The sequence below is a fragment of the Myiozetetes cayanensis genome, unplaced genomic scaffold, assembly GCF_022539395.1.
Source record: "Myiozetetes cayanensis isolate MyiCay16 unplaced genomic scaffold, myiCay2020 scf15, whole genome shotgun sequence".
NCBI lineage: Eukaryota > Metazoa > Chordata > Aves > Passeriformes > Tyrannidae > Myiozetetes > Myiozetetes cayanensis.
In genome coordinates this window covers 16,741,088-16,879,946 of record NW_026087159.1, presented here as the reverse complement: position 1 = coordinate 16,879,946, position 138,859 = coordinate 16,741,088, and the positions used below count along the sequence as shown (strand labels likewise).

Below are 138,859 nucleotides of genomic sequence, written 5' to 3'. Positions count from 1 at the left end.
GAGCTGAGTGGAGGCACCTCCAGAGCATTTTAAAGGCCTTCATGTTTGGTTTTCTGGACCAAAAAGTGCAATGCTGGTTGTTTATTTTCCTTACTGCTTTTGGACGCAGTTCCTGGGTTGGATTTTGCTAATTCAGCCTTCCTGGGGTGCCCCTGTGCTTGTGGTTTTCGAAGGTTTCAGGGCCCATATTCTGAAACACTTCTTTAGGGCTGAGGTTCTTTTCCAAAGGCCTAAACATTCCAGTGTGACTACTTCGAACTGTATGGAATTTGATGCATCGCTGACAGCAAGAATTAAACCACAAGAGCCCAGGCTGCTCTGCCTGCAGAGCGACCGAAGGATACTGAAGAGTTGATTGTTTCCATGGGTATAAAGTCCTTTTTGAAAATAGAAACCCGAGCTTTTGCTTAGAACTGCAGATAAATTGGTCTCAGACACCTTATTTTTGGGTCTATCTAAGGCTGAGAATGTAAAGCTGAAGAGGGGCTGGGATGATTTTTTGCACGCAGGAAACACTGCATTTACAACACACCAGCCTAAAATCCGCCCCCTAAACCTAGGCAGAGGGAAGGACTCCAGTTTAGGGGGAAGTTTAGTGTGGGGTCTGGTTACACCAGGTGCTGCAAAGCATCCTGGGAGTTGTCGTTCTAAGTACTCTGTCACACATGCTCTGTTGAGTGCTTGTATGGGATTGGCTTAAGAAGTTACCTGTGTGACGTGGCAGCATTTGAAACTGCTATATAAGCTGGGACTCCTGGAATAAACTCGCTCTCCTCTCTTGTTACACACCACGTTGGTGTCGCTATGGTCCCTATGGGACTTATTATTTATTATATTAATAACTACTACATATGGCGCCCAACGTGGGGCCTAAGCCTTATCCTGAATCAGGAAGAAATACGGACCAGACGTCAGGTACCAGCCTATATTTAACGCTGAGGGACGTCCGCCGTGAAAAAGAAAATAACACCAGGTACCAGAGGAAAGGAAACTCTGATGGGCGTAGGCGGGAGAAACCGCGATTGAACTCGAAAAAAGGCCTGAATTCGGTAGGAAATCGCCTACATTTTGAGAGGACGCTCTCGAGAAGAAAAATCTACTTCCCGGGTGACAGGGCGGAAGAAAAAAGAAAAAGAGAAAAAATGAAAACTTATAATTCACGTGAACCACAGAATATTGCAAAAGCCTTAAGCTTAATATTGAAAAGACTTTGGAGACAAGTTAACAAACATAAAATAGCTGAACTTTTAAAGTTGATGAAAATAACTGTTTTAGGACTGCTGTTATTTACAATTCTAAGTAAAATTGCTTGGAAAGAGGGGTGGAGAAGCAGACAAAAAACAGAAGTAAAAAAGGTGGACACTTTAAAACCCTCGCAAGAGAACTCGTCCACAGAGAGAAACTTCAAATCTTCCCCTCCCCCAGACATTGCAAAACATGGAACTCCACGTGCTACTGCTGTGTGGAAAGGGGGAGGGAGTCCAAGAGCACGGAAGAAAAGCCTTAGAATATACCTTTTTGTGCTGAATTTTCACAGATGCGTGAATTCCGAGAAGAAGGCGCGTGTCGCGGATTATGTGACTGGCAAAAGGGAACAAACTTTGAATCCCCAAGCCATAGCAAACTTACAGACACGTGGAGACCACGCCAGAGCATGGGCGGTGCCATCTTGCCCATACCGGGAGCAGGAGGTAATGCTTTCTCTTCCTGTCTCGTGGCCATGTTGTGGACTGCCTCTGCCGGAGGCATGCATGGAACATGGTCCGTGCTGGGAGACGGTAGCTGAGCAACAGCTGCTGTGCCTACCAGCAACAGCGACGCGATGTTTAAAAGAGATACATGATAGCCGCTCGACGTTGCGAGCTGCAAGGCCGGCGGCGGGCACAGAGCGCGGGGCTGTCGAGACGCTCGGCAGCCGCAGCGAGTCAGGCCGGGGACGGAGCTGCGCACGGCTCCGCAGGACTGCTGGTGGTGGGCGGCGACTCCGGCCCCCCCGGGCCGGGCGGCTCCGGGACGGGGCTCGGCAACGACGGCGACTTCCTCTCGCGGTACCGGCTGGTGTCGATCAGGCTGCGGCGGCGATTCCTGCGCAAACCCAGATGGCAGCGGCGGCGGCACCACCGAGAGCGGCGGGCCCGGCGCACAGCGTGCAGAGGGCCGGGCGGCTGGAGCGGCGCCGCCGCGGGGCGCCTCTGTCCGGAGCCCGCAAGCGGGCCAAGACCCGGCCGAGGCGCGACAGAACGGGAGGCGGCGACCCGAGCGCGGAAGCCCCGCCGCAACTGGCGGAGACTCCCGCCGCGCCCCGACCCGCGTGGAGCTCCCGGCGAAGCTCCGCATGGAACCCCAGCCAGGGGGGCGGCCGCCGTGCCTGAGGAGAAGCCGCGGGGCGGCCCCGCGGCCATCCCGGGCGGCCGAGCAGGATTGCGCCGGGACTGTGGCACAAGTTTGTAAATGCAGCTGGGGCGGCGCGGGGCGCCGAAGGCGGCACGACGACTTCAGCGAGCACATGTCGGCGGCGCAGAGCTGCGAGGCCTTCGCCGCCCGCCTGCACCTGGAGCGCGAACAGCCCGTGGTAACGGCCGTGCCGTGCCTGGAACTGACGGCCGCGTCCCACTACACGAGCCAGCCCGCCCGTGCCGCCGCTCTCCTGAAGCGGACCACGCGGCCACAGCAGCGCGGCCCGGAACAGCCGCACAGGTGGTACAGCGCGGCTCCGAGCCGAGGCCTGGCGGCGATGACCAGCGACATGGCCCCCACCGTGAGCGGGCCGGGCCATGGCCGCAGCCACTCCGGCTCCTCCGGGAGGGTCAACAGTAACAACACCGCCTCCCCACTCCCGTGAGAGAGGCGGCGGCGGCCCGGGCAAGGACCCGGGCCGGAACCAAAACTGTACAGACACTAAATTTACTAACTGTTTTTCCATATTTTGCATATAATCCTTTAGAAATTATTACAAATATTTTTATCTAAAATAATTTAGTTAACCGTCTTTAGTTTTCTATTTAATAAGAGAAAAATTCAACATTACCTTATTAATACATTTTTAAGTTTCTAATTTCCCTGTAACTCTGTTTAAATTACTAATAGTCACATTTACTAATTATTGTTTAAAATTATTAATTTCTTAAATATATCTAAATAATTTTAATTTGTAACTATCTCGTTTAAGTACTAATTAGCATCTTTAAGAATTTCTATTGTTATTAGTTAACAAATTATAATAATAACTTACCTATTCATTTCTCTTAACTACACACTCAAGAATGTCCACACTACTTACCACTATTATACCTTTAAATTCATTAACTTTCCATATTCACAACAAAACAAGGGGAATAGACAGTAAGAATATACATGTAATTAAGTAAGTAAATCCTGAGTCGAACAATTTTCATTCTAACCAAGCACTACATAAAAGTCTAAATCGTAAAACTAGAATATGAAAACAAAATAAAGATTACATGTATGCATGAATGAAAAATGATTGGGGTGGCCACCCGAATGAGTGAAAGAGAGATTGTGTGAATGTATGAATCTATATGAACCATTTACACCTTATACAAAATATCTGAAACGAACACACACAGCAAACACTACCTCTAACATATCGCCTTAATAAAAGGCAACTCAAAACATGATGTTCCTCCTTTAAACTTTTCCTTGTGTTTTAATAAAGTAAGTTTTCCCCAGTTATATGTAAACCCTCAGATTGATAAAAGTTTTTGTTCTACCCAATTGCAAAAAACCCTTAGGTAAATAAGGTTTTTGATTAATAAAGTTTTATTGCATAGAACTCTTAGGTATATAAGGTTTAAGCAAGAAATAAGTTTACTATGTCTAGTGAAAAACGTTTTGTTAAGAATTGCAGTGTTTTTTGAATTTACACTCTTTTGTATCTTGTTATTAATAAAAATGGGGGAATTGTGGGGTCTGGTTACACCAGGTGCTGCAAAGCATCCTGGGAGTTGTAGTTCTAAGTACTCTGTTACACATGCTCTGTTGAATGCTTGTATGGGATTGGCTTAAGAAGTTACCTGTGTGACGTGGCAGCATTTGAAACTGCTATATAAGCTGGGACTCCTGGAATAAACTCGCTCTCCTCTCTTGTTACACACCACGTTGGTGTCGCTATGGTCCCTATGGGACTTATTATTTATTATATTAATAACTACTACAGTTTAGAGTTGTCCAGGTGACTCCAGCTCGTCTGAAGCTGAGAAAATGTGCCATGAAATCCCCTGGAATCAGAAGTTCTGTCCCGAAGGTTGTCCTTGAGTGGCTTTGCTGGGGTTGTCTTTTCCTGCAGGACAGAGTTCAACCCCCTGAATAAAGATAAGCCAGGAAATAAGCCAGGCTTAAGTCTTTTTGGGTGGAGAAAAATGGCTTGAAAGGGAGTGGAAAGGTTAAAATAGTCCCTTATATATGTGGGAAACATGAACTGAACCACCAGTACCTGAAAAGCCAAAAAGAAATACAAAGGGAACTAAACCAGTGTGTTTGTGTGTGAGACAAAGAAATGATTTCCCTCAGGAAATGTTTATCCCCATATTAGGAGCCAGCAGAATAAATGCTGCCCTGGAACCATCTCAGGATATCTTTACTACATCCCACTCTCTTTTCCTGACAGAGGGTTATATCTTAACTATCTTTTGTCAAATCACTATTTTTTTTTCCCTTAGATTTTAATTTCATATATTTAAAACTGGAACTATTTATAGCCCTCCCTTTGACTTGCTTCTGTCTAAATATATTTTAGTGTTGCTTGGAAGGGTTAAGGACACCCAGAGACATCCCCTTATGCCAAAAATGAGGGAACACATCACAGGCTCCTCTTTCTTTCTTTCCTCTCAGGCACAGTCACACACATTTTATCATTGTTACCTGGTCACTGGGGAGAAACAGAATGAAAATGGGCAAAAGAGAGAAGATAAATATGATCCAAACCCACTTTTTTCCTGTCTGTGATAATTAATGTGAGATGACAGTTGTGTGAGAGTATAAATAAATATATATACCATAATTGTTTAACAAAAGCAAGTGTGTTCTCCAGCATGTTCACAGCACTTACCTGGGAAGCTGCTTCCCTTCAGGCAGTTCCCTTGGATAATTAAATCTACAGTTGTATTTATTACATTTATTCCTCATTTATTTCTCATCCAGGGATGATTTCCATCGTCCTGTGAAATGGTTTGGGGTTTTGCTTTCCTGGCCAGCAAAGCTATAAATTGATATCAATAAATTGATCACAGGCTGTACATGCTAGACAAGTGAATCTCCACTTCAGGATGCACAAGAGCTCCTGGATTTGGGATTTGGGGGGAGTTCCAGCTTGGTCACTGCAGGTGAAGGAACCCTGAGATCCCTCAGCTCCATGTTCCCATTGTTTCAGTGCCATGGAAACAGCAGAGCTGAAGGAATGTCTGTTGGTTGAGTGACTGTTAAACCTTCAGAGTTCACCCTGCTGATGAAAAACAATAGAACCACAGAATCCCAGAAGGGTTTGGGTTAGAAGGGACCTTAAAGCCCATCCAGTCCCACCCCCTGCCATGGGCAGGGACACCTTCCATCAGCCCAGGGTCCAAGAGCTTTAGAAGAATGCAGGAGAGTGGAAAATCCATCTGTGCACAGTGTGAGGGAGCAGGAGAGACCTTCAGCTTCCAGGACCTTCAGGGAACCTGTCAGGAGGGCCAGGAGCTCCCCTGCCCCCAGCTGAGGGCACAGCAGGCTCTGCTTTTTGTGGCTCCCTAACCACCATTTCCCACCCAGTGTCTGCCCTGGAAGGGCTGGAAGGAACGTTCAGTGCCTGAAGGGGCTCCAGGAACACTGGAGAGGGACTTGGGACAGGGGATGGAGGGACAGGATGAGGGGGAATGGCAGGGTTAGATGGAATATTGGGAAGGAATTGCTGGCTGTCAGGGCCCTGGCACAGGCTGCCCACAGCAGCTGTGGCTGCCCCTGGATCCCTGGGAGTGTCCAAGGCCAGGCTGGAGCACCCTGGGCTGGTGGAAGGTGTCCTTGCCCATGGCAGGGGTGGCACTGGAAGGGTTTTAAGGTCCTTCCACCCCAAAGCAGGCTGTTACTCTGTGATTGCAGGCTCTGGCACTGCTGCTCAGGCTCAGGGCTGTGAGGCCAGGCTGAGGTACCCTCAGGGCAGTGCCACATCAGGGTTAAGAAGGAAAAGATGGGCAGCTTCCAGAAAGGACACGGGTGGGGATTTTGTGCTGTTCTGGAGGCAGTTTGTGAGCCAGCAAACAAGGTCCCACTGGAACTCAGAATTAACAAGAAGAGAATAATGTGAATGGGAGCTCTCTGGCAAAGGCCAACAGCCAGATCCTGCTCTCTGCTTCGTTACAAACACGAGGATTTGGGTGTAATCAGCCACCTCCCTCCTGGGCTACACTCAGGGGACAGAACTGGGTCCAGTTCTTTGGATCTCTGGACCCCTTTGGCTCTGTAGAATGGAGCTGTCACACTCTGTTCAGGGCTCATTGTCATCAGGCCCCCCAGAACATTGCCTGCACCCTGGGACTAATTTCTCCAGCAACACAAATTTAATTCTGTAGCAATTTACTGGCTAATGAAAAGCTAAATTGCCTGGCAGGAGAATGGAGAGAAGAAAGAAACCTGGCAGGAGGGGTAAGTCTGGCCAAATTCTTTGACCAGAAGAGCCCTGACTACGATGCAGTGGAACAAACTTCCCACAAGAGCAATAATAAGGAGCTTAATATCTCACTAGCAGGTAGGAGCTGCTTCATCTGTTGCAAGACATTGTGCTGGTGTCTCTTTTTAAGCCAAGCTTTATCTTCCCACCATAAAAAATAGTTGCAGAGCCTTGAGCCATGAGCTCGTGAAGAACAAAGCAAATAAAGTTGTTGTAGTTCTTCTGCTAATTCCATCTCCCCCTCTTTGCCCTGGGAAATCTGAAAAGAAAATAATAAAAAAAAGATTGTTAAAAGATGTAAGTTGTTCTTAAAATCAAGGGGGAGAGTGTTTGGGTGGTTTTATTGTGGTTGGGTTTTTAAGTGTTATGGATGATGTTGGTAAACTCGTAATAAGTGGTTTTACTTCTTCCCCTGCAGGTTTTACAATTATTAAAATCCAGAGGTTTTGATGTAATTTGTTGAAATCTCTCCTGAGGAGTGTGGAATGAACACTTCAAAATGACTCAGAGCTGCTGAGTTTTTGAGGCTCCTTTCAAGAAGGTTTGGGAGTGTCTGAGTGAATCCAGGGAGATGAACCATGAGAAGTTCACTGCTTAAATAATGAGCTTCTAATTGCAATTTTTATGGTCCAGGAAGGGGCATTTTGGCCATTTCTCTCCTCAGCTGAGTGGAAACTGCCTCCCCTTCATCCACTCTTCCTCTCCTGTGGAAGATGGTTTATTCAAAGCATTTGCTCCAGTGGAGAGGATCAATTGGATTATTTCTTATTCTGATTTCTGTTTTCTGATTTCTTCTTATTTTTTTTTATTTCTTTATTCTTTTTCTTTATTTCTTATTCTGATTTCAGATTCCTAATTTGCCAGAGCAAGATCAAAAAGTATTCCTGGTGCAAGCAGTTGTAAGTCCAGTAGTATGAGAAGGTTAAAGATCATTGGAAATTATCCCACAACAACCTTGGAATAACTAAACTAATTTTGCATCATCACACATTTCTTTGACACCCAGAGATCCCCAGCCCTGCAGAGATCCCCTGAAAACAAAGCAGAGCTTGTTCAGGTCTCCCAAAGAGAAACATTCTTGGAGCTGGCTTGGGAGAGGGTTTCAGGATGGTGAAGAAAAATAATAGGACTTATCACAGAATCATGGAATCCCAGGATGGTTTGGGTGGGAAGGGATCTTAAAGCCCATCCAGTCCAGTCTGTTCTGCCTGTGACTACAATCAGCTTCCTCAGAGCCACAGGGGCTACTGGAGGAGACACCCATAAAAAACTCATTTCCTAGATGGAATGTGCCAAATCCTTTTCCTGGGGTGACAGGAGCTGCTTGGAAGATTGTCAGACTGGAATAGTGTTCAGCTTAGTTTTTGCCTTAAAAAAAAAAAAAAAAAAAAAAAAAAAAAAAAGAGAGAGAGAGAGAGAGAAATCTCACACTGGAAAACCAAACCAGTTTGGGATGTTGCAATTCCATTTATCAGCAGGGCAGGATCAGCAATAGCTTCAGGAGATCCAGCTGCCCCCTGGACCCCTCTGTGTACTGAGCTGGAGGGAAATCTGATGGTGCAGAAGAACCACAAAGTGACTTTCAAGCTGCTCAGCTCCCTCAGCCTGTGGCATCCCCAGGGATCCCTCCAGAGCCAGGTGAAATTCCTCTTCATTCCCAAGGGAACTCCTGGTGAGAACCAAGGCACTGACAGGAAAGGTTTTGCTTTATTTCTGATTTTAAGCTCTGGGCTAAAGCAGCTCCTTTCCCCCTCCTGCCCTGGAGTCAAGCACAGAAAATGTGTGCAGCTCCAGCTGGGGACAAAAACCAGGCCAGGCAGAGGTGGCGCTGCCTGGAGGGGGCTGGGAGAGGGGCATTCCCTGTGCTGTGTCCTGCAGGGATGGAGCCAGGCCGGGGAGGGAATGCTAAGCCTGGAGATGGATGGATATGTTGAGTTTCCCTGCAATTCCACGGCTCTGGCACTTCCAGTGGGAGCTCCAGGTCTACCCCCAGAGTGACAACAGGCTGGAACTTCACTGAATATTCTGTTTAGTGGCGTTGAGGAATTCATGGATATGACACTGGAGAGCAAAAGGCACCTTTCCTCAGTCGCGAGGAGTTGGGAGACTCCACGTCTGCCTTTCCATCAGCTCAGGAGCAAAAGCAGGAGTCAGGCAGGACTGAGAAGATCAAACCTCTGATCCTCTCCTTCATCAGGGGGATGTTTTACACACACCCTGTTAAACTGCTCCAGGCCCAGCCCTTGAGGATCTGGGATATCCCATATGGGAAATCTCTGCTGGGCCTCCTCTCCAAGATGGTCCTTCTTCAAAAGCACATTACTAAATGAAAGTAACTGTCTTTTTCCATCCTGGAAACTCCTCCTTCCCTAAGTATCTCCTGGGTCATCAATGGGATGTGCTGCTCTCAGCTGAGATTCCCAGATCAGGGTAATTACATTGTCAGCCCTCTCTCTGTTTTAATTAAATAACAAGCCAAGCATGGGCAGGGAGGAGATTTAACCCCACTGATCCCCCAGCTTTGGAGGGGAGATCCAGGTAGGTTGGTTTAGTGGGACAGTTTATCCCCAGCTTTTCTTCTCTTTAGACACCTAAGTGTTTATTTTCTTTAAAGAGCGTGGTGAATTAAAAGCTGCTTCCTGCAGTTTGTTCCCAAACACTGCTGTGGGCAGCACTCGTGTGCCCAGGCTGTGTCCCTCTGGAGCAGCCTGAGGAGGAGTTTGGGCACTGGGAAAGGTGATGATTTCCCCATTAGTTGTAGAGGGAAAAGGGTTCAGGGGTACAGGGACTTTGGAGCTAAGGAACATCCCATACCTGTTCTCTCTGCATCCAGGCACCTTCCCAACGTGTCAGCCCCCACTGGGGCTGTTCAGGGCTGGAATTCCTGAGGCTGGGAAGGGCTCTAGGCTGTGTTTACACCCTGAGCACCCTAAACACCCTGTGTTTACCCCTAGAGGGAAGAAAATACAGGACTTGGAGGGAGGGACCTGTCCCAGTTTAACACCTGTGCCAGTGTGGCTGTGGCTGGACTGGTGGCCGTGGGTTAACTGGTGCAGTGTGGCAAGGCTGGTGCCAGACATTAAACACATGACAGGGCTGCTGATGCTGAAATATTTTCTTTTTCCCCCCTTTAGCCCAGACTTTCCTAAACCCAGTGAAACACTGATGACCATTTGGCACATGAAGGGATTTTTGGTTTCAGCCAACCTGGAGGGCTGTGGGAGCTCCATAAGGAATTCTCTTCCATCCCTTCACTCCTCATCTGAACCACCCCAAGCTCGTTTCTCCCTCTGGTCTGTGGCTGAAGTCTGGGCTGCCCTGGACATTGTGTGTGTTTGGTAAGTACAATGAATAATTTACCAAAAATGCACCTGCTTTTCCCAGCCTTCAAAAAGCTCAGTGTGTTTGTACTCCTTGTTTTCCCTACAAAAGCTGTCTCTTAAATTTCCTCCAGATCTTTAATAACCCGAACTTAGTGAGAGAAACAAACTGCCTGAGGAAACAATTAACTTGAATTTACCTGAACCCAAAATCTGACCCAGTGACATCAATAAATCCCAAGTGATTCAAGCCTGGGAAGGAGTCTCAGCACAAGGAAACAGGGATTTCAAGAGATCGAGTTTCTTCTCAGCTTGGAAGCTTTTTGTCCCTTGATGACAGTTGTCACCCCATTTTCCTCAGGACAGGCTCCACCAGCCTAAAACGTTTTCCCTGCATGAAGAACAGGTTTAGGAATTAATATTGGTATCTATTTATCCATCTGGATGTAGAACAGGATTTGTCTGATAGAACAGGCATTTTGGTTGAAGCTTTGGACGATCCTTTGGACATTGCTCAGTGCTGAGAACTTGTTTAGTGGCCCTGGGCCTGATGACTGGTGACAAAGCAGAGGGATCCCAGGGATCCTGCCAGCAAATCAACAGGATGGAGGCAAGAGGGAATCAGTCTGCATGGTCTGAGAGGTGTTTATTCCTCATGGTTTGGTGGGGCTGATGGCCCAGGAAGCCAAGACACGAGTCCTGAGTGGGCAGGGCTTTCCTTGGATCCACGTGGGTGTGTGGAGGCAGGGTGGCCTAACGGTGGCTTTCCAAGACCTGAAGGAGCCAACAAGAAAGATGGAGAGAGACTATTTACGAGGGCTTGGAGTGAGAGGACAAGGGGGGCAGAGAGTAACTTCAGATGGGATACTGGGGAGAAATCCTTCCCTGGGAGGGTGGGCAGGCCCTGGCACAGGTTGCCCAGAGAAGCTGTGGCTGCCCCATCCCTGGGAGTGTCCAAGGCCAGGTTGGACGGGGCTTGGAGCAACCTGGGCTGGTGAAAGGTATCCCTGCCCATGGCAGGGGTGGGACTGGATGGGCTTTAAGGTCCCTTCCAACCCAAACCAGTCTGGAATTCTGTGAATACCAAGGCCACGTGTCCTTCCTGCCTGTTTTATACAGCCACCCCACAGACCTGTTGACAGCCAAACAACCCCCCCAGAAGTCACCTGGTGGTTCAGAGCACTTGGTCTGGGATCCATGGCAGGCTCTGATCCCCAGGCAGCAGCTCCTCCTTGTGCTGCTGCTCTCCCCAGGGCAGGAGGGGTGAAGAGCATTAATAAGAAGGCAGGCACAGACAGCCCAGCCTGGGGAAGAGGTGCTGCTGCATCCCCACTAATAAATCAGGATCATTATCCTGCCGTGGGAGAGGAGCAGGTCCACAGCACAGGCTGTGAGTGATGGCCCTGGGACACCCCAGCTCTCTGTCTTCCTGAGCACTTCCCTGGGCACAGCTCCAGCTTCCATCAATCCCATCCGCCCCTGCCCAAAGCCCAGGGAAATGTTTCTTGTGTCTGACAGTTTGGGGTGGCTTTTTTCTCATTTTAATCCTTGCTGGGATGAGCAAGAGCCCAAAACACTGTAGGGTCACTGATGTGGTCAGGACAAGGATATCCAAAAGCCAAGGAGCTTCTCCTCCTTGGAGTCCCCTTGGAGCCCCTTTTGGCTCCAAATTCCAGGGCAGAGATAAGGAGAGGAGTGACTACGGCCCTGTGTCCCTGCAGAATCTATCTCCTGTACAGTCCCTTTCCTTCAGAGGAATTTGGGGAGGACACAGGGAATGGCCGGTAGCAAACTCCATCCTTTTATTTCACCCAGGTTTGTTAAGAAATAAATGCCCTGAATGTGATTTTTCCAAGAATAATCTTGATTTATGCAACTAATCCCAATTGTATTTGGGGTTTTGTCTTTGTTTGGTTTTTTTTGTTTGGTTGGTTGGGGTTTTTTTTGAGGGGTTTTAAAGTGTTTTTTTGGTGGGATTGGAAACACCAAAGGGGCCTTTTTGCTTGGCCAAAGCTGTGCTCATACACTGACAAACAAATGCTGGAAACCTGTTGCAGGTGAGTGTGCTGACCTACCACAGGTGGCAGGGAGCATTTTACAGGCATTTTCTCTATATTTGTGGCAGATGTTCCCATGGATTCACCATGGCACAGCACCAACAGCACTTATATGAGTGAGAACTTGCATTTCTCAGCCAGTAAAACTTTATAGGTTGGTCTGAGAGTCTTTTGTTCCTGAGCAAAGAGGGGGGAATGTGGGCTCTTGATAATCAATCTGTATTTTTTGGAAATAAAAGGGAATCACGCGAAGGGATTTGATCCAGCTAAAGCCAGTAAGCTCTGGCTGAGGGGTTGGCTCAGGGACACGTGAGGTGTTTTGTGACACGGAGTTGTGCCCGGTTTTGTTTTCAGCATCCTCAACTTCACAGCACTTCCCTCTGATGCCAGTCTGGAACCAAAATCCTGGGATCCTGCCAGGCTGTGCTGAAGGGGCTGGGTCTGCTCCAGGGGTGGCTTTGGAGGGAGCCAAATAACTCAGTACAGGGGAGATCCCAGAGCTGCTTTTCTCTTCCGTGGAGCCTGACTTAGGGAATGGTTCCAAATGGACAATCCCAGCAGATCTCTGGGCAGGATGTGAGCACTGGTGGTTTCAGGGTGGATCTCAGCACTGGTCCCAGTCTGGGTAGGGTCTGGGCACTGGGTTCAGGTGGATCTGGGCACTGGGTTCAGGTGGATCTGGGCACTGGGTTCAGGTGGATCTGGGCACTGCTCCCAGGCTGCGGTGCCTCACAAAGAGCATTTCTGATGCCCAGGGGTGGGGGATGAATGAAATCCTCATCCCCACAGTGTGGATTTCCATTCTCCCCAGGAGCAGGGGAAGGGCTGAGTGCTGGGTGTTCCCTGAGTTCTGAACACTCAATCATACCCAGCCCAGATCCCCTTTTCTTTCCTGTCAGGATTACTGGAACCAATAGCAGGATTGACCCAGGACATAAATAAGCCCAGCAGATGATGGCACAGTGAGGTGTGATGAGATTCCCTGTCCAATAATCAAAGTTTGAATTTGCTGCTTCCACAAAGTTTTGGTTTGTGCGGTGAGCTAAGGTCTTTCCTTGAAAAAGAAAAGGGAAAGGAGGAAAGGAAAAGGGGAAAGGAAAAAGGAGAAAATGGAAAGAGAAAGAGAAGAAACAGAGAAAGATAAAAAGAGAATGGGAAAGAAAAAGAAAGAAAAGAAGAAAGATGGAAAGAAAAAAAAGAGAAAGAGAAAGAAAAAGAAAAAAGAGAAAAAGTAAAAAGAGAAGAGAAGGAAACGAAAGAGAAAAGGAGGAGAAAAAAAGAGAAAAGGAGAAAGATGGGGAAAAAAAAAGAAAGAAAAAGAGAAAAGAGAAAAAGTAAGAAGAGAAGGAAACGAAAGAGAAACGGTAAAAATTGATGCTTAAATGTTATAGCCTCTCATTTAAATGAAATTAAAATTTATGTTTGCTCTAGAGATGGAACCAGTGCTAACAAATGCGGCCAGGTAACGTGAGCAGGGCTCAGTGTTTAGTGCCACCTCATGAACTGGGTAAAGTAATGGAGCCAAAAAGTAGTTTAGGGGACTCTTGACATCACCAGAAACTCCTCCAGAAGGAGGTGCCCAGCCTAAAAAAAAAAAGTCCTGACTAGATCAGCCATTCCAGCCCTGGGAATGTTGGGAGCTGTGCCTGGCTCAGCTCTGCTCTCCCTGTCCTGTGCTTGGATCACAGGGGGGAAAAGGGACAATGTTTGTAAGTTCAGAGGACACCTGGAGCACCTTCCCCTCCTGCTGTTCAAACAGCTTCTGCTCCAGAGCTAGTAACTTCAGGCTGGAAGTAATTCCAGAGGTTTCCTTGGAGGTTGTGGGATTAACTGTGCTCTCAGGACCAAGGACAGTCACAGCTGGTGTGTTTTGGAGCTCAGGGTTTTGCTCGCAGGAGTTACTGCTCACCCAGCTGGGGGGAGCAGGGATTTGGGATCACAGGAACACCCACAACAGTCAGAGCATCCTAGAATGGTTTGGGTTGGAAGGGACCTTAAAGCCCATCCAGTGCCACCCCTGCCATGGGCAGGGACACCTTCCACTGTCCCAGGTTGCTCCAGCCTGGCTTTGGACACTCCCAGGGTTGTGGTAGAACAGAGAAACCTGGTGCCTGCAGCACTGCTGGGACAAACCCAGCCCTGCTACACCTGAGGAGTCACTGAAAACCCCTCGTTTTCACTAAACACCACTAAATGCCTTTTTACTGTGGTGCTGTGCCACCCCTGAGCCCAGCTGTGACCAGCTGTGCACAGCAGTTCAGCTCCAAACCTTGTTCCTCCTGGGGAGCTGCTGCCTGTGCTTTTCCGTGGCTTGGGAAAACCCTTCCCAGACCAACCAAGGACTCCAAGGACTGATCCCTGCTGCTTTTTCTTTGCTCCCTGCTGCTTTTTTCCCCAAGACAGGAGCTGGTATTGTGCATTTTTGCCATTTACTCCTCAGCAGTGAGAGAACTCTGGCAGTGTGAGTGGGTTCCACACACAGCACTGCACTGCCTGAGACAGAGGGACCTCTGGCTGCCACTCGGGGTAATTCCCTGCTCTTTCCAGCTCTGGATGCATGGATGATGGGGTGGATGAATGGATGCAGGTGCTGAACAGCCACCCCTGGGGGGTACAATGTGCTCCAGCACAGTGGGCTGTGCAGAGTGTTTGTACATATAAAAGATTTGCCTGAGCTTTCCTACATCTCAAAATGTATTCTGTTTTATAGGTGCAGCAACTTATTTCCCTCTGTGTTTAACTTTCTATTCTATTTTTCCATTTCTAATTTTCTGCAGGGATTCTGGTGATCTGTAACCTCTGGAGCTACTCAGAGGAGGGACATTTGTCCTCTGAGGGAGACACAGGATTGCCCTCTTTGGAAACAGAGGCAGCTCTGTGGGATCCAGGCCTGGCTGCTTCTCCCTTGCTTTGTTCCCAGCTTGCTGTTTGAGTTCAGCCACAGGGGTTCACCTTCAGAGGTGTGGAACACCCACAGCCCTTCACCTCCCCCTGTTCCCACCTGTTGCTCTTTGATCCTTCTCCTAGATTCCTCTTTTTGGAGCCTCAAACAAAACAATCAAACTGAACCCAGCTGTGCCACATCTGTCACTGAAGTCTCCAGTCCTTCCTTTTCAGGGCTCTTTATTTGTGAGGGGTTTGTTCAATTTTGGGGTTGTCTCTTTTCCCTTTACCTGTGCTCCACTTTCCTCTGCTTTTACATCAGCTTGGTAATTAGACATGCTAATTAAAGCACCAGTTCTCCTCTGGGCTGGACTTACACCCTTCCCTGTCCCTGAGGCCAGGATTGTTTCTCCTCATCATCCTCTTTGGCTTTTCTGATGCTTTTCCTAATTTCATCTATTCTTTGGCCTGAAATGTTGCCTTTGTGCCCCATTTCAGCTCTGCACGGGGTGGACCTGCTTGAAAAGCTGCAGCCACAGACTGGGAGAAGTTTCCTGTTGGCTGGGCCCAGGGAGGAGTGGGAATAGTGCCACATCCAGTGGGACTTCAGGGATCACTGCTGGGCCCAGCCCTGGTCCCTGTATTGATGACAGGGCTCAGGGGGTTGAGTGCACTCCTGGTGAATTCCTGGATCACACCAGGCTGGGATGTGGCTGTGCTGGAGGGCAGGAAGGCTCTGCACAGGGATCTGGACAGGCTGGGATGAGACCAACAGGGTGAGGGACAACAAGGGCAAGTGCCAATCCTGCACTTGGGGCACCATAACCCTACAGAGCTCCAGGCTGGGAAAAGAGGGGTTGGAAAGCTGGGAGAGGCCCTGGGGTGCTGTGACAGTGGCTGGGCATGAGCCAGGTGTGCCTGGGGGGCACGAGGCACCTGGACTGTGCCAGCTGTGATGTGGCAGCAGGAGCAGGGCAGTGCTCATCCCTGTGCTGGCACTGCTGGGGCATCTCCAGTGCTGGGGCAGTTCTGGGCCCCTCATTCCAAGAGAGACACTGAGGGGATGGAGCGTGTGCAGGGACGGGAACGGAGCTGGGAAGGGGCTGGAGCAGCAGGAGGGGCTGAGGGAGCTGGGGGGGCTCAGCCTGGAGAAAAGGAGGCTCAAGAGGGACCTTCTGGTTCTGCAACTCCCTGACAGGAGGGGGGAACTGGGGGGTTTGGGCTCTGCTCCCAGGGAACAGGGACAGGAGGAGAGGGAATGGCCTCAGCTGTGCCAGGGGAGGGGCAGGTTGGACATCAGCAGGAATTTCTCCCTGGAAAGGGTGGTCAGGCACTGGCAGGGGCTGCCCAGGGAGGTTTGGAGTCCCCACCCCTGGAGGTGTCCAGGGAAGGACTGGCGGTGGCACTCAGTGCTCTGGGCTGGGGACAAGAGGGGGGTGGGCACAGAGGGGACTCGATCTTCATCGGGGGCTTTTCCCCCTCAGGGTCCGGTGGGGTCTCTGTGGGGTTCGGGAGTCTCTCTGTGTCCCTGGGGGGTCTCTCCGTGTCACTGGGGGGATCTCTCTGTGTCCCTGGAGGGGTCCCTGGGGGGTCTCTCCGTGTCCCTGGGGGGATCTCTCTCCGTGTCCCTGGAGGTCCTGAGGTCTCCGTGTCCTGGGGTCTCTCCGTGTCCCTGGGGGGTCTCTCCGTGTCCCTGGGGGGTCTCTCTGTGTCCCTGGGGGGGTCTCTCTGTGTCCCTGGGGGGGTCCCTGGGGGGGTCTCTCTGTGTCCCTGGGGGGGTCCCTGGGGGGTCTCTCTGTGTCCCTGGAGGGGTCCCTGGGGGGTCTCTCTGTGTCCCTGGGGGGGGTCCCCGCTCCCCGTTCCGGGTTCCCCGTGGCCGCCAGGTGGCGCCACCAGCGCGCACGCGCACTGCGCGCTCCCCCGTCCGCGGGCCCGCCCCCACCGGCCCGGGCCCGACGGGGCCTCAGACTCGGAGGGAGGGGAGGCGGAGAGGCCGCTCTGCCCCACCGGGATCACCGGGAACACCGGGAGCGGCGGGAACACCGGGAGCGGCGGGGCCGGCACTCAAGAACCCGGAAGAGCCGCCCGCGTCAATGCGCGAGCGCAGGAGCGACCAATCAGAGCGCGGCGCGCGGGCGACGTCACACAGGGCCATGGGGGGCCCTCGGGAAGGGATTTTTTGGGAATTTTTGTGCCGTGGAGAAGGAGCCAAAACGACCCCCAGGGATTTGTCTGCGGGAGTTTGGGCCGGGGGTGGCCAGAAAGTGACTTTGGTGGCCTGTAGGAGGGTCTCCAGCGCTGTGTTCAATCCCCCGGAGGGGAATCCCGTGGGAGGCTCCGAGCTGAGCTGGGACGGGGGATGTTTCCAGAGGTCTGGGTGAGGGGCGTGGGGCCGACCTCATCTCAGGCGTTTTTAACTCGTTTGTGTCGTGGGGCTGGGAAAGGGCAGTGGGGAAACCCCCTCCCCAATCACCTTCAGAGGGCAGGAGCTGCTACAGAATTCATGGATCCGTGGGGGATGAGCTTCCCCAAATCCCCGCGGGAGCTCTGGGCTTGGCTTGCCGTGTGCTGTCAGAGCCCTCACACTCCCCAGGATGGAATAATTACATAACCCCAGTCCTTGCCCCAGAGCTGGAGTGGGAATGTTGGGTTGATTTCCAGCTGGAGTCACATCCCAGTTTCTATCCATGCCCCTCCAAGCTCATCAGTTGCTCCACCCTTGCCCTGTGTCATCCTGACAGGGTTGGAAAGGATCCTCTGCTCTTCGAAGCAGGAGGTAAGAAAGGAAAGTTGCAGGATCAAAGGGGGATCCCAGACAGCAAAGGCTTTCCAAAACGAGAAGGGGACTATCCATGTGGACAGTCCACCTGATAAGGGTCCCTCCTGTCCCAGCACCTCTGAGCACTCCTTACTTCCCTCTCTCTTCCCCTGCTGACTTATTTTGGGTGATTACAGACAAGGAGCAGCTGTGGCTGCCCCTGGATCCCTGGGAGTGTCCCAGGCCAGGCTGGAGCCCCGTGTGCTGGTGGGAGGTGTCCCTGCCTACAGCAGGGGGTGGGATGAGGTGATCCTTAAGGTCCCTTCCAGCCCAACCCATTCCATGATTCTGTGCTGATTCCCCCAGGCAGCCCTGGCACAAAGGACTCTCCCCCTCAGCTACTCTGGAAGGTTTCACTGTCAGCCCACACTTTTGGTCCCTTCAGGTGCTTCACACAGTGCCCTGCTTTTCCCCTCCTTTAAACAACAGCTATTGCTGCCCTGCAGTCAGTTTTGGGGGCAGAGGGAGGGGTTTGTTACCTCATCTCGTGTCTCTCCCACAAAAGCAGGGAAAGCAGATTAAAACATTCCATGTGCTCAGGAAGTGCTGCAGCCCCACAGCCAGCCCCTGGGAACAAAGTGTCCTGGCACATGGTGGAGCCTTGGCACAGGTGTTATCAGAGCACACTGAACTGCTTTTGGACACATTTGACACAAAATGTTTGCTCTTAAAGTTCTGGCACCTTTTTTTAGGGTTTTGGGTTTTTTGGGGGGGAGTGGGATGTTTTTTGTTTGGTTGGTTGGGAGCTGCTCCCGGTGACAATCCTGTGGGGTCACTGCTTTATCTGCAGTAATGAAGCCAATTAAACACTACCTGGGTGATGAGGCTATTTTAGTCCAGGAAAACCTTGATATTTTTGGAACTAAGTCTTCCAAGCTTGTTTCCTGTACTGCTGATCATACAAGAGCTGATCGGAGTGCTGCTGCCTTCCTGTCCCTGTGCAAACCCCCCATCACTGCTGAACCCCAAATCCAGGGCAGCCTGGCAGGGAAATAGTGCAGATGCACATTTTCTGGCTGTTTATTGCCTGTCACAGTCCTGAAAGCAAGAGCTGAAGGTGCAGAGAAGTTCAGTGGTTGGAGTTTGTCTCGTGGAGTGTTATTCCTGCACAGTCCCTGAGCTGCAGGTTTGGGAGCCTTTGGGATTGTTCCAGTGAAAGTTTGGCCAATAAAGCTTCAAACATTAACAATTTCAAAATGCAATTACCACAATCTGAGCAGGAGGCCCTTGATGAACAAGCTCAGAGCAGGTGCTGGCAGCAAGTGAATGTTGTCATTGTGCAGATAAATTATAAACTTGGTTTCAAAATTGCAGACGAGCTTCTCTCCTATAAAAATATCAGAGAATGAGAAGGATTTTATCAGCACATTCTGACTTTGTACTGTTCTCTTTGAAAATGTGCTTTAAAGGACACATTTAAAGGGAGAGGTACAGAAGGAAGGGGGGTGGGAGAGGAAAAACTGTTTTATTCTGGTCCCCCTTCTCAGCTAATCACACCTTTAATTTTTTTTCTGCTTAATTGGGACATCTAAGGGTTCAGATAGAAGAATGAAGAGGTGAAATGCCTCTAACAAGGCTGTTATCCTGATGTTTGAAATGCAAATATAAAACATTTCTTAAAAGCAAATATAAAAGGGAACAGGGGGATGTTTTCCTCACATCTTTCCCAGTCTTCAAAGGAGAGACCTAAAACCAATTTTGGCTGTGTTGGCTCTTAAAAGCTTTAAGTAATGGGGGGGAAAAAAGACTTTAAAAAGCTTAAAAGCCTGAAATCCTCTGAGCAATCAATGCCATTCCCTCTATTTTTCCTTGGAGGTTCTCTGGACACAGCCCTGGACACCTGCTCTATGAGCAGGGATTGCCCAGGACACCTCCAGTCCTTGCCAACCCCAGTTTTGTGGGAAGCACATGGAATGTGGGTGTTGTGTGTCCTAAAACTCCTTTTCAGCTGCCATTGATGCTCTTAGGAAACCTTTTCCTTTGCTGTGGGGATATTTTTATTCAGCATCCAAGAAACTGCCCTGGCTCCAAAGGAATGTTTCCTGCCTCATTCCCGGATTTGGAAGCAATGAGCTTCCCTTCCCAGTCGGGAACCTGGGAATTCCCTCCCAGCCCATCCAGCTGCAAGTGGCTGCTCTATCCCTAAGGATACCTGTCAGTCAGCTCTGTCTTTCCTTATGCATTTTGGAGCTGCACATTCCTCTCTCCAGCCCTCTGGAATGGTTTCCTTCGCTCATGGATCTGCTCCCAGAACAGCTCAGGGAACTCCCAAGGCTGTGGATGTCACAAGGAGGCCTCAGAGCAGAGTGTCCCAGATCTGTGAGAGCAGCAGGAGGAGGAGGAAAGTCCTTCTGGGAGACCCTGCACTGAATATTCTTGATACTCTCTGTGTCCTCTTGTAGGCCAAAATAATTCCTTTCTCTTAAGATGCATGCTGAGATCTTGGCAGAAATATCTTCATTCTGGGGTTCAAAGGAACAAAATGTCTTTGGTGGTGCCTGAAGTCTGTAGTTCTTTCTCATTTAGACATCTGGCCCCTGGTTTTAGTGCTGTTTAGAGCCTCTTATTGAAGATGGAACTGCATCAGGTATTTATAGCTCTGGGTGGGTCTTGGAAGTCATTTAAGTAGCCTCAAAAAAACAGCAGCAGGACTTTTCCTCAAGAGGGGACACAGAGACCCTCTTTCCATGGGGATTCCTGGCTGGAAGAGATTGAGAGAAGCTGAGGGGGCTCCTGCCAAGCCCCACAATCCCCCCCAGGACAAGCCCAGCTTCCCTGGAACCCACAGTCCTCCAAGGAACTCCCTAAAAGCTGCCTTTGGACCCCCTAAAAGCTGCCTTTGGACCCCCTAAAACCTGCCTCGGGGCCCCTGGCAGAGAGCAGGGCAGGGCAGGGGCTTCCTGGGCAGGAGAGGCAGCTGAGGGGCCATGCCCTAAAATCTTGCCATGCTGGGATTGCCTCAGAGCCCAGATGTGCCAGGTGCTCTGGAAGGGGGGATCCATGAAGTGCCAGGGCACTGAAAGGGGGTTCCAAGGCTCTGAGGGGGATAAATGAGGTGAGGAGTTTCTTGAGGGGAATAAATGAAGTGCCAGAGCTCTGAAAGGGGGGTACAGGAGATGGTAGGGCTCCAGAGGGGACACATGGGGTGACAAGGCACTAAAGGGGGAATAAGGGAGGTGCCAAGACTGAGAGGGGACACGTGAGATGACAAAGCTGTGACTTTGTGGCAGCAGCCCCTCGGCGTCTCCTGAGACCCCGCTGCCCGCAGGATCTCTGGCACTCAGGAGGCCACAGCAGCCAGGTGGGGATGTCCCCTCTGAGTTCCGCGGCTTTGGGGGGGCTCCCAGGAAGACCCCAACTTCTCCCAGTGGATGGGGGACTGCCCTGCCCTCCATATGGGAACCCAGGTGGGCTTTGGGGGATGAGCCTGGTGGGATCTGCTGCCCACCCAGAGTGTGGACACCTCGGTGACAAAGGCATTGGACACACCTGGCTTTGCTCCAAGATTTCCTTTCAGCAATGAACCCCCCACAAATGACATATATATATATATATATAACAAATATATATTTCTATGTATAGATAATGTATTCTATATATTATTGTGATAGAGTAGAATACATTTCTATGCATAAGATATGTAATGTATTTCCATGTATAATACTTACATATTTCTATGGGTGTATATCTACAGCAGATTTCTGCTGCTGGAGTTGCCGTACAATGCTATTTGCCTTGGGTTAAAACACTCTCTGGGACACAAGCAGGAATCTTGCTTGCCTTAGCGAAAAGGGCAATTAACGGCGTGTTAATTAGCGAGAGGCTGTGCGGCCCAACGCCCTCGAAGGGTTTTAAACAGGAGGGCGGCAGCGTTTGCAGCAGCAAAGCGCAGCCTGCGGCTTCAAGAGTCGAGAAATTCTGCTGCGGAGGTGCAAAAACGTAGCCCGAAAGAGTTTTGCGAGGGAAATCTGAGGAAAACGGACAGACGGGGCAAGAATTCCTCCTTCCCGGGAGGAAAAGGTGAAGCTTCCCATACCGGGAGTCGAACCCGGGCCGCCTGGGTGAAAACCAGGAATCCTAACCGCTAGACCATATGGGAGGCGCTGGAAAGCACCGTGCTCGGGCGCCTCAAAGCTCTACCGCCTGTCCCCGCTGCCGCGCGGAGCTCCGCTGCTGCGGCGGGCCCCGCTCCACTGCCCCGTGCGCGCCCCCGGGACCGCCGGGGATCTCCAGGACACCCCCGCCATCAACCCCATGCCCTGTGCGCGCCCCCGGGACCGCCGGGAATCGCTGGGATCTCCAGGACACCCTCGACACCGACCCATGCCCTGTGCCAGCAAAGGGCTGCCCTCACTCAAGATGGCGGCCGGGGCTTCCTGACGGGGTGGAGGGGGGGACGCGCGCGTGGCGGGCGGGGCGCGCTCGCGCTCTCACGTGACCGGCGACGGCCGCCCCACAGCGCTGAGTCCCGTGAGCGGCGGGGGGGGGGAATAGGGACACGGCGGGATAAACTGGGATACACCGGGACAAACCGAGACACACCGCCGGGATACACCGGGATACACTGCCGGGATAAACTGGGACACGCCCCCGCCCGGCCCCCAGCGCCGCCGCCGCCCGACTCCCCGGCGGCCACAGCGGCACCGCCCCCGGCCGGCCCGAGCCGCCGCAGGCACCGGGGCCGCCCCGGCACAGCCCCCGAGCCCCCAGCGCCGCCGCAGGTACCGCGGGCACCGCCCGGCCCGCGGGGAGGCCGCTGCAGGGCCCACGGGATGGGGGCGGGGAGGGAGGGAAGGGGAACCGGGGAAGGGTCTCTGGGGCCCTCCCACTGGAATGCGCTGTGGGACATCCTGGGCAAGGGGCATCCCCGGGGAAGGGAAAGGGCATCCCGGGAAAAGGGGCTCTGGGGCCATCCCAGTGGAATGGGCGGTGGAACATCCTCGGGAGGGGGCTTTGGGGCCATCCCAAGGGAAGGGACATCCCCTGGGAAGGGGCTGCGGAACATCGTCGGGAAGGGGCTTTGGAACATCCCGAGGGACGGGACATCCCCTGGGAAGAGGCTGCGGGGGGTGCTGACCCCTCCCGGCCCGGCCGCAGCGATCTCGGGATTTCGGGAAGGCAGAGGTTTCCCAGCAGCGGGAGTTCCCCATGGCAGGAGGGGGAGGGCTGTGCCAGCCCTCCCCCGGCGCTGCCGGCAGTGGGATCGGGATGGGCGAGCGGTGATCCAAGGAAAGCAGCGATCCAAGGTGGGGTTCTCTCGGCAGGTGTGTGATGCCCAGCACAGCCATGAAGAAGAAGGTAAGGACTGGGAGGGGGATCGTGTGCTGTTGGGTTTTCCTTCCCTATCCCCATCTGGGAATGTCACTGTTTGTTGTGTCTGTCCCTCTGGGGCTCAGGTGCCTTGGAAGGCTCTTGGAATCAGTGGCTGCATCAAGTGCCAGACATTAAAATTGGGTTAATTCCTGGCTGATTGCAGGGCCATCCACCAGAACTATGAGCAACTGTTTCTGGGGTGTGTTGCAAAACCCTCTGCAAACCCCTGTGCTCAGCGTGGGGGAAGAGGATCTGCTCCAACCCACTTCCTTGGCCTTTCCAAGAGGGCCCTTCCAAGGGGAGAGCCTTCCAAGTTGTCCCAGGAGCTCGGTGGGGAGCCCATAATTCGCTCAGGGCTCCTTGGAGCTTGGAATTTAAGCCTTGGGGAAGGAGCAGCTCCTCTGGGAATTGAAGGGGTGGGTGTATTCCAGCAGAAGCACATCCAAAGCTGTTAAAGGGGCTGTGTAGGGAATAGGTGGCTGGTTTTCCGTGGTGTGCTAGGATTGGGTTTCCTGCCTGCTGGTTGATCCCTTTGCAAGGCCTCTGCAGCCCAAAACTTGGGCTTTGGGTTTGTCTGTGGGCTGAATGGAATTCCTGGCTGTGGTGTTTGTGCTGGTGCTGTGAAATGAGTGCTGTGCTGCCTTCCCTGGGTTGAGCTCAGGGGACAGCACAGCCTCCCTCTCTCAGGGACAGGCCTTGTTCCCAAATCCTGGAGGCTTGGCCAAGGGCTCTCTCAGCCTGTGAGGAGCTGCAGGAACGACTGGAGTAAGCAGGAGGTGGGATTCTGCCACGGTGTTCCCGTGAAATTGTGGCAGCTCCTGCTGTGCTGTCACAGAGAGAGGGTGGCAGTGGAGCAAGCGCCCTCCTGGCCAGTGTCCTTCACTCCTTAAACTTCCCCTGCTCTCCTTAAACTTCTCCTTGATGGGAGACTTCCAGAGCTGTTGCCAAAGGCTGGATTTGGCTCTGTAACTGGAACTTGTTTAACAGCTGGGTTTTGTGAGCAAGTCTGTGTTGGCTGCTGCTGTTGTTTTGTTTTGGTTTTTTTTATTTTTATTTTTAGATCACGGTGTCAAGTCTTGCCCTGTGGCAAGGTCTCCCCTCACCCCACTCCCCAGGCCTCAGCATGCCCTACTTTTTGGTACCCCTCCTTTGGCCTGATGTCCTGCAGACAAGACTCTGGACTCAGGTGTCCCCCATACACTGTGCCCTTGACCTGGGCTGTCCCACCTGCTTTTAACTTCTTTTTTTTAATGGTCTTGTAACCCCTGAAACTTCAATTGTCACTGGTATTTCTTCTGTTTCAACTTCTGTTGGGGAAGAGAAAACAAGTCATATTACAAGGAGAAGAACAGGATCAGATGATCTTTAATGTCCCTTCCAACCCAAACCATCCTGTGATTAGGATAAGGAGAGGGATTGTTTCCAGTCTGGCCTTAAAGGCTTGAGACAAAGCTGTTCCTCTGTCCTGGCAAAGCCCTTTGCTGCCATCAGAGCCATCAGGGCTCCTGCTGTGGTGCCAGGGCAGGTGTGAGGGGCTGGGAAAGGGGGAGGCAGCTCCTGCTCTTCCCAAGTGCTGTGCTGGGAGAAGGTGTTCAGTCTGACCACAGTCCAGTGCCCATGGATAGCAAGGAGTTAAGGATGCCCATGTCCAGCTTCCCAGGCCTGGTACTGCTCTTTGCCTGTCTCCTGGTGCAGTCCCAGCTGAAACGTGTCAGTGCTGTGTTTGGGTGGCTTTGGCAGTGAGACAGCAACCAGAGAGGGCTGTGAAGGCCTTAGTGCTGTTTCATACCTAATTCTTCCTGGTTTTATTCCCCTCCCAGGTGCTGCTGATGGGTAAAAGTGGGTCTGGGAAGACCAGCATGAGATCCATCATCTTTGCCAACTACATCGCCCGGGACACGCGGCGCCTGGGGGCCACCAGTAAGGCTGCTCTTGTCTGCACTCCCAGCTCTCAGGGCTCAAACCCCCTCATTAACAGGGTGGGACCATTCCCTGCAGCAATTCCTGCCTCTCCTCTGGAGTAGGTGTGTCCCTGCTGGTCCTCCCACTGCCACACCTCACAAGGAGCTCCCTGGAGGTCAGCCGGGGACAGGCAGGAAGCTGGAGAGGGAAGGAGGAGACAGCACTGCCTTCAGTTTTGCTGCTTTATTGACTGGGTCCACTTTTACTGCTTTATTGTTTGACTTTTATCCTTAACCTTTTTTGTTTGGGGATCATGAAGCAGCTTTTGCTGCAGCTACACCTGTCAGTGGAGGAGTGTCAGAGCCTCCTCGTGTTGGTGGAGCGTTCCTGTTGTATCCAGCTGATCTCCAGCACAGGGATCCTGCAATCCACCCATGGTTTTGGCAGGATGAAACACTGGGCTTTATTAGTGCCTTGTACCTTTTCTTTTTCCCCTTCCAAGCAGCCATTGATGGGAAAAAGCAAGAAATGATCCCTCTGAAAGAAGGGGATGAATTGTCCATATCTGACTTTCCTCACAGGGAAGGATTTTATGTGAGGACTTAATGTCAGGGATTGGTGATAATTTGGCCTGTTCTGAAGTTTCCATTCTCTGCGTTACTGGTTTATTTTGTCAAGGCTGGATTCAGGCCTTGCAGAGTTTCATGCAAATAAAATCATTCCTAAAATATCCCAGAGATCAGGGATTGTGTGGTTGATGGGGGGGCACCTGCTGCACTTCTCAGGAGAGCAGTGTCCTGAGCAGGGAGGCTGGAATTCCTGTGGGAAATGTCCAACAGTGGTGTTTAGGTGGGATTTTACCAACTGGGGGCTGTGTTGGGAGAAAGGGCCCATCCCTGGAAGTGTTCAAGGCCAGGATGGACTGAGCTTGGAGCACCCATGGCAGGGGGCGGAACAAGATGGGCTTTATTGTCCCTTCCCACCCAAACCATTCCATGATTCTCTGCTGATCTTTGGAGGAGACAGCTCTGATCCAGGTGTGTGGTACAGTCAGTAAACTCCTATTGTCTCTGTGCAGTTGATGTGGAGCATTCCCATGTCAGATTCCTGGGAAACCTGGTGTTAAACCTGTGGGACTGTGGAGGGTAGGTACTGTTTATTCCTTTCCTTTTCAGTCCTGTGGGGGTGGCTGTGGGGAATCAGGTGAGGATGGAACAGCAGATTCTGCTCCAAGGGAGGAGCGTGGTGCTTGTGTGCCAAGAAAATCCTCCACCTGGGTTTCCTCCTGAGGTGCTGGGAGGTGCTGCTGCTCTTGGAATTGCCCATCACCAGCTTGTTCCAAGTGGGGTGTGTGCAGAGAGGTGATACTGAAGGTTGCCAGCGATCCTGTGGCTCCTGGAAGCAGCTTTTTGAGGAAGGCTCTCTGTCTGATCGAGCCACAGCTGAGCTTTGCTCAGCTTCCTCAGCTCCATGGCCTTGTGCATCATCTGACCCACACTCAGCCAAGCCAGAGGAGACTGAAATCCTGGGATAACAGGCTAGACTTTGGTCATATTTTATCTGCTTCTGCTGCTGGGGGGTTTTATAAGCAGCTCTTTAGAAGCTAGTGTGGATCCAGAATTAGGACACGGAGGGAAGCTGCAGCTTCAGGTGGAACTGGTGGGCTGGTGCTCTTCAGGAGCTCCAGCTCTGCCTGGGAGTGCTCAGGGAACCCTGTCGTGGGGATGGAGCTCTGGTGTGGGCTCCTGTGTCGGGATCTGCAGCTCCAAATTCAGGCCTTGAGATTTTACACTTTGTACCTTCCTGACCTCTCCAGGCATTTCATGGCTGCTCTAACAGGAGTCTCCTTCTTTCCTGCTCTGCTCCTCAGGCAGGACACCTTCATGGAGAACTACTTCACCAGCCAGAGGGACAACATCTTCCGCAACGTGGAGGTTCTCATCTACGTGTTCGACGTGGAGAGCCGCGAGCTGGAGAAGGACATGCACTACTACCAGTCCTGCCTGGAGGCCATTCTGCAGAACTCCCCCGATGCCAAGATCTTCTGCCTGGTGCACAAGATGGACTTGGTGCAGGAGGACCAGCGGGATCTGGTGAGAAGCCGGGAGTTGCCATGGAAATGCTTCCCCACGGAGCATCTCCTGCCTGTGCCGGTGCAGGGCGGTGTCACATCACACACAGCCCTGCCAGGGCTGTTCCTCAAAGGGTTTTCAGATATTCAGGCTTGGCAGAGCCCTCTGAGCTTTCCCTGCCTTTTTGAAGTGTGTCATCCTATAATGTCATGGAGAACAGAAGCAGTGATTTTTAGTGACAACCACTCAAAGCCATTCCCTTCACAGTGCTCATTCCAGAGGTCCCAGCACACCTTGGCTTCAGAAGGGAGGTGGAACTGAAGGAAATCCAGGTCCTTAAACTCCCTGCCCACCATTTGGATGGTGGTGGTGACAGTGAGGGTTGTTTTTAGCTCAGCTGCTGCTTTCAGTCCCTCACAGGCTCTGTTCTAAAGCATCACCAGAAAATAAGAGGTGGAACTTTCCCACCTAACCAGGAGGTGGTCTCTCTTGGTTGATCCTGCTCTGCCTGCCCAGAGATCCTCTGAAGCACACAAGCACCTAAACAAAGGCTGGGAATCAGCCTTCCAGAGATGCTTCTGTTCTGGTTGGAGCTTTTGAAAGGTCACAGGCATGTGGGAAGATGTTGAATTCCTACAAACCTCTTTGTGCTTGGACAGCTCCTGATAACCCAAAGGAGTTGAGCTGTGTGGGTCTGAGCACATCCCCAACTGCTTGGCCACTCCCTGCCTTGCAGGGAGTTTGGAGACCACTTCAGGCTGCTGGTTTTTGTCAGAAATAAGAGGTTTTTTAAACTTTTTACCAGTTCCTGCTGAGTTTTGCCTGGGCACCTGCAGAGGGAACATGCAGGTCCTGTGGCTTAAACCAGAGCTGACCTCCCTGCACAGACAGACCTTTCCACGTGGCAGGTTGGCTTTGGATCCCTTGTACTGTCTGAGAGCAGAGATCTTCCTCTTCCAGTTCTAGTTCTGCCCTCCAGTTCAGGCAGAAACAGCTCAGAGCTCCCTCAGAGGGCTCAAGGAGCTTTTTGTCACTTCCCTCCAGGCTGAAGGATGAGTCTAAGATCTTCTTAGCTGCAGTCCTGTCCAGATTTGTGGCTGGACTAGGGCACAAATACTGGTTTAACCAGTGGTGCAGACTCAGGGGAGGCCCTGAAGGGAGGGGTGGGCAGAAGAGGGGCCTTACTACTCCTCAAGACCTGTTTTAGGTATCTGCTGCTCAGAAGACCATGCAAATACTGGGCTAAATCTCTGTTTCTGTAGATCTTAGTGAAGCCTGTGGTGGAATTCACCAACCACATGGTGTTGGCCCAGCATTTCATGGGGCTTGGTTCATGTTCTGTCATGTTCCCACAAGGCCCAGGTGAGGGTGGTGGTTGTGTGTTCCCCTTGCTGGCTGTCCTGCTCCTGTCCCAGCAGTTCCAGAGGAGCCTGGCTGGGCTTTGCTGGTCCCCTGCTGTGCTTTTTTGGTGCCCAGAACTGAGGGCACAGTGTGGTATGGGCAGAGGAGTCTGTGTGAGCTCATCCTGAGGGCCCTCAGGTGCTTCCCTCCTGTGCTGCTCTCAGTGATGGAGATTTTTGCCAGGGATTTGTCACAGTTTAGGTCCTCAGGGACACTCCAGCCTGTCCACCTTCACTCCCACTTCACAACACCTGCAGTTATTTCAGCTTTAGGTCTCAGGGAAGTTCTGGATTCCCCGTCCCTGGAAGGTTGGACAAGGCTTGGAGCAACCTGGGCTGGTGGAAGGTGTCCCTGCCCTTGGCAGGGGGTGGAATGAGATGAACTTTGAGGTGCCTTCCAAGCCAAACCAGTCTGGGATTCTCTAGCAAGACATCCATGGTCTGTGTGGCCCTGCTGCTCACTGGGAGCACTGGGAGCTGGTTTCTCCCAGCCTGTCCTAGACAGCTGCTCTGCTCCTGTCCCTTCTCCAGTGATCCATTTGAAAGTCTTCCCGTAATCCCATGCAGCAACCACAGCACAGGCAGAACTGCTTCCACTCAACTGCTGCTCTGTCTTTTCATCTCCCAGATTTTTAAGGAGCGTGAGGAGGACTTGAAACGCCTCTCCCGGCCCTTGGAATGTGTTTGTTTTAGAACCTCCATCTGGGATGAAACCCTTTACAAGGTTTGTACAGCTCCCTCTCCAGATCTGCCTTCCCACTTGGAGACAGGAGAATGAGGAGGGGAGTGGTGGTGTGGCAGAGACTGGCTCTGGTCAGTTGTGCAGCAGCTCCTTCTGGGGGTGTAAATGGTGTCAGGGCATCCTGGGCTTAGTTAAGTAATTTTAAAAAGTCAGGAGTGCTTGGCAAATATCAGGGACTTGGCAAACAGGCATCCCAAATATCCAGCTGACTCCTGGGGAAGGGCTTGGTCAGGCAGTGCCACCCACTGGGTCAGCAGGGGGGCAGAGAGGGGGAGCTGAGCTGGGAGGATCCCAGTCTGGAGGAGCACAGATGTTGATCCCAGCATCCCCATCCCCTCCTGGGCTTGTTCCTGGCTCCTTGGGATAGGGTGGAGCTCTGTGTTTGGATCAGGGATGGGCTGCCGAGTGTTCATCTGTGATCTGACCTTCCTCCAGACTGAAATACCTGAAGGATTGCCAGCTTTAAATGAGGATGGTTTGAGCCTCCTTAGGGGCATTATGGTTTCCCTGAGTGATGTGGAGAAGAACTTGAGGTGGTGAAGAATCACCTCAGGTCTGGGCTTCCTCTGGTGGTGTCCACCGTAGGAACCTGAGGTGGGAGAAGCTTCTCAGTGTTGCCCAGGCTGTCGACACCCAGAACTACAAATAATCCCTCTCTGAGGACATTGGGAACCCAAGAAGTGCTGGTGACCCCTCATGTTGTGTGTGTGTCACCAGGCCTGGTCCAGCATCGTGTACCAGCTGATCCCCAACGTGCAGCAGCTGGAGATGAACCTGAGGAACTTTGCTCAGATCATTGAGGCAGATGAAGTGCTGCTGTTTGAGAGAGCCACGTTCCTGGTGAGTTCCAGGGCTTAAAGGGGCTTCAGGAGAGCTGGAGAGGGACTGGGGACAAGGGATGGAGGGACAGGACATAGGGAATGGCTTCCCAGTGCCAGAGGGCGGGGATAGGTGGGATATTGGGAAGGAGTTGCTGGCTGGGAGGGTGGGCAGGCCCTGGCACAGGTTGCCCAGAGAAGCTGGGGCTGCCCCAGCCCTGGAAGTGTCCAAGGCCAGGTTGGAGCACCCTGTACTAGTGAAAGGTGTCCCTGCACGTGGCAGGGGGTGGAATGGGATGAGCTTTAAGGTCCCTTCCCACCCAAACCACTCTGGGATTCTTGGAAGTGCTGTTGGGAGGTGTCAGCCCCACATGCAGAATTGTTTGATCCAGCCCTTGGGATACTGAAAGTAGCTGATATGACTCTGTGGCTCATGGGACCTTCCCAAAATTCCCCCTTCCAGCAGCTGAGCTGAGGCTTTATTGGTGTTTCCCTCTTCCAGGCTGTGAGAGTGTTTCATGTCCCCATTCTGTTCTTAGTTGTGGGACTTCTTTGAGAATTCCTTTCTGCACAGGGCAGGAACCTCATTTAGCTTGAAAGAGAAACCTTTTCAGTTCCTCCTGCTGTGGAGGAACTTAATTTCTTTTGGGTTTGGTGCTCTGCAAAGCCAGGATATGGATAAAGGATCATGAGCCACTGGGTTGCAATGGTTTTCCAGGTTCTTGTGCTCCTGGTCCCTGTCTCCTGCAGGTGAAAGGTGCTGCTTAAAACCACCATTGCTGCTTGTCCGTCCCCACTCTTGGATTATGGATTTGGCTCCTCAGTGTTTACCCCAAAACTCTTGCTGAGCTGAAGGAATGAGTGAATTTTTTTCAGTGCTTTCCTTGATGGTGATTTGGAAATGATGGAGGGGATGTGGGAAAGGAGCCACGACTCTTCCCCCTTCTTAAACTATCAGAAGCAAACACCTGCCATGTCTGGCAAGTTCTGCTTTGTGACCTCTTGTAGATAATAAATAGTTCCACCATTTCTTACAGGGGTGTGTAACAGTGTGATTGTTACAAGGACATTTTTAACTGAAAATTAATAATGTTTGCTACAAAATTTCTGCTCTTATTTTCAGTGTAATGGTGACTTTTAAAAAGACTCATCTCCCTTTTCTCCATACATTTATTAAATATATGAATAATAATATATATTCATATAGAATAATATATTCCATATATGTATAGAATACATTAAAAAGCCCCCAGGACTTTTTTCCCCTGAAGTGAAATCTTAACTCTGAAAATCTTACTGTGGAATCTTACTCTGGAAACCTGATTCTGAAATTGTGTTCAAATCATAGTGGGAATGCAACCCTTGAATCTGGCTAAACCTGTCCTGGTGTGAATAATTGGGTAGGTTTAAAGAGTGATCGTTTTAAGGTGCTTAAGGGACAAAAAGAGGGAAAAAAAAAACATAAAAAAATATTAATTCTCCCAAGTCACAAATGTGACTCCAGAGTTTCACATCCTTGTGCAAGGGCACGGCAAGTAACAGTTGATGTTGTGATTCTGAAGAGCTGAAAACACGTGGCTTCAGGATTTTTAAATATTCCTCTTTGCTTTGCTGGGGGAATGGAGATGGTGCAGCTCTTCGTGCCCTTCCCTCCTGCAGTAAATGCAGTTCTTGGCCTGTTCCTGATGTGGCTGAGGAGGGAAGAGTTGGGGAGGAAGGTTTGGGGAGAGATCCCACTGCAAGGATTCCTGAAAGGCTTCAGATCCCCTGAACGTTCAGTCCAATCCTGCAGCTGCTGCTGCGTTTGTGTGGGAGGAAGAGGAGGGAAGTGCTGTGGATGAGGCAGCTCAGTGCTGGTCTGACTGGACTGATGGGGACAGAAGTGAGGAATCCAGCTGCCTTTGTGCTGCTTTTCTCCAGGAGGAACAGCTTGCTCTGGCTCTGGGAGCTCTGTCTGTGCAGGATGGGCAGTGCTCAGATTCAGCCCCTGAGAATCCACAGCACCTGGGACTGAGAAGGGAAGAGCCATCCCAGCACTTGGCAGGTGTCCCTTCCCGAGGTTGCATTTTTTTCCTTCTCCTTGCACATTCTTTTACTTTAAATCAAGATTTAAATTGCTGCTAAGTTGGAGCACCCAGACCTCAGGTGGACAATTCCCTATTGACAGGCTTTGTGTGTGTGAAAAAGGCTCCCTGGTGATTGTGTTACTGACTCCTGTTCTCCGTGAAAGCACCACAAGAGCTGTTGCAAATAGTTCCCAAGATTCAATCAGCCAAAGGCAAAGGGAATCCTGGTCACCACCCATTCCCAGAATTGCTGTTGGCACTGAGGGACTTGTGCTGGAATCACTGACTGACTCTGCCCCCTCTCCAGGTCATCTCTCACTATCAGTGCAAAGAGCAGAGGGATGTCCACAGGTTTGAGAAAATCAGCAACATCATCAAACAATTCAAGCTGAGCTGCAGGTGAGCTGATGTGATCAGGAGTGGGGAGATACCTCAGCAGGGATTTTGGCTTGGTGGGGCTCTGCAGTGAATCCCAGTTCTGTGCAATTGTACTGGGCTTAAGCACAGCTCACTTAAGTGTTGCTTTTTGAACTTCCTCCTTTGCTAATGGTTGAAGAGATTTGTTTGTTCTGAAACAGCTGTTTTCTCCTGGGCAAGGGAGGAAAGTTCCAGGATAAATCAGTGACAGTGCTTGGAATGTCAGGTGGAGAGCTCTGCTCCAGCCCTGGGCTGGCTGGGGAGGAAGAGGCTTCCAGGCACTGTTTATTTATCTGTATATTTTGAATAGAAAAGTGGAAAGCTTTGGGGCAGCTTGGCTTTGAACAGCCTCCGGGCTCTGCAGCCTGGTTATACCTGGCAGTGTGTGGAGCCTGGGTGGATGGAGAGGTGGCTGCATGGTTTACAGGTGTTTCTGATGTCTCCAGATGTTCCAGTTTTATCCTTATTTCTGCTGGGTCCTCCAGAGTGTCCAGGCTGTGTGTCTGGAGCTTCCTTCACTGTTCAATGCATAAATCACTTTATACTGTTCTCATTTAGCCCAAAGCTAAAGAGTTGTGTCCTTAAAAACCAACCCTGCTGTGGTCACACCTGGTTTTCCCTGCCAAATGGGAATTCTAGCTCCTCTTTGTTCCCAACAGCTCAAATAAGGGATTTTGGCCATGTGGGCACAAAAGCTACAATGGTACAGGAATAATTAATTGACTTTTTTTCCCTTTATTTCTACTTTTCCAGTAAGCTGGCAGCCTCTTTCCAGAGCATGGAGGTCAGGAACTCTAACTTTGCTGCTTTCATTGACATCTTTACATCCAACACATATGTGATGGTGGTGATGTCAGACCCTTCCATACGTAAGTTGAAGCCAACATAAGCCTGTTCAGGACAGGAAAAAAAAAACCCAATAGGCCAAAATGAGTCCAGTTTCAACTGTAAAAATGAGATTTAATTACAAAACTGAAGAGGAGAGGGATTGAGTGGGGTGGGGAGGGTGGGTGAGCACTGACTGCAGAGGTGGGACGTGCTGGGACAGCTGAGCTGTTGCTGTCACGGGGAGGATCTGTGGCTGTGAGAGGAACCACCAGAACAGATGTGACCTGGTTTAGCAGGTCATGTCTAATAACCTATTTTGGGCTGTTCTGGGCTGGCAGCCCCGGTGAGTTTTGAAGAGGAAGCAGGGATGGATCATGTTGGAGTGTTGCTCTTGGTGGACAGGACTCTAATTATAGCAGCATCTATTTATCCTAAAGGAGAAGCTGCAGCAGTGCCAGCCCAGGCCCTCTGGGACCAGTTAACTGTTTACACAGCTTCACTTGGAGCTCCTGGTGGGATCTGAGGTGCTCCAGAGACACTGTCCAGGACACCTCGTGCCTCACACTGTGCTTGGCCTTGCATTTGTTACTGAAATAGGGAAGAGTGTGTGCCTGAGGCACAGCTGGGACAGGGCTGAGCTGGGGAGCAGCAGATGGGCAGCTATGGGGGCTTGTGCAGCTCTCCCTGTGGCTGGAATTCACTGGGCTCTTCCTCATGATGTTCTGGGATCAGCAAACAGCTCAGACCCCCCTACTGAACTGTGCCCAGAGACCCCAACTGAACTGTGTCCAGACCCCCCCCCCACTGAACTGTGTCCAGACCCCCCCCACACTGAACTGTGTCCAGACCCCCCCCACACTGAACTGTGTCCAGACCCCCCCCCACTGAATTGTGCCCAGACCCTCCCACATTAAATTGTGCCCAGATCATCCCAACTAAATTTTGCCCAGACCCTCCCACATCAAATTTTGCCCAGGCCTTCCCACATTAAATTCTGCCCAGACCATCCCACATTAAATTCTGCCCAGACCATCTGGCATGAAATTTTGTGCAGACCATCCCACGTTAAATTGTGCCCAGATCCTCCCACGTTAAATTGGGTCCAGACTCTCCCACATTAAATTCTACCCAGACTCTCCCACATTAAATTTTGCCCAGACCCTCCCACATTAAATTTTGCCCAGACCCTCCCACATTAAATTTTGCCCAGACCATCCCACATTAAATTTTGCCCAGACCATCCCACATTAAACTGTGCCCAGACCATCCCACATTAAATTGTACTCAGACCCTCCCACATCAAATTGTGCCCAAACACTCCCACATCAGATTTCCCCAGAGCCTCCCACACTGAACTGTGCCCATGGTGGAGGCAGCAGGATGAACCAGGACCTTGCAGACAGGGCTGTTGCCCTCAGGACGTGGCCACTGCCCCCTTTTAACTCCGTTTTATCTGCACTGTCCCTTTTCCGTCGCAGCTTCCGCGGCCACGCTGATCAACATCCGCAATGCCAGGAAGCACTTTGAGAAGCTGGAGAGGGTGGATGGCCCAAAGCACAGCCTGCTCATGCGCTGAGCCCAGCCTTTGGGGGCAGGAAGCGTGGATTGGGACTACTTTTTAGGAGAATCTAACACTGTCGATGTCTTTGTTGGGCTTTATGAGTGTGCTGCTTTGTTTTCTCTCCTTTCACGTCGGACACTAGAGGCTCAGAGGATGTCTGGATACACTGCGGACCTTCAGAGCCTTCCCTGGCACCCGTGGGCTTGGGAAGGAGGCAGGACAGGTGATGTGCCCATGGGCTGGTGCTCCCAGGTGGATGTTTGGCTGCCAGGAGGATATTTTAAGTCCCAGGAATATGGAGTATTTACTGGTTTCTTGGTCGGTTGCTGGAATAAGTTTATAAATTTCTCCTTATCTTCGGTCATGAAAATAAATTTTTGCTACCAGGGATTTCAGATCCTACAGCTTTGGAAAGTGGTTTTGCTTTCTTCCAAAACCTGAGGCAGCTGTGGGAAGCAGATGTGTGGGAGCTGCATTTCTCCTTTCATGTTTTTGGGGGATTTGACTGGAAGCCATTCCAGAGTTTCATTGGGAATTGCTGGCATGGTGGGTGGGAGCTGATGCTTGGCAGCATCTCTCTACCTTTTTTCTCTCTTGCTGCATCAAATTACTGTGTAAAAAGGGTGCGGTGACTCCAAGCCTGGCTGTGCCCCTGTATCCCTGCCCACACATCCACTGGGAGGGGAAAAATCCGACAGGGCGAGTCTGTTGGGTGAGGACGAGGAGCCAAAGGGCACCTTGGGCTGGAGAACAGAGGGGGCTCCACACAAACCCTCCCATCCATTCTCCATCCTCCTGGAATTAACACCCGTGTCTCACACCGCCCACCCTGCAGCTGCTCAGGCTGGGGGAGCTTTCAATGGGAATCAGCCCCGTGGGAGGGGAGCTGTGAACAGTCCAGGAGCTTCTGGGGAACTGTGAATGGACTGGAGATGGAGGGGTTGTGCTTGGCTGTGAATACCTGGAGTGAGAACAGCGGGTCTGGGTGGAGCAAACTCCAGTTCCCCCACAGCTGGGACCAGGCCAGATCCTGCAGGGAATGTGATGGATTCCCGCCCCCCAACCCTGCCCTTGATGCTGCTGAGCGGAGCAAGAGGAGTCACTGCTGATCCAAATGTTGGAGCCTTGGGAACAGCAGCTCCAAGGGATAACCAGGAAGGGCTCTGCTTGCAGCTCCAGGACAGCAGAAGATGGGTCACAATCACAAGTGCAAGAAGACTGAGGCACCTGCTGCTGGGAGCACCTTATCCCAGCACGTTATCCCTGATCCTGCCGGAGCTGGGGGAAGGACAGGGGGAATGGTGCGTCATTTCCATGGAGATGAGGAGCTGTTGGGCTTCCTTAGGGGATAAACCAGCCCATGGAAGCGGGACAAGGTTAAGGGGTGGAAATGGGGGTGAGGGAAGAGTGTTCTGGGAGCTGCTCAGGAGCCAAACCCCGTGTGCAGAGGCCTGGAGCCCCTCAGGGGGGCTCAGTGATCCAGTGCTGGGGCTAAAGATCTGCTATTCTCTGGCTGCAAATCTCTCTTCCTGAAATACATGGATTTTGGGAATCAACCTTGTGCTTTTGCTCTGGCAGAGGTGCTGCTGGTGCTGCTCTGTGAACCCTCCTGTGACAAAACACAGGTGGCTTTATACCAAGATGCTCCAGCAGCACTGAGCTGGCCTGTTTGTCTCCCCAGATCTGAGCAGGGAGGTTTGGGGGATCAGGCTCAGCATCCTTATCCCACTCCTGGAAAACTCTTCCTCCTTTCTCTGGCAGATCTTCACAGAAAAAAGCAGCTGGTGCTGCTCCAGATGTTGCTCACACAAACATACTGTACCAAAGAGCCAAATCTCAGTGAGATTGCAGCGATCTGTCCTTTTCCGTTGGGGCTTGACCTTGGAATGGGAGAAACTTGATGCCACCAAGATCCTGAGTAAATCCCCCCCTTGGCCCTGTTGCTTTCCTCCCAGAGCTGCTATGGGGCCCAGGGTGGGTTCCCTGGGGCTGGGCAGGTTGGGGTCCCTGTGTTTGTCCTGGTGTTGCTCCCAAATTTTCTGACTGTTCCATTCCTGCATCGGACTGTGGATGGTCCCAGTAGCGTCAGCAGTGATGAGCTGCATTAGGGTCAGCTTGGCTTCTGGGGCTCTCCCTGAGGGTGCTCCTGCTGCTTTTCCCTCCTGAGCAGCACCTGGTTATCCCAGGAGAACTGGGTGGGTGGGATGGACACAGATCTGTGGTGCGCTGGGATCTAGCTGGGATCCAGCTCCTCCAGCACATTCCGTGGGGGATATGGATTCTGCAATTCCCTGGCAATAGCCTTGCTCTGCTCAACTGTGGCTTGTAGGCACCTCCTGAGGAACATCCACACCATCCTCAGGGGCCTGGAGTTTAGAAGATCCAAGATCTCAAAGTCCAAGTTCTCGTGGGACCTTCTGCCAGATGAGAGTCTTTCCCACGTGTGAGCTGGGGGTGATTTTGGGTGGTTATGATCATGTGGTGCTGGATCTCACCCAGCTGCAGCCTGGCCCCATCTCCATGGCCGTTGTCCTGCTCCAGGCAGGTCCAGGTGGAAGCTGAGGGCCTGGCCTTGCTCAGATGAGCACCTCCAAGGAGGGAGTTTTGTTGTGTCATCACCCTCAGGATTTTAAAATTAAGAATAAAAATCCACACATTGGAGTTTCCCACGGTGCCTCCTGTCCTGCCACCACCATCTCCAATAGGAGCCTGGCTCCTTCCTGGGGAACATTTCCAAGCTGACCCAGCACCTCCTGGCTGTGCTCTGGTACCTCCATCCCTGCTTTTGAGGTGCTGGGGAGCCCCACACTGGGCACAGGGTGGTCTCAAAGGGCTGTAAGGAGAGGAACAGTCTCCTCTTCCTTCACCAGTGCTCATGGGGATTCCTGTGTTCATCCCAACACTTTGAGCCCCAAGAGTTCCTTTAGTTTACCACCTTTTTGTCCAATTTTCTGGAAGATGTGGATGTTGGGGTTGCTCCAGAGTTCTGCACATCAACAAGGTGGGATGTGTTCAGCTGGGCTGGAAGGGGTTGGGACCTGCCTTTGGAGGGATGAGCTGAGCCCACCTGAAATGTTTGCTCAAACCAGGCCTCCAGGAAGCCAGTGCTGGGATGGAGCAGTGGGAAGGATGTCTCCCATAGGAGCTGAGTGGTTTGAGGAAACATCTTGGTGCAGTTGGACCTGGAGATGTGGTGGATTTGGGGCTCAGTAGGGAGGGGAGAGGCAGGATAGTGCATGGCCAAGGCCCTGTGGGTTTTGTGGAATCACACCTGTGGTTAACCTGGAGAGCACTGCCCTGTGTTTCATGGCTGCACGGAGGAGGGATCTGGGATATTCCACATGCGGCTCCTCACCTGAGCTGGTGGGAGAACAGCAGAACACCCATTTCTGGGGTGCTTTGATCATTTTGCTGCTGCCAGGGTGGGCAGGAACAATCCCCCCCCCACCTCTGCTGGAGCCCAGCAGGTGCTGCTGCTGCCCCAGAGGCTCCAGGGCTTCTGGGACTGGGACCTCGTCGCTCTGCTGCTTCTCCTTCTTTGTGACCCCCCTTTCCTTCCACGGCCCTTCCCTGCCCCCCCATTTCTGCCCAGCCCCGGGGGGGTGTGTCCATCCCCTGGACCTGGGATCGGCTGCTGCTGCTTGGATCCAGCAGGCTGGAGGTGATGGACCTTCCCCTTGGGACGTCACAAAGCCCAGGGGATCCCTCAGAGCCCCTTCCTGGGGGACTGTCCCTGTCCTTCGCTCCTTTGCCTCCTCTGCATCCCCCCAAATTTGGGCTCTCCCCGAGCCCTTCCTACCCAGTTCCTGCTGGGGCAGAGCTGCTGGAGGAGGCACCAGTGCCATGGGGATGGGACCTCCTGGAGCTGCAGGGCTCCCCTAGCACCAGCACAACCCGAGGTCTGCCCCCTCCTGCCCAAAGTCATCCTCAGGGATGCCCTTCCAGGGACAGCAGGAGTGGGGGATGTGCCCTGAGCCCCCCAACTGCCACAGGGACCTCAGGGGAAGCTCATGACCCGTTGCCCCCTTTCTCCTGTGTTTTTGGGAGCTCCCCTGGCACTACAGGGCATGCAGCTGCCCCTTCAGCTCAGTGCCATTGGGGTGGGGGTCCCGGGGGGGAAATCTCACCACATAACTCCCTCCCCCAAAAGCTTTTGTGGTCCAAAAAAGCTTTTCTGTCCCCAAAAACTTCCCAGGGGAGATTGGTCAATGGTAGCCTGTCCTCGTGGAGATGAGGGTGGCCTGGCAGGAGCTGGGGGTGGGGGAAGGGGGTCACAGGGGTCTGTCCTCCCCCCCTCAGTTGAGCTCTGTGCTGGTTGGAGGAGCTGCAGCTTCTCCTCCTCAGCCAAGGTCACTCGTGGTGGCCTCGAGTCACCCGTGGGGGGGACACTGTGGATGGAGGGCACATGGCCATGTGTGAAAGACCCCTGGGATGAGCTGGGTCGGGGCAGGGGGGTGCATTTTTTGGGGTCAGGAGGTGATTAACCCGGCCTGGGGCTGCCCCAACCAGCAGCTGAGCACTGGCAAACTCAGTGCAGGGGGGAGGACAGGGTGGTCACCCCAGGAGTGGGGGCACCCTGAGAGTGGGGTCGCTGTGGGACTGGGATCACCCCGAGATGTGGTCACTGTGGAACTGGGGTCACCCTGAGACTGGGGTCACCCCCGTTTGGGTTACCCCGAGAGTGGTGTCCCCATGAGACTGGGATCACCATGGGACTGGGATCACCCGAGCCCAGGGTCACCTGAGACTGGGGTCACCCTAAGAGTGGGGTCATCCCAAGAGTGGGGTCACCCTGAGAGTGGGGACACTGCAGTGGGAGCTGCCAGGATCCCGGGGGACAAGGGGCTGGAAAATCCTGAGGGTCCAAGGAGCGTGGGGTGGGTGTGGGGTGGATTCCCAGGTGGCAGCTGTGCTGGGGGGATCCCCAGCCCCTCCTGTCCTGCAGACCCTTGGGGAGGCCCCCCCAGCTCTGCCACAGCCCCGACACCCTGGGGGGCCCCCATAATCCCCTGAGCCACAGGGGTGCCCCCCAGCTGGGGTGCCATGGGGTACCCAAATACTGGGGGGGAGGGGGTTACCTGTGGGGTGAGGCAGCGATTGGGCAGGGAGGGGTGCGGGCAGTGGGAATGACCCCCCAGGGTGCCACATCCTGCCCTGGTCCCCCACAGAGCACCCAGGGGTGTCCCAAGCCCCTCTGGGGTGGGAGTGCAGTGGCATGCCCCCCCCCTCAGTCAGGGGGGTGGGGGGACACATGACCCCCAAAAGGGGGGGTTTCTGCTCCCCCCCATCGCTGACACGAGTTCACCAGATCTCAGCAGCACCCCCTCCTCTCGATTTTGGGGGCGCCCTCCTTGGGGGGTGGGTGTGCCCTTCGTGGGGGGGGCGGGGGAGGTCGGAGCAAGTTGGGGTTCACCCCCCCATCCCCAAAAGCCCCGTCCGTTCCCATGGCAACGCCGGATGCGCGGGGAGCCGCCCATTGGCTGCCGATGATGTCACCTCCAGGGCGGGGCACCCCACCCCAAAAAAAAAGGAGAGGGTGGGGGAGGGCTCCGCCCCACGCGGCCCCTCCCCGCCCGTGGGGGCTCCACCCCGCCCCACCCGGCACCGCCCCGGGGGCAGCGGCGGCGGCTGCGGCGGCGGCCGGGGATGCGCTCGGAGGAGGCGACAGGGACGGTGAGGGGGACCGGGGGGCACCGGGGGTTCGCGCGTGGGGTCTTTTGGGGTGGGATTTGGGGGGAGGGTGGGACGTGAACGCGGGGATGGTGGGGAGGGAACGGCGGTGGGTGGGGAGGGTCCGAGCCCCCCGTGTACCCCTCTGCCCCCTTCCCTCCCCGGCGGGGGTCGCGCGTGGGGTGTCCCCCACCACGCGCCGCGCGGGCTTCCGCGGAGGGCGCCCCCCCGCGGCCGGGAGGACCCCGCGGGCGGCCCCGCCCGGCCCTCCCTCTCCCACGCCCTTTGCTCTTAAAGGGACACCCCCCTTTTTTCGCCTTGACCCCCTCCTGTCCCCGTCTCCTGTTCCCCCCTCGTGTCCCCCCCACTAGGTATTCCCCCTATTTGTATTCCCGCCTCTCCCCCCGCGCCGTGTCCCGAGCGGAGGGTGGAGCGCGGAGGAAATTCCACGGGGGGGTGTGGCGGTGGCGGCGGGGCGTGACCCCCCCACGCCCACGGGTGGGGGACCCTGGGGGGTGGGGACACGCAGGGGACAAAGAGAGGGAGGGGTGTGGAAGGCGTTTTCCCACCCCCCCCCGCCAAGGTCACCCCAAATCCATCTTTAAGCTGTTTAGGGCGCAAGGTGGGGGGGTTGATTATTGGGGAAGGAAGGGTGAACAGCACCCCCCGACATGTAGGGTGGGGGTGGGGGGTCCCACAGTTCCCCCTCGCCACGCCTGGGTGGGTCTGGGGTGTGCTCGGGCTGAGGAACGAGGAATTCAATTCACTGATGATGGGGGGTTGGGCAACAAGGCTGGAATTTGGGGGAACAACGACCCCCTGCCCCATCTCACCCCTCCAACCCCCCGGGGCTTTGGGGTGCAAGAGTCCCCCCAAAAATGGGTTGGGGAGGGTCTCCCGGGGGAGGAAGGGGTTCCCCTTTGTTCCCCCCCCCCGACCCTGTTTGTGGGGACCCCTCGTGCACGGGGGTTTGGTTTGGGGGCCGTGGGAGGGCTCTGGGAGCATGTTGGGGGTCCCCGGGGGGGGGCCAATTGTGTGTCTGTCTGGGGGTGTTCCCTGGTGTGTTTGGGGGGATCTGACTGGGGCAGCGTTTTGGGGGTCTTGGGGGGCACTGGCCAAGCGTGGGGGGTATTTGTGGGGTACTGGCTCTGAATCGGGGTGTTTGTGGGGGATATCCGCTTGTGGGGGGTTGTTTTGGGGGTCCTGGTGATCTATGATTCTTCAGGTGGGTGTTTTGGGGTCCCTGGCTTTGGGGGGGGTCTTGGGGGTCCCTGGCTGAGAGAGGAGGTGTTTTGGGGGGGAGGGAGTGTTTTGAGGCTCCGTGGCTGTGGGGGGGTGTCTGGGGGGGTCCCTGGCTGTGTGTGGGGGGTCCCCGAGGTGAATATGTGGATACTGGGGGTGTCCCTGGCTTTGTTGGGGGGAGTCCTGGTGGTTTGGGGGTCCCCAAGTGAATATGTGGGTACTGGCAGGGGGGGGTCTGTGGCTCTTCTTGGGGACCCTCTGGCTCTGTTTGGGAGGGTCCCTGTGTGTCTGAGGCTGTTTTGGGGGGGTCCCTCGTGGTTCGGGGGTCCCCCAGTGAATATGTGGGGAGGGGTCTCTGGCTTTATTTGGGGGTGTCCCTGGCTGTGTGTGGCTGTGTCTGGGGGGTCCCTCCTGGTTCGGGGGTCCCCCAGTGAATATGTGGGGAGGGGTCTCTGGCTTTATTTGGGGGTGTCCCTGGCTGTGTGTGGCTGTGTCTGGGGGGGTCCCTCGTGGTTTGGGAGTCCCCCGGTGAATATGTGGGGGTCTCTGTCTCTGTTTTGGAGGGTACGTGGTGTTTGGAGTGGTTCCCAGGTGAATCTGTAGGTACTGGGGTGTGTCCGGGGGGTCCCTGGCTGTGTCAGGGGGAGGGGGCGATCCCTCGTGGTTTGGGGATCCCCACGTGAATTTGTAGGTACTGGGGGGTGGTGTGTCCCTGACTGTGTCTCGGGGCACGGGGTGGGTCCTGGTGGTTTGGGGGTCCCCAGGTGAACGTGTGGGTACGAGAGAGGGTCTCTGGCTTTGTCTGGGGGGATCCTTCCTGGTTCGGTGGTCCCCAGATGCATACGTGGGGGGTCTCTGGCTCTGCCTGGGGGGGTCCCTGGCTGTGTGCGTGGAGTGTGGAGGTGCTTTGCGGGGGAGGGGGGTGGTGTCCTTCCGAGGCGTGCCCGTGGGAGTGCGCGTGTCGAGGGTCGGTGTCCGGTCGGGGGGATGTGTGCTGGTGTTGGGGGGGTGTGCACCGGTCCGAGTGGGGTGTGTACTGGTCCGAGTGGGGTGTGTGCCGGTTCGGGGGCTGGGCACCGCTCCGAGAGGGGTGTGTTTCTCCCCGCCCCGTGCGGGGCCGGGCCGTGTGCGCGGGGCGCGGCGCTGGGTGTGGCGGGGCGGGGCCGCGCGGGGCCGGTGCGTGGGGGCTCCGCGGGCGGGGACGGACCTGCGGGGGCAGGTACGTGCCGGGAGGGGGTCCTGGCTCAGTGTAGGGGGTCCTGGGGTCGGTGCAGAGGGTCTGGGGGTCACTGTAGGGGGTGACGAAACGCAGCTTTGCGGAGGGGTTCCCGTGGCCGCCGCGTGCCGGGCACCCCACGCGTGTCTTGGGGGTGGGAGGGTCGCGGGGGGTTTGGGGGTCCCTGTTGGTCCACGCTGCTGTGTCGCGGAGTGCAGCCCTGGGGTGAGGCGGGGGAAGGTGGGTGCGTGGGGCAGGGTGGTCCCCTCCCGGTGCCTCGCTGGCCCCTTTAAGAAAAGCTCCACCCGCGCGGCCGAGCCCGGGTGGAGCCGCGGGGCTCTTCGCACCTCACCTCGCGGCGGGGGAGGGAGGGAGAGGGCGGGCGGGCGGGGGTGTCGAGATGGCGCTGCGGGCAGGTCGCGGGTGGGTCGCTGAGCTCCGCGGCCCCTCCGCGTGGGGGAAAGGGAGTGACCTCCTCATGGGTGTGTGTGTGTGGGGGGGGGTGGGCGCGGCCCCTTTAAGGCGCCCGTAGGGCGGGGTCTGGGTCGGCACAAAGGCGGGCGGGGCGGGGCCGGGCCGTGAGGGGACGGGCGGGACCCGCCATGAGGGGCCGTGAGGGGACCCGCCGTGAGGGGCCGGGCGAGGCCGTGAGGGGAGGGCGGGACCCGCCGGGAGGGGCCGAGGCCTCTCCCGGCGGGTCCCGCCCCCCCCTCACGGCTCCGCCTGGCCCCCGGCGCCGCCTGAGGCGCCCAGTCCTTCACCGTCTCGCTCGCTCTGTTGGTGCCTCAGTTTCCCCTCACGCCGTCTCTCTCTGTCTCTCTCTCAGGGGAAGGCGACGCCCGCCATGAGCTCGTCGGCGCTGCTGGCCGAGGGCCCCCTCGACCCGCCGGTGCTGCTGGCGGACATCAAGACGGAGCCCCCCGAGGAGCTGCTGGCCAGCGACTGCAGCCAGCCCCAGGCTGAGCCCGTGGATCTCTCGCTCAACAAGTCCAAGGCGGCTCCCGCCTCGGCGGCGGCAGCGCCGCCACCACCTGCTCCCCCCTCCTCGGTGCAGTCCTCGCCCGTGTTGGTGGCCCCGCCGCTGCCCGCGCCCACCACCGTGTCCATGCCGCCCTCGGGGCTCAGCTCCACGTCGGCCATCCCGGCCGTGCTGTCACCCGGCTCCATCCTGGCGTCCACGCAGGGCAGCGGCGGGCAGCAGATCCTGCACGTCATCCACACCATCCCTTCCGTCAACCTGCCCAGCAAGATGGGCAACCTGCAGACCATCCCCGTGGTGGTGCAGTCGCTGCCTGTTGTCTACACCACCGTGCCCACCGACGGCGTCACCGCCATCACCGTGCCCCTCATCGGGGGTGACGGCAAGAACGCGGGGTCTGGTAAGGGCGGCCCTGGAATTTGGGGTGGGGGGGGCGGGAGAGGCGTCTGTCCCACCTCACTCTTTAAAGGAATCAGGTTTTTCCACTGTGGGGTGTTCCCACCCGTGCACTGTGTGCCACCTTCACACTCAGCCCCCAGCCTGTGCCCCTCAGGGGACATGGGTAGGGCGGGGACACGCAGGGCATGGCACTGCCTGTCCTCCACCCATGCTGCTGCTGGCAGCCTGCCTGCCCTTCCCACTGGCTGCCCGCTGCCAGCAGCTCTGGTTTCAGTTCACCTGCTCCCTGTGCCCCCCGCAGTCCCCTTTCCCAGGACGTTCCCTGGATGTGCCCTCCTCTGGGCAGGAGCAGGCAGCCAAAAGGGTACCCCCCAAGTTGTTTCCCACCTTGGGCACTTCTCCATCTGCCCAATTGGATTTGATTCCATGGGGGACGGAGAGTGTTTGGAGCCCTGCAGGAGCAGGAGGATGGTGGTTTTGATTCTACAGGGGTGAGTGATTTTTGGGGTGTCCCTCTTCTGTGCTCAGCAGCCTCACCCCTTCCCTCTTTGTGTGCCAACAGCTTTCCTATCCCGGACCCCACCTGTGAAAATGGACCCGGGCTCTGTGTTCCCCATGGACATGAACAGCGACAGCGAGGACAGCGCCTCAGAGAGCGGCCCAGCCCCGTTCCAGGACCTCCAGAGAGAGTGAGTCTCGCCCTGTCTGTGCCTCCCCTCCCTGTTTGTGCTGCCTGGGTGCCCCGCAGAGCCCAGGGGTGCCAGCGTTGTGCCTCCAGCCCTCCCTCCTCCTGCAGGCCGGCGGTGAGGGGGCCTAGGGCTGACTCCCCCGACCTGAAGAAGCGGCGCATCCACCAGTGCGACTTCGAGGGCTGCAACAAGGTCTACACCAAGAGCTCCCACCTCAAAGCCCACCGGAGGATACACACAGGTGGGAGCAGGGGCAGTGTCCCCAGAACCCCCATGGGCTGGGGGCACCCGGGGATGGGCTGGGAGGGTGATGGAGAGTCATCTCTGGGCTCTGGGGTGACCTTTTGCTGTGTTGACACTCTGTGCCAGAGCTAGGGGACACTTTGGGGACTTGGGGAGGCCTTTCAGGGGGTGCAGGGCCCTTTGAAATAAACAGAGAGGGGCCCTTGGAGAGGCCCTTTAGGGGCTCACAGTGCTGTGTCAGGGCTGAGGGCTTTCCTCTGGGGTCATAGGGGACTCTTGGGAGGTGCCCTCTGTAGACACAGGGTGCTGTCATCCCCTGTCAGGGTTCAGGGTGGCCACCTTAGGTACTTTTGGGGCACCTGGGCCCTGTGTTGGTACCAAAGGCCGTGCGTGGTCCATCCCTGGGCTCAGGGGTGGCCCTTTAGGAGTTTTGGCATCCTCTGCCAGAGACTGGGGAGTCCCTTTGGGAGCTCAGGGTGCTGGCACCCTATGTCAGGGTACCTTTGTCTCTCCTGTGCTCTGTGCTGGCCCTTTTGGGGTGCTGGTAACTGGGGCCACGTGTGGTCCATCCCTGGGCTCAGCGAGGGCTCTTCGAAGGCGCCAAGGAATTGTCGTTCCCTGGGAATGGCCGGAGGGCACATGGGTGTTGCTGTGGCAGCGCTGACCGTTCTGTGCCCTGCCCCCCAGGTGAGAAGCCCTACAAGTGCACATGGGAAGGCTGCACCTGGAAGTTCGCCCGCTCAGACGAGCTGACGCGGCACTTCCGCAAGCACACGGGCATCAAACCCTTCCGCTGCTCGGACTGTGACCGCAGCTTCTCCCGCTCCGACCACCTGGCCCTGCACCGCCGGCGGCACGTCATGATGTGAGCTGGGGGGGCCAGGGGGCCCCAAGCCCCTCCGTGTGCAGGGACTGTGGGAGCAGAGAGGCCGAGCTAACTGTGAGCAGCCTGTGCCCGCTGGGGGAGCCCCACCGGCACAGCGCGGGAAACTGTGGATTCGGGACTGCTCCTCCTTCTCTCTTGTCCCCAACTCTTCTGTTTCCTGGGATTCTTCCCACTCAGCACGGCTGGAGGCTCCTCCTTGGTTCCTCACCCGGGATTCATCCAGCAGCTGCCTCCTGACCTGTGTCTCTTCAGCCTCCTGCCCGTTCTACCTGGTGTGCTCGCTGTCCCCTGCCCCCTCCCAGTGCCCGCGGGCAAGATCTGGGAGGCCATGGCAAGGACAGGGGGGCAACGAGGAGGCCCCTGTGCAGGAGCTGTTGGCCTCTTCCCTCTCCATCCCAGACACCGTCCCAGCGGAAGAAGGGACCCTGGAGTGTCACCTCTGTGTGTCCCTTGGTGTGTGCTGGGCTTTGTGGGAAGTGCCGGGGTCACATCGAGGGCCAGGAGGAAAAGAGGAAGCAAGAACAGGGGGAAACAACCCCACAGTGACCCACAAACAAGGCCACCACCACCATTACAAAAAGGGAAACTCTGTGGAACGTGAAACTTTGATTTTGTGGAATTTTAAGAGGGGGTGGGACAGGGTGGGGGGGGATGAGAGCCACCAACTCTCGGGTTTTTCTGAAGCCTCTGGGCCACGTGAAGCGTTTCTAAGTTAAACCAGCGGCTGTGGCCACACACTTTGCTTTTTAATAATTGTTTTTGTACAGTGTTTTTTCTTCCACCTCCCCCACCAGCCAACCTCCCCCTGCTTGCTGGGAGGGTGGCAGGATTTGGGGTTGAAGCTGTTGGGTGGTGGGAAGAGTGATGGGGTCCATGACACCCCAGTCCTCGGGCTGTCCCTGCAGGGGCTGGTTTGAGGGATGAGCTTCCCAAAAAGTCTCTTGGAGCTGGTGCCTTTTCCCTGGCTGCTTGGGGAGGGGACAGCTGGTGTGGGGAGGGTCTGGGGGGCCAGTTCAGAGACATGTGGCCCCTGAAGACAACTGATGGCAAGTCAGGAAACTGCTTTTCCTGTCCACTTCCAGGGTGTTCCATGGGCAGAGCTTTGTGGTTCCTGATCCCCCTGGGGCTGGGCACGGCCAGAGGGTGCTCTGGGTGAGCACAGGTGATTCAGGTGAAGTGCCAGGTCCTGCACTTGGGCACAACAGCCCCCCACGAGCCACAGGCCTGGGGCACAGGGGCTGGGAAGCTGCCAGATGGGAAAGAAAGTTTCAAATGTATTAATGGCAGTGTAGAAATGAGGTCATCGTGTTCCAGGATGAGGGTGGTCACCTCACCAGCAGGGACAGGGACAAGGCAGAGGGGTTTAACCCTTTCTTTGTCTCTATCTTCAAACATGGATGATGGACCAAGGAGGCCTCAGTGCCCTGAGCTGCAGGACTGTGACTGCAAAATGATCAACTCCAAGGGGAGCCTGAAATCCTGGGGAATCTGCTGCTCCAGCTGGATCCCTACAAAACTATGGAGCCTGATGAGATTCATCCCAGAATCCTCAAGGAGCTGCTGATGTCATCACAAAACTTCTCCCCATGATTTTTGAGTGGTCTTGGGAATCCAGGGAGTTCTCAGCTGACTGGAATCTGGAGAATGTTGTCCCCATGTTCAAGAAGGGCAAGAAGGACCCTGGAAACTCCAGGCCTGTCAGTCTCACTTCAGTGCCTGGGATAATCATGGAAAAGATTATTCTGGGAAGTACTGAAAAACACCTGGAGGACAACTGATTGCAGCAAGGGGAAAGACCTTCTTATCCAACCTGATTTCCTTCTGGGACAGGGCAACGTCAGATTCCCAGATGGAATCTTTTCGGACTTCAGCAAAGCTTTCCATACTGTCTTCCAGGATCCTGCTGGACAGACTCAGCCCACAGCTGGGTAACTGTTACCGGATTGGTGAGCAACTGAGCACAAAGGCTGACAGCGACTGGGGTGGCAGCAGGTGACACTGGTCACCAGTGGGGTTCCACAGGGTTCTATTCTCAGCCCTGTGCTTTCAACTTCGGTAACCTGACCTGACCTCACCCCAGAACTTGAAGGATACTGAGTAACTTGGCCAACAACACTGAACTGGGAGGAGCTGTTGACTCCCTGGAGGGGAGAGAGACCTGGACAGATCAGATGAGCAACCACTGACTATGTGGAGTTTGCCAAGGGCAAGGGCCAGATTCTGCCCCTGGAGATGTGACAATCCCAGATGTATGGACAGATAGGGGAATGAGAGGCTGGAAGGCAGCTGTGGGAAGGCACCTGGGGATGCTGGTGGGTGCCAGTTGGCCCTGAGTCAGCGGTGCCCTGGCAGCCAGGAGGGACATCCCTGTCCTAGGGGCATCAGGGAGCGGATTGTCCCACTCTGCTCTGCCCTGGGGCCTCACCTCAACACTGGGGCAGTTTGGGCACCATAATGTGAAGGACATAAAGCTGTTAGAGAGCATCCAAAAGAGGCCATGAGGATGGGGAAGGGTCTGGAGGGGCCATGTGAGGAGCAGCTGAGGGCACTTGGTTTGTTCAGCTGGAGGAGACTGAGGGGAGACCTCACTGGGGCCTTCAACACCCTCATGAGGGGCAGGAAAGGGGCAACTCCGGTTTGTGACCAGTGATGAGACCTGAGGATTGGTTGGAGCTGTGCCAGGGCAGGGTCAGGTTGGATGTCAGGACAGGGTTCTTCCCCCAGAGGGTGGTTGGCACTGAACAGGCTCCCCTGGGCAGTGGGCACAGCCCCAAGGCTGCCAGAGCTCCAGGAGGGTTTTGACAATGCTCTGAGGGACTGGGGGGATTGTTGGGATGTCTCTACAGGGCCAAGAGTTGGACTGGATGATCCCTGTTGGTCCCTTCCAACTCAGGGTATTCCATGGTTCTTTGAAAGGACCAGCTGTGATGTGGCAGAAGGAGCAGGGCAGTGCCCATCCCTGTTCTGGCACTGCTGGGGCATCTCCAGTGCTGGGGCAGTTCTGGGCCCCTCATTCCAAGAGAGACACTGAGGGGATGGAGCGTGTGCAGGGATGGGAACGGAGCTGGGAAGGGGCTGGAGCAGCAGGAGAGGCTGAGGGAGCTGGGGGGGCTCAGCCTGGAGAAAAGGAGGCTCAGGAGGGACCTTCTGGCTCTGCAACTCCCTGACAGGAGGGGGGAGCCGGGGGGGGGTCGGGCTCTGCTCCCAGGGAACAGGGACAGGAGGAGAGGGAACGGCCTCAGCTGTGCCAGGGGAGGGGCAGGTGAGATATTGAGTAAAAATTCTTCATGGGAAGGGCTGCCCAGGGGAGTCACTCCTGGAGGGATTTAACAGCCCTGTGGATGTGGCATTTGGGAACACGGGTTAGTGGTGGCCTTGGCAGTGCTGGGGGATGGTTGGACTCGATGGTCTCAGATGGCTTTTCCAACCCGAAGGATTCTGTGACTCCTGCGAGGTCTTGCTCTGTGTGTCCCCACCCCTCTGCTGTTCCTCTGCAAAGCCGAGCTCTGCAGCTGATGCAGCTCCTGCCGGGGCTGCTCCCGTGTCCTTCCTTCCCCCAGAGAGGGGAGAACCCCGGGGGGGCTCTGAGCCCCTCGGGGGCTGGGGCTGCTCCGTTCCCGGGGGCTTTGGGACCAGCCCTGGGCCCCCCCCGGCGGGGACTCCATCCCAGTTCTGCTCTGCTGCGAGCCCTGGGGCAGGGGTGGGTCTGTTTTCGCTTGTGTTGTTCGACCCGACGGGCAATTTGAGCCTCCAGAGCTGTGAGATTTATACCAACCCATTTTCTCTACACTGGAAGCAGTGGGGTTTGCTCGTGTCTGTTGTGCTTTGGGGCAGTGTGGGGCAGGCAGGGAGCTGGCAGCAGTGGGAGCTCCCCTGCCCCTCCGTGCCAGGAGAGGGGCCAGGCTGGGCACAAGGATGGAATTGAGACCCTGTGATCCCCATCCATGAGATATGGGAACTAGAGAGCCAGTTCCTAGTCAGCTCCTTCCTCTGGCAGCAGAGTACAGGCCCCCGTTTTCCTTCCCCTGGAGGGATGTCCAGTACACCTGTGGTGCTTTAGGAATGGCATCCCCTCATTTAATGTTCCCACTGAAACACCCCAGAGCACTCAGGGGGGCGGGCAAGAGAAGTGGAAGCCTAAAAAGGTAAAGGTCAGGGGTTGAGATAAGAACAATTAACCAGAGACAGCAGCGAAATAAGAAAATAAACAGTACCAAACACCAACAATAGAGTGTGCAAGGCAGGGAAGGATTCCCCGGTGATCCCTCACCACGTAGAACCATCTGACCCCACATCTTGGAAAGCTGGGGAGAACCCCCCGGACTCCATCCCCCTGCACGTGGCTGAGGTGGGATCAATAACCCAGGTCCTGATCCTCCTGCAACTGCACAAGTTAACCCTGTCCTGGCCAGAACCAGCACACTGCCCACCCCTGTGGTGGGCTGGACCCTCCTGATGCCCTGTGCCCATCACAGCTGCTCTATCACTGCCCTCCACAGCTGGGCAGGGAGAGAAAATACAGCCCAAAGTTCAGGAGTTGAGATAAGGACAGGGAGAGGCCACTCACTGATCACTGTCATGGCCAAAATAGACCCAACGTGGCAATATTTATTGAATTTATTACTAACAGAGGAGGAGAATGAGAAGTAAAATAAAGCTTAAAAACCCCTTTGCCCCACCCCTCCCTCCTTCCCAGGCTCTGCCTCCTCCCTCCAGTGATGCAGGGGAATGGGAATGGGAGGCATGGTCAGGTCATCCCACATTCCTGACGCTGCTCAGGGAGAGGGGTCCTTCCCCTGCTCCAGAGTGGGGTCCCTCCCACGGGAGACATTTCTCCATGAACTTCTCCAGTGTGAGTCCTTCCCACAGGCTGCAGTTCTTCAGGAACTGCTCCAGCACGGGCCTTTCCTAAATGTAGATCGCAATGTTTGAAGGTCCCACCATCCATTGCTCTCAGTACGGTCTTTAACAGTCCATTATTCCATTCACCTTTCCCAGAGGCTGGGAATTATCCCATGACAGGGAGAATGATCCCCCTGCTCCATCCCGAGCTCTCTGGCCCAGGGCTCCACGAGGCTGGTTTTGAAAGGACTCCCACTGTCCCACTCAGTTCTCTTTGGGGGCCGTGTCACCGCAGGACTTGATGTCCACGCCCAGGATGGTGTTCCGTGGGCACCGTGGGTGGCACTGGCTGCTTATGGAGGTGCCAGGTGAGCTTCTCAGAGCGGGCCAACTTCCAGTGCCGCCTCCCCAGGAGCACTCGTGGGGCTTCTCACCCGTGTGGGGGGAGCAGAGAGGGGGCAGCGCTGCCACAACGTCCCCCACGCGCCTCCCGGCAGTTCCCGGGGAAGGGCAATCCCTCGGGAATTCCCAGAGCAGGGCGATCCCTCGGCACCTCCTCCCAGCCTTCCTCCAGCGCGGGCCGCGGGCGCCACCGGGTGCCCGAGCGCTGCCGTCGGGTCCTGACAGCAGCACAGCCCGACCCGGATTTTGGGGGGCACTGCCCCGGCACAGCAGCCCCCATGGCACAGGCGGGGTCCCAGCCCCGCTCACGGGGGCACCGGGAGTCCCCCGGCGCCGAGGGACTCTCCAAGCACCGGGGCTGGTGAGGAGCGGGGAGCCCCAGCTGGGCACTTTGGGCCCCCAGAGGGACTCCCCAGTCTCTGGCAGAGGGTGCCAGCACTCCCCAAAACACCCCTGAGCCATAAAGGACCCCCTTCTGTTTTTTTCAGAAAGCACCTGCTGCCCCAGAAACCTCCCCAAGCCTCCAGAGTGCTGGCATCCTGTGCCAGGGCCGGGGTGTTTCCTCTGGGAACAGGGGGCCTCTTGGGAGGTGCCCTTTGGGGAGCCCTTTGGAGGTGCTGCCGCCCTCTGTCAAGGTTCAGGGCGGCCCCTTTAGATAACTTTATGGCACTTCTTGGGCTCTGGACTGGCCCTTTTGGGGTACACAAAGCCATGTCCCGGGGACCCTCCTGCCCCACCGCTAGGCTGGTTATGGGGACTCCCGGTGCCCCCGTGAGCGGGGCTGGGACCCCGCCTGTGCCATGGGAGCTGCTGTGCCGGGGCAGTGCCCCCCAAAATCCGGGTCGGGCTGTGCTGCTGTCGGGACCCGACGGCAGCGCTCGGGCACCCGGTGGCGCCCGCGGCCCGCGCTGGAGGAAGGCTGGGAGGAGGTGCCGAGGGATCGCCCTGCTCTGGGAATTCCCGAGGGATTGCCCTTCCCCGGGAACTGCCGGGAGGCGCGTGGGGGACGTTGTGGCAGCGCTGCCCCCTCTCTGCTCCCCCCACACGGGTGAGAAGCCCCACGAGTGCCCCTGGGGAGGCAGCACCCGCTCCGAGGAGCTCCCCCGACTCCCGCCGCCACACGGGCATCTGGCCCTTTCTCACCTTGGGAGCCGTGGCAAGGGCAGGGGCAGGGGGGCGATTGGCTCTTCCCTCTCCATCCCCACCTTCTGTCCCAGCAGGAGAAGTGATGTCAGATGTCTCAGAATTCCAAATTCACTGAGGTTGGAAAAGACCTCTGAGACCATCTCGAGTCCCCCCTGTGCTCGACACCCACGTTGTCCCCCAGCCCAGAGCACTGAGTGCCACGGCCAGTCCTTCCTTGGACACCTCCAGGGCTGGGAACTCCAAACCTCCCTGGGCAGCCCCTGCCAATATCTAATTACTCTTTCTGGAAAGAAGTTTTCCCTGATATCCAATCTCAGACTCCCGTGGAGCAACCTGAAGCTGTTTCCTCTCACCTTGTCACTTGTTAATCTGTCACATGTTACTGACACCCCCCATTCCCTCCTCCTGTCAGGGAGCTGCAGAGCCAGAAGGTCCCCCCTGAGCCTCCTTTTCTCCAGGCTGAGTCCCCCCAGCTCCCTCAGCTGCTCCTGCTGCTCCAGCCCCTTCCCAGCTCCGTTCTCTTCCCTGACCCATCCCATAAGGCAGTTTCTTCACGGCACAGTGACACAGAAACAACCCGAGCTGGTACCTCAGGGGAGGACTCCCAACAAAGGAACCCCTGGCCTTTTATTCCCTCCCAGTCCAAGCGCTTTTCCTCTGCATTCCCTGGCTTCTGCTCTGTCTCCCAGTGTCTGTCCACCGATCTTCGGGCTTTTTGTTAATCAAAACATCCTCACCCCTCTGCTTCTCCGTTTCGGGGGGCTTTGGTGCCAGCCCTGGGCCCCCCCAAGCGGGGACTCCATCCTACCCCTTGCTGTGCTGCGAGCCCTGGGGCGGGGGCGGGTCTGTTTTCGCTTGTGTTGTTCGACCCGACGGGCAATTTGAGCCTCCAGAGCTGTGAGCTTTATACAAACTCGTTTTTCCGACACGGGAGTAACAGCGGAAAGAGCGGGGTTTGCTCCGTGTGTGCCGCGCTTTGGGGCAGGGAGAGGGGCCGAGCTGGGCACAGCGAAGCGTTTGGGTTTGATCATCTCCCTCCTCCCAGGAACTGGGAAAGAAATTTCAGTGCTGTGGAAAAATGCGGCTTTTCCTTCCTTTTGCCCAACGCCCGCAGGACACAGCAGCACCTCGACCTGCCTCTGGCTTCAGCAGTGACTCCCGAGGCGAACCCCTCAGCCAGCCCTGCGGCATCCCCGGACCCCCAGGTGGGGCAGGGGGGGACAAACCCCTCCGAGGTGGCAGTGAAGGGGTTGGTGGTGCCCCACCACTGCCCCTCCCCGACATCCTTCCCTATTGATGTGGCTTTTTTTTTTTTAATTTATTTATTTACCCTGGTTTATTTTTATTTTATTAATTTATATTTTATTTTTAATTTCTACATTATTTTGGAATTTATTTTTATATTATTTTAAATTTATTTCTATATTATTTTTAATTTCCATTTGATTTTTTATTTTTTTAATTTTTATTTTATTTTTACTTTGGGCTTTTATCTTTTTTACGTTGGCTTAGTTGCTTGTTAAAAAAAAAAACTTTTGAAAGGCAAAAGAAAAAGGAATCTTTAAAGGTAAAAAAACCGACTTTTTAAAGAAGCTCGGCCAAATATCCCGAGAGCAGGTGATGGGTTTCCAGGGAGACACGTGTCCATCGTGGAAGCAGCGGGGGCAGCCGAGCTCCTCCCTGCACTGCTCCAGTTTGCCGGTGGAGGAGCCAGACGAACTGCAACAAAAGAGAGGAAGTTTTCCAAGGAAAACCCAAGGTGTTGTGTGAGATTCTCGCCTTGTGGCCCAAACCCTGAGGTGTTTGTGCCCAAACCCTGAGGCACCGCCTGCGGGTGGTGCTGAGACCTGGCAGGGGAGAAACGCGCTGCACCAGTGATGGGACAGCTTTGTCTTATCCCTGAGAGGGAAAAGTGTCTCAGGTACCAGTGCTGGCTGAGCTCACTCCAGTGGGAATGTGCTTTCAGGGAAAAGTACCTTTTTCCCTGATTTCCCCCCTGCATCCTGCCGTGCGTCTCCTGCGTGTGGGCATTGGCTGGAGGTGCCAGTCTGTCACTCGTGAGGGGAGCCCCTGAGCAAACACCCCCTCTGCCCGGAGGAGGCCTCATGGGGTGATGCCCTCACCTCATGGGATGAGCTGAGAAAGGCCTCAGACCACTCCACCCCCCTTTGTGGGACCCCCTGTGCTCTGTCTGGGTCCAACATCACCTCCTTCATCCTTTCTCCTGCCCTGGGACACCTTTGGTGGTGCTGGAGCTCAACATCTCCTGGTCCCTTGGCAGGGTGGCTGCTGGGGTGCAGCCCCCAGGTCTTGGGGAAAGGCACAGAGGTTTGGGGGTCCCACAGGGCCCTGGGACACACCCACGTGACAAAGGGACATCAGTCCCCTCTCCGTTGGCATCACCCTGTGGTTGGAGAAGATGCCAAGCTCCTGCCCAGCTGCTGGAATCATCATCCCAGGAGGTCCAGGCTCTGCTCCCCCGGGTGAGGCCCTCAGGGCACTAATTGGCCATAATTGCTGTGAGCAGCCCCACCCAAGACCCCAACCCACAGCCGTGGGCCTATTTAAGCTTGGCCTGGGACACTCAGCTCCCCCTTTAGCTGTGTTGGAGCTGTTTTGGCACCTCCACAGCCATGGACCCTCCTGGCTCTCTACCTTGGACCTGCCTCATCCCTGTGATCCTGTTGGTGCCCCACCCCAGAGCAAGGTGAACCCCCCAGAGGGGTCTGTGCCACCCCCTTCCTTGGAGCAGGTGGTCCCTGAGCTTCAGCAAAGCCCCTCAGTGGCTGCAGAGCTGCCAGACCCTGTGGAATGAGGGACCATCCAGCTCCACATCCTCTGGGGGGGTTCTCCAGAGGCTGGGTAGGGTTGTGCTCGTGGCTTGGCTCTTCCCTCAGTGGGTGCTGGAGGGTCTCCCTGTGTGGTGGGAGCAGATGGTGTTCCCAGCATGGTCTCACTGGGTACAGGCAGCAACAGCTCAGACTGGGTTGGACTGGGGGGAACTGGGTTTTGCTGCAGCTCTCGAGGTTGGCTTTGTTTTTGGGCACTGCCCTCCCCAGTGGGCTTGGGGAGGACAGGGGGTTAAACCCCTGGGTGCAGTGGGTGTCCCTGGGCTGGGCTCCCCTTGTGGAACCGGGGGGTGGATCCTGTTGCAGAGCCCCCAGGTCCATCCCTGCAGCCCAGGGGGGAACATGGGGAACCGCCCTGCTTGGTTTCCAGGTTTGGCAAAGGTCTGAGCCTGGGTTTTTAGGGATAAAAAAGGCAGATACTGTCCCCTTCCTCCCACCTGCCATTTGGCCTGAAGATTTACCTCAGCCTCAGGCCCTTCTGCTTCCTTCCCACCTTCCTTTCTTCCCCGGAATGCCTGAAATAGCTGCTCAGTTTCCCTGCTGGGGGCTGTGAGACATCCCAGTGCTCCAGCAGCGCCCGACTGGGGACACTGGGGGCCTCCCCAGCTCCACGGGCTCTCTCCCCATCCCCTGCAGAATTTAGCAATCCCAAAATCGCTCCCTGCTGAGGATGAGCAGCGACTGAGAGGGGTCTGCAACCTGGCTGGGGGGTCCTGGTGTCTGGTGGCACCCTTGGGGTGCGCAGGGGATGGCAATGCCCTTGTCCCAGGGGTGCCACACTCATCCCTCTCCTCGCTCCGGGGTCACCCGAGGTCCCTCCGGAGGGTTCCCGGCCCTTTCCCGGTGGGTGCGGGGCCTCTCCCGGCACTGCTCAGACTGGTTTAGCAAGTGGATGATGGGGCGGCCGCTTCTCCTTTGAAGGGCTCCCGGGAAGGGATTTGATGGCTGGAAAACCTCCCGAGGAGGAGAAAGGAAGAGACAAAAATAGGTGGTTTTGGGTTTCGCTGGGGGAGCGGGGCAGGCGCGGGGTGGCTCCGGCAGCTTCGCGGACCTTTGTCTGCTGGTCGTGGGGAAAGGTAAGGGGGGTTTGTCCCCCTTCCCGGGCCAGCCTGTGACTCCCAGAGGAATTCCGAGCAGCACCCAGGCTGAACCAGGAGCGCCCGGCCCCAGGGAGGCAGAGAGGATTTGGGATGTCCATCACGTCACAGCAAGAGGTCGGTGCTCCAGCCGCTGCTTTGGGGGTGAGGAGAGGGTTTGGAGGGGGCAGCAGGGGAAGGAACAGCTGCTGCAGGAGGAAAGCAGGGCTTGGGACCCCCAGCCAGGGTCTGGCCCCTTCCCCTGTCCCCATCTCGTGGGTGGGATGTGCTGTGGGACCCCGGCAGGGATGGGACTGGGCTGTGCTGCTGGGCTGTTACCCCTTGGGGGTGGCTCTTGGGACCCAGCCCAGTGGTGGGGTCTGAGGATGGGTGGGAGCTTCTGGGGCTCACCCAGGCTGGGGGTGCCCGTGGCTGCCAGCTGTGCCTGGGATAATCTGGGAGGCAGGAGCTGAGGTTCACTTCCCAGACCGATCCAGACTGCCTCAAAATTCGGTGCCTTTCTTGCCTTTTAGCTCAAGTTTCTGGAACTCGGGGCTTCAGACATTGCTGCTCCCTCTGCTTGCAGGTGAGAGAAGGACCCGGGTGTCCTTCCTCACCATCCCCATGCACCCCAAGAGCTCGAGGATTGGGGATCAGGGGCTGACTCCCACCTCTCCCACCAGCACCCCCTCCCCTCCTTGGCACTGCAAAGAGCCTTTAGCCCTGGCCCGTGGGCTGAGACACTGCAGAGCTTCATCACCCCCTTCCCAGGCTCTCCCTTCCCCAAGCCCCCTTCAGCACCTCGACTTTTCCCCACAGAAGGCAATTCTGCACGGAATGATGGAGGGAAGGAGAGGAATGTCGGGAGGGAGGTGTGTGGTGTGGCCGGGTCAGGGAGAGCTGCCCTTATCGCTGCTCCAGTCGTGCTGTCCCCGCCGGCACGTGGAGCCACAGAGGGACCCTGTGCCAGCGGGGTGTGCCCGGGGGGCCCCGGGGCAAAGTCCCGGCTGGGGGGATGTACTCAAGGCCAGCAGCAGATAAGGGCCCTGCCGTGGCTTTGGCCCATCCCTGCAAGGGGAAACTGCTCTGCCTTGGGAAATCGCAACCAGGTTAATCCCTGCAGGGCAGGCACGGCCTGGAGGGTGCTCTGCTTGAGAAATGGGGGCACCCGGCCCCGGGGCTGACAGGTCACACTTTGGTGATGGGCTGGAGAGAAAAGGAACTCTTTTGGTTTATATAATTTATCACAGAATCCCAGAATGGTTTGGCTTGGAAGGACCTTAAAGATTATCTAATCCATCCCTGACCGTGGCAGGCACACCTTCCTCTATCCCAGGTTGCTCCAACCTGGCCTTGGACACTTCCAGGGCTGGGGCAGCCACAGCTTCTCTGGGCAACCTGTGCCAGGGTCTGCCCACCCTTGCTGTAAAAACCTTTCCATGTGTGGTCCTGCAAGGCTTGGTGGGGACACCCCCTCTGCCTGGTGTTCCCTGGGAGCTGCTCCAGCAGCAGCACAGCTTCCCTGCAAAACAAAGCCCTGCAGGGCTGCTGGCAGGGCCAGAGCTTTTCCTGTGTTTGCTTTTCCAAGGGTTTGGTGTGCTCAGCCCCTGCCAGCTGATGCTTCTTGGAGCCTGGTGTGGGAATGGCAGCTGGGAGACCCCAAACCTCTGCTGTGGCTCCTGGAATCATCTGAGTGATCACAGGCCTTGTGTGGCCCCTATGAAGTCCCCAGAGTGGCAGGAACTCCCTCCCTTCCCTATTTCTGTGCTCCTTGAGTCCCCTGAAGGTGGTGGGTTATCCTCGAGGGGGATGACAGCAACATTCCCCTTCAAGGGCACAGCCTGTGTGGGAATCCTGCCTGGGAGACACAGGGAAGTGGGGGAGGGAGGTCCTGGGGCTGATTTGGGGTAGGTGAACATGGAGAGGGAGCAGAGACCAGGCTGTTGCTGAGCCTGGCACAGTGCAGCGCCCTGGGAAGGGTCTGGGGACACTGGGGACAGAGGAGAACAGGTTGTGTTTTTTTTTTTTTCTTTGCCAGAAAGATGATTTTTATTCCCCTGTATCTCTGGATTTTTTTCACTCCTTTCTTTCAAAAAGTGAAACCCAAACACAGTTACTTGCGTTGTTTGTTGCTGTGCCTTTCCAGCTTTTCCTTAGTTGTTGTTTTGGGGTTTTTTCTCTCCCTGAGGTTTGTCCCTTTTATTTTTGTCCCTTTTTCTCCCCGGGAATGAGAACTGCAAGCAGGAACCTCCTCTCTAAAAACCAGTTTTCATGCCAAACTCAACCACTTGTCAGAAAACTGATGTTTTCTTATTAAAAAAACGGCTGTGGATGTAAAAAAACTTACATAACCCCCTGGTTTCAGGGCAGGGGACTCAATGTGGGAGATGGTGTCCCAGCTGGGGGGTGCTGCACCCCTTGAGGTGGGCACTGAGTCCCTCCATCCTTGGGGAGCTGCTCGGACGTGCCAGAACTGCCTGGATGTGATGGAACGAGGCTGATGAGGAGGCTCCTGGCCAGGCTTCCTGGCTGCCCCCTTGGGGCTGGGCAGTGAGTTCAGGGGTGCTGGAGCTTCCTGAGCACTGTTTTGGATTGTGGCTGCTGGAGAACCTCCTGGACACCCTTTTGGGTTTGGGGACTGAGTCCTGGAGTGCCAGAGCTTTCCAAGCACCGTGTCAGAGTGTGGCTGATGTTGAAGCTCCCGACCACCTCCTTGGGGTTGGGAACTGAATCCAGGGGTGCTGGAGCTTCCCAAATACCAAGTCAGAGTGTGGCTGATGTTGAAGCTCCTGGTCACCCACTTGGGACTGGGAACTGAGCTGGGGTGACAGAGCTTTGTGAGACCTGTGTTGGAGTGTGGCTGATGTTGAAGCTCCTGGTCACCCACTCAGGGTTGGGGACTAAGTCCAGAGGTGCCAGAGCTTCCCAAGCACCATGTTCAGATGTGGCTGTTGGAGAACCTCCTGCCTGGGGTTGGGAGTGGAGTCTGGGGATACTGGAGCTTCCCAAGCACCGTGCCAGAGTGTGGTTGATGTTGAAGCTCCTGGCCACTTGCTCAGGTTTGGGGCCGGGGGCTGGGAGTATGGGATCTTCCTGAGCACCATGTTGGAGTGTGGCTTTTGGAGAACCTCCTGTCTACCTGCCTGTGGCTGGGGACTGAATCCAGGGGTGCTGGAGCTTCTCAAGCGCTGTGTTGGAGTGTGACTGACACCAAAGCTCCTGGCCACCCTCTTGGGGTTGGGAACTGAGTCTGTGGGTGCTGGACCTTCCTGAACACTGTCAGAGTGTGGCTGCTGGTAAAGCTCCCAGCCACCCATGCAGGGTTGGGCAGTGAGTCCAGGGATGCTGGAGCTTCCTCAGCACCGTGTTGGAGTGTGGTTGGTGTTGAAACTCCTGGTCACCCTCTCGGGGTTGGGGGCTGAGTCTGGGGGTACTGGATCTTCCCAAGCACTGTGTCAGAGTGCAGCTGACACTGGAGCTCCTGACCACCCACTTGGGTTTGGGAACTGAATTCCCAACCGCCGTGTGGGAGCTGTTGGAGACCTGCCTGGGGCTGGGGGCTGGCTGCTGTGGTGCTGGATGATCCCGAGTGATCCCGAGCCCCGTTGGGAGCGTGTCTGCCCATGAAGCTCCCGCTCAGCCTTTTATGTGCGTGTGTCCCAGCAGAGCCTCCGGCAGGGCCATCACCAGGAGCCTGATTGGCTCCGCTGCTTCCAGGTTGGCGTTGGTGTTCCTCCTGTTCCTCCTCCCCAGCCCAGGTAGAGCCTTCCCTGACCCGCCACCTCCCACGGTTACAACTCGCTCCGGCTCGCCTCTACCTCCAGCTTTTTTTTCCCCTTTCCCCTCCCCTTCCTTGTTTTTTTTTTTTTTTTTTTTTTTTTCCCCCTTTTTCCCCCCCTTTTTTTTTATTTGAAATATTATTTGGCCATCAGCCTGCTCTGCCCCCAGGGTGTGTGAGGAATGAGCAGCGGGCTGGTGCTGTGCACCCCGCTGGCCGAGGACCCCGCGGTGTTCACGCCGCTCAAACCCGTCACCATGTCGGGGGAGCCCAGCGAGGACCCCCCCGTCTTCGAGGACATCAAACCCCCCTCCCGGCCCCTGGAGAACCCGCCTGACCTGGCCCAGGTAAGCCTCAGGTTTTGCCTGCTCCTCCCAAAAACTCCAGCCTGGATTTGGGGTTAATTCTGCCTCATTTTCCTGCTCTTTGCTGAAGCACCTCCGTGGCTTTGTCCGCTCCCGCTTCCCCCTCGGCCGGGTTTTCTCCTGGGCGTGTTGGGTTTCGTTTCTGTGGTTTTGTGTTTTGGTCGTGTTTTTTTGTTTTTTTTTTCTCCTGCCTTCCTTCACAACACCCTGTTTGGGGAGGAGAACCTGGGGTTTGTGGGGCTTTTGATCCCTGGAACCAGCAGGTGAGGGGTTTCCAGGGGCTCTGTGCCACCGTTGGATCTCTGGGAAGGACGTAGGTCGTGAGATCACTGTGTCTGCGGCGTGTCCGGGGCAATATAGGATCTTGTTTTCCATTTTATTTTATTAGATGTATTTTTCCACCACTTTGGCAAGGAAAGAATGCTCCTTGAAATTCCCTGGGCAGCCTCCCTCCGTGTGCAGGAGGTAGAGACCCGCATAAGTGGCTTTGGGATGTTCCTGCCTGTCCGTCCCAGTCCTGGGTGGTGGCAGAAGCCCCGTCCAAGCCCTGCTGCCCACCCAGGCAAGGGCACAAAGCTCCTCAGCGGCGTTTTGGGTGCCAGACCCTTCATCCCACCACCAAGAGCCTCCAGCACTCTTCCTGGTGGGAAGGGGGGCGAGCCAGGCCTGACCCCACCCTGCTGCCGAGGCTTTTCCCGGAGTTTGGGGCGCAGGGTAATGATTAACCCCAGCGCCATTTTGATCCGCAGGGAGGTGGCTCCGGCTCCTCAGGGACCCCCCTCAACCCACCACTGTTCCTTTGGGGACCCCCAGGCTGTCCCTGTGGGGGGTGGCTCTGGTTTGGTTGGGGTTCTCTAGCCACTTCCCCTTTCCCAGTGGCACTTTGGGGCTCTGTCCCTCCAAGGGAGGTGTTGGGATTAAGGCCGTGTGTCCGGATTTCTGTGGAGCTCTCTGGTGATCCAGCATCCCTGTCAGTGGTGGCCACGGATGTGGGGGTCAAATGGGGGAGAGGGCCATGCAACCTCCTCCTCGTCCCCCTGTGGTGCTCCTGCTTTGGCCCCTCTCCCGTAATCCCACGAGTGCCAAATCTCTGCCCCTCTGTGCCAGCTTTGGGGGGATTCCCTGGAACAGGGGCCAGGTGGTGGCCCTGGGAAAGGTACTGGTGATCTCCAGGGCCTGTCCCGGTAGGAAACGGTGTCAGCTCCCTCCAGACCTCCCCCAAAACGCTTGGGGAGAGGCTGAGGTTTGCTTTTCCCTGTCTTTGTGGGGGGATGAGGCAGCGGGACTGGGGCTGGTGCCACATTTCAGCCCTGGGGTGGGTGGGCAGCGGTAGCTCTGGCACTGCCAGCCCTGTGCCACCTCCTGCCTTCCTCCTTGGGGACGTGGGGATGCAGGTTGGAAACACCTTCAACCCCCAGCCCTGTCCCTGCTGCCCTCCACAGGGCAGGGGGTTCCTCCCCCAGCTCTGGGGCAGTGCCCCCCACTGCCACTTTGCTCTGGGTGGTGGCAGCTGAGGGTGCATCCTGGGGGTGTCACCCCTGTGCCACAGGCCATCCTTGTCCCCTCCGGGGTCCCTGGGATGGTGGCTGGGAAGCTGCAGGGCTGGAGCTGAGCACCAGCCCACCCCCATTCCCTGGATCACTCCCGGGCCCCCAAGAGTGTCTGGACTTTGCAGCCCCCCCGGGGTGCAGTGTCCTGGGTGGCAGCCCCAGGGCTGGAGCCCTCGTGTCCCGGGAGGAGCTTTCCGTGCCCTGGCCCCTTTCTCTTAAGGGGTGCCCGAGGCTGTGGCGCGGTGGGAGCTGCCGGGGCTGGAGCATGGAAGAGCTGGAATGCCTTTGCTCCGGGTCGATGTTTATCAGGGCACTGGGACAGGGCTGTGCCCTGTCCGAGCTCCACGGGGCATCTCCCGCTGCTCCTGAGCTCAGGCAGAGGCAGGAGCAAACCATCTCTGTGGTTTCAGGGTCCTGTGTGTGTCATGTCCCTCCCCCACCCACCTCCCCCCAAAATCCCTTTTCAAACAGGAGTGGAAGGTGGGAGCTGTTTGCTGGCAAAAATTGGATTCAATCTGAGGCAGGTGGGAATAGATCCTTTGTGGGGTTTCCAAGCAGTTTTTCCCTTTCCTAGGTCTTTCCAGCCAAGTTACAATTCAGAGAGAAAAGTGCTTTTCCCTACTGATCTGAGTCAGGTTGGCCAGAAATGGCATTTTCCCCTTTAAATCTTTTCCCCGGAGGGAATGCAAAAAATAATAATAAATAAAAGCAAAAGCAAGGCACATCCAGTGGAGTGTTTCAGGGGAGAGGAGGAGCTGATCCCTTTGCTCTCAGGTCTCCTGGATGAGTGAGGGGACTGGGGGCACCAGGGCTCATCTGTGGTCCCACCTGGCTGCCCTTGGCTCTCCAAGTCTGTTGGACCACAACAGCTCCTGGAGAACCATCCTGGGATCTCCTGCTGCTTCCCAGACAGGTGACCATGTCCCTCTGGGTTTGGGGGATGAGCTATCCCACTGCCAGGTCCTGTTTGGGTCTCTGGGGCCTCCTGTGGCTCTGTGCTGTGGTGTCCAGTGGTGCCACTGAGATCCCTGCCCTCTCCTGAGAGCTGTTGGGTTGGCAGGTGAGGAAGGAGCTGGGTTTCCATCATCCTGGCGCTGGTTCTGGAGGAAGGAAATGGCACTTCCCTGCTCCTGCCAACGTGTGCAGGATGGGAGGTGGCTCCTGTGGCCCCCCTGCACTTGTGAGATGACTCTGCCATCACCTGTCCTGGAGGATCTGGGGAAGGCAGTGCCTGCCTCAGTGGGAATTCTGGTGTTGAAGGGTCACTTGGCCAGGAATTCTGGTGCTGGGGGGGTCACTTGGGCTTCCAGGGCAGGACTTGGCAAAGAGGCTGCTGGGAAGACAGAGATGGGCAAACCCCCCATCCTGTCCCCTGGTTTAACCCCTTCCTACCTGTCCCAGAGCCCCCAGGGGGGTTTGTTGAGATCTGTGAGCACCCAGTGGGGACAGAGGCTGCTGGAAGATCCTGGTGAGTGTGGAAGGGGATTTTCCTTGGGTGGGCTGTGCTGCTGCAAACAAGGAATGGCATCAAGGGCTCCCTTTGTGACCCCCAGCCCAGTTCCTGCCCCACAGGCAGTTTCTCACCCTGTGCTTGGCTCTCCCCCTCCTGCCCTGCTCCAGGGCTGGGTGGGGGGCTCGTGGGGAACAACAAAAGATCTCCACCATGTGAGAGGTGCTTGAACAGATCAGACCTACCAGGATGGTGCTGCTGTTCCCCCAGAGCTTTTCCTGATGCTTCAGATCCACAGCACCAGGAATGGCATTTCCCAGACCTTTCCAGCAGGCTGGAAAGATGTGTTGTGTTCCTCTGCTTTCCCCTGGCAGGGATCTTCCTCCTGCTGTCACAGGAGAAGCTGGGATGAGCATTTTTAGGAGTGCTCCAGCTTTCAGGAGCTGTTGGAGTCCCTGGGGTGGCTCTGTCCATGTGTGCCATCCGTGCCAGGAATGTGGCTGTGCTGGGGTGGTGTCTGGAGAGTGGTTTTCCCTTGGACCAGGGATAGGCTTCCCTGCTCCTTGGTGGTCCAGCACCTTGCACAGCCCAGTTGGAACAGAGTGATAGGTCCTGCTGGCACAGATGTGGTTTATGTCAGGGCCAGGAAGGAGTCCTGCCCTCAAAAATAAAGATCTTTTATTTATGAGGAGAGATGTAGAAGTCACAGCACTGCTGTCAAGGAGTGATCCATTTCCAAGAGCTGCAGGCAGTGGAGAAATGCAGCTGTTCTGCAGGAAAAGAGGACATGGTGGCTTTGGAGTTCTGCTGTGGAGCTGGAATGAGATGCTGACAGCTTGTGGCTGGGAATAGAATCATGGAATCATAGGATGGTTTGAGTGGGAAGGGACCCTAAAGTTCATCCCATTACACCTTCCACCAGCTCAGGGTGCTCCAAGCCCTGTCCAGCCTGGCCTTGGACACTTCCAGGGCTGGGGCAGCCACAGCTTCTCTGGGCAAGCTGTGCCAGGGCCTCCCCACCCTCACAGTAAAGAGGTAGCTGAGCCTGGGCATCTTTTTGCAGTTTAATGTCATTCCTTGGGCACTTGGAGAGGGCTGACAATATAGTGTCCTCTCCCAGGGTCCTGCTTGTGCCCAGCTCTCTTGGGAGAAGGGCCTGGCTGTGGCTGCTGGACGTGTCCCCAGGCGTGGGGACTCCCCTGCAGGGCAGTGCCCATGTCTGGGGACAGTTCCTGAGCTCCTGGTGTTGCAATCAGAGGTGTCCATGCCAGGTGGTGACCGTGTGAGGGGACTGTGCAGGTTTGTGCCACCATGTGTCACCCAAGCCACCACCCACAGCCCGGGGAGAGCTGGTGGCTCCTTCAGCCCTTGCCCATTCTCCTTCTGTGCTGAGCTGAGCTCAGGATTCCACATTTCCAGGCACGGAAGTGGAGCAGGCTGGTGTGACCTGCCCAGGACTCTGTGTCCAGTCCCTTCTTCCTCTTCCTGAGCTGCTCCATGCAGAACGTGCCTCCGTGGGCAGTGGCACCTCATTCCCCCTCAGGTGGCTGGGATGTTCTGCCCTTTGGGACCCTCCTGGCTTTGCAGAAGGGGGCAGAAATGTCCATCAGATCCACAGAATTGTGCAAAATTCATTTCCTGAGGGTGCTGGCAGCCTGTGCAGCTCCAGGGTGGATAGAGATGGCAAGTTAAATCTGGGCAAGGAGGAGTGGGATCCCCTGATGAGCCTGGTGAGCCCTGCATGGCCTCTGGCTGGAGGGATCCCTCCCTTCCCACTGTTTTGCTTTGGGATCAGCTGATACTGATGCTTTCAGGCCCAGCCCGTGGATTCAAGTCTGCAGGCTTTGTGCCTGCAGGGCCACGGGGGACCCGGCCAGATCCCCAGGAAGGATCCCATTATCCCTCCAGTTTTGCAGGAAGACCCTCAGGGAGAGCCCCTGGCCCACCCACGTGTCAGGGGGGTGGTCTCAGATCCGGAGTCAGCAGGACCTTGCTGTGGCTCAGCAGGCTTTGGATAAAAACGGTGTTACCACCGAGCCAAACCCGGGGAAATTCACTCACAAGATTTATTCTTTGATGTTTCTGAGCCCCCCAGCCCTAGGAGTTCCCCAGGTGTGTGTGGGGGGGGAGCACCCAGGAGGATGAAACAGCTCCGAACTTTGAGCTCTGGAGCTCCGTGGCTTTGTCTGGGTGGGACAAAGGCTGATTGTTCTGCCTGGGGGAAGTTTGGCTCGGGAGGTGGGGAGAGAGGGAAAGGGACAGCGCTGAGAAAGACGAGGATTACAGGAGTGCCGTCCCTGTGCTCCTCACTATTCCCCACGTGCCCGCCCGGAGGTTGTGGGTTCGCTGCAAAAGCGTCTTGTGGGGTTGGTATTTTATATTTTTTTTTAACATTAAAAAACCAAGTGGAAACCTGGAAAGGGAGGGAATGAGCAGGAGACTCCGACTCCATAACGAGGGCAACGGATTTCCCTTTATCTCCCTTCCTGAGCGGTGTGTGGGAAGCAAACACCGTACCTGAACTTACTCACCGGGCTTTAGGGTAACGCATTTCTGGCCGCTGCATCATCGACTGTGAGTTTTCCCCTCTCAAACCTGTTTGGGCACCTTCCCCGCGCTATTTTCTCCTCCTTCCCTGCTCCAGTGAGTTCTTTTATCTAACTCATCCACTGCAAATAATCGCACTTAGCGTCTCGTTAGCTGAGCCCCTTGATTACAATATTTGCTTTTCTTGTGCTCCATTGGAGAATTACCTGAGTCACAGGGTCCGGCCGGGCTTTGGGGATTGGAGAACTCCTGTTTACCATTCAGATGTTCTCAGAACTTGAGCTTGCATGAAAACTCTCCAAAAAAACCCCCATGGGCTGTTTACCACATCAAAGAGGTTCAGCCCCTTTCAAGCTCAGCTTGAAACTCAAACAAAGAATATTTCATTAAGTTCAGAAATGCTGGGAGAATTCATGGAAAATTATTATTTTTTATTTGTGTGGTTTGTTGTTGTTTTTTTGTTGTTTTTTTTTTTTTTTTTAATGTGATGGGGGGGACCTTCAAGTTTCCACCAAGACCAGGATCTGCAACTATTAATGCACTTCCTGACCTTGCTCTTTGCAGTATTTCCAGCACAAGCAGGAGAAGGGAATGACGAGGAGTCAGTCCCAGGGTAGCTGGTCTGTAAACGCAGGTTTAGCCAAAGCCACAGTACTCATCACCTTGCAGGAGGAAAGAATATTTTCCAGCTGTTATCACACACGAATGTCATTAATCTGAACCTGTCCTGGAGAGGATAGAGGATGTGGATCCTCCCCAGCCCATCCAGCCCAACGTTTTCATGCTGCCCGTCCAACACCATCGCTGTGCTGCTCCTCGAGGACAACTGAGGGTGTCCAGGGGTGGCTGCATATACTCAAATGAAAATCCTTCTCCCAGTGAAAAGGTTTGAGAGTAGAAATGACCCAAGTTTCTTCATTTGAATGGGAAAATTCAAATTCCCTTCCCAACTGATCGCTCAGAACGTTTCCTAACGTTCTGTCCTGAGTGGCTTTGAACATTTGGTGTTTCTGTGTCGTGGGAGAGCCCAAAAGTATTAATTTGTCTGTTTGTCATCCCCTGTGGGACCTGAGGAGTGTCACAGCCCTCATGTTTCCCAGGGGCTGGCAAACCCTGGGCTCTGTCTGGAGCTTCTTCGGGGCTTGGAGCCTTCCCACAGGAACCATTGATTGCCTTAATCAGTGTCCCTTAATTAACAGCGATTGGAATTCATTTATATAGAGGGAAAATGTGGAGAGAGAGGCTGTAAGCTGAAGGGACTAGGTCTGGAATCTTTCTGCTCTCAGGCCAACACAAGGGCCCTCCTGGCAGCACAGAAGTCCCTGCTCATGGCAGAGGGTTGGAATGGGACGATCTTGAAGGTCCAACCCAAAGCCTTCCGTGATTCCATGAAATCTGTAGGGTGGCACAAGGGGCTGCTCCAACATCCCCTCCACCTCTGTTCTGGCTGTGTCTCCTTGGCCCTGAGCTGGGCAAACCTGGCAGAAGGGCTGGCCCAAAGACCTGCTTGTTCCAACACCACCTTCACCTGCCTCGAGGTTTGGTTTGGTTTGGTTTGGTTTGGTTTGGTTTGGTTTGGTTTGGTTTGCCGACTGGTTTGGGGAGGAAGTGCAGGGCCATGGGGGGATTTGCTGTCTGCACATGAAACCTGCCCTGGCACAGGGTGCCTACTGCATTTCCCTGGGAAGAACAGGCTCTCTGGCTGATTTGGGATGTGCTCAATGCCAGGAGGGCCCCACAAGCCCCAGCAAGCAGTGGGTGACTCACCCTGCCTCTGCCAGCCCTGGGAATGTGCTGCCTGGGATCACGGATGAGGTGATGAGTGTGAGCTTCACTGTGGCTTGGGTGGGGTGGGCTGAATCCCACCATAACCCAGCTGGGGAAGTTCCCTGTGGGCTCTCCCACGTCATGTTCTGCTCAGGACTCGCAGGGATGTGTAAGCAGCGGGAGCTGGAAGGTTCAAGGACAAGCCCAGTGTCCTGTGGCCAGGGAACAGCTGGAAACACGGGGATAAATTTGTCCAGGTCATCCTGGTGATGACATCCAAGTGCTTCCATCTTCCTAGAGTCAGGGAGAAGGTGTGCTGGGGTGGGTGCTGGAAGCAGAAGGAGAAATGGTGGCACCTGCTCCTGGTTGGAGTCCAAATTCAGCATTGATTTATATGTGTGTAAACTCAAAACACTTGAGTTCTGGCATGTTTTGGCTGGGGCTGAAGTAGCTCCAAACTTCCTGACCTTCCAGGAGTGGAAACAGCATTAAATCATTTCATCTTTCCCAAAAAACCATCCAAATGGCTGTAGCAGCTCACACCAGGAGTCAACCCAGCTCAGCCTCCAGCACTGGGGGCCTACTTGGCCTGTTGGAAAACCTCCAGCTGGCTTTGATGGATTTGGCCTTTGCTGAGCAGGAGCAGCCCAGAAATCAAAGGATCAGAATCTCCTGAAGGCTGTGAAGGTACCTTGGCCTCTCTACCCACACTTTGAGCACAGCCCTCATTGCAGGGAGTGGTGGCTGAGGGGACACATTGTCCCTGTTCCTGCTGCCTTCGGGCTCCATTTGGTGCTGAGGTGGCACTTTGGATTCTGCAGAAGGGGAAACCACTGTGGAGCTGCTCTAATGCCAACCTGAAACCCTCTCCTAGACCTGCCTGGTGGCCTTGGTGCTCCATAGGGTCTGGATAAGCTGTGGCTGGGCCAAAACTGGCTCCAGGCTCAGTTCAGTTCTTTTTCAGTCCACTTAAAACTTTATTTCTGGAAAGGTTTCTCCTTGCTCTCTTCGAACCTGGTTGTTCCAAACTGCTCCTCTTCCAGGCACTTGACCTTGGAGTTGGCTGAGGGTGTTTTCCCTGGTTTCCTTGGCCTTTGGGATCACTGACTGCGGTGGTGGCACGATTTCCCTGATAACCAACCCGGGGTGATTGCCTTTGAGGGACTCTTTATCAGCTGTTGGAGGGAAGGAATAGCAAACAGAGTCAGCAGGTCTGCTGGGAATGGTGCTGCCAGAGGCCAGACAGCCTCCCAGCTGCTCACATCTGCCTGGATGGTGACTCCTGGCCTCAGGCAAATTCCTGGTTCCTCAGAGGTGATAATCACCTTGAATAGTTCAAACACAAAGGAAGCAGCACTGGAATAGCCCTGTGGAGCTGGGTGGCTCTGCTCCTGGGCCATCCATGAGGGAAAATCCTGGAGAAAGCGGGGGAATCTTTGTCCTCCTCCAGCAGCTGCTCTTGTAGGTGGGAAGGTGGTGGGGTGGATCACCTGTGGGAGGCTTCTCCAGGGGCTCCAGGGAGAGCTTGCACAGAGATTTCCATGGGAATCCCCACTTTCCAGCGGCCAAAACTGGTGAATTTTGCCCACTGTGTGTAACACAGACACCCCCAACACCCCTGGGGGCCAGCTGTGACCCCCTCTGTGCGGAGGGGATGAATTCTGCTCCCCAGCCCCTCTCCCTCCCAAAAGATTTGGGTTGTCCCCATCTCCCTGTGCTCCTGGTGGGATTTTACAGCATCTTTACAACAAACCATCACTGGGATGATGATTTGGGATCCCCAGGTCTGACCATTTATCCATGGCCTGGCCGGGAATTGCTGCAGGAAGGAGAGAAATGGTTGGACTGGGAGACCCAGTGGCTGGACTTCATGACCTCACAGAGGTCTTTTCCAACCCAAATAATTCTATGACTCTTTGAGGGCAGCACCTAATCCTGGAGTTGCTCCAAAGCCTTGTGAGCTAGAGCGAGCAAAGGAGCCCATCTGGGGCCTTCTCCAGCCCAGCACCCTCCCCCAGGAGTCCCAAGTGGGGCTCAGCTTTGTTGTTTCCAGCAGCCAAACGGCTCCTTGAAAGGAAGAGTCCCGGGGCTTTCTTTGCTAATCCCGTTTTACAGAGAGTTCCAGAAGACTTGAGGAACAAACAGAAAAGAACGTCGATCGAGGTCGGTATCAAACCCAAATGATCAGAGAAACAAATATTTACACAGGTCAATATTTAACTAGGAGACAATAAATGCTGATATTGAACCAAATCTGTATATAAATACGGTCTATTTATAATGTGAGCCTGTAAAGGGGCACTGCCAGGTACTTGCCAGGGGGGGTTGATTGATGATTATCCTGCCCATTGTTTGCTGATTCCCTTGGAGGCTGCAGTTTCATGCAGGTGCACGTATGAGAAAGGCTGTGCTGGGTGATCCCAGGGCTGGCACAACGGGTACAACCCTTGTCCCACAAATGTCTCTGCTTGGGCCTGGGGAGGGGCCCCCTTTGCCTCTGGATGGAGTGTCCTGCCATCCACCCATCCCTTGAACCCCCACAGCATGGAACTGTGGAATGGGTTGGGTTGGGAGGACCTTAAAGCCCATCCAGTGCCACCCCTGCCATGGGCAGGGTCACCTTCCAATAGCCCAGGCTGCTCCAAGCCCTGTCCAGCCTGGCCTTGGACACTTCCAGGGCTGGGGCAGCCACAGCTTCTCTGGGCAACCTGTGCCAGGGCCTGCCCACCCTCACAGGGGAGAATTCCTGCCCAATATCCCATCCTGCCCCAATATCTATCCCACTCCCTCTGGCAGTGGGAAGCCACTCCCTGTGTCCTGTTCCTCTCCAGCTCTCCTGGAGCCCCTTTAGGCCCTGAAAGCTGCTCCAGGTCCTCCTGCTGTTGCTCCCCAGAGCTGGACACAAAGCTGTGCTGTTGGCTGCCCTGCATGGACATTGTGTTGGCACCTCTGTCCCCAGAGCTCTCTGCACCAGTGACCAGCACAGCACCAGTGCTGGGGAGTGGCTGGGAACCCAGCTGGGAAGGGGTCTCCCCTCTGGAAAACGGGATGGGGGCTTTGGCCAGGCAGGAACGAGCACAGGGCTGGAAGCTTAGTCCCGATGAAAGTCCCTCTCTCCCCCCCAGCCCCTCCCGTGGCAGCGTAACAAGCTCGTTGCCTGTTTAGCAAACATCGATTTCTCGCCTTGTTCTCTGCTGTGCTGACAACACCTGATGTTTCTCTGACGGTTTGTTATTTATCAACTGCAGATTAGAAAGCGTTTAATCACGGGACAGACAGTCCCCCTCGGCAGCCCCCGCTGTGCTAACGATGCTCCTGGTTAATCCCCACCTTTGCCTTAAGCACCCGGTTTTATCTCAGTCTTCCCAAGAAATGTTTGTCTTGGACTCTGCTTGTATTGATCCGTGTCCTGATAACACCTCACCTGGCTTTGCCAGCCCCTGAGCGAGGGCACCAGGGCTCCAAGGCCTGCAGGACTCCGAGTTCCTGCGGGATTTATGGAAACTGGCACAGGGGGAAGGTTGGTGTGCACACCTGTGAGCCCCTGGAGAATCCACTCTGGGGATCTGGGGTGTCATTCCATCTTCAGGGAGTGACTGGCCTGCAGGGCTGCGGGGCTCCACATCACACAGCCCTCCCAGAGCTGCTCCCGAGGTTATCCTGCCTTCCTGGGAATGTTGGTGTCTGGCCAGATTTGGATGTGCCAGTGCTGAGTGTGGCATGGTCCTGCTGCTCCAGTCACACAAACTGGTGTCCAGTGGCCTTCCTGGGGTGGATAAAGTGCTTGTTTGTGTTTCCTTCTTGGTTTTATTTCGGTTTTCTTATCTCTGGCAAGTTGAAGAGATGCTCCTTCGGGGTCAAAAACAGGGACTGTGATTTTTGAGGGGAAAATACCCCCGGAGTTCAGTGCTTTGAATGTGTGAAAGACTGTTCTTGTTGGCTTTGCCTTCCTGGCCACACCAAGGGTGGCTTAAAATGAAAGAGAGATAGATGGGATATTGGGAAGGGATTCTGGCCTGGGAGGGTGGGCAGGCCCTGGCACAGGTTGCCCAGAGCAGCTGTGGCTGCCCCAGCCCTGGAAGTGTCCAAGGCCAGATTGGAGCACCCTGGGGGAGTGGAAGGTGTCCCTACTGTAGGAAGGTGATCCCATTAAAGACCTGGTGGTTCTTCATCTGGAAGGCCCTGAGGACTTTCCGCATCGAGTCGTGGTGGGCATGTTGTGCCCTGTTGATGAACTGAGTGTCCTGGGGGTGTGATAAGTTCAGTCATTCATAAAAAAGTAAGGAAATGTTAATTCCCTGCCTGTAGCTGGAGGACAGGGAGGAAGAGATTGGCTGATCATTCCAGGTCATTCCTGTTTCGTGTGAGCCCATCACAGAGGCTGGAGCTGCCCCAGGCAGGGATGCAGCCAGGACCTGCTTGGGATGGGAAAGGGGCCTGCAGAGCCCCTGTGTCCATGGGTCTGGTCCAGGGGCTGGAGAGTGTCCATGGACTTCCTCTCCCTCTGCCCTCAGTCCTTCCTCTGTGCCTGCCCTGCTCTCCAAGGCAAGGCTGGACTGCAGACAGCTGGCAGAGCAGAGGGTTTGGTGGTCTCCTGGTGAGGAGGAGGATCCAGCTGCTGCAGGCTCAGGATTCCCTGTGAAAGAGCTTGGCTGAAGGACACAGGTGCTTCTGAAGCTGGTTCTTCCAGCTGATGGGGATTATGGGACACAGCTTTCAAGCCCAAACCCCAGGAGAGGTCACATTTAAGCATCTCCTCGTGCTTCCATGGACATGTGGAGCCCAGTAGCTCTCCAGGGGTGGCAGCTCTCAGCATTCCCAGCCTGGCATCTCTCCTCCCCACACCATGGGGCTCTGGGGTCTGCTGTGGCTTTGCAAGGAACATCCTCCATTTGGATGCAGCTCCCAGGACATGAACACCTCAAAAATGAGTGCAATGACTTGGTTTTGCTGGTTTTCTGTGGGACAGAGGGAAGGTTGTGCTGGTTCTGAGGCCTTGCTGGTCTCATGACCAGCAGGAGGAATGGGAGAGTGGATGGAACCAAGGGGTTGTGGAGAAGATGGACACATTGCAAGTGAGCAGGAGAAGGATGTGGAGGGAGAATGGGACACAGGCAGAACCCATGGAAGGCTGATAAATACTGGTTTGAGATTTGGACAAAACACTTCCCCTCTGCTTGGTGGCAGAGGACTGTGCCTGTTTGGAGCACTGATCTTGGGGAAAGGAGCTGGGTCTGGATGAGGGATTTGGAAAGAGTCCTCAGCCCTCTGTAATAGTCTGGGGGGAAATGAGGCAGGAAACAAGTTGTCTATGCACAACTTCCCTGTGGGTATACAGGGAATGCTAAAGAAGATGTAAATCCTGGGAAAGTCTTTCCACCTTGGAAAGAAGCACAGGAACAGCCAGCTGAGGGCAAATGGCAGAGAAGGTCCCTGGGAAGGTGAGGTGCCCTCAAATCCTCTGTGTGTGGGAGCCTGGCAGTGGTGTGATGTGAGAACATCACCTTGCAGGGGCTTGGTTAAGTTCATGGAGCTGCCCCATTGCTGCTGTCCCAGCACCTCGTGGGGGGTGCCCACCCTGGGGGGTGTTGGGGCCCATCACAGCCCCAGATCTGCACCAAAAAACCCTCCTGCATGGCTTGGGGAGTGAGTGTTGGGGCTCAGCCCTTGCTGCTTGCTCCAGGGGCTTCCAGCACGTTCCCAGCACACAGCAGGAACGTTCCTGCCTGCCCAGCAGGGAACTGGGAGGACTGACTGGTTTCCCTGGGCTGGATGTCTCGAAAGGTCTTTGCTCAAAGTCCCCTCTGCAGAGCTCTGTTCTTCTCAGCTGGCTTTTCTTTCCCTGTGAGAAGCCAAAGAGGCTTCACCGTTCCTCCTTGGGCAAGTCCCAACCCACGGTGGGCATCCATCAACCCATGGTGGGCAACCATCAGCTGCATCCATGGGGTGTGGAGTGGGAGGAGACACTGGGCACAGGGTGGGCAGGCTGGGGCTGTGGGGGCTGTGGGGGGCAATGCCCTCCATACCAGGGGTGTCTGGTGGCCCTGCAGGGGGGGCACCCCACTAACGCAGTGCTGTATCCCACAGCTGCACCCCATGAGGATGGACCAGCGGATGCCACCACTCATTCTGGAGGTGAGTCACTTCCCTCATTCCTCCCCTGCATCCTCCTGCTCCCCTTGGTGAGCGACCACTGAAGTCCTAGGAGCTTGGATGTGCCCCCTCTCCCCCAGTGCAGGACACCCAGCTCCACTGGGAGGACAAGGTGGCACCTCCACTCCCTCCTTCTGCCCCCACCGCTGGCCAGGGCACCTCCCTCCATCTCTGCCAGTGCCCAGGCACTTGTGTCTCCTTCATGGCTCCAGTTAATCCATGTACTGGATCCCAGGGGCTGTGGCAGGAGCCCTGAGTGACAGCCAGAGCACCTGAGTTCAGGGGGCTGGAGTGGGATCCCACACAGACCTGTCTGCACTGGGACACCCCTGCTGTGCCCACCCTGGCCTGAGGACTTCACAGATTCATGGAACTGTTTAATTTGGAAAAGTTTTCCAAGACCATTGAGTCCAGCCCTTCCCCAGCAGTGCCAAGGCCACCACTGCCCTGTGTCCCCAAGTGCCACATCCACAGGGCTGTTAAATCCCCCCAGGGATGGGGACTCCACCCCTGCCCTGGGCAGCTGTGCCAGGGCTGGTCAGCCCTTTTCCCCAATATCCCACCTGCCCCTCCCCTGGCACAGCTGAGGCCGTTCCCTCTCCTCCTGTCCCTGTTCCCTGGGAGCAGAGCCCGACCCCCCGGCTCCCCCCTCCTGTCAGGGAGTTGCAGAGCCAGAAGGTCCCCCCTGAGCCTCCTTTTCTCCAGGCTGAGCCCCCCCAGCTCCCTCAGCTGCCCTGGTTTTGGATGGGGCTCTGCTTGGGAAGTGCTCTGGGGTCTGAGGTGCCACCCCTGGCCGAGCAGTGCCAGGGGGTCTGTGGTTGCCTCGTGTTTCTGGGCCACAAACAAGACGAGCCGCTTTCTCCCTGCTGGAAGGATGCTGGAACTCTGGGGTGCCTGGGAACTGAGGCATAGTGGACCATTCCATGGGACAATTCCATTGCTGTCCAGGTCCTGCACGCACACACACACACACACACACACACAGCAGGGGGGCTGCAGCCACAGCAAGGACTGGTGTCCTCCCCCCTGGTGACACCCCCCTGCTGCCCCTCAACACCCTCCTCAGGAGCCTGAAGGAAAGAAGAGGAATTGGGTTTTAGTGGAAAAACAGGGAGAAGACTGTGTTCTGCAGGTAAGGAGGCTGTGGGAGAAAGGGAGGTTGGGTGACACCAGAGGGGAGGGCAGGGGGGCTCCAGCTCAGGATCACCTCTGGCATCTGAAATTAGGGCCCTGCACAGAACCAGTTAGTTTGGGAAGGACCTCTAGGATCCACACCTTTCCACATTTATCCACCTGCCTGGTTACCTGCCCCACTGGAGGAGTGGGGAGGAGACCTTCCCTTGGGAACTGGAGGTGAGAAAGTGAAATGCCAGAGATAAGAGAAGTGTGGAAGTAAAAGGCATCCAGCACCTTCCCTGCCAGTGGGGCCCTTCACTGCTCAGGTATGTGTGGCATCCACAGCCACTGGGACTGCCTGGAGCTGACTGCCCAGGGAACCCTGCGAGTCTGGGGGGAGGAGCAGCCAGGGCTCAGCTCCAAAGCTTTGGAGTGGTTCTCCCTAGGGCAGGAACCCAGTCTGGACACTGGGAGGAAATCAGGGCTCTGGAGCCCTCTGGGAGGATTAAATCCCTTCTCTGCCTCCCACTGATGCCTTTGGGTAAAAACGGAGGCCAGGGGCTGATCTCTGGGGACAGGACCCCATGGAAAGGGGGTGTGTCAGGGCAGGCTCAAGTTGGATTTCAGGGAAAGGTTCTTCCCCCATAGGGTGGTTGGCACTGAACAGGCTCCCCAGGGCAGTGGGCACAGCCCTAAGGCTGCCAGAGCTCCAGGAGGGTTTGGACAATGCTCTCAGGGACAGGGGGGATTGTTGGGGTGTCTGTGCAGGGCCAAGAGTTGGACTGATGATCCTGATGGATCACTTGTATCTCAGGACATTCTATGACTCTATGAGTGGCTTTAGATTCCTCCTGAGCAGGGGTTCCCTCTCTGGAACGTGTGGGGGTTGTTTGAGCTTCCTTTAATGAGGGAATTTTCAGGGCCAGATGAAGATGGACGTGTCATGGTTGGACTCAATGATCCTAGAGGTCTTTTCCCACCATAAGGATTCCATGATTCCATAGGGCCCACACCCCAGTGCCAGTGTGGTGTACTCTGTTCTGGGGCAGTGTAGCCCTTCCCAGCCTGGCTTCCCTGAGCTCCTGTCTGTGGATTGCATAGGATTCCCAGCACAGTGTACATGCAGCATAGCCCTTCCTAGTCTGTCTTCCCTGAGCTCCTGTCCCTGGAGAAGAGGCTGTATTTGTGCAGAGGAGGGGTATTTGTGCAGAAGAGGCTGTATTTGTGCAGAGAAGGTGCATTTGTGCCCATCCCTGCGCGTGGGGCGGAGCCAGCTCAGCCAAGCGCCACCAATTGTGCTCCCGGAGGTGCAAAGGCCCTTGGAATGAACTGGATCCAGGGTGATTCGTTTTGCTGGAAAGGGCAAGAAAGTCTCTTGGCCCCCCTCCAGCTTTTACATGAGCAATGGAGTTGCAGCAGGGCTGACTTTGGCCCTTGGCACTCTGGTGACATAGTTCAGGGCTGTACAACCCTGGGCAGGGCGTGGGCTGAGATCAGCTCACGCTCCTGGAGTGCATTGAGGGCTCTGCCAGGGAAACCTGGTGGTTCTGCCAGCTCCTCTACATATGAATGAGTCTCTGAGGGCTTTGCAAGGAGCCTGACACATGGATAACCACATAATTAAAGGCTGAAGCTTTGCAGAAGAGCATTAGAGCTGATATCTGTAACCACAAAGAGCAGAGCTTGAGTCATCCAACGCCAGGGGATGAATTTCCTAGAGGATTGCTCCATCAGGTTGCTGAGTTATTGGGCCTGGATTCAGTGGGATGCCCCAGCAGACAGGAATGAGGAGGGGAAGGAACCTGCTTGTCTGAGCCAGAGGTCCTGTTAGCTTGGAGGACACAGGCTTGTAAAAACAGCTCTATAAAAGCAGGACTAAGCCAAAGGTTAGGCGAGGGCTGAGTCACCCTGCCAAGGCAGTAAGAGTGTGCCTGGAGGTTTCCATCTTAGGCTCAGAGTGCACTGAACAACACCACTCAGACTTCTAGGCCCAAATTATTCTCAATTAATTAAAGATACTGTCCTAGAATTTCTCAGGTAATTAAAGACATTGTCCCAGAATAAAACCCATCTCAGGCTGCTGAGTCTAAAGGAGACCAGAGCCAGCATGTCCAAGGTGTGCTGCAGATCCAGCCTGCCCAAGGTGTGAGAGCATGGCTGGAGCAGACCTGCTTTCCTCCCATTCCTCGAGTCAGTCTCTCCTTGGTGTGCCCAAAGCTTTGTGCCCAAAGCTTGGCTCCTCTTTATCAGGCTGAGTTCCTCCCCTAACTGCATCCTCTGTGTTACCAGTGGAGATATGGAAGAGGGAAGTGGGGCAGAGGACAGTGACTCACTGCTGGGGAGTCTGGCTGAGTCAGAGACTGAGCTAAATCATTTCAGCCTGTGGCTCCTGGGCCATTCCTGCCACTCTCTCCATTTCCTGCTGCCTCAAATCCCTGTTGGACACTGCCCCCCTCAACCAGAGGGAACCTCTTCCCAGGTTCCTCTTCCCAAGTTGTCCTGTCTGTGTTTGTTCCCCCAGGCACGCTCTGAGATGGACAAGTACCTTTCCAGCGAGGTGCCCCCCATCCCGACGCTGCTGGACAAGAAGTACCGTCGGGAGAGCGCCTCGGTGGTGGACGAGTTCTTCTCCACGGAGAAGCCCAGCTCCACCCCCTACAGCGTCAACATCAACGTGATCCTGCCCGACACGACCCACCTGCGCACGGGGCTGTACCGGCCCCCCAAACCCCTGGCGTCCTTCCCGCAGATCAAAACCGAGCCCGGTGCCGCCTTCGCCCAGCCCTGCTCGTCAGCCCCCGGCCCCACGCAGACCCTGCCCGACTTCACCAGTGTCTTCAGCATGCCCCAGTCGGTGGCTGTCAACAACATCTTCATCAAGCAGGAGATGCCCTCGGAGGTGCCCTTGTCTGCCGCCCCCCAGCCGCCCCAGCTCTACCAGCTGCCCCTGGGCAGCGGCGGCACCGACATCCCCACCCTGACGTCCTCCTGCAGCACCACGGCCGTCAACTGCCTGGGCGGGGTCACCATGGCCACGGGCAGCACCATGGCCAGTGTGCACAGGCCCGTGCAGCCAGCAGGGCCGCTGAAGCAGTACCCACATGTGTCCCAGGGACAGGGCAGCTTCAGCATCTCCGGGCAGTTCTACCCTGCCCCGGGGGTGACCCTGCCCCCCTCGCCCCCCAACTCGCAGCCAGGCAGCCCAGAGAACCAGCCTGAGCTCATCAACACCATCTCCCCCCCGCCATCCTACGAAGCCACTTTTGGACTGAAGCTGGTCCAGTCATCCCAGGTCCCCCCAGTCCCCAGTGGCGTTGGGACCCTCTCCCAGGGGCACCTGGTCATGCAGCCCCCCAAGTACAACCGACGCAACAACCCCGAGCTGGAGAAGAGGAGGATCCACCACTGTGACTACCCAGGTGGGTGCATGGCTTGGCTTTGGGGGGGGTCTCTTGGCACCCTGAGGGTGGCTGGGGGCTGCTTAGGGCCTCTTTTTTCATCTCAAATCCTCTTCTCTGCATGATGGAGGGAGCTGTGGAGTCCAGTGGAGAGCCCTGGGGAAGTGGGAGGGAGTAGAAGAGGTTGATCCCACCCACCTGAACTATCTGGTGCCTGTTGTCTCCCTTCTCCTCTCCTCTTAATGCTCTGGGAAAAGCAAGCCTGGCTCTGAGGGCCAGGGATGCTCCTGCAAAGCACAGGGATGCTCCTGGAAAGCTGATCCTCAGCTGCCTGTTTTGCTCTGGTCTTGAATAATTCCCCATGAAATGACACCTGCAGGTACAATCACACTGCCTTTCTCACTGGCTCTTCCTTTCCTGCTCTCAGAGGGTGGAAAACCAGGAAGTCATTTCCACAAGCAGCCTTGATGGTCTCTGTAGCCCAGTTCTTCCAAAGAGGCAATGAAGTTGAGGGTCTCCATGTCGCGTCTTTCCATGGCTTCATGTCCTGCATGAGGGTGGTATGGAAGGGCATTTCAGTGGAATCATGGAATGGGCTGGGTTGGAAGGACCGTAAAGATCACTCAGTCCCACCCCTGCCATGGGCAGGGACAGCTTCCACCAGCCCAGGTTGCTCCAAGCCCCGTCCAACCTGGCCTTGGACACTTCCAGGGATCCAGAGGCAGCCACAGCTGCTCTGGGCACCCTGTGCCAGGGCCTGCCCACCCTCATTGTATGAAATTTGTTCAGACCAGAGCTGAAGCTGTTCCCCGTGTCTTCCCACCCCATGAGGTGTCCATCTAATGATGGACATCTGTGGTGCCTGGGCAGGTGGAGCTGGCCGAGATCCCTGGATCTGCAGCTGCAAACTCACATTCACTCATTCCTTCCTTCGTTCCTCATCCCTGGTAGTGCTCAAGGCCAGGTTGGAGAAACCAGATGTCCCTGCCCATGGCAGGGGGTGGAAGGTCCCTCCTGACACAAACCTTTTTTGGGTTCCATGGCACACAGGAGGGAAACAAATCCCAAGTGAGATATCCCAGTGAGAGCAGCTTGAGGGCTTGAAAATCCCCACTCCCAGGGCAGGGACACACACCTCCCACTTCCTGGGCTGATCTCCAGCTGCTGACCAGTTGTGGATTAGCAAACAGTTTTCCCAAGTTTGAACTGAGGAAAGTAATTTCCTACCTGCCTCCTGGGGAGATTTATGTGCTCTTTCTGTGGCATGGGAGGAGCTGGAGCAGGGCAGCCCAGAGGCTTTGCCTCATCCAGGTCCTTTCTCCAGGATCTTACCACTTCCCACCCTCTGGCAACAGGCAGATCAGGGATTTTCCGAGCCAGCAGCTGCCCCCATGTGCTTGGGGTTGCCAGCACACGCTGCTTTGTACCTTCCATCTGAAGGGTGTAAGTGGAGCACTGCTCTGGGACAGACTCCTTGTTCTTGTCTCGCTGCTCTGAGGAAGTCTCATCCTGTAAGATGAAGTACTGAGGAAAAACTTACCTGTTTTCAGCAGGATTTTGGTCTGTGGTGCAAAAAAATCCCCTCAGCAAGCTGTGCTGAACAAACCCCGGGTGTCTGCGGGTGTGTATGTGCAGAGACAGAGCTGGGCTTTGGCTGAGCCTTCAGTCTGAAGTTCAGCTGCAGGTGAGACCAGGCAGGACTTCTGGCAGGGGCAGCAGCTCTCACTGCCATGGGCTGTGTAAGGCAGGAAGGGACACGGAGAATTCACACCTGGAAGTGCATGAATGGGGGAGATGTGTTTGCAAAGCCCCATCCAGCACCTTCCAGGGCCTAAAGGGGCTCCAAGAGTCTTGGGGAGGGATTTGGACAAAGGCCTGGAGGGATAGGACAGGGGGATTGGCTTCAAACTGCCACTTAGGTGGGATGTTGGGGAGGAATTCTGGGCTGGGAGGGTGGGCAGGCCCTAGCCCAGGTTGCCCAGAGAAGCTGTGGCTGCCCTTGGATCCCTGGAAGTGTCCAAGGCCAGGTTGGACAGGGCTTGGAGCAACCAGGGCTAGTGGAAGGTGTCCCTGCCCAGGACAGGGGGTGGAACCAGATGAGATCCCAAACCAGTCTGTGATTCCATGATTTCTCTCCCAAGTGTGAGGCTTCAGAGCACCAGAAGCAGAACTGAAGTGGGTAACCAACCCTTGTCCCCCAGGCCAGGAGGGATGAGGCCTCCCACCACCTGAGCAGGATGGGACCAAGGGCTCATCTGGGGCAAGAGGCTTCTTTAGGCTGGGTGGAAACGCTGGAATGGAAAATGGGAGCATTATGCAGGTCATAAAAATTCAAATCATCTTTTAATCTGCTTGTCAAAACACAAAGCAGGAGGGCCAGAAAGGCAGCAGGAGGGGCTCTCCTGAGCTCTCTCTGACTGAAAAGAGGAACTAAGGACTCATTTTGACACACCTGTTGTTGAAACTTCTGCCCAGATCACAGTGTTTTGGTCAGACCCTTTCTTTGATTAAACCTGTCATTGCTGAGCTTCTGAAAACACTTCCCTCTGGCTTTATTCTGGATCCTGGAAGGCAAGTATAAACACCGTACCTGGTGTTTCCTGCTGCCTGGAACATTTTTACCACATCTGCTTGGGCTGGGACTGTTACAAAATACACCTTCCCTCCAGCCTTGCAAAATGATATCAGTTATGTCTGGAATCCAGAGAGACAAAGGGCAGCACAAAGCTAGCAGTTGATGGGGGTGAACTGAGTGTTTTCACCCTGCCTGGAAGATCTAGTGGAGGAATGGGAGGTTTGAATGTTTGTGCCTGATTCTTCTCCCCCTAATTCCCAGCACAATAGCATAGGGTGTCAGGATTGTGTCAAAAGATGATGTAAAGGCCTGTCTGTCTGAGAAAACAAATGCTCTTTAGTTCCTGCTGATCCCAAGTAGTACAGCCAGACTTATTTGCATTACCCAGCTCTGTCCCTCACCTCAAATATCAGGGATTGTTTGAGGAAGGGCCTATTTCTCATGAGGAAATTGTGGGGTTTTTTCCTGTTCTTGCAGGTTGCTCCAAAGTTTATACCAAGAGCTCCCACCTGAAGGCACATCAGAGGACTCACACAGGTAAGAGCAGCACAGCACCTGGAAATGCTGCCTGTGCTCCTTCCCTGTCCTGCTGGTGGTGCTGAGGATGTCACTGAGCATCTGGTGGTTGTTGGGATAGGGAGCACAGGCAGGTCTGTTGCTGCTAATGCTGGAAAAACTCCAGGGGTTGTGCTGGTTTATAGTGGATTTTATAGGACACACACTGCTGTGGGTGCTTGCTTGCCTTCTACCGGGATAGTCTGCAATTTAGGAGAACTCTGGGAGGCTCTCAAGTCAATGGTTTGGAAGAGATTCTCCCAAACCCCTCAAAAAGAGGCCAGGGTTAGATGGGATATTGGGAAGGAATCCTTCCCTGTGACGGTGGGCAGGCCCTGGCACAGGTTGCCCAGAGAAGCTGTGGTTGCCCCTGGATCCCTGGAAGTGTTCAAGGCCAGTTGCTCCAGGGCTTGGAGCAACTTAGGCTAATGGAAGGTGTCCCTGCCCATGGCAGGGGGTGGTACTGGATGGGCTATAAGGTCCTTCCAACCCAACCCAGTCTGGGATTCTGGGATGCTCTGGGTCACTCTTCCTTTGAGATCTCCCAGATCCTCCCCAGATCTGATCCTGCTTCTCCTGCAGAAGGATTGTGTGAAGGCCTGTGTTGCATGCCCAGGACCTCTGAAGAGACAGGGGCTGTCTCTTTTTTGTCAGCACTCCGTGACTCCCAGGGAAGGGAAGGGACCCCTTGTGTCTCTCTGTTTACACTGACCACTTGTGTCCCCTCAGCAGCTGCCAGTGGTGCATCACTCCCAACCCACCTCCAGAAGGGCTCCAAATCCATGCACAGAAGGGCTGTGCCCTCCTTCCCAGGGCAGGGGTGCCCTCCTTCCCAGGGCAGGGGTGCCCTCACTGGTGCAAACAGGGTGCCCAGCCCAGAGCAGCTCCCACCACAGCCCACTCCCCTCGGTACCACTTGTGCATTCAAGCCCAGGTCCCCTCATTAAGGCATTTATTATACCTGAAACTTTATCAGATCCCCTGGTAGTCCAGGAACCATCAGTGCCCTCATAAATCTCTTTTATAGAAGGGCTGATCTTTACAGAAAGCAATTAAGCTGGCCCAGAGTTCACTTTTTTTTTTTATGAACAACGACCAAACCCCATCCTGTGGCTGGGAATCGCTTCCTGCTCTTGGCTCCCTTCCTTTCTCCCCTTATCAGCCCCCTTGAACACTCCAGCAAAGAATTTTTCTTTGTGTGTGTGAGGTACAATATTTTTTTGGCAGGATCTGGGTAAGAGTGGGCTAGAGAACAGCACAGAAAGGAACAGGAAGGATGTTGTCCCTGCTCCCAAAGCTGGGTGGTGACAGGCCTTTGTCACAGGGCTCTGCTTTAAAATGAAATCTCTCTTTTCCCCTTCTCTTCAGAGCTCCATGACCCACCTGAGATAGGCAATATAAAGAAGTGTCGAGGAAAACTTGGGTGGTTTTTAAGCCCAATGAAATGTGGTGGGTTTTCCTGGTTTCCCAGTAACTGGGCTGGAAATCCATGTGTGTTTGCCTCCTTTCGCTTCACTTATTTGAAGAGGGAAGGGCATAGAGGTGAGGGAGGAGATGATCTGAGTAGTTAAGAGAACTTTTGGTGGTGTGGAGCGAGTAAAAAGAAGGGAATCCAGTCCAGATCCAGACACAGGCAGGCTCAGAGTTTCTGCATCCAATATTTTTAGCCTCATGATTTGCTTTTGAGGCTTTCACCTCACTGGAGCTGCAGTGACAGAACACATCCCAACTCCTGCCTGAGGCCACTTCAGCTCCATCACCTGAAGGGTTAATCATGTCCTTTCTCCCCATTCCCTGCCCGGGCTGAGAAGCATCTGATCTCTGAGATCTTTCCTTGTGGTTTTGCTGTGGGCTGGGCTGTGTCCCTCTCCTGGAGACACCATTCATTTCCTGGGAGCCATTGTGAGATTAAATATCTAACCTGGGGCTGCTCTCCCGCCTCCCCCGGGGCCGGGAATGCCCGCTCGGGCCTTTTGTTTGAGCCTGCCCTGCCGTGCTGTCCTGGGAGATGGAGCCAGCTCCCGGGACAATGGTTTCCATCCTGGAGATCAACCTGGTATTGTTTGCAACCAAAGGGCCTCGGTGGGGCTGACCCAGCCAGGTGACCTGGTGGGGACAATGTCTGGGCTGCACGGGGTGAATCCTGCTGTTGTCTTGGCATGCTGAGGCACTCCTAGATCCCATGAAACACCCGACCAACTGCTGGTAAACCCTCTGCAAATCCTGTATTTCCCTGAACTATAAAAAATACACCTCCCTTCTCCCCATGGTTCAGCCTCCAGGGTTTTTTTGAGGAGCAGGAAGTGGTGCTGGTGACCTGTCTCCTCCAGGTTTCACAGCTGCGGGCAAGGCCCTGTAGATCTTGCTGTGGCCCAGTGTTTTCACTTTTCCTGCCCAAATGTGGCTTTCCCACCCCTGGAAGTGTTCAAGGCCACCTTGGAATGAGCTTGGAGCACTGTGGTCCAGTGGAAGGTGCCCCTGCCCCTTCCCCATCCCTGGAAGTGCTCAAGGCCAGTTTGGAATGAGCCTGGTCTAGTGGAAGGTGCCCCTGACCCTTCTTCACCTCTGGAAGTGTTCAAGGCCAGCTTGGAAGGTGCCCATGCTCCTTCCCAGCCCTGGAAGTGCTCCAGGCTGGTTTGGAAGGAGCCTCATGTAGCGGAAGGTGCCCCTGCCCGTGGGACACGATACAAGCTTTGAGGTGCCTTCCAATGCCATCCACTGGTGATGCCCTGGCTGTGTGAGGCCAGGGGCCGTGGGGAGGGAGAGCTGCTGCGTGGGGAGCTGTGAGAGCGGGGCACACATGCCTGTGCACGCCGGGTGCGGGCGTACGTGCGCTGTGCTGCGACGGAGCGCGCCACAATTGGCCGAGGAAATGGTAAATATTTGAGGTCGGGAAAGTCAGCACATTCCCTGAACTCTGCCTGCTTGTTCAGGCTGTTAAGAGCGAGCACTAATATTTGAGAGTGCCACACCCTTGCGTGGAGAGGGCTACAGCCAGGGTTCAGCTCCACAACCCGGGCACGCAGGCGGTTGGAAGCGGCCACAGGCTTTTCCAGCCCAGCCCCTGGCTGGCTGGGGAGTTGCGTGATTGAATGGATTTCAGTTGGGGAAAATAGGTGTGGGAGGGAGGGAGGGAGGGGAGGAGGGCAGAGGCATTACATCACCCTGAGGAAAAAACACAATGTGTTGTGTACAGAGCTGCTCCCGGGTGAACTTGGAGTCAGAGAGACATTGAGGGGCTGGAGCGTGTCCAGGGAAGGGAATGGAGCATGAGGAGAACTTCTGAGGGAGCTGCAGGGGGCTCAGCCTGGAGAAAATGTTCTCCAGCATCAAACTCCATTTATCTTGACCCATGAAGGGGTTTTTTTCTCGCTTATTTTCTCCCTCTCCCTGCTGCTGAGCAGTGGAGCAGCTTGCTGGGCACCTGGTGGCCAGCCAAGGTCACCCCCCACACCTCATGTCACCTGTAAAGGGCATTTGGGAGAGGAAGACGGAGTGTTCCCCGGGGGAAAAGGCAAAGTTTTAATTCCTCACCCATTTGGGTGCCAGCAAATGTTGGCAGTGGATGGAAGACTCTTCTGATCTCTGTTTTGGTGAGACAGGAACCCTCAAGTTGCCAGAAGCAACTGGGCAACGTTCTCAGATTATGGAATCAAGGAGTGGTGTGGGTTGGGAGGGGTCTTTAAGGGTCAGCTCGGACTTTAGGGACACCTTCCACTAGACCAGGTTGCTCCAAGACCTGTCCTTGATCACTTCCAGGCATGGGGCAGCCACCATCCCTGGGTGGTGGGCTCAAAAAAATGTAGGTGCTGTAACCCCTGTCTTGCTCCCCACCACCTGTATGAGCAGCAACACCTTCCTTAGGAACTCTTGACTTTTTATTTAAAAAACCCAACAAACTCAGAAGGCTTTTTTTTTAAAGACAGAAATGCTCCAAAATTCAACAGGAACCCCCTTTGCCCCCACCTATATGAGCAGCGACACCTTCCTCAGAGGAATTCTTGACTTTCCATTTGAAAAAACAAAACAAAACAAAACAAAAAACCAAACTCCAAAGTTTTTTTTTGAGCCAGAAACGCTCCAAAATCCACCAGGAATATGAGCAGTCCTAGAAAACAAGCCTGGAAAGCAAAGTGGGAGTAGGGTGAAGAGGGACAAGACGTGGTTGCTGCAGCTGAGCAGCTCCCAATGCCTCAGTGATTTCGGGCGAGCCCTGGCAGTGCCAGGGTGCCCTCGTGGTCCTCCCAAGGAAGTTGAGCGTCTCCCAGGGGCCGGGGTGGGTTTCTGGGAGGCCGTGCCCGTGACCTGTGGCTGTCCCTGCAGGTGAGAAGCCCTACAAGTGCACCTGGGAGGGCTGTGACTGGCGCTTCGCCCGCTCCGATGAGCTCACCCGGCACTATCGGAAGCACACAGGGGCCAAGCCCTTCAAGTGCCTCGCCTGCGGCCGCTGCTTCTCCCGCTCCGACCACCTGGCCCTGCACATGAAGAGGCACCAGAACTAGGAGCTGCCTCCTTCCCACACTTCTCCAAGAGCAGCTGGAACTCTTTTCTCCTCTGAGGGGCCTCCCCTCGTGCTGTACATAGGAACAAACCCACGCTGTGATCAACTGGCAGGGCAGGGATGGTGGGTGAACACCCTTCCAGGCCTGTCCCTGATTCTTTCTGGTTTTAAAAGAAATTCAAAACCCCAAACAGCTCATTTACGATCAGGTCTAATTACAGACTGATCTCCTGACGAGGTTCCCGGTGCCACTGGACCAATGGACCTTGGATCCAAAGGGCTTTCTTCCGGCAAACCTGCTATTTATTTGTCACTCAGGAGCAACTGTCCTTTGTTCCTCAAGTTCTTTGGGATGGTTTTTTAGCCCTTCCAGGATGGTGCCTTTGGTGAGGCCCAGGAGGGTTGTGACAGGTTGGCAGCTTGGACCCTCTTGGACTGCCCCATGGCATGGCCGTGGATGTGACACACTCTCCCATGGTGTGACCATGGATGTGGCACCTTCCCCCATGGTGTGATACGGCACCTTGCCCCATGGTGTGACACCTTGTCCCATGGTGTGACCATGGATGTGGCACCTTCCCTCATGGTGTGATATGGCACCTTGTCCCTTGGCATGGCCATGGCTGTGACACTTTGCCCCATGGTGTGACCATGGAGGTGGTACCTCTGCCGTGCGAGAACAGGAGCACGTGCCCAGGGCTGTTTGGGTTGACAATCCCAGTCTCTGTGGGGGCATAAGAGGAGAAGATCTCTGACATACTCACCTGACGTGCCTTCAAGCAAGGGACAGCACAAAAGCAGGTGACAGAAGCACCGCCTGTGTCCTGTTGAGCCCAGCTGTGGTTTCCTGGCAGCAACTCAGCTCAGCAAAGACCTGTCCTGCTTGGCGAGGTTTTTTGGTTGTGTCCTTAGCATTTCTGTTTCCAAGATTAATTTTAACTTCGGGTGTCTCTGGGAGGACCAGCATGGGTTTGAAGCCACCCAAAAAGCCACTGATGAAAGTCTGGTTTCCCTGAAGACACTGGTGGTGCCTTTCTCCAGAAGATGCACACAAGGACTGTGCTGTTGCCATTTCACCCCATTCAGATGGGGAAAAAAATAGAAAAACCCACATCTTTGAAACGAGTTCCAATAAATTCTCCAGTTCAGATCGTAATCACATTACCTACCTCACAGGTTCACCACCTCGAGCTCCGTGAGCACCTTCCCCCCTTGCTGTGGGTGCCACGACACATGGGGTACATCACCCGCTCTCCAAAGCCTACCAGGGGTTAAATTTGGGCAGGACAAGAGCCAGGCCCTGCCAGTTCCAACAGCAGCTGTGTGGGTCATAAATAAATCAAGAACAAATAATGGGCCTGGTGTGTCCAACTGAATATTGATTTCCCCACACCCTCCTCCTCTTTTATTTCTCCTTGAACAAATTTTGGTGCCCCATGGCCTGATGTGTGTCTGCAGTGTGGGATGAGAGGCCACACTGAACTGGGGCATCTTTGAGTGGTGGGAATTTGGAGGCCACTCCTCTCTGCTGGTGTCAAACTGCTCGGGAGCCGCAGCCCGCCCTTGGGGTCCTGCTCATGCTTTTCCATGGATAAACCAAGCTGAGCGGCACCTGCGGCAGGAGAGGAGTCAGGAGGGATTTGGGGGGTTCCGTGGTGTGGTGTAGGCTCTGGGGGGGTGATGTACCCAGGGCTGATGGCCCAGCACTGCCGTGAGCCCTTGGGGTGGCTGTTTGGCTCTCCAGCAGGGTGGGAATGTCAGGCCAAGGAATTGCTGGAGGTGGTTCAAGTGGTGCTGGAGGTGGCTTTTCCAGTGGTGCATGGGAAGGGCTTTCCAGTCCTCAGCACCAGGGCTGGAGGGTCTGACATCAGCAGCCTCTTGACACTGAGCTCAAGTGAAGTTTGGAGGGCCTGGCTTACACTCAGCTGACCATGTGGATGGACCCCCAAGTCCTTTTTTCCATCCTTTTTCCAACTCTTCCATGGCTTGTCATGGCAGCTCCATGAGGATTGGCTGGTTGTGGGGCCAAGGGGCTGGATTGCCATGTCCCTTATTGGCTATGGGCTCTGGCTCCTCTCCAGGGCACAGGGCAGACCTTGCCAATGCCCCCACTGTGACCTGGGCTCCTTCTTGTGACCTGAGCTGGCCTGGGAGGTTGGACCTGCAGTGCCACCCCCTCCCAGCTAAGGTAAAACCACAGGGGACAGTTTTACCTCTTGCCTTGTGCCTGGGAGATGGATCTGGAGAGCCCCAGGGATGGGGGCTTTTCCATCTCTCTGACGATGGAAAAGCCCCTTGGAGAGCAGTGGTGGAGCAGTTGGGATGAGCTCATCCCAAAGGAATTTCAGCACAGTGTGGAGATGCCTCATGCCTCAGTCAGCCCCCACCTGTGTCTCCAAGAGGCTCTGGGTGTCTCCAGGGGGCTCTGGATGTCTCCAGGAGCCTCAGGCTGGCTCAGTGGGGCTGGTGGGGACCCCCCATGGCCATGCTGGGACCTGCTGGGCTCCTCCCCCTCCGCTGGCACCACTCAGCCCTCCGTGGATGAGCCCTGGCAACCTGTGTCCCCATGTCCCCCAGGAGCTCCCATGGCTGCAATCCCAACCTCCACACTCCAAGAGGCTTTTTTGGTGCACCTTTTGCTGTTGAACCTCCTCAAGGCCTGAGCCAAAGCACAGGGCGTTGGGTCCCCCAGTTGTCAGGGGGTCACCCCAACCCCTGGCCCTCACAGAGGGGTCTCTTTGCCCCCCTCTGCTTTTTGGAGAAGGAAACCTCTGCTGTGATTCTGAGGGGGCCTCAAAACCAGTTGGCTAAAAACCAAACCAACAAACAGGCAGCTTGAAATTTTAAATAATTTTCCTGATAATCTCTTTTTTTTTTTTTTGCTACAGAAAAAAAAATGCACCTCCTCGTTCTCATCTAGACTCTATGTGTATATATAAATATATATATATTTTTTTTTTTAAATTTGATGGGGGGGGCAGAGGAAGAAGTATCTTAACACCCCAGCCCAGCCCAACCCCACTGCTGTGTATGCAAAATGCTGCCATGCAAATGCTTGACTATGCAAAGGCAACACTTGGCTTGTTTTTGTATTTTTTTTTTAAAGAGGAAAACCACAGTGAGCCTTGGCTTTTATTTCTCTATTTTTATATGTACAGAATTGGACAGCTTTAGGTTTGCCTTTCATGGCATTTTAGGGCATTTCATGGCATTTTCATGGCTGAGGGCGGCTGTTTTTTGGGGAAAGGACGGGGAGCGATTCTGGTGGAGCCTTGTGGTGATCCCAGTCTCCATTCCCAATTCCACGGGACACTGGGGTGACAGGGACTTAGGAAAAGCTTTCCAAGGAGCTGATGGAAGGCTGGGAGGTGGGGCCTAGTCTCTGGATGATAATGGGGAGAAAATCGCTGTAAATAGGCAAAAAAAGCGCTGTGTGGCTTCGTGGGGCTGTGGATTGAAGGTGATCCTTTACTGTGCAAGATGAACACAATGTGAAAAAACTGGGGCCCTGGAGAACTTGGGAGGATGATTTATTTCCCTGGTGATGCTGTGTTTGTTACAGAACTCCTTCTCCCCTGCCAAACTCCCCTGCAACTATTAATCCATCTCATATTTTGTAATAAAATTTTATCACGTGGAGACGTTGTCTGCCTTCTGTTCCCTCCTGTTAAAAATGCCTCTTTTTTTTGTCTTAATCTCCTGCTTTTAAAGGCTTAAGAAAAGGGGAGGGAAAGCTTTTTTTTTAATTGGGAAAATGGGTCTGTGGGCAAGGAAGGATCTGTGCATGGTGTAAGCCTGCAGCTCTGTCCCAGGCTGATGTAGCAATGCTGTGTGAAGGGAAAGGAAGGGTAAAATATTTATTTTTAATGCCCTTCACCTTCACTATGTGCTCCCATTTTTTGTTGTGTGAGGGGAAAAGGGATATCCACAGACCTTGGGGGTCAGAGAGAGCCAGAGCAGAGCCAGGCAGGGGGAAGAGAGACAAGACAGGGGGCCATGAGGAAGTGCTGGGTTAGGCTCCAAAATCCCTCTGGGTGAAGTGTTGTGTGGGTATAAACACATTTGTCCATATGCAAACAGCTCCGAGAGGGCTGATGAGCTCATGACTTCAGCATGGACACACCCAACCCCCTCAAACCCCCAGGTCCCCCACCCTTGGATCTCCACAGGCTGAACCAAACAGCTCTTTCTAAAAGCCATTCCTGGCAGGATCCCACCTGCCTTCTCCAGCATCTCCTTTGTCACCGCTCCCCACAGTCACCTCCCAGCCCGGCTACACTTGCAGGATCGTGTTAAAAACAACAATTCCCTAAAGCTTCCCAAAGGTCTTGTGTTTCAGCTGCATTTTTTGGTGAAGAAAATCCTCTTTCCCTGACTGATTAAGTCCCTTCAGCTCAAACTTTGTTGCGATGCCCGGGCGAGTTGAGTTACATCGAATCACAGAATCCTTTGGCTTGGAAGAGCCTTCCAAGATCACCAAGCCCAGACTGTTCCCTCAGCTCTGCCAAGGCCAACACTAACCAAGTACCACATCCACATGTCTAGACATGAGCACATAGATAGAAGGAACTTTTGTGGGATCCCCAACACAAAACAAAGGGAGACATTTTTTCCAATGAGGGGAGGCCCTGGCACAGGTTGCCCAGAGCAGCTGTGGTTGCCCCATCCCTGGAAGTGTCCAAGGCCAGGTTAGAGCAGCCTGGGATAGTAGAAGGTGTCCCTGCCCATGGCAGGGGGTTGGAACTGGATGATCTTTAAGGTCCCTTCCATTCTGTGATTCCACGATCTATGACACAACACACCCTGTCTGAAGCCATCTCCTGCTCTGCAAGAATTCATGGAAACTCTGATTTTTGGTGTATGGTCTCACATTGTCCAGTGTGGAAGGAACCAGGACACTGTTCATCTTCTCCCATGGAAAGAGCCATCACATGCCTGAACACCTGAACATCTCCAGGAACCCCCACCCCTCCTTCAGCACATGCTGTGCTCCGGACTTGCCTCTGGCTGTGCAGCCAAGCTGTTCCTGGTGAGATCCCTGAGGCAGTGGATAACGGGGCAGCTCTGCCACCATGCCAGGAAAGCTGATTGCATGGGACACTGAAGTGTCCTTCCTCAACAGAGCTGCAGTGGCGAAAACCCCGGAGAGGGCACCACAGGGAGAGATAGGAGACCTTTCTGAGGTTCCTTTGGGACAACTCCTCCCTGGAACACTGAGGAGAAGGTGGCTGCTAAAAAATCCTCTTTCAACAGTGGCAAATCCGGGACATGTTTTTGAGCTCTGCTCGAAGCAGAGAGGGAAGTTCAGGCAATGGGTGCACAGCAGAGCAGGACCCCATCCTGCCCAAAGCCCTTCTCCCTGCAGACCCCCTTCCCTCATCCCGTGACTTTTGCTGCCCGCACTGTCCCCCCAGTGCCAGCACTGTCCCCACCTTGTTTGTGCTGCCACAGTGAAGCAACGGCTGTAAAACCTGGATCCATCCCATTGACCATCCCCGGGGCTGTTACAGCCGCAGGAATGGCAGGATCGGGCTGCTCAGGGACAGGGAGGGAAGGAGGAGGCAGAGGGGGGGATAAAAACCTGGGGGAAGGCCTGGGGGAGGGGGTCCTGCCACAGGGTGTTCACCAGGAGGGGACGGTGCCAACGGGAGAGTCCTCTCAGCTCTTTCCTTGGCACCCAGGAGGAAGCCACGCCGGCGCCACCACACCGTGTCCAGGAGCGTGGGAGCCGCCGTGGCAGGAGGGGCTGCTGGGCTGGGGGAGATGGGCAGCTCACTGTGGGAGGCTCAAAGAGGCTTTACTCTTCCTCTGCCCCTCCGGGGTGATTTTGGAGGGGAGAGTTGGAAGGTCCCACTGCTCTGGGACAGCCCAAGTTCAGGTGGGATGGGATGGGATAGGATGGGATGGGGCGGGAGAAAACCCCACCCAGCTTCCCTGGGGATCTGGAGAGGACCCCCCAGATGCCCACCGTGCACCCCCAGCTGGCAGTGACTTTCAGGATGGTTTTAGCCTTGAATTTTCCTGTCCCTTCCCACCCCAGCGCCTCCCCCTGCCATCCCCCCGCGGCGAATCGCTGCCTCCCCGAGGTGCTGCCGTTTGCTGTGTCCAGGGCCAGGCTGTAAAGTTATCCATTGACTCGGGAAAAGGCAATTAAGAGAGAAAGAGCTGCTGGGCGGGTTCTTCAGGTATCTCTGAAGCCCAGCAAAGGTTTGTGGCCTGGGACAGGTTAAGGTTAGGGTGGTGGGGATGGCGAAGCTGCGGAACGGCCCCACACCCGCTCCCCTGGGAAACACGGGCTGGGACGGCAGTGCCACAGCAGGGGACGCTTTGGGGAAGGTGACGGAGAGATGCGTGTCCCGTGGTGACTCCCACCCCCCGGGCACGGCCGTGACAGCATCCACGAGCGCTGCCCTTCAAACCCAGCCCTTATCTCCTCTACCCCGAGGACTATTAATCCCTCGAGTCTCCCCGCCGAGCCCTATCGTGAAGCCTAAGCCGGGGCCGAGCCATTAAAGTTAACTATTACCCAAAGTGAGTGTTTATTTGGGGTAATACAGGCCCGGGGGAAAGTGAGGGAGGGGAGGAGGAAGGCTCTCGTTTCTTTTTTACAAGATATCGCCCGCCCTGCGGCGCTAAAGTGGTGCTTAAACGAGATGAATGCTCAAATAACAGAGGGCAAACAGCGCTGCCGGGAGGTGGGATTGGAGAGTTCCGGCCAAGCAGGGACACCTTGGTATTCCCAGCCCACGAAGAGACTTGGAGCTGCCCACGAGGGCTGCTCTGTGCAAGGCAGGAGGCAAAGTTTTGGGATTTATGGTGGGAGTGTTTGTCCTGCTAAAAATCTGCACCTCTTTCTGCTCCGGATCTTTCTTTTTTTTGGGAACTGCCGCTTGGATGAGGTTTGTGCTGCAGAGTTTATTTTCCTAATGAGTGAACTCTGCCAACCCTTAATTCAACCAGGCAAACTGGCCTTGCTTCAGCCTTTTCTGCTAGAATAACCAGGACCTGTATCCATAAAAATAGAGAGTATTTTGACATGAGCCATTGTATCCCAGAGATCCTGCCACCACTGAAACCTGGGAGTGCCCAGAACCACTTGAGGGACTGCTCCTGGGAGTAAATAGATGGTTTTCAAGGTCTTTTCCTCTTTCTTCAGGGGAGAGGGGAATCATTGCAGGTTCTCCTGTTCCCCCTGAGATCATGAAGATGATTATGACCAAGATTCACCTGCTGGAGCTCGTGATGAGTCGTGGCTGCTGTGACCAGACCTCCAAGGGTTGTTCGTCCCACGAGGGACATCCAGGCCCCCAGGGACACTCAGTGTCTCCCAGCCATGGGGTGCCCTATACAGGGAGGTTTGTCTGGTACCAGGGGGAGAAAAGCTCTTTGCAATCTTTCCCCTGTTTTTTTATCATCTTTGGGAAGAATTCATCCCTTTCCCGATGATTTCCCCACCCTGTGTGTCCACCCTCGTTGTATCTCCACCCAAATGGCTGCTCGTCCCACTCCCTGCTCCATCAGAGGCAGAAGTAGGAGCCAGGATAGGGAACATCCACATCCAGACTCTTCCTTGGGTTGTAGAGGGGCATCACCCACCTCTGAAGCTGCACAGCCCCAAAGCAGAGGGACCCTCAAAGCAGAGGGACCCCCAGTCCCCACCTGCTCCAGCCAAGTCACTGTCCCAGGTCTAAGTCCTTTTTTCCAAATCCCAGGACAATTTTTAACTCTCCCTGGAGGTGGGGAAGGGAAGGGACATGCCCAGGCTTTTCAGCACCAGGATCCGACACGACCTGAGCCCTGACAGACCCCAAAAGTGGGCAGTGGGACGGATCCTTCACCCTCCTGCTGTGTCTGGTCCCTCCTGGGCACGTGGCAGCAGCAGGAGGTTTCCCCCCCACCCCGTTCCAAGACAATGCCATTCCCAGGAGTAACCACATAGAGCCAGGAGGGCTCACTTGAACCCTCTAATCCCGTAATCCATCACCAAGGAGACCCGGCATTACCCGGCATGTGCGAAGCAGAGGGGCCCCAGAGAGGGGTAACTGCGTCCCGCCCCACCCCCCGTCGCTTTTTGGCTCATCCCGGTGCTCCTGACAGACGGAGCAGTTCCACACCCTCCTTGCAACCCGTTTCCATCCTGATCCCCCCCCCAGGAGTTTGCAGGGTTTATCCCAAATCGCTTTTTCCAGAGTGTCTTTGTGGCACCACGAGGTGTCCCCCGAACTTGGCTTTGGCTTGAAAAATATGGGGACCCCAAACGGCTGGGTGGGGTCTGTTCTGCCCTAAACCCCACCGGGGGTGGGTTGGAGAGAAACCTGTGTGGATGCATCAAAAATGTTGATGCACAAATCCCTTTGTGGTGGCAGGAGGAGTGTGAGGGCTCCAAACCAGGGGGAGAATTGCCCCAGATCTGTCTCAGGCACCAGGACTGTGAGAGGAGGGACAAACCCTGAGCTGGAGAGGATTAGAGGGCACAGGACACACGGGGGGGTTGGGGCGGGGGGTGTTCACTTCCCTACAGCCACCTGGAGACCAGGATCATCACCGACGGTCCCTGTGGGGTCAGGAGGGGACAATTCAACCCCTCCTTGCCACAGGATTCGCCCTCTGAACACACCAGGCTCCCCCCAGGACTGGGAAGGGTGAGCAGAGCAAACACCTCGTTTATATGAGAAAGGGTGAGCCCCACCCTGCAGGGAACATCCCTCCCGCTCCCTGTATCTCCTCCAGCTCACAGGGCACTGCAGCCTCTGCCTGGGCATCCTCAGGGATGTCCGTGGAAGTTCCCACCACCTCCCGCTGGACTCCAGTTCAGCGGAGACCTTGCAACTCATCACACGGGTGACGGGAATTTTTCCAGCGGTGACATCAATCCCTGTCCCTGCCGGTCCCTCCCGCTGTCCCGAGGTCCTGCATCCCCTCGGGAAGGAAGCTACGACAGAGAGAGCGTGGCCGGTGCCCGGGGGTGCCCGGGGGTGCCCCTGCCGTGACCCGGGCTGGGCGCGGCTGCCCCGGAGCGGGGCCAAGGCAAACAGCCCCGGCGGCAGCGCCTGCCAAAAATGTCCTGAGCAAACAAACCTGCGCGTCCCGACAGGGTCCGGGGCTGTGTCTGTGTGACACAGGGAGGGGGGACATCCTCGCTCCAGAGCGACTTCTGGGAGCGGGGCTTGTTCCTGGAGGTGATTCCGCTCCCTTTCGTCCAGTACGGGGGCTCTGAACGACCTGGCCCAGTGGAAGCTGTCCCTGCCCGTGGCAGGGAGTTGGACTAGGGGGCCTTGCCCTTCCAAGGCAAACCAATCTGGGATTCTACAAACTTTTATTCTGCAAACTTTTATTCTACAGACCGTTCTCTGTCTCTCAGTGTCTCTGACACGTCTCTGCGCTCAGGACAAGCCAACGTATCTGCCAAGGCACGAGGAAGAGCAGAGGCTTCTCCCTCCCACAGCTCCACCCAGCGCAGGAGATGAGCCTGATCTTCATCCCTGGACCCTTCGCTTTCTCCGAACTCCTCCCGCTCCATCCCCTGTCCACCCCGGCTCCAGCTGCCGTTCTCCCGAGCAGCACTTGGGGCAGCAGAGCCCTGTGCTTGGCTGAGCCAGCGAGCCGGGCCTGCCCGGGCTGAGCTTCACCTGCCCCGAGGAGGGAGGGCAGCGCTTTCCCCTCGGAGCCTTTTGTGGATCCTTTCGGGACAGAGCTTTATGGGCCGATGCTCCACCCAGGGGAGGCAGGGAGCAAGCCCCAGAGGAAGATGAGGGGCTGAGCTCCATGTTCAAAGCCCATTCCCAGGCTCCTGTGGCTGGTCTGGCTGGGAAAAGAAAAAATTCCCTAAATAGTACCAGAATAAAAGGAATATGAAGGTGAAGGAGATCCTGGAAGGTGTCACTGAAAGCATCACCCAGGGGATGGATGGATGGATGGATGGATGGATGGATGGATGGATGGATGGATGGATGGGACACCAGCACTAGAAGATTTGCTTGGACTCCTGGAGTTCAGAACTTCACACAAAGGCCTTGGGATCTTTTTCTTTGCTGTTTTCCAGCAGTTCCTGGGGCAGTTTTGGGATCCAGAGGTTGCCTTGGCCTTGTACCCCCAGTGCTGCCTGGGACAGGCAGGTGGAGGGGGTGCAGTGGCCCCCATTGTCCTGCTGTGCCATCTAGTGGGGTGCTGGCCCTGCTCCCCATGTGGGAATATCCCTCTGGAGCTGAGGACAGCAGCACAACCTTCTGCAATCCCCCACCAGGAGCCTAATTTTACCCATCCCGGGACAGCAGCAGAATAAGCCCACGGATCTTTGGGCAAGTTCTTCCCCACATTCCTTCTCAGCCATGGCAAAGGGACACCAGGCCAGGTCCCTTTTGGCAGAACCCCAGGAGTCCAACCCTCCCCATCCCACAACCCGTGTCCACCCAGAGTGCCAGGAGCACAAACTGAAAGCCTCTAATCCATTGCTTGGCTGCTTCCAGGAGCTGCCTGGGGAGCAACACTTAATAAAGGAACATCATTGCTGCCTCACTAATTGAATCTGCTTCCAGAGGCCATTCCAGAGCTCCTGCACCACCAGGAACACCCTGGGAGCTTCCCCCCACCCCTGAGCACCTCAGCAGACCTCCCACCCCCAGCGGGGCACCAGTGCTAGGGCACTGGTTCCCCATTCCCTTTCCCCATGGAAAACATGTCTGGGTATATCCAGAGAGGCAAACCAGCAGCATTTGGAGGAAAAAAGGGGAAGGAGGCTCAGGCGGGGGGAGATGCAGCTCCCTGCAGCTGGGGCAGGAACGATTTCAGCCAGAGGGAGGTCCTGCTTTTCTCCAGCCAGCAGCTGGAAAAGCTGATTTATTGGTTTTCTTATCTCCAGCAGATAGAGCTGGGCTTTGAAGAGTCATTTAAAAGTGAGCAGAAAAAGTCCATGTGAGATTCCATCAAAGGGAGATGCTGCTGCTCCAAATCCTTCACTCCAGACAGGATGGATCAACTTTTTAGACATTAACAATTGTGTCAAGCAGCTGCTGGGCAGAAGCTGAATTTCTGGCCTCTTCAACCATATTATCAGATGTTTATTCCAGAAATTATATTTATTCCAGAAAATTCCAGCAAATGGCCCTGTTTCTCCTGCAGGAGCACGACCCAAATGCCCCGAAATCGCTGTCACCCCGGAATGTGCCAAAGCCCACATGTGGCAACTCTTCCCAGTTTTTATTTTTGGCAAGGATTTATATCTTTGCTCAGTGCTGGGAGGACCCTTCCCCTGGGCTGGCCCTGCTGTAATTAACACTATCCATCAGGCTCAGTGACAGGGCTCCTCGGGAAGCAGGATTAGGTTGGAGCAGCCACTGCTCCACTCCCCAGGGAGGGGTGTCCCTGCTGAAAAATAGCCCCATCATTAGATCCAGGGCATTAATTGAACACTAAGCCTGGGGATAATCTTTTCAGAGCTGATTCATCTCTCCAGAGCTTTCTCACACTTGCTGGGAGAGAAATGAAGACCTGTTTTGCTTGGAGAAGGGCTCCCAGAGATCTCACAGACCCTGCACCAGCACCAGCACCCCACAAACAGATTCAGAACCCACCTGGATATGATGAGGAGTCACTGATGTGTCAGTCTGGACATGTGGAGGGTCCAGCACTCTCTGCTCTGCTCTGAGCCAGTGGGGTCACGGCACGGGGAGATGAGGCAGGAATGTCAAGGTACCCTTGGGTGACTCCAGTGCCTGATCCTCTGCCATTCCCAAGCCATCCCTCGGTGCAGACATGACAACACCAAGCTGTGCATGGCTGTGGGGCTGGGCAGGAAAGCCCTGCATGGATGTAGAGTCTGCAGAGTCCAGGGAGCTCTTGGCAGATCCTATGTTTTCTGTTAGGAATTGCATTTTCCATCACTTTTACAGCAATTCCCAGCCCAATCCTGCTGTTTTTAAGGTCACACCAAGGCTTCAGGAGGTTCTGCAAAACAACGTGAACTTTCTTCTGAAGCTCATTCAGTCTCATGGTCCTCCAGGGCCTTCCCTTTCCTTCTCTAGGAAGATTCCTGAGCTCTGCCAGGGAGCAAAGGGCACAGCCCCCTCACTGGATTGTACCCCCAGGGAGGGCAGCCTGCAGTTCATAATGTTCCTCAGCAAGGAACAAAGCAGGGGCTGGGGAAGGATCAACTGGAGCTTCTGAGCCTAGTGGCATTTTGGGAGGACAGGGACACCTTTGAAATATGGCCCAGGAGCTGCTGGCAGCACCTGTGTTCTGTTAACCCCTTCTCTTTGGGGTTAAGAGAAAACAATTCGGGGGGGGGGGTTAGGGGCAAAGTTTTCCTGAGTTTGGGAAGGTCAGTTTTGGAGCTGATGTGGCCACCTTCCTCTTGGAAAGCTCAGGAGGAGCCAGATGATGCTTTTAGGGACAACTTCAAGGCCCAGTTGGATGAGGCTTTGAGCCCATGGCAGGGGGTTGAGACTGGATGAGCTTAAAGGTCCCTCCCAACCCAGACCATTCCATGGACAAGAGTCTTAAGCTGTGCCAGGGGAGGTTTGGGTTGGATATTGGGCAGAAATCCTTTCCAGAGAGAGTGCTCAGCGGTTGGAATGGGCTGCCCAGGGAGGGGGTGGAGGCACCATCCCTGGAGGTGTTTAAGGACAGACTGGATGTGACATCAGTGCCATGGGCTGGGTGACAGGGTGGGGTTGAGTCAGAGGCTGGACTTGATGATCCCAGAGATCTTTTCCAAGCTGCTTGATTCTGTGATTGTGTGAGTCTAAATTATGCAAAACCCAGGAATGCAGCAGGAATAAGGAGTGCCTGGGTAGTGGGTGGGGGTCAGCCCACAGCCTGGGGGTCCCAATGGATCTGAGCAGCCTTTCACTGCAGGAGAGGGTGGCTGACCACCCCCTGCCCCGGGGGTCTGTATGCAGAGAGCAGCCAGTTCCCACTGCCCCGAGTGGCTGCAGCAGGAGGGGTTAGGAGGTCACACTGCCCTGCAGGCACAGGCTCTGTGTCCCCCTGGGGGCTGTTTAGCAGGGAGCAGCTCCTGCCAGGAGCATCCACAGCCTGGGGAGGTGCATCCAATGAACCATTCTCCTCGCAGCAGGTGGTGCCTCCAGCTGAGGAACCAGAGCAGCTCAGGAGAGCAGGTAGTGCCCCGAGGGCTCGATGTTCATTCAATGTTCCCAATCACCAGTACAATTAAATCAGATTGGCGTGGGCTTTGGGCAGGAAGTGAAGACTCCTTGGCAGGACAAGGGGGAATTGTGTTTAAGCTGAAGGAGGGTTGGTTTAGATAAGATATAAGGAAGAAGTTTGTTTACAATGGGGTGGGCAGGCCCTGGCATAGGCGTCCCAGAGAAGCTGTGGCTGCCCCAGCCCTGGAAGTGTCCAAGGCCAGGCTGGAGAAAACCTGGTCCAATGGAAGGTGTCCCAGGGGTGGAACTTGGATAATCCTGAAGGTCCCTTCCAACCCAAACCATTCTCCAATCCTTTAAGTTTCTGAAGAAGAATCTTTTGGAGAAGAATGTGTTTGTAGACTTGGGTTCACAGGTGCCCTTTGGTCCTCCCACCTCAGGGAGACAAACTCTGCTCACATCAACGGGATCACTGGTATTTGGGCTAGGGGGAAACCCCTGATACCATGAGTTTGGGGAGGTGAGCTGTGCCAGTGCATGAGTTCACAGTATCAAGAAGTCTCAGCTAATGGTTTCAATAACACAGCACTGAAATATTACAGCAATATGGTCTTTATTTTGGGGGTTTTATTAGATTTGCCAGGCTCAGAAAGACACGAGGACAAACAAAAGTGACTGGCTGGCAGAATCCTATTAGAGCCATTAATCACCATCAAGGGCTAATATCTGTGTGGTCCCTGCTTGATGATATTAATTAGCACAGCCAGAGGGGAGAGAAGCTGCAGCCCTGAGCCTGGGTGAGCTGGGAGGGGCTGCTCAGCTCACACAGCACTGAGCCCTCCCCAGGCAGGGCTGGGACTGGTTCAAGCTCTCCTTGACTGCCATAAACCCTCACCCAGATCTGTGAGCACTGGTCTGAAATATCCCACACTTTGGACACCCATCCCCGAGACCACCCTGGTGCCTTTCCTTACCTGTGGTTGTGTCTCCAGAGGCAGCTCCAGTAGCTGGAGTAGATCCCCAGGGATCCTACAAGGAGAAGCCACAGGCACTAAACCCTCTGGAGCCCCCCGCGTGTTTGGGTTTTGGGTTTTTTTGGGTGGGGAACTGCAATTACCAACACCCTCATCCCAGACGAAGCAACAGATCCATCCTGCTCCTGGGAGCTGGAAGGAGCCTGGGAACTTTATGGATGTGGCACTTGGGGCCAGGGCTCAGTGCTGGCCTCGGGAATGGTTGGAATTGATGACCTTGGAGGGCTTTTCCAATCTGAATGATGAGAAGCTTGTCCCCAGGGAATGGGGATGGACAGTCCCCACAGTGCTCCCGTTGTCCCTGCACCCCTTGCACCCTGTCCCTGCTGCTCCTGCAGGGGCTTTGGGGGGTCCCTCATAAGGAGGGGTGCACAGGACCCCCCAGGCTGCAGCAGGGCAGGTGACCCTCCCTGCCAACCCATTTCAATCCCCACTGAAACCCGGGATTGCAAATGCAGCTTTGCTGCACATCCTCTGTGCTTCTGAGATGTAAAATACATTTATTTTTGCTTTCCTTTGCAGCCTCTGCCAGCAGAGGAACCGTCAAGGTCATATTTATATTTATTAGATTAATCTTAATGGCTCCCAGGGAGTGCTGGGCTGACACCCAGAACAAATCACAGAGCCAGAGAAGGACGGGGAGTGTTGCTGGGCAGTTCTTTAGGAGAGCAGGACCCCTGGTGAGCAGGTACGGTGGGAATGGCACCGGAGCCCTGGGAGAGCTCCTGCTCCCACCATCAATCCCAGCCTGGCACTGCTGCCAATGGGAAGCACAAGGCAGAATGTCCCACTTTGTCCCAGTTTAGGTTTCTCTAAAAATCCGGAGGCTGCAAAGAAAAGTGGCTGAAATCTTGGGGTTCAGACAAGGGGGAGCCTCTCTCCAAAGAGTTTCCTCCTCCCAAAGGACTCCTGGCTGTGGCTCAGGTCCCTGGATTTGGATGGGTAAGGGCCAAACCCACTTCTGGAAATGGGGATGAGCGTTATTTGGGACTGTTGTGGGGAGGGAAGGGACGTGACTTCTAAACCCACTGACTTGCCTCCTGCCACCACCTCTGCTAAGGGAATGAGGGGTCTGAGCCCCTGTGTCTCCCTTGAGAGACCTTCAAAGACCCTTCCCTTATCAGAGGGGAACTGGCAGAAGGTCCTTGCCAGCAGTTCAGCCTCAGCTCTTGGACTAAACCCCAGGATTTTGGTCTCCAAGGGCTCCTGCTGCCCCAAACATTCCTCTCCTTGACCTTGCTGGAAGAAGCACTACCTGGAGTTTGTCACAGCACTGCCTGGAGTGCTGAAAGATCACATCCCTGGGCCCCTGTTGGACCAGGGAAGAGCAAAGACAGCAGAGCCAACACATTCTGCAAAGCCTTGTAGGAGCCAGGCTGATGGAGCAGCCAGGAGGGGCCATCCCATCAAACCCCAAAGTGCCAGCTCTCCTCCAGAGTCCCAGAAAAGGTTCAGCTTTCAGTGAATAGTGCCAAATGCAAGGAGAAAAGACAATATTCCCACTTTCTCCTTCCCCTGTGCTCCAGATCCATCACAAGTCTCACTGGAAGGAGCCACAGCTCAGGGCTGAGTTTACCTCGGAGGGGTTTCCCTGAGGAGATGGGTGGGAAGGGGTGGCTGGGAACCCTTGGCAGGCACTGAGCAGCTTTCCAGCTTTTCCTTGGAGAGGTTCCCATCACAGAGAGGAGACACTGGAGGTTTAGACATCAAAGCCTGCCTGCCAGCCTTCATCCCAGCAGGCAGGGAGAACAGGGCTGGGAGGACAAAGGTAGCAGATGAGGTGACCTTTGCATCCTGGGTGAGGGGAAGCTGGAAGTGAAATGCCAATGCTTTGCATCCCAGCCTGCTGCTCGCTCCTGCTGCTCCTCAGAGGGGCTGGGAGCCAGTGCTGGCCTTGATCTGCTCCTGCTCTTTGTGTGGCTTGATTTATTTTCAGATTTGTGGGGAGGGAAAAAGCGAGAAATAAATAAATAACAACCCATCCCCACTCCCAGAATCCCAGATCCCAGCCAGCTCCTTGCAGGCTGCCAGGTCCACGGGGGGATGGAAATCATCCCCACCCTCCCTTCACCCCCTCTTCTCCCTTCCCAAGCCATCCATCACTGGCTGCCCTTGGCTGTGAGCACAGGAGGGCTTTGGGGTCACAGCTTTCCCCCTCCTTGGGCTCCTGCTGCTAATCCCAGACACCCGTGGGTTGGCAGCCCTGTGCCATGCAGCTCTGCTGCTCCAAGGGTGATGCCTCAGAGAGCAGCTGGTGTGGAGGATCTGCTGGTTCACAGGGAGAGGGAAAGGTGGGCAAAGTGTCCATACGCCTGGTAACATCCAAGGCCAGGTTGGACGGGGCTTGGAGCAACCTGGGATAGTGGGAGGTGTCCCTGCCCATGGCAGGGGATGGCATGGGATGAGCTCTAAGGTCCCTTTCAACCCAAACCATCCCATGATCTCCCATAAGAGGCTTCTGGCTCCACACCAGGACTCGGCACCTGCAGAGCCGTCCTGAGCCCTCTGGGGTTGGAAACCATCCCTCTCTTTTCATTCAATCACAGCCACTGGCATTGCCCTGAGATTTATCAAATGTAACTTGCAGACTGAGCAGAAAACAAGGAAAAAAAGCCCATCTCTGCTTTCTGGCCCGGAGGAAAGAAGGGGCAGAGTCCTCTGCAGCAGCCCCGGGCCGCTCTGCCCTCTCTGCACTGCAGCTGCTCTCGCGTTCCTTACCCCAGGCAGGACGGGCTGTGCCGAGCTCCGCCAGCCCCCCCGGCGGGGCTCCCGAGCGGGGCCGGCCTGCCGTGAGCGCAATTAACCACGGGCTAATTAAATGCCTCGGGAGCGAATCGTAGTCAGCCTTGTTGGATAAACAGGGCTGCGAAGGTTTCTCTCTGAAGCAGAGCATTGCAGAGCCATCTGAGCGGGGCTTGGGTCCAGAAAAGGGCTGTAGAATGTGGACTGTGCATTTTAGGATGCTACTTATGTAGTAAATGAATAAATAATAAGCAATTATAATAAATATTTATTATAATATAATAAATACATAATAATGAGAAGAAATCTAATGGAATAAACAAAATAAAATTTAGAATAGTACAATAATATAATATAATGGATAAATTCTTTGATCTGAGCACTAATTAGGGCTTATCTTCACCGGGGATGGGACAGAGGGTGTTTGAGTACCAGCGTTCCAGAGGCTGGGAGGAGAGGGGGTCGGTCTGGCTCCCGCTGGAGCGACTCTGCTAAATCCCTGTGTCCAGAGCCTGTGTGGCTGCAGGATGGAGTGAGGAGAGGGGGGATCCAGCCATGGGGAGCAGAGGCACCCAGACTCTGCCTCCCGGGCGCTGCTGCCGTGAGCAGAAAGGAAAGTCGGCGGGAAGGAAGGAGGCAGGTCCATAAATCAGGGACTGCGGATCACGGGAGTGGCATTTACAGCTCCCCCGGTGCGGCCGGGAATGATGCAGAGCCCAGCCCGGCTCTGCTCCCGGAGCATCTCGGCACCTCCCGGCCCTGCCTGCTGCTGTTACTCATCCAAAATCTCCGTTTATCTTTGGGAAATGCCCCCGGGGCTGTGCCCTCACTCTCTGCCTTGGAACAGGGCAGAGTGCCCAGTGCCCTTCCCTGCTCCCTGCACCCCCAGCTCCGGCAGAGCAGCTGGGGGAATCTGCTTTAAACCAGAGCAAAAGCTCTTGAATTTATCAGCCCTCGACAAACCCCCGTCGATCCCCCCAAAATGGGGGAGGCCTAATCACAACTCACCACCCCACAGGTGTTTTTGTGGATTTGATAACTCCCAGGAATCCCAGTTAACCCCAGGCCATGTGACCATTTCTTTCCCAGATCTTTGACAGCTCTGAGCACATTGCAAGCCTTTCCCTCACCCAATATTCTTTAATTTGTCCTGATCTCACTTTTCTCTCAGCCAATATTCCTTAAACTTACCATGATCTCACCTCTGTTCCCATAAAATAGCAGCTTTCCTCCCATCACACAGAGAGCTGGGTGAGGGAGGGGGTCAGCACCTCTGGGAACATCTGGCCACAAAAGAGAACAGGAGATCTGGGAAAACTCTGTGAAACACTGCAGATATCCTGGAGGCTGCAGTATTCCAGCAGAGAGGTCAGGATCCACAGATTTAAGAGACACTCCTCTCCCAGTTTGATGCAGTTATGGTGAGCTGGGAAGAGGGGGAATGTTGTCTGATGGCCCGCCAGCATCCATGTAGCATGTCTTGAAGGAGCCAGTTTTTTGTGGATCATGTAATTGAGCCAGAAGAAAAGGCTCTCCCTTGTCTTGCACCCTTGGCATCATCCAAATATCTGAAATGTTTTTCCCTGCTACCACCTTCCATAGAATCATGGAATGGTTTGGGTTAGAAGGGACCTTAAAGCCCATCCAGTGCCACCCCCTGCCATGGGCAGGGACACCTTCCACCAGCCCAGGTTGCTCCAAGCCCTGTCCAACCTGGCCTTGGACACTTCCAGGGATGGGGCAGCCACAGCTTCTCTGGGCAACCTGTGCCACTTCAACTGGGCAAGTGACCACTCCAGAGGGAAGGTGGTCCAGCTTCTCCCACCACTGTCCAGCCCGTAGGAAGCCCCAGCAGGCAGTGGCATGATCCCTCAGCCAAGGCACAAGAAGAGAGAGAAGGTTTGGGCCCAGCAAACAGAATTTAGGGGCTGGTGTTGTTTGGAAACAGCAGAAGGAAGAAACAACTCTGTTATCCCAGAGCCCTTTCCATGGCCTGTGGAGGTTCCTGGAGTCCTGTGTTTTATGGGAATGAAATGAATGAAAACAGAGCTGATGTCATTTTAAAGAAAGATGATGTTGCCCTGATGCCAGGAAATCCTGAATATCAGGAGAGAAGATCAAATGTGAACAGTGAAATGTCAGCAGAAGGTGTCCCAACACTTTCAGGTGCTTTTCCCTCGTGGTTTGGGTTGGAGGTGTTTGCCAGGTTTCAACCCATTTTGCAGTTACTGAGTTCTCTCTCTCCTCCCTTCCTTTTTTGGGTAAAATCCCCTGGCACCCATCCCTGAGGGCCAGCAAAGATGTCACCCATCCCAGGGGAGTCAACTGTGTGTCTCCAGCTCCTGGGACCCCTTTCAGCAGGCTGTCCTCCCCAGCTGGACCTGGCAGGGCTTGGGAAGCATTTCCAGCTCAGCCCTTTCTCCTACTGCTTCAAAACATTGTGTAAACCACTCCCAAGACTTTTTTTTTCTTTTGTTGTTACCTCTGGCTTGGAAAAGATGCTTCATTTGGGAGATGAAGGAAGTGGAGGATGACCACTGTACCCAAATATTGTTGCTTCTTAGAGCAGCAGGGAAAGCTCAGATTTCTCCAGGAACACAGAAATTTATTCTCTAAACTGTTCCCAATTCTGCTTTTCCTTTTTTTTCCCTGTGGAATTCTCTTAACACTTGGCAGTGAGTGTTGCTGGAGGAGGATGTACCTTGCACATGAGCCCCACTGGCTCCTGTGTTTATGTTCAAAGCAGCAAACTCAGGCCTTAAAGTCTCCCAACACAGCAACACCCACAGGAGGAGGTTTGAGGAGACTCAAACCCCATAATTTTACAAGACTCCTGCCTGTTCCCCAACAACTGATGCTTAAACAAGTCTAAAATCAATGTTCCCTGCTGCAATGTTGTCCTAAGACATTTCTAGCCAGTCCCTTGTTTGACAGGACATGGGGGAATGGTTTTAAACTGGCAGAGTTTGGGTTTGGATGGGATATTGGGAAGGGTGGGCAGGCCCTGGTACAGGTTGCCCAGAGAAGCTGGGGCTGCCCTGGAAGTGTCCAAGGCCAGGCTGGAGCACCCTGGGGGAGAGGAAGGTGTCCCTGCCCATGGCAGGGGATGGCACTGGGTGAGCTTTCAGACCCTTTCCAACCCAAGCCATTCCATGATTCTCACAGCCTGTGGCTCTCCCAAGGGTAGGCCAAGCCAAGGACATCAGCACCTCTGTGGGGACATTCTGTAGGAACCATTTCCTACAGAAACTCAGCCTTCACCCTTCAGCATCTCCAAATCTACTCCAAGTTTACACCCTTCAAGAAGATCACTGCAACCAGACAGAAGGAAAAAAAATCTGCCAACATTTACATAGCAGAAATTGGTTTTTCAGGGTTATTTTGCTCCCTGGGGTGGGGAGGTTTTATTGTTTTGTGGAATTTCTCTGGACGGGGAACAGTCCCCACACAGAAACCTCTCCTGTCTCTGCATAGGGAACAGTCCCCACACACAAACTCATCGTTTTTGGGCTACTTTGAGCACAATTTCTTCCCAGGGAGATGTTGCCACTGACAAAGGCAAGAGCAGTGGATGGGAAAAACATTTTGAAAGATAAAATAAAGCTTAGTCAGTTGGGGACCTTCTTGATACTGAGTCAAGATGCATTTTGGATGAGCTGCTGTTTTATAGATGGGCTGCTGTGTGCTCAAGACAAGAGTCCCATGGCATGGGGGACATGGGGAGGATGGAGTAGCTCCATAATGGGTTTTATGGTGTGTCACCACGGCTCTGTGATGTCCAACGAAGCAGATGATTGCATCCACCACATCAATCATTTAGTGTCATTAGACAACAGGGCTCTGTCACCAGATGAGCCTCTCCTGCTTGGAAAATAAGTGTCTGTGCTCTGCCCTGGTGCTGATGCATCAGCAGGGAGCCCATTATCCTCCAGCTGGAGTTTTTCCTGCCTGGAGAGGACCAGCAATGCAAGAACCCTCTTTGCTGCCCAGATGTGCTGATGCAATGTGTATTTAATTACTGAATGTGACATGTGCAGGATGTCACAGGGCCCAAGGCTTTGTCACCAGCCGGCAGAAAAAGCCAAACTTCTGTGCTCCAGGTTTGCTCTCCGGGCTGCTCAGGGTGTCTGGGCAAAGCAGGGAGACAAATCTCAGTCTGAAATGGATGTGAGGGGCTGGAGAACAACAGAACATCCCTGATTGCCCCTGGCATTCCCCAGGCTTCTCTCTGGTAGGATGATTAGGCTGCCTGGGTTTGCAAACACCACGTGACACAGGTCCCTTTATTCACCGACACCCCAGAAGGAAACTTTTCTAGTGCCATCAGCTGCCAAATGAGGTCAGGAATTATTCACAGCCGCGAAATAATACATCCCCCGATCAGGCAGTTGCCATCCATAAAGGCCCATTCAAAGGCATGAGCTATTATCCCAACATTTGCTCTCTCAGGGAAGCTCATTTCCATCCAGAACTGCACCTTGTGCAATACATCTCCAGGAGCGATCACTTCACGCCTCGGCCCCAGGCAACAGCACCAAAAGAGGGAGTGAAAACTATTGATCTGCTGTTAAGTGGAGCTGTATCTATTAATCTGGGAACACTAATCACTGGGGGCTTGACAAGAGCAGCAGGTTTCCACATTAACACTCTGCATCCCCTTGGAAAGCCTGAGGAAGAGGAAGCTGCTCTCAGGGCTGGACTAAAGCACAGAGTGGTCTCAGAGGCATCTGCAGGCAAGAAGGGCTTGCAAGGGGTATCCCACCCTGCACACACACAAACACACATTATTCCAGGTGTCTGACAGCTTCTTTGACCAGGATAACATGGGGACTTATCCCAGTTCCTGGGATACAGACTGAAACCTGAGCCCAAGGGAGCTGGGAGGAGAAGGGGGTCCCATCCTCCTGCTGCTGCCAGGAAGAAAGAAGGGAGCAGAGTTTACTGGAATGTGTTTTTAACCCCTCTGAGGCTCATCTGTGCTTTTCCAATCCAGCATTGCTGTCTCTATCCATGATGGTGTCTGCATTGCTTGACTACAAAAACACACCCATTTCCATTCATTTTCCATTAAATTTCCAGGATTTCAGTGCTTGTTTTTACCCCTTTCCCTCAGTGTTTTTGGAGATAACAGCCTGGGCAGGGCAGTTGAGGGTGGGGGGAGACAATTCTCTGAATGAGAAGAAAATCAAACCCAAGTGAAGCGGCAGTGGACAAACACAAGCTATGGGGTGACCCTCCAGGAAAAACTCCTGGATGTTTTTCCCTGTTGCTCTTCCCCCTGGCAAAGACCCATCTTGCAGAGCTGTGGCTTGTCACCACTCTCCAATCTCTACTGCCAGCCTGGGTTGTGTCCTTCATCCCTCATCCCCACCTCAGGTTCCCTGTCCTTCCTCCTGAGAACCTCATAAGCATAAAAACATCTTGGCCAAGCTTCTTGTTTTATGCATGAGTGGAGTCTTTGGAAGGAAGGAGAAGTCATTTCAGTGTGCTGTGTGAGCTGAGGGCACTCAGTGACACCTCCCAGCTCATCCCACCCCTGTGTCCCTCCAGAAGCCAAAACCATCTCACCCTGGGCTGGAACAAACTCCCTGGATGTCTGGCCATGGAAGAGCTGCTCCTCCAGCAACTCCGGTGCACAGGTTGCCCGGAGAAGCTGTGGTTGCCCCATCCCTGGAAGAGAAGGTTCCAGGGACACATTGGAGCCCCTTGCAGGGCCTAAAGGGGCTCCAGGAGAGCTGGAGAGGGAATGGGGACAAGGCATGGAGGGACAGGACACAGGGAATGGCTTCCCACTGCCAGAGGGCAGGGAGAGATGGGATATTGGGAAGGAATTGCTCCCTGTGAGGATGGGGAGGCCCTGGCTCAGGTTGCCCAGAGAAGCTGTGGCTGCCCCTGGATCCCTGGAAGTGTCCAAGGCCAGGTTGGATGGGGCTTGGAGCAACCTGGGCTGGTGGAAGGTGTCCCTGCCTGTGGCAGGGGCTGGAACTGGATAATCTTAAGGTACCTTCCAAGCCAAAGCACTCTGGGATAGTGTTTCAGATGCAGCAAGGAGCTGTCCAGGCCTTGGCTGCATGAGCAGAATAATTTCTCCATGTGCACAAGGTCATTCAGGTGAACTTCAGGTACCTCCCTTGATGTCCTGGTGCATTTCCAGGCTTGGAAGAGATGCACATTTCCCTTCCTGAGAGGAGATGTACATTCGTCATGCATTTTTCATAGAAATCTATCTATATTCATTAAGTGGTTGATATGTCCTAGTTGAAAGGAGCTCAGGGGACCTGGTGAGGGCTCTGCAGTCTTTGGTTCTTCCTCTGGCTCGGCAGTGGGAGGGCAGAGCAGGGAATTGCATGAAATGCTGTTATTTGTTCCTAAAAATATCCTTCCTGTGAGGATGAAAGTCCAGGGGAGATGGTCCAGGAGAGGCCAACCCACACCTCTATGAGAGGCCCCAACACAGTGGGGTTGTCCCCAAAAAATCCTAACCCAAAGCCTATTCTGCAACAGAAAGAGGCCCAGAAATCAAAGCATTTTATCCCATGACTGAAAACCAGCAGTGTTTATAACATCCCAAAAGAGATTTCCTTGGGGAGTGTCTGCAAATTGCTGCTCCCACCCCCATCCCAATGGTGGGGGAGCACCTGGCCAAGGAGGGAACACGGGGATGGAGCTGGAAGGTTAATAAGAAAGTAGTGATTGCTGGTGTCCTGGAGGGAAACTGAGAGAAAATGGTGACATTCTTGAGGGAAAAGTGGCTTAAAATGGTGTCCTGGAGGGAAACTGGGGAGAAATGGGGATATTTTTGAGGGATAAAATGGCGTTTTGGGAGAAGTTTTGAGGGAAAATGGCACTGTGAGGGAAAAGTGGCACAAATGGTGTCATTTGTGAGGGGAAAATGGGTGTAAAATGGGATCTCGAGAAAAACTGGGGAAGAAATGGTGACATTTTTGATGGAAAAGTGGGATAAAATGGCATTTGTGAGGGGGAAATTGGGGCAAAAATGTTAATATTTTTGAGGGAAAAGTGGGATAAAATGGCATCTGAAAGGGAAACAGGGACAAAGTGGTGTCTGGGGACACAAAATGCCCTTGTTTTTGAGGGATAAAATGGCTGGCTGCATTATTTTTCCTGCTTTACCTGGACAAAAAACGCCTCTTGATGTCAGTTAGAAAATATTTTTTTGTCTTTATAAAAGATGTGAAGAACTTCCAAGGAGAAACAAAGTCCTGGTGATTCTCGCAGTGAAGGACTCAGGTGTGCAGTTGTTGGAGGGTTGGGACCGGTTTCCATTGCCCCCAGTCCTCATGGAGGACTCATCAGGGCTTGGTGGTGTTTGACAACAGTGTTCTCACCATGGCTTCACTGGTTCTTTTAATTAACAAACAAAGAGCAGCCAAGAGGAACAACCACAGGCACCTCCAACATCTCCTTGGTTGTGTGAGTGTGGCGAGAAATCCCAAATCCCACCTTCCTGCTGATTTGGGGCTCATGTTATAGGGTATAATTATGAATATTTGTCAAATTTTTGGTAATAATGGATCAAAGAGAGCCTAGCCAAAGGGGTGAGGGGAATGGTGGCCCTGGGGGAGGGATGTGGTGGTGATTTTGTGCCTCCCCACCCCAGAGCACCCCAGTTTGCATCAGGGTCAGCCCAGCCCATTGTTATCAAGGGTGGCTTCGGGACTGCCAGTGTGGAAAAATGGTGTGACCCAGCTGAGCAAAGAGGAACTCCTCCCAAACCTGGCTGGCAGGGGCCAGTCTGCAGCCCACCACAGTCCAGGGAAAGCCCGTTTTGGGTGGTCCCAGCAGCTCCTGGCTCCTGTTTAGAGACTGAGACCCCAAATCGGGAGACCAGAGCATGTAGAGCATCCCCAACCCTCCCTCCTGGGGAACTCCTGCCAGGGAACACCTTCTGGTGTGGGTGGAGTTGGCCATGCAGAGCAGAGCCCACAGGGACCCAGAGACCACTCAGACTCATCCTCCAGTTCCTCCCAGCAAACACCTCCAGCAGAGCCCGAGCGAGCCCCCTTTGTGTTCCCAGCACTTCCCTCCCATGGGAGAATCCAAAGTCAGCTTGAGATGCTCCATGTGCTTTTTTTTTGAGCAACTTTGCCCTAAAGAGGGAATGGAAGCAGTTTGTGTGTCTGGGATGTGGATTTGGAACTTGTCCCTGACAGGAGCCTGTGGGGGTTGGGCTCTGCTCCCAGGGAACAAGTGATAGGATGAGAGGAAACAGCCTCAAGCTGTGCCAGGGGAGGTTCAGGCTGGAAATTGGGAGGAATTTCTCCCTGGAAAGGGTGGTCAGGCACTGGCAGGGGCTACCCAGGGAGGTTTGGAGTCCCCACTCCTGGAGGTGTCCAGGGAAGGACTGGCCGTGGCACTCAGTGCTCTGGCTGGGGGACAGGGTGGGCACTGAGCACAGGGGGGGCTCCATGGTCCTGGAGGGCTTTTCCCACCTCAGGGATTCTGGAATTCTGTGACCTGTGGAGGTAGGGGCTGGAACAAGAGATTCCTGGTGCAAGCTGGGCATGGCTGAGTTATTCCTGAGCAGAGCCCAGGCCCACATCCTGCTGCCTGGAATGGGAATTCAGCCTCTGGCACGTCTGTCAGGGTTGGGAAGCAGGTACAGATCCCTACAGGATGTGGGATCATGTCAACACTCCAGCATTAACTAATGTTTATTAATAAAAAGCAGAGTTTACAGGCTGCTTCTACATGTCATTCATCGCTCAGAGCTCCTCCCCTGAGATGGCACAGGGGTTCACACACCGATCTTCTCCCCATCCTTTGGCACTTGGACCTCTCTGGACTGAGCTGGAGCAGAGGGAGGGATGCTCCTGTGCCTTCCTGCCCTCTGGTGCCACCCCAGAGCAGAGGTTGCTCCTCACAGCAGCACAGGGGGTGTTTTCCTGCCCTCAGCTGCTGCTGGGAGCTGTTTGTCTCACGCTTTCACAAGCATGAAATCCGAGGTGGCAGCTTAACATGGAACAGCAGGAGAAAACAACCTCCCTTCCCACCCCCCTCCTTCCCTTCCTCCCTCCATCTCTCTTCCAGGAGGCCTGAAGAGCGATCCCAGTTGTGCCTCTGGTCCTTCTGCTCATGCTGTAATGCCCCAAGCAGGTGATTTGTACCCAAATTTAAGCCTTGCACCTCTCACTGCATCCCTTTGCCGTGGGGTGTCCAAAGCCTGACCTGGGGCCAGTCCAAGGAGATCTGGTCATTCCTGGCTGGAACTCTTTCAGAGCACAGTCAGTGCTTCATTTTTCAAGATGTTGTTTGCCTCAGAATGCTGAGCTCTTGCTGTTATTTGGCAATAATCGCTTGTTCTGGACAAAAATGGATTTTTCCAAGAAACATCATTGAAATGCTCACCTCTCTGACTCAGGGCACAGCAGCAACATTGTGGGCAGAGGCAGGAGCTGATCCTGCTGCAGTGGCACAAAAGTGGCAGGAAAACAGACCTGGAGTCAAACAGCTCCGGAAAGAAACCCACCCTGAAACCGCCAGACTCAAAGATGGGTAGAAAGATGGAATTTCAATCTCCTGGGAAATAACAATAATTTTATTGGGTTTTTTTTGTTTTGTTTTGGGTTTTTTTGTTTGTTTAGTTTTTTGTTTTCGAGATAAGAGGAAATATCACAAAATTTTGCCAAACAAACACGGAATGTCTTTGGGAAATGCTGAAAGAGAGAATCTCTGAGCTCCAGTCCTGAACAAAGGCTGTGCTCAGAGAAACCCTGGAGCCTCTTGCTGGGCCTCTGGAAGAGAGTGATGTTCCAGCCTCAGCTGCTGCTCAGACCAGGGAAAAGCACAAGTTTGGGAAGTATCAGCCAAAGGACTCAGGGTGGGTTCGTTGTGCCTCGGTCCCTGGGATCAGCCCCCAGCCCTGCTGGGTGGGAAGCAGGGGAGGAGCACCCTGCTGCTGTTTTTATCTCCAGGAGTGGCTGGGTTAAACTGACAGGAGAAATGGCTGGGAAAACCTCTCTCCTGCTCATCCAATATTTAGGAAAATGGACTGCAGAGCAGCAGCCATTGGGGTGGGTTTCCCCTGCTTTGCTCCTTGGAAAAAATGCATGGAAAGAGGGAGGCCCATGGACATCTCTTGTGTCCCCAGAGCCTTCTTTTCCCCAGGCTGGACAATCCCAGCTCTCTCTGCCTGTCCACACAGGAGACCTGAGAGCCCCTTGCAGGGCCTAAAGGGGCTCCAGGAGAGCTGGAGAGGAACTGGGGACAAGGGTGGAGGGACAGGACACAGGGAATGGCTTCCCACTGCCAGAGGGCAGGGAAAGATGGGAGATTGGGGAGGAATTGCTGGCTGTGAGGTTGGAGAGGCCCTGGCACAGGGTGCCTGGAGAGGCCCTGGCACAAGGTGCCCAGAGAAGCTGTGGCTGCCCCAGTCCTGGAAGTGTCCAAGACCAGGTTGGAGCAACCTGGGATAGTGGAACATGTTCCTGCCCATGGCAGGGGGTGGGACTGGATGGGCTTTAAGGTCCCTTCCGACCCAAAGCATTCCATGATTCCATGACCATTTCATCTCTCCCCTTTGGGGAAGTTGGTCCTGTCCGTTGGAGCCCCGAAATTCCCCAGTGTCTCCTGCAGGTCCTCCCTCTGCCCTCGGCATTAGAAACCAGAGCAGTCTCCAACACGCAGGAGAGACCTGGAATATTTACAGGCAGTGATTTCCCACGTGAGGTTTGGGAAGATGGATGCTGCTGATGTTTGTCTGCTCTGCAGGAGCACCTGAGGTGACAGGAGACTGCGGTGATAAGGAGAGTTTAATGGGAGGAATTAAATCTCTCCTGATAAAAGTCCTGGCAGTGCTTTGTGTCCTTCCCGTGCTGTGGCTTTGTCCGAGACCTCTTGGTGGTGAGACCTTTGGCTGTTTGAGCCCCAATTCTTGTGCCCTGGGTGGTGGGATAGACCAGGCTGCCCCACTGCTGCCCCAGTGCTGCCCCAGCCTCCAGACCCACACCCAGCAGACATCCCTCCTCTCCAGGTATCCCCCCTGCCCAGCCCTGCTCCCCCAGGGGCCTGTTTGCCAAAGGAGGGAGTCTGTAGTTCCAAGATCATCCCCATCCATCCTCCTGAGGTTTGTCCCCACCCTGATCAGTTTTTTCTCTGTCTGGGTCACTCCTGCAGAAAAAACCCAACCTTTCTCCTCCTAAAAATCCCCTGTGTGTCTTTTTCCCTCCTGCCCAAAGGATTCTCCATGGGGTTTCTCTTTTATTCCTGCCTCCACCATCTGCTCAGTCCCTTTGCCATCCCATCTTGCTGCCAGAGAAGCCAAACACAGATCCAGGCTCTTGGCTCCAAACCTCTCCCTGGCACACTCAGGGTTTCTCTGAGAACAGTTTTGTTCAGAGATTCACTCAGCATTTCCCAAAGACATTCCATGTTTGTTCAGCAAAATGTTGTGATATTTCCTCTCTTATCTAAAAAAAAAAAAAAAAATCAACCAAAAACCCAGTAAAATTATTGTCATTTCCCAGGAGACTGAAATTCCATCTTTCTATCCATCTTTGAGTCTGGTGGTTTCAGGGTGGGTTTCTTTCAGGAGCTGTTTGACTCCAGGTCTCTCTCCAACTCTGCCAAGCAGACAGTTCTTCATCACTTTTCCCTGCTTTTTGGTTTCTGTGGATGATGGGATGAGCTGTCACCTTGGGAGGTTCTTCTCGAGGCCTGAGTTGATTTATGGGATCTCCTCCCTTTCACATCTGTGCACAGATGGAGACCAAAGCAAAAGGCGCAACCCCAGGCTTGTGCCAAAGTGAGTGAAAACAGAAATCAGAGCAACAAACAAGAATAAATCCTGCTATTCTTAATAAATAAATAAGAATAAAGTCCAGTATCAGTTTAAATGACTGAAAGCAAACACTTTGTGTAGGTCTGAATTCTCAGTGGGATCTCTTTAGGAATCTTTGAAATTCCTCCATCTCTGGGAACCAGTATTGTCCCTCACTCTCCAGCAAACACCGGGCTTGAGGCAACACATTCTGCTCATGAAACTTCAAGTGAAATTTTCATGTCTTGAAAAGAGAATTCCAAATAATATTACTAGTATTTTACAGTGTCCCTTTAAGGCATTCCAGGAAAGATTTTGAAGCTCTATGAACTCACCACTGCCTGGAATTAGGAACTTCTCCCTGAAGAAAAAAGAAGGAAGTATCAGTAGAAACAGCAGGTGAACGACACTGTCTTCACTTCCAGTGATTCACAAAGTAAATATTGGTTGAGGTGAAGCCATGGCCAATATTTACTTGTAAGAACAATCACTTTGGGTTTGGCAAGCAAGACATTGCTCCACATGTGGTTTGTGACCTGCTTCCTTCCCAGCACATCCTGTCCTGGCTGCAGGTCTGGCACGAGGACCAGCAGGCAGATGTGGGAGAGATGTTCCAGACACCAAATCCATCTCAGGCTGGAATCCTGGAGAGCTTTTCCCACCATCTGTTTAATTTCTCTTTGGAACAGTTGTACCCTGGCTGGCTGGGGGGAGATGGATCCATAAACTGTGTCCTGAATCAGAGGTGCTGGTGGCCAGCAGAGCTGGTTTGGTGGCCCTGTTCATGTCTCCAGTGGTCCAGCTCCTGCTTCAGTGGATCAAGGGCCACCACCAGCTCGCACCAGGATGCAGAGAGCCCTGGAAGTCCTCCAGAGCTGTGTGGATGTGGTACAGGGGGATATGGCACTTGCAAGGATCAAACTGTAGTGCCCAGGACACCCATTTCAGCACAGCTTCTGGCCATGAGAAGGTTTTGGGGTGGGTCATGTCCAGGGCAGCTGCTGATGTCTGGAAAAAGAGGGACTGAGAGCTCTGGGCTGGGCTTTAGGAATGTTCCTCCTCAGCAGAAAGGTTGAAGGGATGACCACCACACCACTGAGCTGATGAGCAGACTCTTCAAGCTCCTTTCCAACCCAAACCATTCCATGATTCTATGATAAACTCTGAAAGTTCACCAGGGGAACAAAGGAGACATCAAGTCCTTCAGGGAAAATCCAGGAGATGTGCTTGGAGAGCTGGCAGAGGGGTGGGAGTGTTTGCCAACTCCCAGGAGCTTCTGGGGAAGTTCATCCTTGGGGTTGAGGAGCTCCTCCAGCTCCAAAGCTGCTCCCCCAAGAAGCTCCTCATGTTTCTGAGCTTCCTGACACCAACGTGACCTGCAGGGTCACATTTGGCACTTCAGGTTGTGCTGTTGTAAAACAGGACAAAGTCCAAGGTGAAATCAGGAGAAAAGGAGAACAGGAGTGTTCTGGTCAACTCCATAACCCCACATGGCCTTCTGATAAAACCAAGGGGTTTGTTTTAGTAACCATATTTGATATTAAATTGGAAAGAGCTGTTGACTCCTTGAAGGAAGAAAAGCCCTGCAGGGAGGCCTCGACAAATTACAGAGATGGGCAACCAGCTGTGGGAACAAACTGAGGGGAGACCATCGGGGTCTGCAGCTTCCTCAGGAGGGCAGCTCCAACCTCTGCTCTGTGAGCAGGGACAGCACCCAGGAAAGGCTGGAGCTGAACCACAGCAGGCTCAGGTTGGATCTCAGGGAAAGGTTCTTCCCCCAGAGGGTGGTTGGCACTGAACAGGCTCCCCAGGGCAGTGGGCACAGCCCCAAAGCTGCCAGAGCTCCAGGAGGGTTTGGACAACGCTCTGAGGGACAAGGGGGGATTGTTGGGGTGTCTGTGCAGGGCCTGGGGCTGGACTCGATGATCCTCATGGGTCTCTCCCAACTTGGGATATATTCTATAACTCTAAATTCTATATTCTATAATCTATAATTCTATATTCTATATTCTCTATATTCCATAGTGTTTCTTCTAAGCAAAGGTGCTCCCCTTGAGGAAGGTGAGCCATGGTAAAAGCTGCAAACCAGCTGAGTTATACATCACTGAGCATGTTAACATTGCATTAATCTGTATCAGAGAATCACACAATCACAGAATGATTTGATTAAGTAGAATGCAGGAAGTATGGCTGGCTGCATTATTTTTCCTGCTTCAGCAGGATTTCAGTCATGAATGATTTCAGTCATGAAAATGCCTTTTTTTCTTTATGAAAGATGTGAAGAACTTCCAAGAAAAAACAAACTCTTGGTGATGTTTCCAGTGAAGGATTCAGGTGTGCAGCTGTTGGAGGGTTGGAATCACCCACTTGATCCCAAACCTCATGGAGCAGCCAAAGCAAGGGCTGGTCCCCTCAGGAAGAGGAGCCAAGGTGGGTCACACAGCCAGGAGGGCAGGGGACCTTAAAACCCATCCAGTGCCACCCCTGCCATGGGCCTTCCACACCTTCCACTGGCCCAGGTTGCTCCAACCTGGCCTTGGACACTTCCAGGGACCCAGGGGCAGCCACAGCTTCTCTGGGCAACCTGTGCCAGGGCCTGTCCACCCTCCCAGCCCAGCATTCCTTCCCAATATCCCACCTATCAATGCCCTCTGGCAGTTTGGAACTGTTCCCTCTTGTCCTGTCCCTTCCTCCTTTGTCCAAAGTCCCTCTCCAGCTCCCATATTTAACACATATATGTTACTACCCAGCCAGCAAATATTAAGCTCCACGTTTCTCTGCAACAGAAATCTTCAAGTAAATGAAATAAAACAATAAGGTCCAAGCAAACTGCGTTGATTTTACATGTTGACCCCAACCCTCCCCACTGGGGGTGTGACAAGCCTTGCTTTGATTTCTGCCTCTCCCAGTGGATTCCTGTGAGATGTTTGAGGGTTTTTTTGTGCCTTCCTCCCTCTCTGGTGGAAAATCCTTCTGCTGAAAACTTTTTGGCAAGTTTTCCTGACTTGCTCAATAAATGCTTTCTCATCTTCCCAGCCAGCATTATTTAATTATGCTGCAGCCCCAGCGTGTGGCTGCTCCTGCATTTTAAATGCCAAGTGGGTCCCACTGCATCTCCTCATCTTGTTTATTGTGTGTTTTTTTGTTTTTTTTTTTTTTCCTGTGGATGACATAGAATTGCTGTGGGATTGCAGTGCATTAGCCAGGATGACAATGGATATAACCAGGAGCTGGGATCTCTGTCGGTCCTCGGTGACATTCCCACCACCCATGATGTGCCACCACCATGGCCTTGGCTGAGCTCACTTTGCCCTGCAGGTATTTTTCCTGTAGAGGTTAGGAAGGAAACTCCTGAGGATCTGGCACAAGCAGTTTCCTCCTGGGATCCTTTGGGATGAGGCTCCAAGGCTGAGCACGAGCAGTGCCTGGTGTAGCACCAGTTCTGTGGGGAAATGGGGAGGGAGGAGAGCAGGAGTTCCAGCTGGAGTGAGGAATAAGCACACCCCCTCTGAAACAGATAAAAGCATTGGCCTTGACCTGGTGAGGAGACTCCTGGGAGATCCAAGCTGTTTATCCCTAATAAAAAAACGTGGAAAAGGCACTAAACAAGCAGCTTAATTTCCCTGAAGTGCCTGGAACTGATGGAGGTTTGTTATACAGCCCACAATAAGTTTTCCTTCGGCAGGCAAAGTCCCATGGGTTTTTCTGGGTGTTAATAAAATAGGAACTAAGTGATTTAGTCCCTTTTATGCAGAAGACAATCCCTCTCTTTCCTCTCTGCTTATGAGGCCCATCCATCATTTCTGAAGTCCACTCCTGAATGGGATCCCATTCCTGCTGTCAGGTGGTGTCAAAAACTTAGGGAACTACAGGTGTGGGAAGGGAAAGAAACTTCTATTCCCTCCCACCTCCAATGTGGCCAAGCCCAGGGTCCCCACCGAGCTCTCCTGCCCCTCCAGCCCCCCCTCAACATCCTCAGCCTGCCCTGTCAGCCACCAGTGGGTCCCAGCTGGGATTTGCCTTTTAATCCAAGATTCTTCTCTGATTTATACTTTCCAGAGAGTTCATTGATCCTGATCCTAATCTACCAGTATTTGGAAAAAAACAGACATAAATCATATTAATTGCAGAAGAGGAAAAAAAGGAGTTTATTTGACATCATTCAGGCTGCAGAATCCCTCTGGGAGAACATTGGGATCGTTAGATCAATTAAATCACTGGATGTGTTAAACTGGAGCAGGTTTTCCTCCTTGCTGGCTGCACAACAGACTGTTTTGATCAGATACGCTTTATTGAAATTAAAAAAAGCAGTTTCTAACTAAACATTTCAGTCGGTCCCTCTTCATACAGCCCTGCAGGGGTTGTGGCTCGAGTGCCATCACAGAGAAGGGGAGCAGCACAGAATCATGGAATGGTTTGGATCGGGAAGGACCTCAGGATGATCCAGATGGAGATGCTGAGCAGAGCTGGAAGATCATGGAATCATGGAATGGTTTGGGTTGGAAAGGATCTTAAAGCCCATCTCATTCCACCCCCTGCCATGAGCAGAGACACCTTCCACCAGCCCAGGTTGCTCCAACCTGGCCTTGGACACTTCCAGGAATGGGGCAGCCACAGCTTCTCTTGGAAATCCATCCCAGCCCCTCCCCACCCTCACAGCCAACAATTCCTTCCAATATCCCATCTCTCCCTGCCCTCTGGCAGTGGGAAGCCATTCCCTGTGTGCTGTCCCTCCATGCCTTGTCCCCAGTCCCTCTCCAGCTCTCCTGGAGCCCCTTTAGGCCCTGCAAGGGGCTCTCAGGTCTCCCTGGAGCCTTCTCTTCTCCAGGTGAGCCCCCCAGCTCTCCCAACCTGGCTCCAGAGCAGAGGAGAACCTGAACAACCCTAATGCTTCCTTGTGACTCTTCCTGTCTCCCCAACCCCCTTCCCTGCTGCCTTGGGTGGGGCAGGGAAAAGCCCAGGCAAGTCTGCCAGGGAAAAGCCCCCTCGAGGGGGAATGTGAGGGGGATAAAATCCCTGAGTCCCAGCTCCAACTTTTTCTTTAAATGGATTGATTTTCCTGCTGGCAGCAGGAGCTTCCTGATGCCTGAGGAAAGGCAGAGTGAGCTCCCAAGCAGCCCCACAAGGAGGATCTCCGGGCAAGATAAGAACACAGGAATTTGGCTCAGATGAAGAACCTCCAACATTTAGAAATGGAGATATTTATACAGGGAAGTGATTCTGGAAGCCCAGTTATTCCAGTTATTTCTGCCTTTTCCATCCGTGCATGTGCCTTTGTTTCTCCTCTCTGGATGAGCTCCTGGCTTTTCTACCAGTTTAAAATAAAAATATAATCCATTTACAACCCTCCCTCCAGGCCATTAAGCCTCGTCTGAGAAAGGCTATTATCTGTGCTTGGCTGGCAGGGGAGCAAGAGCCGAGGCACGATTTAACTCCTGCGTGGCTGAGCAGGAGCATCCCACTTCCCAGGATGTCTGGAAAAGCTGGAATGTGCCAGGCTTTGCTGCCTTTCCAAGCTGTGAGACCTCAGGGACCTCTTCTGCCTTTGTCCCATTGCTGCCATGAGCTGAGGGGCTGCAATTTTGCCCTGTTTGTGAGGAGGTTTTGCCCCTAAATGTCCAAAACCAGAAGAAAAATGGGGTTTCATTGCACAGGGCTCAGAAAATCAGGATTCCTGAAGGGAGCAGAGGACCCAGACCGTGGTGGTTGGGGGGGTCTTGCCCTACAAATGGGGAGGCCCAGCTGGGAGTTCGGATCTGCTCCTGCCCTGTGTGGTTTGGGACAAGGAGCAGAACCCCCAGGCTTCACCCTGGAGGTGGCAAATCCTATGTCTCACCCCCTGTCCCTGTGTCCCCCTGCTCAGAGGGGGAAGGGCTGTTCCCTGGGCAGAAACGTCACCACTGAGAATCCAGTGTTACTCTTCCATGGGAATAAAACTGTTGGATTGAGAAGAAAAGTCCAAATTTTGCATTATCCTGTGGATGAAAATCCCACCGAGTACAAACACTACACAGCAAGGTGAGGCAACCACTTCTTTCACCTTGTGCCTGTGAAATACCTCAGTTCCTTGGGCTCAGCACCAGTGGAAAGAGCCTGGAGCTACTGGGACATTTCAGAATCCCTGGGTGGTGCCAGAGGAAACCAGCTGAGGCCATGCTTGGAAAGTAGACCTTTCCTGGAGGGATGTGGGTTGGAAGGGTTGGTTTTTTTTCCCCACAAGCACATCCCAACCTGCCTGGAGGAAAATGACACTGAGCTCTTTGTTGTTCTCTTTGCTGGACAATCCCTGGTCATTATTATTTGGGCCAACCTTCCCCAGGTTTTAAATTATTCTGTCTCAAGTAGCTGATGGCATTTGCTGCATGTTCCTGGTAATTAATTGATATTTAATTAATTAAGGGATAATGGCATTCAATTAGGGGATGCTTGTGGAACACTGTCACTGGGTAATTAATGGCTTCCTGCTGCTCAAGACAAGCTGAGGTATTTGTGGAAAATAAATCGAGGGGAGAAGCTGAAGGTGTTTATTCCCTCGTGTCCTGGTGATCTCTGACTCTCCTGGGCCAGCACCAAGACCAAGTCCATGGCAAGAAGTCCTTGCAGCAGCCAGATCCTGCTCCCACACCTTCAGGAGAATCTCTGGCAAGGAGGAAAATGCCCAAGCCTGATGCGTCCAGCTTCCCACAGCGGGTCAGAGGCACAAACAAGACCTGACTTCCAAACCCTGTGCTCAGGGTGACTCAGGCTCTGCCCCTGACACAGCTGCACCTGAAATTGCTCTCACTGATGTCAAGGATCAAAGAGTCTGGGAGGAAATTGTGTCCTATTGACTTCCAGGACAGCACTGAAAAAATATGAATTTCCTGGGACATGAAGATAAATGACAATAAATTCCCTGACTCAAACTGAACAGAGCCTTGTTTTGAGCAAAGAAGGACAAATATTGAAGGATAAACAGGAATGAGTCACTTTGCCAGCTGTTCCTGGCTGTGGAAACCCTCTGTGATGTGGAATGAGCCCTGTGTGTGATGGGTATAAATATTTCAGTCACCTCTGGCAGGACTGGGGAGGTTGAACTCCTCCAGACCAAGGAGAGGTTCCTGCTGCTCCTGGAGAGCACAGGACCATCCAAGGAGGATGACAAACTACTCCACAACTCCTGTCCAAGTGCTGTGTTGGCCAATGCCCAGTTTGAGTTGTTCACTTGCCTTTTGAGTGCAGAACTCAGGTGGGAAAGTTCTTTTGAGCTTTATTGTTTGCCACCAGAGCAGTGCCTCAGGAACGGTGGGTGCCACCAAGGAGCTCCAGAAAGGATTCAGGAGGACATCCAAGGCCTTCTGCCAGGAACAAACCTCCTGTTCCTTCCCCCAAAACCATCCTGCCCCTGCAGAAGTGCCCCTTGGAGGCTGATCCAGGCAGGGAGGGCCTGGCTGGAGCGTGTCCTTGAGTGGGAGAAGCTGTGATCCCCTGATCCCCATGACATGAGCCTTGAGGGAACCAGGTTGAGCCAGGGCTCCTGCAGTTGCCAGGTCAGCTGTGGGGCTGTTTGCCAGCTGCTTTTGGCACCAGCAATGTCTTCTGCAGCTCTTCCTACTGAAGTGCCTCCAGTGCAGCCGTGGACAGACTCCAGATCTGAGGTCTCTGGCTCGTCCCCTCCCGTGACACTTCTACTCTGATAAGCTCTGTGTCTCCTGGGAGTTGAAGGTCCTGGGTGAAGGGTGATGTGGTTCCTCCCTCTTTCCAGAGCCTTTTGCTGGCTGCCAGCTCTGCCCTGGTGTTATCTCCCGCTGCTCTGGCTCTCCACATTCCTGTAAACACTTCACTGGCCTGGCTGCATATAAAAGGAAGAAGAATGTAGATTTGGTCTCCCCCTCCACTCCCAAGGGGCTAAGCAATCGAGGGAGACTGGGTGTCTAAACCACTTGTACAGTTTGGAAGAGCCAAGTTCAAAACCATCTGCGCCAAAGCCACGAGGAGACTGGAATTTGTTTTCACACCAGCTATATTTTATTGTTTGAAATGCCAGGAAAATTCACTCTCAGAAATGTGCTGGATGGCAGCTCTGGCCCTGGACCTCCTTTCTTTTCCTCCACCCCTCCAGCTATGCCTATGCCCCTGGGGTTCCCTCCCATGGTGGGTACAGGCTTGTGACCCTTTCCACGTCTGGATGGGCTCCATGAGCAACCCACACTCCTCATTTTGGGAGCGTTTGGACAACCTCTGCCACCTGCTCTCCAGGGGACAGCGGTGGAGACACTCAGCACAGCAGGGGACATCCTCCCCTGGGCCCTCAGAGCTGGTATTTCTTCAGCAGCTCACTCTGCCACTGCCTCTTCTTGTTGGGGAAGACGACAGGGATCTTGATCTTCCGGAATTCCTCGATGCACTTGCCCAGCTCGGACTCCAGGGCCCTCCTCTCCTCGCTGAGCACCGGGAGAGCAGTGGGACTGACCTCCACCCCGTTCTCCTTCACCACCACCTGCTCGCTGTTCTGCCTCTGCCCCGCCTGCTTCACCTCCTCCAGCTTCTTCAGCGGCTTGGAGAGCTCCAGGGTGTTGGGGCGTGCTGGGCACTCCTGGGGGGCACGGGCTGGGCACTCCTCGGGGGCACAGGCTGGGTACTCCTCAGGGGCATGGGCTGGGTACTCCTCGGGGGCTTCTGGCCATGGCAAGGAGTTGGTGGGGCTGGGGTTATTCTCCTCTGCCTGAGTGTCTGTGCCTGGGAGGGTCTGGGCCGTGGTTGGGGGCAGGATGGGCTCCTCATGGCTCGAGGTTGCAGCAGCATTCCCACCGCTGGAATCAGCTGGGTCCTGCCTTGTCCTGGGCCTTGGCTGCGGCTGCTCTGGGTCGCTGTGGGCTGGGGAAGGAAAGCAGAGAGGTGTGTGAGGAGCTGGAGCTGCACAGCCCTGGGGACAGGCTGGGACACAGGCAGGGGACAGTTACAGCTGGGTCCCTGTGGGATGCCATCTGGACAGGCCAAACGGAGCCCCCATGGTGAACACAACCCCAAACCTCACCCTGGGGGGGCTCAGGTGCTCCTGCAAAGGGTCTGGGCTGCCTGGGCTCCATGGGCTGGGCTGCAGTGGTGATGAGCACAGGAACAGTCCCAGCCAGAAAGCCAGGATGTGACAGGAGGCTTTGGAGCTCCATGGGAGTCCGAGGGCTCTGGCTGTGCTCAGCAGGGCAGAAAAGCTTTCCCAGCACGTGGGGGCACAACACAAACCTTCCCCAGCCACTCCTCAGCGTGGAGATGACACTCGGTCCCCAAGTCCTGATCCCAGGAGTGTCTCTTCCTTAAACTGAAATTCCCTTTGCAGAAAGCCTATGGGACATGAATGACCCCAGCCCACCTCCAAAAGGTGGAGGAAAAAGCTGATCCCAGTGGGACAAGTGTTTTGGAGCCAGGTTGAGCCCCTGCCCCCCAAACCAGGCTGGGTGTGAGTTCAAGCTCCACTGCAAGACCTGAGCTCCAGCGATGGCGTGGGAGAGGAACTGTGGGAAAGGGATGGGGATGAAGGAGGAGAGAGGGGTCTTGACTCAGTCCAAGAGAGCCTTCCCACACATCCTTCCCCATTCCTGATACCATCAGGACCTGCCATCACCTCTGGTGCTGTCACACCAACAGCGATGCCCACAAGGGAACACCCGGGGGTGCTGAGGGAGCTGAGATGGGCTCTGGAGGTGCCTTAGACATGTGGCAGGCTCGGTGGTGGGACAGCAGAGATGTCCTCAGGATATGACCCCATGGGGGGTTCAGGTCTGGGAGAGATCCCACTCTACAGCTGGCAGAGACAATCTCCAAATGTGGCTGTTTCAGCAGCAATTTGTCTTGAAAGTTGGGGTTTTTTTTGTTTTGTTTTTCATTGTTTCATTTTGTTTTCTCCTGATGTTTCTATTTTTAATATCTCTGGTAGACACACAGCCCTTCCTGCTTTTTGAAAGCTTTGGGACAAGGGGTGTTCCTTGTTATTGTTCCCATGCGCGGGGCTGTTTTTATGGTGGGATCAGACACATCAGGATTTTGTTCCCTCTTGAGAACCAGAGATGTTTTGTTGGGCAGCCTGGCACTGGTTTTCACAGCTTCCTCTCAAAGCACAGCAAGACCTGCTGTTGTACAGCTTTAACTCTGCCCCCTGTGATGGACCTCCAGAGCTCTGGGGCCCAACACCAGAAGGATGTGGAGCTGCCGGAGAGCGTCCCGAGGAGGCCCCAGAGCTACTCCCAGGGCTGGATCCCTCTGCTCTGGAGCCAGGCTGGGAGAGCTGGGGGGGTCACCTGGAGAAGAGAAGGATCCAGGGAGACCTGAGAGCCCCTTGCAGGGCCTAAAGGGGCTCCAGGAGAGCTGCAGAGGGACTGGGGACAAGGACCTGGAGGGACAGGACACAGGGAGAGATGAGATACTGGAAAGGAATTGTTGGCTATGAGGGTGGGCAGGCCCTGGCACAGGTTGCCCAGAGAAGCTTCCCCATCCCTGGAAGTGCCCAAGGCCAGGTTGGATGGGGCTTGGAGCACCCTGGGCTGGTGGAAGGTGTCCCTGCCCATGGCAGGGGTAGGATGGGATGAGCTTTAAGGTCCCTTCCAGTCCAAATAATTCTGGGGTTCTGTGACTCTATTTACCCATTGTCTGCCTTTCAGTTTCCCACCCTCCACTATTCCCACCTCAGGAATTCAGGAATATTCCTTTGTCCTTGCATTCCAAATGCTCTGGCTGGCACAGATGGTAACAGTGCAGTTGTGAGGGGGGTTATAGGAAGCAATTCCCACCAGGGCATGAATTACCCTCACCCTTCCTCTCCCCACACCCCAGTGTAGTTTTCCGTGTAGGACTTTGGACAAGGAACACTCAGGGATCCCTGGACCCGTGAGTAGCTAAAATGTAGCAATGTGAGTGCATCACCCACTGATGCAACATCTGCCCTGCCCAGGTGTGCTCCAGTCTTTGCCATTAAGCCATGAGAGGAATCCAAAGGGAAGCCCTATAATGGATCCATTATAGGAAAAGCAGTGGAGTTTGGGACAGGCTGTGCCATGAAACCCCCCCTTGCTTCTCCTGAGGGAGTTTTCCATCTCTCTTTTCTCTCCTGGTTTGTTTTTTTTTTTTCTCTCCTTTCCTTATCCCTTAAGACACTTTTCTACCAGCTGAGTTTGGATTCAGGGTGGCCCCCACCCCATGGAAAGCCGCATTTCTCAAAATCAAAGACCTTGGAAACCAAATGTCTAAACAAATTTAGACATTTTCTCTAAAATGTCTAAATTCTTGACCTGCTGGGATTTTTTTTTTTTTTAAATACATCTGGTAGCAGAGATATAAAAAAGCTCTAAGAATTTCTATTTGAAATTCCTTATCCCACACTTTAACCCTCACACAGAAGGAGAAAATGTCAAGGGGAATTTTCTTTTTCCTTGAAAACTTTTGTGAAGACAGAGTTAGATTTTTTCCCTCTTTCTTCCTTTTTTTTTTCTTTTTTTTCTGTTTTTTTTCTTTTTCATTTTGACATTCACTGAAATTACTAGAAGTGGAAAGTGGAAATGTCATCCATCGGAGAGCACAAACCTTGAAGGCTGGATTTGCTTTGGCAAATCTCTCCAGGAAGTTACAGGGATGTCTCCTTGCCCCAAATTCTTTGAGTGATGGGATGAAGTCTGCAAGTCCTCAGACTGCTTTAATCACCTTATCTGTGAACCTCACTGCTGTGGTTGTGCTCGAAGGAGCTGAGCACGGGGAGCATAAACTGATGCTCCCAAATTCCCATGAGGAATTAGCTGGAGAATGAATTCAAATCTCCTCACTTCTCGAGCATCTCAGCTCCCAGGCCAGCTGGTTCTAGATAGTATTTATTTTCAGTTTCCACACATTTTGTATCACATTATTCCCATGTGAGGCACAGGAAAGGGAAAGAACTTGTTAAGGTCACTGGGCTGGGCACAATCCCAAATTTCTTGGGTGTGGCTACTGCAGATGCCTCATACCTGACGACCCTGATAACCTCTGGGAGGTCTGGTAAAGCTGGGTGGAAGCTACAAACCTGCAGCCTCCCCACTGCTGCAATCCCTCTGCTCTTAATCACAGAATCTTGGAATGGTTTGGGTGGGAAGCTCATCCAGTTCCACCCCCTGCCATGGGCAGGAACACCTTCCACTAGCCCAGGTTGCTCCAACCTGCCCTTGGACTCTTGGATCTCTTTGCTTTGGAAGGGCAGAGCAGGTGATGTCCAGGCCATTCCCACAGTCCTGTGTCAGCACAGCTTGGTCCACATTTTCTGATTCTCCTAATTTAGCACGATGAGGTAATTTAGAGCATCTTGAGGCAGCCAAGGGACTTTGAATAAAGAAGAGAGTGAGTTTTAATGATCTGTCTTTGGAAATACTCATTAATTGCCCATAAAAATTTCCTTCCCTTTGTTCTGTCTCACTCCCCAATGACGTGTCACCTCAGCCTGCTCTGCCTGGTGCTCACACTCAGCTCTGGAAATGGTCAGAGAGAAATCCAGACCTCAGCAGGTTTTTATTTCCCCCCCAGATGGTGCTGGAACACATGGTTTGTCCTGGCCAAACATCCTGGTCAAGGATTCCAGCCCTGGAATTCACCTGCAGGGGCACACGTGTTCCCAAAAAGCTGAAGGAGAGCCAAAACCAACAGGGATTTGTGGAAGTTTTGCTGAGGAAAGCTGGCTCCAACTTGGAATTTGCAGAATCCAACAGCCAGGTGTCAAGGGGCAGATGTTCATCTTGGCCACTCTCCTGCATTGTCCACCAGGAGATATCCCAGGACCTGAGAAAGGTATTTGGACCCAGGAATCTGTGCTAGATGCTGGCTGCGAGATGGAGTTTTCCTGACCACAGCTGAGGGCTGGGATGTGCTGCTGGGACAGCGGTGTGTTCTCCTGCAGTGTGTCAGGGATTGCAGGAGTGTGAAGATCACTTGGCCTAGAACTGCACCTGGACCAAACCCAAACTCGGGGCAGTCCAGGTTTTCCAGATTATTTTCTTGGCATCTATCTTAGAGATCCACAGAATGGTTTGGGTTGGAAGCTTCTCTGGGCAACCTGTGCCAGGGTTCCATCACCCTTACAGCCAACAATTCCTTCCCAATTACCCCATCTCTCCCTGCCCTCTGGCAGTGGGAAGGTGGGAAGCCATTCCTTGTGTCCTGTCCCTCCATGCCTTGTCCCCAGTCCCTCTCCAGCTCTCCTGGAGCCACTTCAGGCCCTGCAAGGGGCTCTCAGGTCTCCCTGGAGCCTTCTCTTCTCCAGGGGAACCCCCCAGCTCTCCCAGCCTGGCTCCAGAGCAGAGGGGCTCCAGCCCTGGGAGCATCTCCGGGGCCTTCTTTTTTTGTATCTTTGGACAAATATCCTCATTTTATCTCAGGTTTATATTCCGTCACATTTTCAGATCTGTGGGGCCAGCCCTGTCTGGCAATAAGGGTGTTCAGCCCCTCAGATGATCCAAGAACACCTCCCAGTCCTCTGAGCACCCCTCTCAGCTGCTGACCTGGGAAAAGGGATCTGTCACTCGGACTGATTTTTTTCATTCTTCTTTTCTTAGACTTTGCTTCCTCTGTGACACTTTTGTCTGCTCTGGAGCAGCAATTAAAGTGCAGCAGGGACACTTCCTCCACAGCCCCGTGGTGCTGATGGAATCCTGCTGGGAGCAATTAACGGGATCCTGCACACTCTGTCCCAGCCCCTCACTGCTCTTTGCACAGTGGTTTGTTTTTCCAATGTGGTTGGCAGGGAGATGAACCCTCCATGTAGTAGGAGCACAGGGCCTGGGTTTCAGTCTGTGTCCAGCAGAAGGGGGCTGGGATGGTCCTGACATGGACAGGGGAAGAGCATCTCATTCCTGGGCTGCTTCCCCAGCCACGTGTGGGATCTGCATCTCAAACTGCATTGGTCCTTTTCCCACTGCAGAGGCCCAAATTTTCCCCAAATAACCAGAGAGGGATTTTTTATGAGGCCTTGGAGTGACAGGACAAGGGGAAATGTCTCCAGATTGACAGAGGGCAGGTTTAGATTAGATTTGAAGAAGAAATTCTTCCCTGGGAGGGTGGGCAGGCCTTGGCACAGGTTGCCCAGAGAAGCTGTGGCTGCCCCAGCCCTGGAAGTGTCCAAGACCAGGTTGGACAGGGCTTGGAGCAACCTGGGCTGGTGGAAGGTGTCCCTGCCCATGGCAGGGGGTGGAACTGGATGGGCTTTAAGGTCTCTTCCCATCCCATTCTGGGATTCTGTGATTCTTAGAAGAGGTGACGTTGTGACCTCCATGCCCACAGGAGGTGAAAAGGGTGATGTTTGGGAGCACATCTCCATCAGTTATCCATAAACTCCATCCAGCCTGGCCTTGGACACTTCCAGGGATGGGGCAGCCACGGTTTCCTTGGGCACTCTGTGCTTCTGTTACGATGTTTGTCTTGCAGGATCATGGTCTCTGTGCAGGCAATGGGATTGCAGGGAACAAAATGCCCTTGAGACCCTCGATCTAAATGAAATCAGTGTTTGCTGAGTGCTGTGAATAAACACTCACTGCAGGAATGGCTGGAATGTGGAAATGCCTCCACCCTGGAAATGGGACTGCATTGCCTCATCCCTGGAAGCGTCCAAGGTCGGGTTGGACAGGGCTTGGAGCAGCCTGGGCTGGTGGAAGGTGTCCTTCCAACCCAAACCATGGTTGGATTCTATTCCAGTACTCCTGCAAGGCAGAAATGCAGCTCTGCAGGAGGAAGGCTGTGTAATCTGGACCTTTTTAGCATTGAAATCAGGATGTGGGTCAGGAATGACAGATTCCTTGGATAGATTCCAGCCACCTTTTGTCAGACAGTGAGCACCAGGGGCTGTTGGAGAGGGAACAAACAGGCAAGGCTGTTCCTGCAGTGAATTCCCGGCCAAGACCCTGCTGGGATCTCCCTCAGCTCTCGGCTCTCTCTGAACCCCTCAGTGTACACGCTCTCCATCAGCGGGGGAATTGCTGCTCCCAGGTCATCCCTGACTCCTCTAATCCCAAATTTCCTCCTTATTTCCTGCTCTCTGCAGCACTGGCAGAGCTGGCAGAGCTGAGGGAGGGGAGCAGGGGGTGTCCCTGTGCTCCTTGGCTACCTTGGGATTGGTGCCATCCAAACCTGCCCTTGGAAGCTGTTCTTGTTTCCCAAACATTCTTTTTGGTGCTGTTTTTTGGGGCTACGAGCTCTGCTGGTGTTTCTAGACTGTGAGTCCTGCTCAGTGGGGAGTTGTGCCATCCAAATATACTTTCCCTCTTTTTTTTTAATACATATATATGATATAGATATTATATATATTTTCTTTCTCTCTTATTTTTATACATTTATATTATAGATATTTAGATATATCTCCTTCCCCTCTTTTTTATACATATATATAATACATATTATATTCATTCCCTCTTATTTTTATACAAGTATTTTATATAGTATACAGATTATATATATTTAAATATATAAATATAAAATTATATATTAAAATAAAATAAAAATATAAAATATAAAAATATAAAGATATATCTATGTAACCAGTGACTGTTTGCTGTCACTGTTAATTTAACATCTGCACTAATCTGCTCCAGCTCCAGCACTCCCAGGGAAGTGAAAAGAAGAGCAACAGCTTCCCGTCCAAGGGTCTCCCAACTCTCTCTGCCTCCTCTGGCATGACCAGGCAGAAGTGTTGCTTTTTCCCAAGGCTGGGATGCTCCAGGTCCTTGCAAACCCTTTGCGGAGGGTCGGGGATGGGTGGAATGTTCTGGAGGGGGGATGAGCTACCTCCTGCAGGGCAGCGAGGGGGGAGCGCAGGGGGCCTTGGCGTGACTGCTGCACTCGCTGTGCTTCGGGAGGGCAGCGATCCAGCGCCGCGGCAGGACCGGGAATTACACCAGCTCCAGAGGCGAGGGGTCAGACTGCGGTGACGGGCAGAGCCCTCAGGCGTCCTGAGCCGCTGGAAGCGGAGCCAGCGGGGCCGCGGGGCTTTGCATCAGCAGAACATCTGGCTGGGACGCACATCTCCGTCCCACGTGGAGCAAAAGCAGCTTTGAGCACTCCTTGGCAAGCCCATCATTTTGGGTAACTCTTTCATCCCCAAAAGGGCTGCCCAGTCCTGGCACAGCTGCCCGGGGCAGGGGTGGAGTCCCTGTTCCTGGGGAGATTTAAAAGTCACGTGGATGTGGCACTTGGGAACATGGGTCAGTGGTGGCTTTGGCAGTGCTGGGGTTGGGTGAGGGGGTGAAGGTGGAGGTTCAGCTCTGTCTGGGCAAGAAGATGTCCAGAGGATTTGAGTTCCAGCAGTGGCCTTGTGCCAGCTGTGATTCCCAAGGCTTGGAGGCTCATCGGTAACTTTCATCCCTTCACCGACCTGTAGATGTTGTCCAAGCTGGGATGTTGATGTGTCCAAAGATGTTTTTGTGTCCAAGGATGTCGATGTGTTCATGGGACTAGATGAATTTGAGGCCAGGAGTGGAGCTGAGCCAACACCTTTCAGTGGGGACTTCCAGGTCTTCCCAAATTCTGGGCTTTGATGTCTTCAAAATGTGATCCGAGATGGTATCGAGCTGTGCCAGGGGAGGGGCAGGTTGGATATTGGGAAAATTCCTTCTTGGAAAGGGCTGTCCAGCCCTGGCACAGCTGCCCAGGGCAGGGCTGGAGTGCCCATCCCCGGGGGAATTTAACAGCTGTGGGGGTGTGGCACTAGGGGTCAGTGGGGGCTTTGGCAGTGCTGGGGAATGGTTGGGCTTCATGGTCTTAGGGTTTTTTCCCACCTAAATGATTCCATGACTCCAAGGCCTGGCAGGAATTGGTCATTGACAGTGTGTGTGACAAACCCCTGGCAAGAGGAGCAGCTCCTGGTCAGCCTGATCTGCTTCCCAGAGTTGGAGTCCCCAGGGCAGCAGGTGAGGAACAGCCACCCCTTTGCTGAACCCTTCAAGCTGGAGGTTTTTCCAGGGGCATGAACTAGTTTTGGGAATGTCCACCTGGAGCAAACCGTCGCTGATCCCCGCATGGATGTTGCAGTGTGAGGGATCATATCAGTTATTCCCACTCCTGCTGATGGCCTGGAAGAACTGCCAGGTTTCTTTTCCAGCTGAAATGTTTCCTAACCTCGCTCCAGCAGCCACAAAGATGCCCCAGATGTACCTAAGAGAGGAGTCAATTGGCTCCTGCCACCACTGACAGACTTTGGGTTGGGTCCTTTTCTCAGACCATCCATTTCTTTCCAGGACAAACTTCTCCCCAGCCACAGAAAATCATCACTGACCACATCCCTGAGGTGAGATGGCAGCATTCTGAAAGTTTTGGAATGATTATAGAGGGAATAAATCATGCAAATGAAAAAAAATTAAGCACAGGAATTGTTTGGTGTTGATATTTGTGAGAGAAAGGGGTTTGTTTGGCCTTGATTTCTGGGGAGAAAAGGGTTCCTTGGGCTCTCCTGGTCATTGGCTGTAACATCAGGAAAGGATGTGGAGTGTTCTATGGTTACAAATCCCAGGAATGAATCCCAACCAGTGGAGTTTCTGCTTCACTGGGTTCCTCCTGAATGAGCAAATGAAAGACAGGGGAGTCCAGCAAAGCAGCTCCCCTGGGGTGGCTCCTGGTGGGGCTTCCCAACAAAGAGGTGTTTTTACTTTCTGCACTGTCAGGAAGCGGCTGAGGTTGTCCTGCAGTTCCTCAGGAAGAGGTCGAGGGTGCTCCCGTGTGAGAGGGAGATTAGTCATGGCTTGCCATCCTGGTTTTAGGAAGAGCTGAATTGCTGCAGCCCAGGGGAGGTGGTTCAGCATTCCATCTGCTCCCTGACAAGGTACACACAGCGGGAAACTCGTTTCTGGAAGCAGCTCAGCGTGGGAAATTTGTTGAGTTGGAAGAGCCTGCAGTGTCCCTGTGTTGACTTATGGCTTATTTAAACATGCAGCAAGTCCACAAGAGCAGAGGAATGTCTGGGACAGGGAGGGCTTGGAGGGCCCACCTTGCCCAGGACGGAGGTTCATGAGTGGAGACCTCACAGTGCTGGGAACTGAACGTTCCCTGCCACTCTCCAGGGATAAAGCTGAGCATCAGTGTCATGGGGGCTAAACTAGAGCGCCCAGGATGGACAGCAGGCTGAAAGCAGGGTGGGGAGGATCTCATAACCATGGAAACCTGGAACGGTTTGGGTTGGAAGGGATCTTAAAGCTCGTCTAGTTCCAAACACCTTCCACTGGAGCAGACCCGTGAAGCCTGGATACCTGGAGCCTGTAACCACATCCCACCTTCCCAGCTGGTGGGAAAAGGCTGTATTGGCAGTGCCAAGCCAGCCACAGTGTTGCCCTGTGCCATCTGCCTCTCACCAGCCCTGGTCCACAAGCCAATGTGCCTTTGACTCCAAACCTGAGCTCATCTTGGCATCAGCACAACTGGAATCAGGAGGGAATCCAGCTATTTGGGGTGAAGGAATGGATACAAGAGGAAGAAGGGGAGACTGTGACAGGAACATACATCCCTGTGGAGTGCCTGGGAGTGAGTGCAGGTCCGTGGACACGACCCCTGCGTGGCTCTGCATGGTGGGACTGCGACACCTGGGCAGCAAAGGGATGTTCTCACCTGGAACTGCTTCTGCCGTGTCTGTCTTGAGGTCCAGGATGGGCTCAGAAGAAGACATGGGTTTTTTTGGGTTGTGCTCCATTTCTGAAGGCTGGGGAACAGGCAGGCTGAGCCAGGAGCTGCCTGAAAAACCAAGACCCAAAGAAGAGGATCTGAGAAGGCAAATGATGTGGAGGGAATGTGAGAAGGGGCTGGGGTGGTATGTGGTTCACCACACTCCATTCTGGATATGAATAGAACATAAAGGACCTCCCAGGGCACCACAGTGGGTGCCTGGCTGGGGAGTGAGCAGGACAACATCTGCAGAGATCCTCCCATGCCTTCCACACCCTTTTTAGGGTGATCCTTCGGCTCTGGGCAGTTTCTGTAATCCCCTCCCCAGCCTCCCACCACATATTGCCGTTCTTTCTCATTCCTTGGTGCTGCTCTCCTGCCTCTTTCCTAAACCTTTCCATCACTGGCTTTCCAGATCTTGTTTCATTTACATGAATTTGCAAACAGTGAGGAAATACAAAGTGTTTATCCTAAACTGAGATTAAGTGCTTCAGCTCTTCCCTCGTTTTCTTCCCTGGTATTTCTGCACAGATACTTAAATTTGCCTTAGAGCACAGGCAAGGCTTCGGATCCAGCTGCAGTTCCTGCCCTATACAAGGGATTTGCCTCTCCATGACTGAGCTGGATCATCCTGTTGGCACACAGAGCAATAAATCCAGTACATGCTCCATTTCCACATACTCTGCCCAGCCCAGGGGCTGCTGCTTCTGTGAGGCAGAGAATCCCAGAATCATTCCCCACAAAGATCATCCAGGTCCTGCCATGGGCAGGGACACCTTCCACTAGCCCAGGTTACTCTAACCTGGCCTTGGACACTTCCAGGGATCCAGGGGGCAGCCACAGCTTCTCTGGGCAACCTGTGCCAGGGCCTGCCCACCCTCCCAGCCCAGAATTCCTTCCCAATATCCCATCTAACCCTGCCCTCTGGCAGTGCCTAATTCCATTTTCACACAATTTAACAACCTCTACTCTTCCAGTGAAAAGTCTGGCCAAGGTCCCCCTGATTTGGGATACAACCAAAAAGCTGCTCCACCTCTCCATGGGAAGAAGGGCTGGAACTGGGAGCTCCAGGCTCCAAAGGACCGAGAGCTGAGGTGTCTCTGGCTTGTGGTTACCAGAAACCTGGACACCAAGGTTTCTGGTAACTGTCTCCACTCAGGAACCTCTGTCCTGGGCAAGGTGGACCCTCCAAGCCCCCCCCTGTCCCAGAAGTTCCTCTACTCTTGTGGACTTGCTGCATGTCTGCCTTGCAGTCAACATGGCCATGCTCGACCTCCATGAGCCGTCCCCTGGTCCAGACGGAGGAGTTGCCTCCAGGAGAGGGCAGCAGGACCCCAGCATGCCCCAGCACCCTCATTCATTGCGGTTTCTGAGACACAATTCCTGACTCTTCCCTGCCTTCTGCTTCCCAGAACAGTGTTCTCCACCCAGAGACTCTGGTAAAGACTTTGTCTGCCAGTGCCCTATTAATGTTCCTCATTAATGTCCCAGAGGGGCCGCTTTTGCCCCCTAGTTAAGCAGAGGGACCATCTGCAGTCCCAAACTGAGCCCTGGAGGAGCTGAATCCCTGTCACTGGGGCCTTGCAAAACCTCTGGGATGAACAGCTCCACACAGGACAAGGCTTGGAATGCAGGTTCCTGGCACACAAGTGGAGGAGGAAAGGCATTCCGAAGGAGCAAGAACTGCAGTTTGAAGTTCACTGGAGTGGCTGAGGTTCTTCAGGTGCTTCCCAAGCCTCCAGCAGCCCTGCAGGGCACGGGGTGGCTGCTTCCACGTGCTGAGCAGCAGAGTGGCTGTGCAAGCTTGTGCTTATTAAAGATTTAAAAGGCAAGCTGTCAGCACTGCTGCTAAAGATGGGCTTTTCCTCTTATAGCTCCATCCCTCCCTAATACTAATAGGATTGGGAGGAGGAGGAGGAGGAGGAGAGATGGTGCAGTGCCAGTCCAGGGTGAGGGTTTGCTCTCTTTGCAGAGGCTTTGCACACCCTGGGGGAGATTTCTGGAAGCTTTGTCGTCTTCCATCAACCCCCCTCAGGTCTCAGGGATTTTGGATGGATCCCTCAGGGCAGGTGGTGGAGTCTGGGAGCAGAGACATGGAGACTCTCTCCCAGCTTTCCCTGCTCCTGATGCCAAGGGAAAATAAAACACCCCCCAGGAGCTGGCAGAGGGGTCCGTGCTGTGCTCCACAACTCCAGTTGGAAAAACACCATTAATCCCCCTTTTTGTTTAGAATTTTTGTTTAGAATTTAGAATTACAGCTGCTCTTTCCAGTTTTGTATGGACCCTTTGGGATGGCAAGCCTGGATTTGGCCCAGGCTGGAACAAACACAGTTTCCTTCTTCTCTGCAAAGAGGATGCTGGAAGCAAACTCTCTGCCAGCATCACTCCTTCAGTGATTCCACTTGCTTTCTGAGTGATGTGGCTTATAAAAAAAACCAAGGGGCATTTTGCCATGATGGAAAGTGCTGGAACACGTGACTTCTTTGGAAATCTGAGCAAAACCAGAGCAAAAAGTTAAGGTTAAACCCATGGCAATAAAGGCTTCCTTCATCCCAGTTTTTCTTCCCAGTTCTACTCAGCATTTCATTCCCTCCTTGTCCCCTTTGGTTAAATTAATTAGGTTTGTGGCTCACGCAGCTCCAGGGATGCTGAAGGATGTCATATAAATGGGTTTTAATTGCCTGGAGCCAAAGGTGAGGCAGCAAATTCCACATCTTCTTCCAAATAGGATTGAGGGTTTGTTTTTTTTTGCAAGCAGGGAGGATATATGAATTTGATTTACAAAAACCCAACTAAGAGACCTCGTGTGCAAAGTGGAAGGTTCCTTCAGGAGCCTCAAGGAATCACCCAGGAAAGGCAGAAAAGGTATTCCTCAGGTCACACTTTCCAGGAGGATTGTACACAGGAACATTCTGTTCCCACTGATCACTCCTTGGCTGCACAAAAATGGATCTAGCTGTCTTTCCTTACACGGGAATCTGCTTTCCCTCTGAATTTTCCAGGAGTCCCTTTCAGGAATCAGCCCCTTCAGTATTTTCCAGGCAGCTGGAACTACACTCGCTTCCCATGTGGATATTTCTGCCAAGCAGAAAATCTGCACACTACTGGGAATTAGGAAATTGGGGAGATCTCAGGCAGTGCTGGGATATTTCTTAGTTTGCTGGCCAAGCTGTCAGCAGCAGGAAGGCAAATGTGAAAGGTGGGAATTGGGGCAACTCATATATCCCAGGGGAAAGAGCAAATTGGGATCTGTTCCTCATGGAAAACTAATTTTTTTTTTTTTGCTCAGCACCAAAGGGTTAAGAAAAGGGCTTAAATTCCTAAAAAGCAAGAAGGTTGGCCAGGAATGGCACTGCTGGTCCATACAGAGCAGGCTGAGTCCATACGTGCAGCACGGACCCACATTTCCTTCATCCAAGCAGAGTTTTGGCCTCTTTCTTCCCCTCCCAGGAATTGTTGTCCCATTTTGCAGCAAGTCTGTCCAGTTTGACCCAGATCTGTGGGTACTTCAGGGTCAGACATCACAGCAGCACGTCCTGGTGCTCCTGCTCAGCCTCTTCCTCATAGACACTCACCCCAGGCTATGTAGTTTTCCCTTCTTTTTTGTGGATCAAAGGTCTGCCAAAATCATGCAGCCTCAATCACATGAGCTGAATCATGTCCCAGCACATGGAGATGGACTCAGTAAACACTTGGGTCCTATCCTTATTCCAGGGCTCCAACAAATCCTATTCCAGCCAGAGCAGCCATCCCAAGACCATCATTATCTCTACCCAAAGGAATCTTTATCCATCTCTAGCCATAGGGACATGAAGCAATTTGCAGAGAACTAGACCTATCTCATCCCAAAACAGAGCCTACAGCCTGCAAATTGTTTCCCCTGCTTTCCCTTTCTCCCACTCTTTGCACCTTTTCCTGCTCAAAGAGAGCTTGAGGCCAAGATAGCGCCCATTGGAAAATGTGCCAGAGTCTAATCCAGCCCTTGGAAGCCTCCCTTCCACTTCCCAGCTGCAATTTTCCCCTTCCCATTTCCTTTCTGGAATGGGAAGTCCTCTGGGCACCGACTGTTTGTGGCTTTGGAGTGTGGCCTTTCCCAAAAGCTGAGGAATTGCCGGATCAAACCTCCCTGTGCAGGTGCGGGAGCCAAGGCCGAGCCGAGCAGTGCAAGGGGAGGTTGAGCTTCCAGGGGAGATTCCATGCCCAACATGGAATCCCAGGGTTGGAAAAGCCCTCTGAGATCATCAAGCGCAACCCTTCCCCAGCAGTGCCAAGGCCACCACTGCCCCGTGTCCCCAAGTGCCACATCCCCACAGCTGTTAAATCCCCCCAGGGATGGGCACTCCAACCCTGTCCTGGGCAGCTGTGCCAGGGCTGGACAGCCCTTTCCAAGAAGGAATTTTCCCAATATCCAACCTGCCCCTCCCCTGGCACAGCTCGATACCATCTCGGATCACATTTTGAAAACATCAAAGCCCAGGATTTGGGAAGACCTGGAAGTCCCCACTGAAAGGTGTTGGCTCAGCTCCACTCCTGGCCTCAAACTCATCTAGTCCCATGAACACATCGACATCCTTGGACACAAAAACATCCTTGGACACGTCAACATCCCAGGATCCTTGGACAATATCTACAGGTCAGTGAAGGGATGGAAGGCACCGGGGAGCCACCACTGATTGGGAATCGTGAGTGGCACAAGGCCACGGCTTGGAACTCAAACACTCTGGAATCCTCCTTCACCAGCACATTCAGCCACCCTCAGGCTTGTCCCAGGACATCCCTTTCCATGGTTTTACCTGGAAGGCTGCAGTGCCTGGAGAGCTGCCTGGAGAGTTGGCCTTGCACAACAGGACCTGGAAACAGAGGACAAGGTGAGGATTTGGTTCCTGCTCCACCATGAGGGATTTCTGGCAATTTCCCATCACATCCAATTGGGAGGGATGCAATGAAGGAAAAAGAGCTTTGTGGACCCATTCCATAAAATACTATCTCCAGGGAATTTCCCTTGGGAGTGCCATGAGCTCAGCCAGGTTTTAGGCTTTATTCCCAATGTCTCTGCTGAGCTCCTCCCAAGCATTCCATGCCTTTTCCAAGTAGAAAGTCATGTGAAACTCCCCTTAATCCATGAAAAAGTTCACCAGCTCCAACCCACCCCCTGTTCCAGTCAGAGATGCCCTTGCACCAGCAAGACACTGGAATTGTTTGAAAGGGAACATTTTTTATCAAAAGTGTCCTGCAGGTTCAGGGACAAGACAACCCCCCAGTGCATCCTTTCTGTTGGGATGAGGAAGATTCTGGAGCAGACCAAACCTGGACATCCCAACA

General features: G+C 54.2%; 3 protein-coding genes and 1 non-coding gene across 6 annotated transcripts; 3 read left to right on the top strand and 1 right to left on the bottom strand.

Moving 5' to 3' along the window:
* Positions 1-21,766: 21,766 nt before the first annotated feature.
* Positions 21,767-21,838, bottom strand: TRNAE-UUC (transfer RNA glutamic acid (anticodon UUC)). The gene has a single exon. It is a non-coding gene; the product is annotated as a tRNA-Glu (tRNA).
* A 371-nt stretch (positions 21,839-22,209) lies between these two features.
* Positions 22,210-35,260, top strand: LOC126637409 (ras-related GTP-binding protein A). 2 transcript variants are annotated; one of them, XM_050310649.1, is made up of 10 exons: positions 22,210-22,460; positions 23,004-23,037; positions 24,873-24,972; positions 26,033-26,099; positions 26,825-27,047; positions 29,055-29,150; positions 29,886-30,008; positions 32,360-32,451; positions 33,223-33,338; positions 34,776-35,260. In XM_050310649.1, exons 2-10 carry the CDS (start codon positions 23,011-23,013, stop codon positions 34,871-34,873), a joined length of 942 nt encoding a protein of 313 aa, XP_050166606.1. In that variant the 5' UTR covers positions 22,210-22,460; positions 23,004-23,010; the 3' UTR covers positions 34,874-35,260. The 2 variants fall into 2 exon arrangements, with proteins under 2 accessions (XP_050166606.1, XP_050166607.1); XM_050310650.1 differs by lacking the exons at positions 22,210-22,460; positions 23,004-23,037 and adding an exon at positions 23,088-23,828.
* A 5,229-nt stretch (positions 35,261-40,489) lies between these two features.
* LOC126637408 (Krueppel-like factor 8) lies at positions 40,490-49,288 on the top strand. Its single transcript, XM_050310648.1, has 5 exons — positions 40,490-40,531; positions 43,813-44,365; positions 44,927-45,053; positions 45,161-45,294; positions 45,984-49,288. The coding sequence occupies exons 1-5, from the start codon at positions 40,505-40,507 to the stop codon at positions 46,163-46,165; spliced, it is 1,023 nt and encodes a 340-aa protein (XP_050166605.1). The 5' UTR covers positions 40,490-40,504; the 3' UTR covers positions 46,166-49,288.
* Positions 49,289-60,457: 11,169 nt separating this feature from the next.
* On the top strand, positions 60,458-87,836 carry LOC126637405 (Krueppel-like factor 5). Of its 2 annotated transcripts, XM_050310644.1 has the most exons (5): positions 60,458-60,622; positions 74,042-74,089; positions 77,745-78,642; positions 81,674-81,733; positions 86,075-87,836. In XM_050310644.1, the coding sequence occupies exons 1-5, from the start codon at positions 60,458-60,460 to the stop codon at positions 86,251-86,253; spliced, it is 1,350 nt and encodes a 449-aa protein (XP_050166601.1). In that variant the 3' UTR covers positions 86,254-87,836. The 2 variants fall into 2 exon arrangements, with proteins under 2 accessions (XP_050166601.1, XP_050166600.1); XM_050310643.1 differs by lacking the exons at positions 60,458-60,622; positions 74,042-74,089 and having other exon boundaries at positions 76,695-78,642.
* The last annotated feature ends 51,023 nt before the right edge of the window (positions 87,837-138,859 follow it).

Excerpts from the sequence above, each read along its gene's own strand:
- LOC126637408 (XM_050310648.1), top strand. The coding sequence starts at position 40,505 with ATGCGCTCGGAGGAGGCGACAGGGACG. Across the intron at positions 40,532-43,812 it reads CGGAGGAGGCGACAGGGACG|GGGAAGGCGACGCCCGCCAT; the intron begins GTGAGGGGGACC and ends TCTCTCTCTCAG. Across the intron at positions 45,054-45,160 it reads TTCCAGGACCTCCAGAGAGA|GCCGGCGGTGAGGGGGCCTA; the intron begins GTGAGTCTCGCC and ends CTCCTCCTGCAG.
- LOC126637409 (XM_050310649.1), top strand. The coding sequence starts at position 23,011 with ATGCCCAGCACAGCCATGAAGAAGAAG. Across the intron at positions 23,038-24,872 it reads GCACAGCCATGAAGAAGAAG|GTGCTGCTGATGGGTAAAAG; the intron begins GTAAGGACTGGG and ends TTCCCCTCCCAG. Across the intron at positions 27,048-29,054 it reads AGGAGGACCAGCGGGATCTG|ATTTTTAAGGAGCGTGAGGA; the intron begins GTGAGAAGCCGG and ends TTCATCTCCCAG.
- LOC126637405 (XM_050310643.1), top strand. The coding sequence starts at position 77,520 with ATGGAAGAGGGAAGTGGGGCAGAGGACAGTGACTCACTGCTGGGGAGT. Across the intron at positions 78,643-81,673 it reads CCACCACTGTGACTACCCAG|GTTGCTCCAAAGTTTATACC; the intron begins GTGGGTGCATGG and ends CTGTTCTTGCAG. Across the intron at positions 81,734-86,074 it reads ACATCAGAGGACTCACACAG|GTGAGAAGCCCTACAAGTGC; the intron begins GTAAGAGCAGCA and ends CTGTCCCTGCAG.